A 144,179-nucleotide genomic window follows, 5' to 3' on the forward strand; every position below is an offset into this window, starting at 1 on the left:
AGTATCTTTTCAGAAGAGAGGAAAGGGGGACGAGGGATGGGACGGGGGATTCTTACATGTGCATCACTAACATTGGACAAAAGAATCTTTCAACCAACAAGGGTTTTACAGAGTAACGTTCACGAAAGCACAGGTCAGTGGCGGCGTCTGGGGTGGGGGGGTGGAACTAGGATCGGAGGGAAGAGAGGGGGATGAACGAGAGGATGAGGCCGAGCTCGAAGGAGAGACAGAAAGATAGAGACAGAGAGGGATCAACGTGCGCAAGGTTTCGTGTCACAAAGTGGCAGTCCGGACAGATTTCCTTCTATCCACAATGCACTGACAGCAAAGAATGCGTCCTGGGGTTTTTCACCTCTTTCTGTTTGTTATCGCGCTGAAGTGTAACGGGTTTGTTTCTGAGGCCAGTCTTTGCCATTCAGCGGGGACAAGTTTGCTTTTTTTTGTTGGTTTTTTTTTTGTTTTTCTTCGGCATCAGTCCAGCCAACATTAACAACGCACAGAAGCATCCCAAAGGGGTCGGCGGCCACCGTCGGCTTGTGCGAGAGCTGATTGGTCGCAGCTGTTGTTGCCGTGGCAATATGAGAAGAAGTGACCGAGTCTGTCATGTTTAGTTATCTCTTCTCAAAATCGAAGGGGGCTCGTGTACTGTACCTGGTATGGCTTTTGGGGGGAGGGAGAGAGGTAGGGTAGGGGTCGGGGTGGGACTCACCATTCTCTGCTCATTTTACTTTTGTTAGGCAAACCCTCAGTTACTCATATTTCTAATAATATCTGTATTTTTTTTTTTAGAAGTATAGTTTTTTTTTTAAATTATTTCTATATATTCTTTGAAATTAAATGAAAAGTTTCTGCACTCATTTGACTGGCACATTCCCTTTATTGTCAGTGCGAGTGTCCATTGAGTCTGGAGGCGGAGAAGCTCAGAACATTACAGTCCAGAAAGCTCATGGTTGTTCTTTTTTAAATGGTTGTTGATTATCTGAAAGGGGAGGGGGATGAGCTTGGGTTAAGGTGGAGAAGGTGGGAAGTGTGCGACTCCCACCAGGTAATGGGTCTCTTTAGAGCACAGCGGGCCGGCAGGAGGCCTCTCTCAGCAGAGCCGAGCCTAGCAGCAGCAGCAGCAGCAGCCTGGAGGTGGATGGAGGTGTCAGGTGAGCCTGGCCTGAATCTGGGCCCCCACAGCCTCCCAGCTCTGACTCGCAACGGCGCTTCTCACACAGCAAACCCGTGTAGCCCGGTGGACAGTTGCAGCGGACGTTGCTGATACACGTCCCACCATTTTGGCAGCGCAGGAGTTCGTTGTCACACACCCGGGCTGCGGTGGAAGCAATGTAAAGACAGGAAAGACGTGTGAGAATTTAACACACAAACACGTGTTTGGGTGACACTTTACTTGAAGTGTGTTCTGGTGCATGAAGGAGATTCTCTTCTCATTAGCTCCCATTATCAAACATCACAGCAGAAGCTTTAAAGATGGCCAATTATGGAATTTTTATAAAGTTCCAATCAAAGACTGACAAAAAGTGCTCTTCAAGTAAAGCGTTGCCACATTTTATTCCATTTTTGATGTCTATGAAATCTTAAATTTGAAAATATGCTTATTTATGGTCTTGATAGTTACAGTACAGTAAATATGGAGACAAGGCTTAGCCCAAAGACTGGAAATTGGGTTATACTGTCCTAATTGTGTAGTCTATAATTTCATGGGTGGTTATTTGCCCATAATCTATACACCAACACATGCTGTCATTAAATTACAGTAAAGTAAATGTGGTTAGATTTGGTAGCCTAAAACCATTAATCTTCCATGTAGCTAGCATGATCTACAACAGTGTACCTATATGAACCTGCATTCCTCATGATGTACAGGGGCTTGGTCTTTATAGCCTCACATATCTACCCCACATTTAAGTTCTTGTTTTATGCGGGAACGCTGCCGTATTAAGCATTTTGAGAACCATGCTAGCTGCTGTGCTGGTGGCTACTGCACGGCTAAAACTCATCACTGTTCTTGACAACAAAAACAAGTCTAAAAGCAACCTAACAGAATTTACAATCAGTACACTGCTGAATTAATCACTAACTTATCAACATCCCCTCAAGTCTTTGCATAAGAGAAACTATTGACAATCTGTGCAACCAAATTGTTTTTAAGCTAACTGCGTACTAAATGAAGTAGGGCAACATAACTTCCCTTAATGAATTGTGGGTCGACTCTATGACCACTCAGACACTAAACATCTCTCACAATGGCCTCCATCTACATTTGCATGTACCAAATTCTGACACTACGTGACCCCACACTGGCAAAGCGTGTAGTTTTAGGGAAATGGCTTCTATAACAACTGAAATGCATAATATTTTTTAGTTGTGACATCACCCCTTAATAAGTAAATTTCATGGGTGCTGGTGGGCAATGCTCTTTGTCTTTGAAACCTTTGAGCACATTCAGATTAGCTGGCACTGCCTGGTTTTGATCTATTTAATGTGCAGAGCCTTAGATCTCTTATTAAACTCAAGAAATCAAATAAGCATATTTCCCAACATGTTCAAGTATTGCTTCAACATTTGGCACATTTTGGATTGTAAAATGTATGAAATATAGATTATATATCATATCTAATAATTAAATCTAGTAAAATCATAAAATTAAATTAAAATATTAAATGAAATTGACTATTTTATATAGGAAAATAATTAAATGTGATGTAAAATTTGAACAAAACACGTTTGTAAGACAGTGAAAATGTTGTGTAATGTTGTTGCTTCGAGCTGTGGTAAAGATGTACTGTACACAGAGGCTGAGATTAATCTTAGGCGCTATACAAGTGCTAATAAATTCTAATGAATATATACACATGTAATTAAAAGGTGGTGAACACTGGCTTTATCTTTTAATCACCTCTTAAAGAGTATAATGCCACTCGAAATTAATTTCACAGTCTTTTTTCATCATTATTTCTTGAATGACTTTTCATATATTCCCCATCAGTTTAACTTTACAGCCTCTAATCTTTAAACAACACCAAATTTCAGATTTCAGGACATTTTTTCAGCATCTAAAAAGACGTGTCCATTTGTTTAATACCAAAACCTTATTCAAGCCCCATCAAATCAGCTACGTTACAGCACAGAAATCCACACTTTCCTCAAAGCCTGCGAGGCTTTCCCCAAACACCACTGACTTTAGACAAACTGAACGTCAGGTGAAAATTGGTGTATATTTAGAGCTGGGACACCGAGGCCACTCTATTCCCAGCGGAGGCAAGCTGTCAAGCAAGCTGGAGGCAAACAAAGCTGCGCTGCACAAACTAATAAACCAACAGAGACAAATAAACACTGATAAACACAGGGGCCACTTCTGCCCATTTCAGTCCTTTATAGGAGTGGAAAACAATGCGGTGAGCAATCTATGAACTCTATGGGACATAAATATCACAAACAAATATAAGACCTCTCTCCTAATAATCAGGATTGGATGCATGCTGTCTCACAGGAATAGCCAAATAGAGCTTTGATGGGAGCCTTGTTAAGAAACATTGACTGTGCGAATCCTATTTGTGTTTCGTGGGAGAAAAGAGAGCTGCTGTTTGGCTCAGTAAGTTTCGCTCCAGGCCACAGCTCACCAATTACCATGCACAACTACATCCAAATAAGACATCTGAACTCTATCTTTGTTCCCCCTGTTTTGTTTTTTTCATCTGACATATCAATTGCATGACCACCTCAACCACTCAGGAGAAACTACAGTAATGAGTCAATATGAGACTGCAAAACAGACTCTTTCTATGGAAAGCCTTTGTTCACTTTGATTGCTCCCTGTGATGAGGCAGCGGCTAAACTTGGTAATTAGATTGTCTCCTCGAGATGACAAGGAAGAGCGATCAAATGTATTAATTAAAGAATCATGAGGCCTTGATATGATCAGTACACAGGAGAGACTCCTTTAATTAGACAATAACCTTTCGTCTCGTCTATCTTATCCTTCCTTGCTGTCACAATAGAATGATAACGCGAATTTCTAAGAATATTCAGAGTGGCTTTTATTCAGAATGTGCTCTAAATTGATTAGAAAAATAATTGGAAAAAAGACGTTGGACACGGTTGTGAATGCCCACTTTTTTGGACTAAATATCTCAAACTATCCTAGTCTGATAAGATATGATCACGTCTTTAAAAAGGCACATCTTTAAGGCCAAAGCAGACTTGCTGTTTGATATAAGCAACGTCGGATTTAGTCTATGTTCAGGAAAGTAATCCATACTTACAGACGACCACTTCCTAACTTGTTGATTAAAGCTTGGAACATTTTAAAGGTGAGATTTGGTTAATTTGTCTAAATTTGAGGTAAAAACTACATTTTCAGCAGTTTGATTAGTTGTTGTTAGGTTAGGCTTCAATCACACTGGACTTTAGACTAGTCAGTGACTCCCATTGGAAAAATGTGTATCCCTGCTCCAATCAAAATGTTTGAAAATATACAGCGTTTACTTACTAAGACAAATAGTCTCTGATTTCACTGTTTCAATTCAGTGTAATTCAGTTGTAGCTTCAAATCACAACAGCAGTTACCTCAAGGTGCTTTATATTGTAAGGTAAAGACCCTATCACAATATAGAGAAAACCCCCAAAATCAGATGATCTCCCATGAGCAAGGTGACAGCAGGAAGGAAACATTCCCAGGCTCAAGGATGGGAAGTCATCTGCAGCTGCCAGCTGGGGGTGAATGGAAAGGAGGACAGCAGAAAGACTGCTTAGCAAGAAGCTGGCAAGTGTTTGCAGACTGGAGTGTGTGTTCCCAGTCACCTTTCTCACTCAACATGTGTTAATAGGCCTCTCTGCATTGAATTGTACTTGTTATTAATCTCTGGCTCTCTTCCACAGCATGTCTTTATCCTGTCTTCCTTCTCTCACCCCAACCGGTCGCTGCAGATGGCCCCGCCCCTCCCTGAGCCTGGTTCTGCCGGAGGTTTCTTCCTGTTAAAAGGGAGATTTTCCTTCCCACTGTCGCCAAAGTGCTTGCTCATAGGGGGTCATATGATTGTTGGTTTTTTTCTCTGTATGTATTATTGTAGATTCTACCTTACAATATAAAGCGCCTCGAGGCGACTGTTGTTGTGATTGAAAAGATCATATAGAAGTTTTCAGTGCAGCACTGTATACCTCTTTGTGACTGATTTGCAACCTCCCTCACCAACAGGCTGACAAATACATATTGTTGCCTAGCAACCGGCTGGGTACAGCAACTACTACCAACCTCCAGCAACCACAAATTTCTCCATAGCGACTGGTGGTTGCTAAGTGTTTTTTTTTCTTACTTTCAGAATGATCTCATTAAAATAATTTTAAGAATCTTTCTGTTCAAAGGAAATTTTAGTTCATTCTAAAGGAAATTTTAGGTCATGGCTATTCCCTGGATGCAGAGTGATTCACCGGCTGAAGGGACTAAAAAGACAAATAGTGATGATTTAAAAAAAAATAAAAAAAGGATCAATAAAATCCTCAAGTAAAAAAAAAAAAATAATAATGACAAACAAGAACAATCACGTTCAGTGTTATAAGATTGAAAACACAGCAGAAGTAGGAACTCCTTGTCCCGCACCTTTATCTGATTTCAATTTCTCACATTAACCATTTTGCATTACTGCACGTAAACAGAGCCGGCACAGGCAGTAAAAGACAAGATTTGTTGTGTTTGCTTTTGATATGAGTGATAATATTTAGAGAAGGGGCCGATGAACTAGGTGCGCCTGTCTGGGAAAGTGATGTGTTTGACGAGAGATTTAAGTTTTAATTGCATTTCTTTCCCCGCTCTGCATGCAGACGGCGTCTCGTCAACGCACAGAACTCCTGCAGCAGCAGCGGGGAAGCAGAAGAAGGTCGGGACTAAAAAGTTTTCCCATTTCAGCCATAGAATCACTCAGTGGTTTTGGACTGACATTATTCTGGGGGTTTCTCATTCTCTTTCTTACTTTAGAGGACATTTTGTGAAGTGACAGCACTGCTATGTGTGCTTTTGTGGCTCATTTGTTGTTGGGGCGATGAATCAAACTCCAGTGAAAAACTTCACATTTGCGTTACTGCCAGAGCAGCAGAGCCTGGAATTTTTTCAGTGACCAAAACAAACAAACAAACAAACAAAAAAAAACCCAAAAAAGAAAAATAATAAGAAGAAAAATCAATCTCTAGGGGAGAAAATCCATAGTCAGGAATATAGCAATACTATGCTATTCTTTTTCTCGATATGAGCATACTAATACAGTCTCTATGACATTTACAGCTAAAAGATCCCCCTTCTTTGGATGTTGCATTCTTTGAAATGCCACCAATACTTTGATCAATGTAGAAAAGTCAGTGCACAAGCAGTAAATTACAACCTCAATACGAAGGAACCTCTTTGCCTTTTATTTGTAGGCAAAAGATATTAAAGCAATCGAAGTATGTTTGTGCTGAAAATATTGAGATATTTAACCTTTTCAGATACTGTCTTCAAATTCATGTGATGAAAATGTCTCTGAGCTGTTGTTTGAGTGATGTAGGAGAAATTTTATACCAAGTAGTTAAATCTTAAAGACAAAAAAATATTTACACGTTAAGACATTCTGGATGTTTTTTGTGTTACGATTTTAACCAGGGAGAAGGTGTAGATGTTTCTTTTGTAAATTTTTACAGAGTAATTGAACTTCTTTTCAGACCGACATTACTATGCAAATCCCAATATTATATCTTTCATCGTGTCTGGAGCGGATCTTTAACTTTAGCAGCTTTTTAAGTGAAGTATTACTCAGACATCTTGGATATAGAGTTTGAAGTTTTGAGAGCATACAAACACTTCAAACAGTAATGTTTGTGGATTTTCTGATCATTGCTTCATCTGACAAATAGAAACTGATCTGCTCCGTGCTCACTCCCGCTGTGTGTGGCTTCCCATCTGTTTACCTTGGCGCCGCCTCTCTACGAAAACATACATTCTTTCGCCGTTTTAAACTTTTTCACGTTAAATGCTTTTTCCTGCTTTTGTACCACTCAGCATTCTCGGTACATCATTAGGTTCGGGTTGTGCGCCTCACGTTGCAGGTCATGCTAGGATGCCTCTCTCTCACCTTTTGTTTGAAGCAGATGTGCATGCCGACAGTGTCTTTGCACTATACACACAGAATATATTAGTACAGTCACAAAAAACAGCGCATTTTAATGAATGTCTTTCTGTGTTGAGAACTACTAAAAAAAGCAAGTGACTCATTTTACACTGAATTTAAATCACAATGCAGCAGACTTTAAAGCATTCTTTTTCTTAAGTTGCACGCTAACAAACACAGTATAAGCAGCGGGGGTGTCGCTAATTCGCTATATACTCAATGTTCACCTGGAACGAAAGTTGACGTTGAAAGGGAAACGCTATCTGCTCGTGTTGTATTGATACAGTTCGCATAATGAAATCGTGACACTTAGTGCATCTCAGAAAGTCGTGACAAGTGCTGTAAGTGGCTCTTTCGGTGAAGCCCTTTACTTTAACCAATCATCTCCGTCCACAGCACCACAGATAAAACAGAACATACTGAGCACACTTTGCCTGCCTTGCATGTTGAGTTTGCTGTTGTGAAAAAAGTAATACTTTGCCTTATATGGAATCGATTTTTCTTTGTGCTGTTTTAGTTACTCTAACATTATTGTAGGGTCTTTACCTTACAATATGAAGCGCCTTGAGGTAACTGTTGTTGTGATGTGAATATTAAGCCATGTGTTTTAAACATGTTCACAATAATATGCCTTTTCTTGTTTTTGTAAAACTTCTTTTTGTCTTTTCACAAAGTTTATACTGTTTATTTATTGGGTGTTTCCCAATAAATTCACTAATTGATAACACAAGATTACACTCTGCTTATGCTGATGATCACCTAATATCCACACGAAGAAGCACAGGAATCAGCTTCAGGTCATAAATGTTTTTTTTCCTGCACTTTAATGTTTTAGAATGATATATATTCAGAGATTGACACTTAAACTTTCTAAACTTTCTAAAGTTTCTGACATTTTTCTCTCCAGTCAGTGAAACTCAGACATCAGGCATCAGCCAGTCCTAGTCCAATATTTCGGATACAAAATCATGATGTTGAAACCTGAAGCAAACAGTGGCAATGTAATTCACAGAATATCTAGCGATCAAACTTGTCTAATGAAGAAAGCTAGAATAAATTACACTACCACAAATTATTTCTTTAAATTAAATTTTTCCCTTTTTTTTTGGCTTTTCTGTAAGATGTAATAAAAGTGTGGAGTCGCTCTTTAATCTCAAAATCACGTCCTCGTACTCTATTGAAGTGCCTCGTTTAGGACGCCTTTGTTAGTCGGGACAGAGATTAATGTTGAGCTGCAGGAGGCAGGCAAATAGATGTCACTGTCGTGTTGAAAAGACCTATTAATCTGAGGTAACTTGATACAAAGATGGGTCGCGGTGGGTGAGCGCCAATTAGAAGCAATTATCACCTGTTCTGACAAAAAAAATTGACGCGAGCCTTTTTAAACCAGCGCTCGACTAGTCAGATAGATCCAAAGAGGCCTAGTAATGCGTGCCTGGAGCATAAACAGTGTTTGCAATGATGTTTTCAGTCTTTAAAGTTCTTTGTCAGAGAGTTAAAATCCATCATCCTGAAGTGTTTACTCTATTTTGTCTACCTCTTGCAGGTTTGTCACTGAGGTTTGACTTGAAGGAAACAATGAAAAATTGGTGACATTTGAAAAAAAAAAAAATACATAGGGCATGCACTGCAAAATGAGCAGGGGAAATATAAACTGTAGACAGTAATAAATGGGCTGGAACTCAAAACGACCTGCATTCCCCTTTAAAAGAAAATGTTGATGTTGGATGACATTGTCCTGTTGTGGACTGTGAAGGGGGTGATGGCTACTCAAACAGATCACAGGCAGCCTGTCAAGCAGTCAATATTGACTCAGCTGTTGTGTTGCTGGTGTGCGACACGCCTGAATAACTGAGTTACAGAGCAGCATGCATCCCGTCATTCCACTGCTTTCTCTCTATTTGAGCCATAAAGGGTGCCTGCTGATTCGACGCTGGTAATGCAGCCACAGCGAGTGTGAAATGCAGGTACAGGCTATGAAAGGAATGGCTTCGTATATATCGGGTTAGGTGGTGTTATGTGTTAGCTCTGTGTTTGTCAAGGCAGCTGGGCAGTCTTGCACGTGTGCAGTGCGTTTTTTTTTTTTTGGTTTCTTTTTCTTCCAGCCAAAGCTTCAGGAATCACGCAGAGAGAAAAGACATCAGAGAGAGAATAGAAGAGAAAGACACAGCTGAGGGCGAGAACAGTCAGGAGCTGCACGGGGAGGGTTACGGTTCTACTTACATTTGCAGCCATTGTCCCACAAATAGCCGGGCAGACACTCCTGACACTTAGGCCCTGTAGTGCCCTCCTTACATATACAAAATCCTGTGCCATTACAGCGATCATTGACTGAGCCATAGGGATTACAATTACATTCTGGAAAAACAGAACACACACATACACACACAGGCTGGAGAAAAAAAAGGGTAGTGCTTTGACTTCCCAGCACAAGTCTAGGATTTTCACAGCATGGTCTGCGGTCCTCGAGCTCTAGCTTAAGAAGGTGCTTGATTATTATAACTGGTAAAAGAATGGGAATAGATTTAAAGACTCATACAGGGAAAAATGCTACCATTTCAACTGTAATGGAGACAGAATGAGTGAGAATGAAGCTGGCTCTAGATACATGAACATTTTCTATTCATTACAACATACTTGTAATTAATATAGCATTAATTTGGCTGTTTTAAAGAACACAGCGTGCAATGAGCAGATATGCAAAGCACTATCAGTAGCTTTGATTTTTTCTTTTTTAGATGGACAAAGTGAGCCTATCTGAACATGCTCTTCCAAAATCTGAGTCATTCAAACAGGTAGAGATAGCAAAAGATGGCAAGAGAAGACAGGAAATGTGATGAGAAGGTAGAGATGGATAATGATATGAAACAAAGATAAAGACTGAATGTTCCAGAGGAATGAGAGAGTACATTGAAATGGGCATTGTAGTAATATGTTCTTTAATTCCCTCTAATTTTTAAATGGCTCTGTAGACTTATTGTTATCCTTTGATAAGAATTTGGCTTCATCTTTAATTGCCTATTACAAACAGAAGACAGCGATGCTTTAGCTGCAATTTGAACAAAAAGCGTATAATGAAAGCAACACGCCCAGTCTCTAGTGCCTCACACTCATCTGACCTTCCCACTTTTCAGAGCACCTGGAACACTCTGCAGTCAAAGTGACACTTATTTTGACAGTCCCTGACCATCACATTGCACCTTCTGTGTCTGTGCTGGCTGCACGCGGCTGCGCCCGAGTGACATCCAGGGGTCAGGCAAGAGGAGAGAGGTGACGGCAAGTGACAAAGTGGGGGGTCAGCGAGAGAGAGGCAGGGTGACGGCGAGTTTGGCACGCAGTAACGCCTCGGCGACTTTTAATGCCTTGTGACAGGTTTCAGCTGCTGCTCCTGAGGCCATTTCATGTATATGACATATGCACTTGTGTGGCACCTCTGACTGGCGGTGTGACTTCACTGCAACATTTCTCTCAGAACTCTTGTTGCTTGTCAGACTCCCCCCTCAGGACTCACAAATGCACCTGGCACTGAGCGCTGTGAATTCACACTACATGTGCTAGCTAAAAAATTCAACGGGGAACCGAGATACTGCCCTAGGAACCATATGAAACGCAATTTTTACACATAGACAAAGTAGATAATGCATTTTATGAATGCCTGTGTAAATGTCATGAACAAAATAACAGGAACACCAAGTGGAAATGGCCTTTTACCTCAGACATAACAATAAAGGTGGCATTGGCTTCAACAGCAAGTATTTTGACAATACTGAATACATTTGCTTGTAAGTTCCACCACCAATTTTATGTAGCCTACAGTACTGTGCAAAAGTCATAAGTCACCTCCCATTTTTTTAAATATTTTGCTAGGAAAATGGAGAATAGGTGCAGTGATTATTCAAACATGTAATCATACATGGGAATGAGTATATGGTATAATCATCTTTATTCTTCAACACAGCCTGAACTCTCTTTAGCAATAGTTCTCCAGACTTCCTGAAGGAAATTCAAAGCTCTTCTTTGGAAGTTTGCTAACTTCTATTTCCTTCTCTGTCAAGATGATCCCACGCTGCTTCAATAATGTTGAGGTCCGGGCTCTGGGGAGGCCAATCCATGACTGATAGCCTCCCACTGCGTGCTTTTTCTATCCAGGCATGCTGTCAGTGTGTTTGGGATCATTGTCATGCTGGAAATTCTTTCTTTCCAGATGCTACTGCATGATGGATCAAAATCTGCTGGAACATTTCTGCAATTTTTCCAAGGTCCCAAACACCACTGGCTGAAATGCAGCTCCAAACCATGACAGAGCTTCTACAATGTTTACAGATGGCTGTAGACATTCAATTTTGTACCACACTCCTGGCCTCCTTCATACATATTGATGATGTCCAAAAATTTTTATTTGGATTCAAGACTCCATCCAACCTGTAGCCACTGATTTTCCATCCAGTTCTTGTATAATTTGGCAGAACCTCAGCTCCCCCCTTATTATTTACCTTGCTTGATAATGGCTTGTTGACAGCCACTTTTCCACTAAGACAAGTTGAGGGTTTGGTCATCAGCAGATCAACTAAAGAGCCAAATCTATCTCTCAGGTCCTGTGTCAGGTGTTTGCTGGAATTGTTTCTTATTTCCTAAGGACATGACTTTCAGATACTGTTCATCTGCTGCAAATAGTTATTTTTTTAAGTTCTGCTGCTTCTTATTTTGTCCTCCACTTATCTGCTTTCCCTCAAATTTTATAAGGGCCGCACGTGATGCACAGACATGCCAAGCTTTTGGCTAATAGCTCTTTGAGAATCTACTTGTTGGTGCAGAAATACTATTTGATATCTGTTAAATTATGTTGTCCTTGGCATTTTATTTTATTTTTTTGTAGATTCCACAACTGGCATCTACTAAGAAAGTGCCTAAAAACACAATTTAAATTTGGTTCTTTCCCATTTGTCTGTAATGTTGGAAACAACAGTGATTCATCCCGTAGGTTAGGTGCCTTTTTATGCTTGAATGATTCATATGTGTTAAGAAGTGGCTTAACAAAAAAAATGACTCCTGTGTTTTGCTCACTATTGCTCAAGACCACTTTAAACATTATAAGAAAATCTGGCTCCTGGGAAACAAAATATTAAAAAAATGAGGGGTCACTCAACACTTTTGCAAAGCGGTCTATATGTCATGTCACACAAGGTTTCGAAGGTTACCTTTGGACAAAGCAAGACTAAATGTTATCCTTAATCTATAATGTCCTAAGCTAAGGCAACATGCTGCTGTCTGTACCTTAATAATAAACATAAAGACATAACAGTGCTCTCAGTTTTCTTATCTAACTCAGCTGTATCCTAAACTATTGAACTATTTCTCCTTAATGACAGAATTTGTACAGAAAATTGTGACAAGGCACAAACCTGCTAACGTTTCAGATGTAGCTGTTGTGACCATTTCACACTAACCCATTTCTAATCAGCATTCAGCTATTCAGGAGGACATTTATTCCTCAAATTATAGTTTTCTCACCTCGCCCACATGCTAAACCTTGAAAATAGGATCATTTTGGCTTCAATATACACCTTTCAAATAAAACCTAGCTAGCAGCAAGAAATTACAATAAAACACAATATATGAGAGCTAGTAGGTAAAAATAAAGGTATATTTAATAAATCGTAAACTGCTAATTTTAATATGATGCTAAAGACTCCCTTAAGCATCACCTGCTAACACCCAGGCTAACAAGGAGATTTATGAGAAACAACCTTGTGTGAAAGCAGAAGAAGCAAAAGAGGAAGATGACTGGACATGGAAACAGGAGAGTGTATGAGTGATGACGTGTTGGGGATGAAACTGACAATTTTTCTAATGAGGAGTCAGAGACAGTAGGTGAGGTGAAGAGAGTGTGAAAGCGTGGTGGCGGTGAAGGGGCCCGGATGGGGGACTGACCTATGCACACATTTTCATCGTCCAGTTCTGCTGAGGCATTGCGGTAGTAGCCCAGCTTGCATAGCTGGCAGTGCTGGCCCCTAGTGTTGTGCTTACAGCTCACGCAAATGACGGTGTTTAGCAGCTCGATATAGCTGCATCGGTTGGAGTGGCCGAAGCATTCGCAGTCTTGCAAAGAGAGAGCAAGTGTGAAGTGAGGAGAGGGGAGGAGAAAGAGACGCGGGCAAGAGCGTTGGAATTGTTGCTTTTGCAGCGAGTGCTCGGCGGTGGGGTTAGCAAGTCTGATGGAGGCTCCGTGGCATGCGAGGTTAAAAATGGAGATGGTATGAGGAGAAGATGTTGGGGGGAATGACAGGTAAGGTTGGTCGTGATTAGTCTGGCATGGGCATGGCCAGAGTTAGAAAAAAACAGAAGTTTCACATAAAACACCACGGCGTTAGTAGAGAGGTCACATCACTTCAAGCACACCACAGCACGAGGCGACAAAGGCTCTGAAATGACAGCACAGAGACACGATCACATCAGGAGCACCGCGCAGCATGAGGCAGGTCAAACCATGAATGAAATGAATCTCTCAGCCGCTGAGAATGGCGTTTGAGGGAATTTAGAGGTTTTGTGTAACTGAGCTCTTAATGTCAGCGGTTATCTGGTCTGAAGAGAGGATGAGATGAAACCTTTAATTGTGTTTTCTTTTAAAACCCTTTGCAATGACTGATGTGTTACTTATCCTTAAAACCCTTAATTCATCCAACAAACATTTCTTAAGTAGTTGTTTTTTAGTCCAACCCAACTGAGTTTTCAACAAGCAATCAGCAAGGCAAGTGAGCGTGTGGTGAATTGCAGCTGGGTGGGAAAGTGACATTGCCTACTATGCAGTCATGCTTAATTAGATATAGCTATATTGAGTCGAAGCTGCTACAATCCATGATACTCACTGGCAGTCCTGCCCTAAGGCTTGGAGGATGGGGCGTGTCCGGCCCCAGCTCTGTTCCAGTGAGGATCAGCCCGCCACTCCGAGTGACCACTGACACCATGTGTCACAGCACAGACAGATGTGACCCTTAAGCCACACTGGCAGCTGCTTGGACAGAATGCCCACTCACAGCTCCAGGATAAAGCAGTTAGTGCAGGAGGCTTTCGTCCAAGGGATTGTGTTTATTAAGAATCTGTATTGAGGTCAGTTCTCTCTGTCCAGACACTAATAAACTCTGCAAGGCTCGGAAACGAAGGTACAGCAAGTCCAGTCCACACTACCTTTCACCTAAATCAGCAAGTCTTATCCAAATGTAAGCTAAGGTCCTCTACATTAGATGCCTCACTCTTGCAGGCATACTCTCAGAAGACAAATAATCTCTCCTTTCTAGAAATAGGCTAAGGTTATAAATCATGCACGCACAGGGAATAAAAAGTCTCAGGTACATGTTCCCCCCCAAAATAGTTGTAGCCTCAAACACCCACTTTATTTTCAGTGAAAAAAGAAATGATTCCAAGGGACTTTTATAGTGTTTAGAATACGATTCCATAGACGAATGAGTCGTCCAGTGAAAGCCATCAGTCTAGCACTGAGCTGGAGATATGGATACAGAGTGCTCTAGCACTGGGGTAGTGTCACAAGGGTTGGGGAGGGTTGGCGGGGGGGTTAACAGAAACATCAGTTCATACAGGAAGAAGACTTTGGGTGTCATCTGGGATTGGGTGGGGACAATGTGGGAATTCCAGAGCTCCTACCTCGCTTGCTGTTTGCAACGTGGACAGAAGGGGCAGTGGACAATGCAACTTGAGGAGCTACTAGACAAATTAAAAGAAACAAACAAACAAACAAACAAACAAACAAACAAACAAACAAACAAACAAACAAACAAAAAAACCCCATGATATTGCAATTCAACATAACACATGTAATGCCAGAGAATTAAGGATACCAAGCATCACGCCTAATAAAAATATAACAATAAAAAGAAAAGAAAAGAAAGGAAACATACGCAATAAAGATGAATGATGGCATTGAGAAATAAGGAGTGACATTGCCAAGTGAAGCTGGCTGCGTGTAGCAGCATCTGTTACAAATGCCTTCGATTCAACAATTCAAATATTATGGACCCTCTTTTACGCTTCATTTCATTAACAAGTGCTTAGTATAATTCAAAACTGTCTGTGTATGTTTCCCCAGACAGAAACTATACCCTGACAAACTACTCTCCACCTCGGTGGAGGCCAGCCAAGAATTTTCACACTATAAATTTGTGCACAGCTGCGTGGGTAAGGAAACTGGCTAGCAGTGAACACATCAATCCCTCCATTCTTTTACGGCTATAAAGCAAACAGTGGGGAAAAGGAAATAATGGGCCCGGCCTCTGCCATTGTACCAGGTGACATAAGCCCTTGCCACATACATTGTGAGCGCTTGGCTGCAGTCATGGAAACACAGAGCTGAACGGTCGTGCGCTAGTTGTGAGGTGGCTGAACACGGCATCTACATGATGGATTAAGCTAAGATGAGCCCAACACTTACAAAAAAAGACAGAAGTGAAACCTCTCCTGCTTTTCTATCTAATGACCTAACATGGTGCTGAGAGCTGAGCACCAAACTGAAACAGAGTGTTAATGTATCAGCGTATGTATAAATCAGAGAACTGCAGCAACCTCTTGAGCCTCCATCCTGAGTGCGACAGGCTGACTTATAATGTTTTTGGGCTTTTCAAGAAGCCAGGAAAAAGGGAAGGATAGTTTGGGCTACCAAAGAGTCATTTTTGACAACTGTACAAACACCTGAAGTAAATGAATCTGCAAAACAAACATAATTGTTGCATAATCTTAGATGCCTACCTTCTTTTCGGTTAGCGACACCTAGGGATGACACATTCGGCCGAACTGCGTGCAATTGAGAGAAATCAGGAGTTAATGATGTGTCCTCGTGTGATGCACTTTACAGATCATCTAAAGAGGGGAGACTATGTGGTAGTGGACACAGACAACTGGAGATATGAACATGTCCAGCATGACTCAGATCTGTAAATCAGGAAACAGCACGATGGGGCAGGGCTGACATGGACGGGCAGAGAATGCATCCAAAGACCCATTAAAAGGACGTCGGAGAGACGTTGTATGTAATTTGTGTGACGTCCATGACCTTGCTGTGCAACTGTATGTTTATGGCAATGGCAATGATGAGTGGGAAAAAAAAACTGAAGAAAAAAGATCAAGAAAAAAAACCAAACTCAGTTAAACTTAGTATTTAGGTCATGATTTATGCAAGGGACTCTATGTATAGCAAATGAAGACGTTAGGGGGCATTTTGTTTAATTCATCACATTGACTGAGTAATCAATATCTAATTACAGTGTATTTCTGGTGGAGGAATAACAATGAATAAATAATGGCAGGTGTTGGGACTTGGAATGACGGACTGCTGTGGGTAGCATAACCTCATAATTACATACAAGTCAGTATTTCCGTGTCAGGGAAATACTTTGCGGTTGGAAATGGAGAGGACTCAAGCAAAGGGAGGAATACGGATAAGTTTCCTCATCGTGCCCCTTCATCTCTTCACTTGATCTTTCTGTCCTTTCGCTATTGACTCCATGAATCATGCAATCTTGGGTAATTAACATCCAGCGGTGTCTTGGCAAGAAGCCACTTACTCTAACTATGTGTGAATAGAGAATATGACTGCTGTTCACCAAGTGCAATCTTTTAAATAATGACTTTTTTCCCTTGTGAAATAATGGTTTCGAATCTTTTTTTATTTTTTTTGTAAATGGGCTGGATTTCAATAAAACATTAGTTTTGAGGTTTGTATGTCTTTACAGAGTGACAGTCACTTTAAATACCCTCAGCGCTGATTTCAAAACTGCTCGAACAAAAGAAGAATTTGATTCTTCGTGGGGATTCTGGCATCGGTGACGACTTTGACGTCTCCGCTGGGTCTGAGTCACACGAGTCACCGAATGAAATGCTGTTTGAAAATGAGATATTAACAAATAAAGAGCTTTTAAAAAAAGCTCTTTTTTGAAATCTACTTTGAAATGCTTTGTTCGTGTGATAATCACTTAGCAGTGAAGCCGTTTGGTCAAAACAGCTGCAAAAAAAATGCTCTGCCAGGAACATTTGGAGGGGAAAAAACGTGAGAACGCTGCACTGTCTAGATCTTAAATGTCGAACCACTGATCTAATTGCTAGAGTATGATGATATTTAATCACAACCTGTTTCCAAAAAAAGTTGTGGTGCTGTGTGAAACGTAATTCAACATAAAGCACAATCCTTGTCAAATCATTTACCTGAAAACGGCACAAAGACATTGAAAAAAAAAATCCAGGTTTGATCATTTTAAATTTGCTGCCAGCATCAAGTAAAGAAGGCTGAGTAAACAAAAGCCTGGAACCTGTGTAGCATCAAAAATAAAACAAAGTAAGATAAAAATATTAAACAACTGTTGAAACATCTCCTAACTAATTGGTTATATTAGCATAAGGTCAGTAACACGACCGATTATCAAAAAGAGCATGCAAGAAAGCCTCGGTGTCTCAGAGGTAGCGATGGAGAGGCGTCTGCTCCTCTGTGTATTACTGGGTGTGCAAACAGTTCAACAAGGCTTCTCTGTGCTAAATTTGAAAGGGATTTAATAATACACGGTACATAATATCATCAGTAGATTCAGAGAATATTGAGACATCTCTTTACATAATGAACAAGGCTGCAATTGGCTGCGATCTTCTTGGGCCTTCGAACGGCACAAGAGAGGCACATTTGGTTCTGGAAATCACTGCATGAGCTCAGGAACACTCCTGAAAGCCGCTGTCAGCAAACACAGTTCAAAGCTGCAAATACCAGTCAAAAGAGCCACGCTAAAGGAGAAAACAACAAGAAGTAAAGAAAACTGCCTTTTTCTGAACCTGAGCTCATTTAAGATGAACTGAGGTCAGGCATTTAATTATCTGTCCACAGTCCAAAATCCAGCCTTCATGCTGGTAAATGGCTGCTTTGGTGTACACTGGGTACTTTGTAAATGTATAAAGTAATGCTATGAATGTTAAACAATACATATAGGTTCTTAAGCAACAATGCTGGCATTTTTTTTTTCCTTTAGAGAAGGTTTTGCTCATTTCGTGAAGATAATACAGCTCCAGAAAGTCTCAATTTGTTGTCTTTGTACCACTTTCAGTGAAATATAGTTTCAAATCATAACAATAATTTTATTTTCATTTTACACATTTCCCAAACTTGCATTTATTTTTTTTTCATTTTTTTGGAAACAGGGTTTCTGTGTTGGCAACTGACGGGATGTAATGCACATCTAGGTTCCATTAATTATTTTGTTAGGGGGAATATCCAGGAGTGAAATGAGTGGTGACGGATTTTAATCAATGCCATACTTATAATGAAATGCAATCTTGCAGAGCCAGAATTGTTTTTTAAAATATTAATTTCACTTTAATGGTCTGCATTAGGCAATTCTGCCTGGCTTAATAAACTTGAAATAGAATTGAGGAAAGTCAATAAGGAATTCAATTACCTTCAAAAACAACATAAAAAGTGCAGGGCTTTGTTTTTTCTCCCCCAAACAGTAGCTTTGTTTCCAATCCTTAAAAAAAAAAAAAAAACCTCAAGGACATCATAACCTTTTTCCCCCCCTTAGCCTGTTCTTACTTTATTAATAATGCGACTTAACGTTGGTTTGTGTTTGCGCTGAAAATGGCCTCATCCTCTTCAGTGTGCTTAAAAAAATAAGACAGTCAGCATGTTTCATTTTTTTGTGTTTTGTTGGTTCTGTGGAAGGCTGCTGCAACAAGACAGCCACTCGTGAGAAATCTAAATCCCCGTGGGCCAATCTGGATGAGAAACGAAGACTTTGGTTTGTCAGTGTCCTTTCTACATCGGCCATCCCCCCCACCCCCCCCAAAACACACACACGTACACACACACACGCACTTATCAGCATGCACACCCGCCCTGTAAAGGATTTGAGGACAGCCGTTGGACATGGTCTGGCCTGGCATTTTGGAAGGGATGGAAAGGATGGATGTGCAGCAGTGAATATGTATGTGTACACAGCATGTATGACGAGCATGCCCACACACACTAAGCACTAATAATGCCGTGCATGAAGACAAAGCACAATTCGGAGGCAAGCAGTGGAAGACTGTAGTTGGGTTAGGGTGGGGGGGTGAAATTGGTCGTCTTGGCCACATGTCCATTTCTGACTCATGACGTCATAGCATCAGACTTTATAACAAGTGTTCACTTACTGAGTAAGCTACCACACTAAAGCCTGATTAATAACCACCCGGGAACAATCCCTACATCGCTCGCAACACGTTTTAGGAAACTTGCCCAGAAGTCATCTTAGCCTTTAAATGATAAAAACAAGACAAGCACACATGTGTCCTTTGGGGAACCTTGGGTTGGCTTGAGCACACAATTGGATATTAAATGAAAACAATTTACTACTGAGCTTAAAAAGAGCTCAAAAATAATTGGAAATATTGAAAAATGCTGTTGATCTTAATTTAACAGGTAACTTCATCATGGAGGGGGCAATTTATTAATCAATCCGCTGCCCCGGGAATAGAGGATACTCATGAAGAACAGGGCGATGGGGGAAAAAAAGAGAAAAGATTAAGGCGAACTGAGCCAGACTGTGAATGCACTTTGACTTGTTCAATACAGTCCTATGTTTCCTGCATCACACAGCCTTCCAGGCAGCAGTAACTTGAGACATGGCACCTCTCTTCTTCCTCCTCCTCCTGAGGGGCTACTGTTTGACGAAGATAATACCAGCCGAGGCGCTTGCGGCTTATATTAAAATGACCTCCTGTGACATTACACTGTCAGAGAGGTCTTGGCACTTTAATAAAGTCTAGATGCCATTTATTTATAATGCATGGGAGAGAAGGAGGGGGAAAAAAAAAAACAAATGACATTTGCCATGCAGAGCCAGGCAAGTATTATCTGGTCGAGTTGAATCAGGATAAAGTAAATTAATATGCCCACATTATGACAATATAGCCCCCAGCTATGGCTTATCCCTCCCCCTAACCAAAAAAAAAGAAAAGGTTAGTCGACAATTGCTGAGTGATTTTTCATAAGATTGGAATCAGAAATGAACACCTGGCAATGGGTTTAGGGGTGTACGGTGAAGGGTGGGACAGTAGGCAAAGCAAAGCATCAAGCAGTCATATTGTTTACTTGTAACTGTTTACTTACTAACTGGACCAATGTTACTAGGAATACCTGCAAGAGAGGAAGAGAAAGCAACAATTAATATTAAGGCACATAACACAGACATTAGAAAAAGTTACTTTTGCCATCCGTCCTCACGGGGGACTGACTTCCAGCAGCAACATCCGTGATTCATGCTGCTGAACTCTACCCCTGAAACCACGACATCTAAAGCAATGCCAGCAGTGCGCACCATGACTTTACGGTGTTGCCCGTACCCGTTTATCCTTACGTCTGCTTGGTGTCTTGTGGTTTTCCTCTGTTATTTGTCTTTTGATGTGTCTGCTGTTGGCGGTGTCAGATAAGGTCACTGCTGCCCTCCCCCACAGCTAAAGGTGCACACCCCTAAATGTCACAAAAATCACTGGAAAACCCATGTCAGGCTCATGACAGTCATGGGATACTTTTGTGATTAGTGAACAGTGCCTGTTTTCATGAGAATTAAGTTGTCAGCACATATTCCAACACACGCAAATATCAAATGGCATCAACTCAGTCTCTGACACCAAAGGAGGACATATCTTATCCTGTTGCCTAACCGCCCATCCCTCCGCTGAGCAATCTCTTGAGCCAGGCAGCCGCTGAGCAGATAATACAGTCTGTCTCATGCCCACGGTGACCAGATCTCTCCCACACCAGGACATTGGCTGGCTGTGGATCTGAGCACGCTAAGACGTTCACAGGCTTCTTCCGCCGAACCAACCGCTATCATCTTGGTTTGGGTTTTAATTAGGACCTCAGGACCGAGTGACGCACATTTGTGGCCGCATCAGACAGCACGAAGCAAAGATGATGTCAGACAAAGTGCCGAGGACTTTGCCACGTTTCTCAGTTTGAATCGGTATTCCTCAAAGGCACGTGAATGCACCGGCTGTGTATTTTTGGTCAGCGTTTGTCTTCAGAGAAATTTGCTCTCAACTCTACTTTTTCTAATCATCCCTTTAAAGCGAGGCCCTCCCTCCCATTCGCTCTACCCCCTGCCCTCAATAAGGCAGTCTGCCCACCAAAACAAACAACCTGCTTGCCATGAAAAGAGAAGCATGCTGTGCAAGAGTACCCATACTTCTTCTAAACAGTAGAAACAGAAATGAAATAAGAAGAGATCTCACTCTCCCTCCAGCTCACATCTCTCCTATCATTCGCTCGCTATCACACCTGCTGCTGAAGAAGCTGAGAAGGCACATGTGCAGGATTTTTGGTGGGGTCTTTCATCTAATGGAGCCGTCACGAAATATCTCCAAGTACTCAGGGGAAACGAGGATTTTCTGAGTGTGTGTGTTTGTGTTCGTGCACTTTGATCAAACTGCTGTCATTCAATCACTCTTCCTCTGATCTCTGCCTGCCGGTTGTATTTAGGAGCCAAAGCTATGACCTGCTTGATAACCGTGAAGTACAGAAGTCTATGCTGACACATGGAGACAGAGTGTAATGGGTGTCAGACCTCAAGGGGGTGGACAGATGCTAACCATGAGACAGGAAGGGCGAGGCAGAAACCATCAGGATCCCAGCCATTTTCATTGTCACACTCGGATTTGGGAAGTTGGGCTGGATACAATCATTTGCAAATGAAAGCTGCCACCTCACAAAACACAGTGCAACAGAAAAAAAATAGTTTTTTTTTGGTTTTTGTTTTTCCTAAATAGAGGCCAACAAGTATGAAAAAATTGTTTGGAGATGGGCATGCCAGAGGCAGTGTTTCCTTAGTCTTCTTTTCAAACCGGTCCTGGTTGATCGCTAATCAAAGCCACAGAGAGCAAGAGATATGCTGCACATATGTTCATGTTAAATACCTAATGTGCAGTGCATGAACAGAGAGCATCACAATGAAGTTATCTCATACTTTTTTGTACACAGAGATATCCATTAAAATCCACTGCCCCTGTGAAATAAATGTGCATGTAATGAAACCAAGATACACATGCAGCTGTAGCCAAAGATATTCACGAAGAATTTTAGGTCTGTAACTGAACTGTAAAAAGAAAAAAAGGGGGGTGGGGGGGCTTGCAGTGCTACAGAGGGGCTGGTTAAGTAGCTGACAGAGCAATAATACACAAACGTTATCTGCATCTAGTGTGAAAGATTAGCAGGGGGACCCACTATGTTTAATGGAAAAGGATATAAATAAAGAAGCAGAGCTGGTGTGTGTGTGTGCGTGTGTGTGTGTGTGTGTGTGTGTGTGTGTGTGTGTGTGAGAGTGAGTGAGAGATCACTAGGTCTTGTTATTACTGTACAGACTTTCATTAGTGTGCACCACAGAAAGTTTACAATTTAAGTAGAGATATTCTTCATAACAGAGAAAATATTCACTATGGGCTCCACTGTACCAGCGACACAAATGCCAAATAGATCACAGCCATGGCTCACCCGGCCCGGACACGGAAAGGATTGACAGATTGATAGCTCTTCATGTGTTCATTATGCAGCGCGTTCTGTCCTCCACCCATCCTCAGGTAAAATGTAGCTATAAAACTGTATAAATCATGATTCGTACAAAGACGTGGTTCACAGTGATCACTCATTTGACAAATTACACTTTGCCACTTCACTGAGCTCAAGGCCATAGAACTTTTCCTTTCAGGTCATAATCTCAGACACCAGTGGCCTGTCACTACAATTATTCAGTGCTTTAGGCACAGCCTGTGGGGTCCTAGCAGAACCATGGATCTCATGTCAGGTCACTGAAATGATTTTTAACCGCCATCGTTTCCAATTCCCCTTCACCTGCCCGGCCTCACCATTATGGGGCACTGGCTCCAATCTAATTTTGTCTTATCGCACAGGAAGAGCATTAGGAGCCGCATTTGTTGACTCTGTGCTCCATTGATTTTTATGCGTTGCGCAGAGATCGCGGTTCTGAGCTGCTAGGCTGGTGAACATGATCTCCTCGGGCCGTGTGATTCACCGCACATTCGGGGTCAGCACATATGACACATGTGCAGATAGGTGCATTACAATACAGTGCAGGCCGACTCATGTGGGGCATCAACCGATTTGCAACAAATCTCACTTCACAGTGTGGTTAGAAGTCTCATTGCTTGATGTTTACTCTATATCGGATGGCTTCCAGCTATGCTGTCAAGCATCCAAGATCTCACTAATGGATTATCAGAAACCCATAATAAAATGTTCTCCCATGGATATTCAGCCTTTAAATCTTTGGCATACATTCTGTTTCATCACTGAACTGGCTCGTCTGTCATTTATTCAGTGTGTCTGCACATGTGCAGAAAGGGCACTCATCTTAGGAAAATTTCTGCATGCTTTCTAGATTTTACTGTCAAGAGCGTTCGTTGGCATGGGGCTCAGCTGGTGTGTGCTTGCGCGTGTATGACCGTGCGTGTCGCTGTGTTGTTTCTGTCTGTATCACTTCTGTTCTGACCTTCAATGTGTCTCACCTGTTTGCTTTGGCAATACCTGGACTTCCCTGGAAAGGCGCTTATCAGCTGAATTTCCACCGCAGGCAAAGTTGGTAATTACTTTCCGAGGCTGCCATCGTTTTATAGCAATCCATCATCATCTAGAGCTCTTTGGCTATATAGAGCTCAGTGGTGGTGACAGGCATTGCTAACTGGTTAGCAGCGGAAAGACTGCCAAAACACAAGCATACAGCATGCAAGCTGATTGAATTCCTCAGGAGCAAAATTACGTCTTGCCCGGCTTCCTTGCTACGTCTCAATGTGTAGATGTGAATTGAAGGTGGCAAGCCTTAAAGTCCCCAAGAGCCAAGTTGGACAAAGCACAGTTAAGATTTCAGGGATGGAATGAGGTGTACATCAGTGGCAGCACGAAAAGTGAGAAGGAGGGGGGGAAAAATCTGGAGATGGAAGAAACAAATATTTGAAAGAAAGATTACCGTCACAGCTGCACAGAGCCGAGATGTGGAAAAGACAGAGTAAACAAGCTTGGTCTCTGGGGTGGTTGGGGGTGTTGTGGGGGAGAAAAAGAATGAGAGGGAGAAAGACAGAGTGAGCATGAAACAAAAGAAAGAGAGAGCGAGCACAGGCAGAGGCAAGAAGAAGAAGGAGAGAAAAAGGTAGCGGGGAAGATGGGCAGCAGGAGAAGCAGAATGACAGGATGCAAAACAACAGCCAATAAGTTTTATAGAGAACAAAGAAGGAGAATGGGGGTAAAATGAAAATTCAAATGAGTGGGTGTTATACATGAGAGCACAGCTCCTGAATGAATGTGTGTAGATGCATAAACATATGGCACTAATTGAAATCACAGTAGAGCTCAGAGATGATGAAAAACCCACATTTAAAACATGGTTTATTGGACCTCACTTAAATTCAAAAAGAAATGACAGACCTTCCTTTTTATCGAGCCATGAAGCTAAATAAAAGAAGAAAACACTAAGCGCTAATTTTCTTTAAATGATATCTTTAACAAATGTACTGTGTGGATTGGTTAGTAAAGCAAAGTCTTACTACTGCAGTTGGTAAAACATCACACAGGATTCATTTTAATGCTTTTCGCAAAAGAACCATTTTTTTTAAGACGGGTGTGTTACGTGTTCATATCTGCCCAAATCTGCCCAAGTACAGTAATTGTAAGAAAGAGTGAGCTTTATTCCACGGTGGCACCATCAGTTCCTGAGGGATTTGGTCTTGCCGCTGAAAAACATAAATCTCACAAAAGGAGGAAGATCGATCAGGCAACCTAAATATGTGTGCGTGTGTGTTTGTTCACATTCCTATGATCAGCTCCCTCAAGCTGACACTCCACACAAGGAAAAAAATAACATGCTACGTGTAAGTCAAATGAAATAATACTTGATATTGTCACTGCCGGCTCCAGATATCACAGTGCTTCTCATCATGCTAATGTGGAATGTGGGAGAAGCAAGGTGTTCTGCGTGAGCGGGATACTGAGGGTTGGGGGTGGATCTTCTCTTCCAGCTGGGGGGTGGGGAATGAATCCTGCTGGAGAAATCCACTGCATGTTCGCGCCTTTCACTGCTTTGATCAAAGGAGATCCATAAACTCCGAGGCTGGCTTTAGTTAAATCTGAACAAGTGCCTCTTAATCCTTCTCTGATAAGCCAATCTATTCATTTTATCAAGATGCAGATGGAACAAATCGGGACTTAATTAATCTGAATGTTAGGCGTCGTTGGATGAAAGTGACATTCTCTGAGTGCAAGGAAGTTGCAAAAGTTTAAAAGAAAAGAAGAAAAACTATCTATCATTTCCTCCTTACTACGGCCATTAAAATGTCTAGACACTAGCACCAAAGACTTTCAATTAGCAGTGTCAGTCAAACACATCACACGATGAAAAACCTGCGCGCCGGCCCCTCGATAAACCAAAGCATACATGTGTGGCGTGCAACAGTGTGATCGTCATAAAAAGGTAATGGCTACAGGTGACTGGTAGGATATGTTATTATGGCTGCCATAACAGCTATCATCAAACTCAATGACTGAACTTTTACAAGGCTGTCACAGTGCAGCAGAGCCATGCTCCCCTTATAACTTCACTGCTTACATCCCCGTGCTGACACTGGTAACAACCTTCAAAAGCCTTTCTCTTTCCTGTCCCACCAGCTTGTCTTTCACTGGTGATGTTCATCGTTTCTTTCATCTGCATTCGATGAAGACAGAATACACCTATACATGCATGAGTGCTTATACTGTAAGGAGATATGAAAGCAATTTGAAATGGATTTGAAGGTAGCGTGAGTAGTGACGCACAAGTACAAAGCTGGCCTTATTTTAAATCTTAAGGAAATTCGTATGTGTTTGTGTGACTTCACAGACTACCCGCTTCCTATTGTTCTACTTCCCCATGCTGTCTGCAACAGCTCGTTCACTGCTGAACATGTGACAGCTAAGGATGTATGCTTTTATTTTTAAAAGTGCTTTAGTAATATTCTAAAACAGGTCAGCACTGCAGCCTATCCCAGCTCGTATGTTGTTTCTCTCCAAGTTAAAACTGAGATTAAAACATCTCTTTTTCCAAGCGTGACCTGACCAAGAGAGCAGAAAATATTTTTTACAAATACACACACAAACAATATAAGGAGACAAATACAACACTCACAGCTGCCAGAGCTTGCTTCCTGTTAAAAGGGAGTTTTTCCTTCCCACATTCACCATGTGCTTGCTCATAGAGGGTCGTCTTACTGTTGGGGCTTTCTCTTTATTATTGTGAGGTCTTTAACTTATATAGCACCAAATTTTCTATTCTAAATAAAAATGAATTGAACTGATTTGGAGTATAAATGAGTGTTTAGGTGTTAGTTTAGCTACTGAGAAGAAAATATTGATCACTAAACTTTGAAACATATTAACTCAGTTTCTCTTAACTTTCTTTTCACACATGCACAGCTTTGTTTTAATCTAACTACATATATGGATATGTGAGCTTCATGTTGGTTACTTGTAAAAAGTCAGGTCAGCAAGCAGTCTTACTAGGTTGGACCTACAGCATGCAGAGTGCACCCAGCCCCATTAGGGTAGACAGAAGGTGACTACTGCACATTTCTCTCATGTGTCTTTGTGAGTTGCTTAGCTCACCGAAAGGGACGGATGTTCTGTAGAAATTGCTCAATTATGCATTTTTGCAAATGAGATCGCTCCTTCTCTCCCCCTTTGTGCCTATGTGTGATGGGTGGGGGCAGCTGTCTTTCTCACCGTGCAGCACACTTGCACACAGAGAAGCCGTGCTCTTAGCGACATCGGTAGAGTGAACTAAATGTTCAAAAGTGTGATTACACTTCGCTAAAGCTGACGTGCAAGAAGTGCTTTACACATATGGTAAAAGTCATATGTGCACCATGGAACTCTCCATCACTGCTGTGGGTGCGTCTGAATGAAGTGCTGATGAACATTAACCGAAAAGTGAGTTACATCAGAATAACAGAATGCTGCCACTTTAACAGACTGATGAAGTCAGGAATGCTACCTACAGATGAGGACAACATTATAGTCACTCTGAAAGCTGAAAGTGTTTTTAAAAAGGTATTTTCAACATAGAATTTCTAAACCTGCAAATTTTCTTTAGAGACCATAAATCATATCATAAAATTCGCACACAATAACAGAATAATAAAAAAAAAATTGACCAGGGTCGATGTTATTAGCCTACTGAAAACAGACCTTTTTATAGACCCATAGCACAAACCAGTGCTGTGAAAACATGTGCTTTAACTTTGTAATGCTTGAAGCTGGTAAAACTGAGGGTTATCTTCCCATTTACATACAGTACAAAAACTTAAGCAGGGGTTTGAGCTGACACTGTCACTGAGAAAGCATTATGCCAATAACTAAAGTTGGGAATTGTAGTCTCAAAGAAGACAGTCACTGGAACCCTGCACGGGAATGAACTGCAAGGTTGCAGACCAAGAAAAACTTCACCTCTGCAGAAAAGTTGCCTTCAAGCCAGACTTAAGCAAGCTAATGACAACCTGCAGACAGATTATGCATACTGAGATGAAACCGTTTGGAGAAAGAAGGGAGAGGCATACAACCCAAAGAACAACATACCCACAGTGAAGCATGGTGGTGGGAGTATTATGCTGTGGGGATGCTTCAGTATATCTGGAACTGGGAATCATCAAGGCCGAAGAAATTACAAAGAAGAATATGTGAAGATTTTGAAATGAAACCTCAAGCACTCAACAACAAAATGGGTCTGTCTCATCACTTCCAACACGACAGCGACCCAAAACATAGATCGGTCCTGGCAAAGTACTACCTTCAGAAGACCAAAGCAAACATTATTGACTGGCCTCCCAAAACCCTGACTTGAATCACAATGAAAATCTTTGGGGTGAACTGTAGGCCAAGATCCAAGCCAGAAGACCATCAAATCTGAGGGAGATTAAGAGATTTGCCAGAGAAGAAAGGGCTGAGGTTGCTCAGGAGACGTGTGTGAGACTTACCGAAGTCTGCAACAATGACTGCAGGCTGCTACCCAGCAAACAGGATGCACAGTTTACTATTAACATCAGGGAGGCTAATAATTCTGTATTCTTCATCTGTATTCCATGTGTGAAAAGAAGTTATCAGGTTTATGTGTTTCTTTCAAAAAAAATTTCTAAAAACTTGTATTTTTGACTTCTCAAGTTTATCTTAGATGCATATACTTTCTCACTGTTTCCCAATATTGTACGTACTCTGTATCATACGTTCTCTAAATCAAGAGATCCAGTCTGTAAAGTGACAGCAGAATGTGAAGTGTTTTGAAGAAGATGATGCTTCATGAGCATAGAACCATATCACCCTATTAGAACACTTCGCTCTCGCACTGCAGGCTTACTTGTTGTTCCTAGAGTATTTAAAAGTAGAATGGGAGGGAGAGCCTTCAGTTTTCAGGCCCCTCTTCTGTGGAACCAGCTTCTAGTTTGGATTTGGGAGACAGAAACCATCTCTACTTTTAAGATTAGGCTTAAAACTTTCCTTTTTGCTAAAGCATATAGTTAGGGCTGGATCAGGTGACCCTGAATCCTCCCTTAGTTATGCTGCAATAGGTGTAGGCTGCTGGGCGATTCCCATAATGCATTGAGTTTTTCCCTTTCCAGTCACCTTTCTCACTCACTATGTGTTGATAGACCTCTCTGCACTGAATCACACTTGGTATTAATCTCTGTCTCTCTTCCACAGCATGTCTTTTATCTTTTCTTCTGGGGGGGGGGGGGGGTCTACCTTACAATATAAAGTGCCTTTAGGCAACTGTTGTTGTGATTTGGCGCTGTATAAATAAAATTGAATTGAACTGAATTGAAATTGAATTAATGGACCTTTGCATACTGACATCATACACATGCAGTACTTGAACTAACTAAGATGATTTCTTTAGCACACAAACTGCACAGAGAAACATGGGTTCTCTAAATCAAGTCATCCATTTGAAGTGCATACACGGATTCTGGGTTTAATATAACACAGAGGATATATTTTTACAATCTGAATTTAACTTTTCAGAGGCCACCAGTTTTCTGCCCCCTCCACCGCCAGCTTCTATTTCCCTCAGTGTCCTCAGCCCTACAGTGAAATGAACTGCCATGGTTAATTCTCCAACTGATCTCTCTCCTTCTGTCTCCACAGAGGAAGGAAGCAAGAATGAGTGAGGATGAGAGAAGCATGGGTGGGGTGGCTGGGTGGATGGGTGTGTGTGAGGGGCTGAGGGGGTGAGAGACGCAGATGAAAAGAGCGAGAAAGACAGAGCCACCCCAGAAGGCTGAGTTAGCTGTGACAGAGAGCGATGCCCACTTCCCCTCCTTCTATCCTTGCCATTCCTTGTTTCATCACTTTCTAAATCCCGCTCTTCTTCTGCGCTCTCAACACAGAGCCATTGTAAGACGACATATCAACGACCCCCCAACCCCACCACCCACACACACACACTGCACCCCTCCCCACACCCAGACTCCACACCCTCTCTGAATGATGATTCATCGACCTCCTTATCGCATCAGACTACTTGATGGGCATAGTAAAAAGAAATTAAATCTTAATTAAATTTTCATCTTTGACAAATTTGTCTCTGCAGAGCTGCCATATGCTCGCTGGGTTTGGGGGAAAACATTGAGAGGGAAGGAGACTTTTGGAATTGGTGTTGAATGGGCTTGAAAATTACAAAACAGCACAAGGTGCATTTTTCTGTCAGCCTTGAGCATTTTCTTTTCTATTCAGGAGGGATAACCTTGCATTCCTATAGATTTTTCACACCGTTATTACATTATGGATTTTTCTTCCTCCAAGACAAAGTATAATAACGCACTTTATACTCGGACTGTTTTTCATCACTTGCAGGGCAAAGGGAGCATGTGTGCGTGAGTGTGTCCTTGTGTAGTTATGAATGTGTGTATGTTTGTGTGCATGCAGGTCTGGATGATCACCTGTGTGTGTGTGTGTGTGTGTGTGTCACCTTTTTTAATAATGTGCTGTCAATCTGGGCTCTGGGAATGGGCATTTCACTAACCCTCCCTAAGTCTCATAACGTGGATCCTCTGGGAGGTAGAATAAGTCATCAGTGGCCGGCGGCCGGGGGCCCTCGAGCGCCGCAGAGAAAGGCAGAAATCACAGCGGATGCAATAAGGAGACAGGGTGGAATAAAAGTTGGGCTTTCATATTAATGCCACGGCACTCAAAGTTATAGCCCTGCTGCTCATCACTCTTTCTGGAAATGATGTAAGGGAGGAGTAGTGGCTGCTCTGGAGCCTGTGTTCATGTCATTTTGTAAGGGGCAGTTGATACTCGCTGTTTTTGTGCTAATTGTTATGTTAAACACACTCACAGATCCATCGCCTATTTACTCACTGAAGTCTGTTAACAGCAGAAAGTCTAAAGGTGAGACGCAGGACCTGGATCATCTCCCAGCCCCTCATTTCAATGACACTAAACTGCTGTATGAACAGAGTACTTCCCGTATTGTGTGTGTACCCCAGGAAGAACACACATTCCTGCCTTTCAGTTCAGGAACAAAATAAACAGCAAGCAGTAAAAGTCTGGGGGGAAAGAGGCCATGAAAATTATAATATATTCCATATTTCTCAAGCTCATAGACTGGTGTATTTCTCCTTCTTGGCAAGGGAAGTTTTACTGTAAATTCCAATATTACAAGCAGTTGCCTTCATGCAGTTTTATACTTCTTTCCCTGAGGTTTGCTCAGGGCTGCAAGTGAGATTCAACAAACTTTCTTAAACTCACATTTTTAAAATCAATTAATTATGATTAATGTGATGAAGGTGATGATGATTATTTGGCTGCTGGGGGGCAGTGGGAGCAAGCTGAGAACAAAGCATTTTCATTTCATCACCTTACACAGCAAGGAGAGCTTTCAAATGAAGTCATGACTCTGGCCACCTGGTGAACCCAGGACTAATTTTCACTCCTCGTTGTTATTTTGTTTCCTTGTCTGCACTGTGGTTTGTTACCAACTGCCGAGGTTTGATGTCAGTTCACTAGTTGAACTCTCTCTGCTTGGTTCATCCACAAAACTGCATTTGAAAAGCAAAACAACAGTATTAAAAAGTGTAAAACAAAGAATTCCTTGTTGTCCTTGCATTAAGTCAGATATAAAACATGGGTCCAGACCAGCAAACGTTCTTCAAGCTCTGTGAGAAGAAGATGTGATGTGACGTCATGCCAACGCGTTAGACAAAAGGAGGTTGGCCCACTTACTTCAGCTCGAGCAGGAGTAATTGCCTCTGTTCTACATTAGCATCGCAGCTGCAGCTTAACAACATTATTTATTAACTGTAATCCGTGTTGTTTATTAGTGGGAAGCTCGAGCCCACTTCAAAATATAACAATGTGAGATTATGCAGTCTGGATGCACAATTTCCCCATTGGCGACATTTGTTAGCATTCTACTTTTTAATTGTGACATTCCTTTGTGTTCCTGAAAACACCTCGGGATCAAAAGTAGAGAAGCCTTCTGCTAAATGCGCATTTCAAAATCGCAGAGAGCCGCCCCAACCTTCGTCCTCCTGACCAACGCCTCCAGCGCTTCCGGTGGATAGCGAGGTTTTCCCAACCCATTTGAGAGTAACAGTCTCTCCAGCGTATCCTCAGTCTGCTCAAAACATCTCACCTTTGAGACGCCCAGGAGGCATCCCTAGCGACACGCATTAACAGTAGCCAGTGGCTACCCCATTGGCTACTTTTAATGCAGAGCAGCAGCGGCTTTACTCTGAGCTCCTCATGAATGACTAAGCTCCTCATCCAATCTCCAAAAATTCCTACCTTACAATGGTGAAGAGGTCTGTATGCCTGAGTGATCCCAGGAGCTGTGCTGTCAGGTCCAACTTGGCCCTACAGTCCTGGTTAAAGGGCCAGACTAATGCAGTTCTACTGACCGCTATGAACTCCTTGCATCTTTTGAGCAGGACTGAACAACACGATGCAGCCAAGATGTAATTTTTCAAAAGCATGAAAAAGTAAAGCAGCACACGTGTGTGTTGGTTTGTATTTAGCCTAATGTTACATAACTTTGTAAGCAGCCTGTTCTATTGCAACTTCTCAAAATTCCTGTTTTAGTAGAAATAAAAGTCTATAACTAATAAAGTTGTAATGCAGTTTAGAATTTTAAGCAAAATAATAATGTGGTTGCTGAACCTCCCACAGATTTATATAATCAAGAAAAATCAATTTTGCCTGAAGGATGGAAAGAAGTATGAAAAAGGGCACACACTGTTAACGGGAAATCTACAGGCCAGTAAGTCTGACATCTACAGAGGTGATGCAAAACCTCATCAGTACCTTTATTGTTGACAATGCGCCACGTAGAATTTCATCAGCGAGGAGGTACATTTAGTTTCTTAGGTACACCTGTTTACCTGACAGTAAATCTCTAATTAGCCAATCACATGGTCACGATTGAGTGCAAGCAGACATGGTCAGATATCAAACTGAGCGTTGGGAATAGGGAAGAAAGGTGATTTAAGTGTCTCTGAAAGTGGCAGGTTTTTTACTTACCGCCCTGGGCTGGTTGCTAGTTTAGTTTCGTTCTTAAATTAAAGCAAAAAAGTGATAGAAAATGAGTTTACACAAGAGCTACTAAACTAATCCAAGTCTCAAAGGGCTGTCACCTGTGGACAGGTTAAGAAAGGTTCACAGATACCAGATGATACTACAGTTAAACCTGTAATCCTCTTTTGGAACAATATAGAAGATTTAACAGCAAACTCCTTTAAATAAATTCCACTAACATTGTCCAGTAGTACTTAATAATATGGCCCACGACTAAGAGTGCTGTAATTACATGAAATTTCAATGCATTTTATTGGAAATTACATTGTAATTAATTTACGCATGAATAGTTAAAGGTAGGCACACTAGAATAAGGAGATAATAAGAAATAATTGCACTGTTAATATTTTATTAGTAATTTTAGGTAGTGCATGAGTAGTTTTAAGTACTGGAACTTCAAGTTTTTTGGGGGGGTTATTTTTTTATTTTTTTTTTATTTTATTTTATTTTTTTTACAAAAAAGAAGACACAAATTACTCTATAAGTAATTTTAAGTGCTGCATAATTTGTTTGGAGTGACTTAACTTTGCTTAAACTTCCAGGTATTTTACAGGACAGCAGACAATACTTTCCTCAACACTGCTTTTCAAAGTTATGCTTGGACAGTGACTGTAAAAGACAACAATGTTGACTCCATCATTTAAAGATCACACAGTCCTGCAGAGTCTGTTTGTTGCTGCTTTCTTTTTCTTGTAAGTTAGTAAGGGAAAACGGCCCTTATCACATTTATGTGGTAAAATAAAAGTTCAATAATAGAGCATCATCATGCATAATGAATATTATATAAAGATGTATACATATCCAAAAAGCGTACTTGTTAAGTGTTGAGTGTGCGTGCAATATAAGCTGGAGAAATACTGTTTGTTTCTCTGCAAAATTACCAAGAAATTACACAGTACTTCAGTTTACTTAAGCAGTAGTTAAACAGTATTATTTGTGTCTCCTTTCCTGTAAAATACCTAAAGTTAGACACTACTTATATTTACCTACAGTATAATTATTTCTTTGTTTCCTGTAAAAACCTGACTTATTATTCCCTTGTTCTAATGTACGTAGCTTTAAATATCTGTAGGTAACTAAAATTACATTGTAATTTCAAGTGTTAATTACAGGAGACTTACACTCGTTTTATAAAGCGCTACCCACTTTTCTCTAAAAAAAGGGAGAAAAATGATTCTTTTTTTGCACAGGCTGCATCAGCGTATAACGAGCTTCCAGAGGAGGTAGTGCAGGTTCTTTCACTTCACTCTAATTAGAGCGGTCAAGAAAAGGACATTTTCTAGAATACAGAGCTGTAGAAGAGAGAACAACATCCTATTTACACTGTGGTCTTTTAACTAGACTGCACTCTGGTCTGGAAACATTTGCTTCAACATAACGTCACTAATCATACACACATCTTTTTTGTATGCTGTTAATTGCTTCACTTTGCTTTGAAACGCCACAGCTCAGCATCTCACTCTGAATGTAACGACCGTCTGAACTCTCTAAAAGGACACACAGGATACTGATAATTAGGACTGGACTTTTATCACTTGTCTCTGTAGATGCATTTTTTAAAAAACAAATTCAACAAATTTTCCATTATTTTGTTGAGATCTATAAGACCTCCTGAAAGTCCTACACTGCCATGTCATCCATCTTTTTAATTAGCCAACACGTCAGAGGTGTGCTTGTGTTCGAGTGTGCGTGTACTCACAGATATTTGCGGTGCCCTTGGGTATGGGCAGGTATGAGCCAGCACTCCACGCTCGCCCCTGGTAGTTCCTCTTACAGCGGCCGCAGTCGGGCCCAGTGGTGTTGTGTTCACACTCACAGCTCAACTTCTCTTTGTCATACACGCAGCTGTTGGCGTGAAGATTGCACTTGCACCTGTCAAAGCAGAGGAGGGGCAGGGTTGAAAGAGGACAGGCACGTCAACATGAGTGAATTTTCCGGTGCTGAATAGAGAACAGACGGCTTTTATTTTGTTGGACAATGCTGTTGAAGGGCAGCGTGTCCTTGAATAGCAGTGGCACTGGAACACAGGCAGAGCTGCTAAAACAGTCGCCTTCTCAACTTCAAGAACTGCTAGTTCAAAGAAGGCAGGCGACTGCACGAATGAATCCGGCATCATTATTTCCTCCGCTTTTTTTCTCCCCCTCTCCACTCGGGAAGGTAGCTCGGTTTTAATTGTCCCACTGGAGGATGCGTAATTGTTGTAAGGTCACAGCTGATGGACACGAGAAGATCGGGAGGGAGAGGGGGACAAAGAGGTGCAGGGAGGGCCGAGGAAAACAAGCTAAGTTAAATTGCGAAACAAGCACTTGGAGATTGAAGACGTCGAAAGGCTCGCAGCTCCGAAAGATGACGAATACCTCGGAGTTAGCCAGAGGGCGGCGTGGAGCAACAGCATCACTACCTTCTCCATGACAAATTAATATGAGATGAGATCTCAGAAGCACATTTTCAGTTTGGAAAGAGGGACTCCCTCAAGGTGCACTAAATCCTCACTCACATCCTGCTCACTAGAACATCCATTTAACAATAAACTCAGCAGATTCATTTTCTGCTGTGGCTAGATGAGTATTGGGTGGGGGGTGTATCTGTTAATTTAATTTATGAGCTTCAGTCAAGCACTTTGAATTTTTAGACCTTTGCTGCAGACAACAACATGACTGAATGTTTCCACATTTCTCAGAGATGAGCTGTGAAAATTTGGTGACAATGCATTCTAACATAGTCTGATTTAAACATGAAGTAGGAGTAGGAGAATATTCCCTGCCCACAAGTGGATTAAAGGATTAAAAAAAATCTTTTATACTCAATGGCTGTCTACATTTCTACTTTCAGGTTCCGCCAGTGTTATGTCGGTGGTTTTGTTATTTTGTCCATTTTCTTTATAGAATCACTACTTTTATTTTGACAGCTAATGCTGAAAAAGGTGGCACGACACACTCCCCAAAATCATCACCGTCAAGCATAACCGTGTTGTTTTTAAAGAGTACCTGCCATGATCCCGAGCCACTGCCTGCACTGGCTGTAACAGGCATGACTCACCATAGATTAATGGTGCTGTATTTGTTTAGTTTGAGAGAGGAGGAAAAATGCTGAGAGTCAGGTAAAATGCCACTGTTCAAGCCTGTCTCAATCATTTTAAAGTGCAGTTTCATTCAGCATACTGGGAGTCCGTTACAAATGTCTTTTCTTTCTTCTCAAATCAAAGGAAATGTACAGAAAAAGAAAGAAAATTTGTGTTTGGTCGATTATTCCTTTGTTGTAAGAACGCTTCTTGGTAATCAGTCTTTTACCGTTGGAAAGCCTATTTATTGCTGTGAATGACCACAGCAGACCCGGTGACATCAACATGCTTTGCAGCATTCTTTATTAGCTCACACGGTTGCTGTTCACAATGTACACAGAGCTGCAGCTCTCCCACTGCCCGCTCAACATTACCACAACAACCCCAACCACAGGACCCAGTACAATATTTAAGTCGGCGGGGCGTGATTGCGGATGCCGTGCAGGTGCGTCCGCCTTCCCTGCACGGTACCGCAGGCCCCGCCCCGCCACAGTTGCCCTTTAAATGTTGTCACATTTGTAAGAAAAATGCATTTGTGGGTTGAGCAACAGAGTTGAGTCGATGAGCTGTACCCATGAAAAACTTGCTAAATCTTCTCTGTCAATTCCAAACAACTTATTCTGATGTAGATGCTTGTTTGGTGTCATTTATTGGATGTCTGGATGACTGAAGGCTGATGAAACAGAGTGGCTGTTTAACAGTTTACTCATTTAATAAAGAGGGGCCTCAGTAGCATGTGGAAGAACCACTAAATGCCCACAACAGCCTGGCGCCTCCTCCGCATGCTGGTCACATATTGCTGTGGGGTGGCATTACATTCTTCAACCAGCATTTGTTGCAAGTGATGTGGTTGTGTTGGTCACAGAATAAGCTGTTTGGCATTGGCAGAGAAGATCTAGCATGTTTTTTTAATGGGTACCACTCATCGACTCAACTCTGCTGCTCAACCTACTAAAACATTTTCCTTACAAATGTGGCAAAATTTAAGGGGAAATAAACTGGCCTTTTATCTGTTAGTGAGAAACTTCAGTACCAGCTGGCCTCTCTCACCCTGCCCATCCTGCTTTGCCACATCATGACTCATAAATAAACACAATAACTCCTAAAAGGGCGCAGTTTTAAATCACACACTGTCTCTGACCCTGGAAATACACCAACCTGCTGTTCGCACTCCTAAATGAAATGCTGCAGAGCTAATGAAGGTATTTAAGACAAACTGTCAAGAACCCCGCATTTCACTTATAAATGTCACCAGCTGCAAATTATATCATTTACAGCTAATTACCATGAAACCTGTAAATAATAAGCCAGCATTGTTATTTGGCTGTTTTGTTTTTTTTTGGTGGCTAGCTCGCTTCACTTTTTAACACCATTCCAAGAACACGAGGAGCACACTGTGTGCTTTTGTAATTTAGCAACACTAGCGCAGTCACATTCATTTCAAATATTCCATGCATATCGTATCATTTTAAATCACACAAAAGTTCTGATGTGGGACATCTGTTGTTTTGAGCAAGTGGCACAGAAACTGAAAGGTGTGAAAAAGCTTTCTCGGTAAGTAATGCTACAGCTTTTATTTCTCGTGATGTCAGGTATATTTTTAATAAGCCGCTGCTACCTTATGCTGGTTGTCTCATTTTCAGGTTACACTGTAGCAAAAGGCTGTGCATAATAATTAGGCTGACACCCACAACTTTAGTGTTTCTAAGACAACAAAAGCTAATTTCATGGATCTCTATATATTTTTTTTAAACTACAAATGTGAAAGCTCATCCAAAATGGATATGATTAACTGGAAGCATTCAGATTTGACATGCATTACAACCACCTGAAATGAGTCTATTTATTTCTGCCTGATAAATAGGTGCACAATACTATTAATGCTATTAACCCAGGAGTCACCCATACTGATGTGCCTAATATAAACCTTCTCGACTTTACTTTCAATCCAGAGGAGTGGTGGCTTCATTCTGACCTTTACTGGAAAAACTAAGCTCCTCGTCATGTCTCCAAAATCATGACCATACAATGATGGAGGTGAAAGGACTATTGAGTCAGGAAAAAGTAAATAAGATATCCAGCTAACTCACCACGAGCAGTGATACCAAACTCCTCAATGCATTTAGAGCCCCAGTGGGGCATAAGCTGCATGAGGAACAGTGGGGGTCTATTGCTTTGTGGACTGGGAAACAATTGAAAAGAATGGGCTTGGTGTTGGCACGCTTTTCTTAGTTTTTGTGATATTTTCCTGAATTTTTACTCATGTAATGGCATCTGTCAGAAAGCTTTCTGTTGTCTCGGTTCTGTGTTACAGATTAAAAAAGCGTTAAAAAAGAAATAAGAGCAGAAACTCTGTCATTTCACAGTCACCCATGTGAGGCCCGTCTAAGAGTCCACTTTGAGCTTTGAGCTTGACTGGGAAATTCTTTTGTTACACTGGCTTAAACGTATCACAGCGTTACCCAGTCGACACTGAGACGTAGCAAAATTGATTGAGAAAAAGTGCCTCGAGTTGAGTTGACGTGCACGCGCAGCTAAAAATCAAGACAAGATCAGAATCGGGTCCCACAGAGTGCCGCTCAGCGCAGCTGCTCCCCACTCTGTTATAAAAATCTGATTTTTACTGTGCGTGTATGTGGAGCGGATAGGCAATGTGGTGTGAAATGACTTCACACGGAGCCCTTTGCGGTTTAACCTTCAGCTTCTTTTAACATCTGCAACATTTTAATCAGCGTCCAGAAGTGATAGTGCCGTCGGCATAATGATGGAGGCCGCCAGTGAGGCCCGCAGGGCCTCATACCCGCCAGTGCTGTTGTGCTTCCAATCAACATCGGCTCCTGAATGCGAACACCAGGGGACTCTCCCTCACTGCTGCACCAGCAACAACATCTTCAGAGAAAGAGCCAAGTAAAACTGTATTTAACAGCAATTTAATAGCAAATCTCCTCCAGGGTTTCCCACGAGTACAATGTTGTGTCTTCGTTTCCTGTTGGCGTGTTTTCTCCTACCTTATCATTCTCCTCATTTCTCTCTCCTCGTTCCACCTATTAGGCTGTCATTTTTATTTTTTTTTTTTTACTTAGCTCCAGTCTCCCCCATTAATAAATATTCATGGACCTAAGACATCTTTGTTTTTGTGTGGTGCTCTCAAAGTGATATTGCTCAAGGCATTATTGAGTGTGCCAGCCACCTGTGAGCTAAAGGTCCTGATATGTATTCACGAAATAACCCATGAGGCTGTGAGCTCAAATTGCTAGACTGGCAAAAAAGAAGAAGAAGCAGAAAAAAAAAAAAAAAAAAAAAAAAAAAAAAAAAAACAGGATGGAAAAAAACTTTGAAGTTTTGATTCCATTTTGTCCAAGAGAAAGGAGCGAGCATATTCTTATATCTGAGCAGGGTTTAAAGTTTTCCTTGAAATGTTGGAAATAGAAGATACTGTTGGGCACAAATTTATTTTCCCCCCTTTATTCCGGTGCAGCAGAGCAGCCCGCTGAGACTTAACTTACCTGCAGCAGCTTGTCCATGACCTCTGCAGTAATGGGATTCTGATTGACACTGGGGGTGCCGACGACATATTGGAGCCTTTCCATTGATGACGGCAGCAACAACAAACATAAACAAGGCAACACAAAGCCGTTGTTTTCAGGAAAACCACCCTTATCCCTTCCATTGGTTCAGCCACTATCTGCGTAATTCCTTTCAGCCGAGTTCATTCCCAGCTATCGCTCCATTTTGCTCGTTGCGGCATCAAAGCCAAAAGTATCAGCCACTAATTAATAGTAATTATCCACAATCCAAGCAACAACATCCCCGATGCACAAAGCTGCTGATCCCAACAAATTGAGCAGACTAAACTCAACACGGTCCTTAAGTGGGTTAACTAAGTGAAGCAATTAAATTTCAATCAAACGGCCAGGTGTTTTCATACTCAAGCCAACTGGGTCAAATGCTCGGTTAATAAATGCTTCTTTTAGCGCGTCTGCATTCAGTGTCTGCTGTACATGAGCGACAACACACCAGGGGTCGTAGGGGGGCAGGCGATAGGGTGAGGGGCAGCTGGATCAGAGGACAGTACAGCTTAATGATGTGTAATCAGAATGAAATTGAAAAACAGGAATGGCTGGGAGAAAAGGTCTTGGGGTGTGTGCTTGATAAATGTGTGATTGGTAAATTGTACAATATATTTGTCCCGCATGATCTCATCCCAAACACACACACACACGTGCATCTATCGTAATATCCTGCATTGACATGTAAGCTTGCAGCTGCTGTCCGTAGTAAGTTAAAATGGATCAGCCTGCCTGCTAACGTGTTACCTGCTAATTGCCTCTTCTACCTCTTGCCCCCCTGCTCCCGGCCTGCGGTGCATTGTGGGAAGTGGAAGAAGTGAGATTTCAGCAACAGCCCTCCTGGGATGGACCTCAGCCCCCAACCTCCCCCCTAATTATATCCGCCTTCCCCATCGCTCCCTCTCTTCTCACTAGAAAGCAGACGGTTAGAGAAAAGTGCAGGCTGTGAGAAAAATCACGGCAGATTCACTGAACTCCTCGCCTCTTTCGGGTTTAACTTGCATGAGAGAATACATTTACACAGCTGATGAACGAGCAGACCTTACAGATCTGTTACGTGAATACGTTCGCAGTTTAACCTTACAGGAGCGATGCTGAACATAAAATGCCTTCACACGTCGATTTGAATTCCTCAACACAATACCCAGCTTTAAACAACCCGAGTGCTTGTGACCTCCACCTTTCGATTTGGTGGAAATCTTTTTATTCTTATTTTCTAACATATTAAACATTTATTTCTGTTACCTTCTAGTCTGCTTTTAATTTATTCGCACAGTTGGCAGCAGGAGAGAGCAGGAGACAAAGTATGTTTCAGAAAATGATGTGAGGCCAGAACGGGCAGTGCAAGCTACAGTCATAACAGCGAGTTGCACTGGCTGGCTGCGCGACTTACGATAATAAATACTGGACAAGTGATACGCTTAAGGAGGCAATTAAGTCTTGAAGTGGCACACACAGTGGGGAGCCTGTGAACTTGAAATTTGCAGGAGTTTTAATTATTTCAGTGGTTGTTTTGGTGAGTGGATGAGCAGCTCTTGCTTTCTGTTGCGTAATACTCTCAACATTATTCACTCTAAATATGAAAAAACAATAAGATCTTGCCAGACTAACATAACCTTGACAATAAATACTTCTTTAAACCACTCAATCTATTACAATCCATATGACGCCTAGAAAACTTTACAGTATATTTTACAATTGCTGTGCAAACGTGGTTCTCCTTTTGTCCCATCCACTGAAAATGCAGAAAAGTGTAAATGCGGAGCCTGCCTGCATCAATCAGCCCGAGTCATCCATCTATCGAATCCTCAGCATTACTAATGTATGGGGTTGGACATGCTATCCAAGCAGGAGTCAATCAAGAGGTCTTTACTGCCTGTGACACGCCAGGCCAGTTCAATAGAATCGACATGCTGGGCCTCAGTGATACTGCGCTCAGCTAAAGACTACTGGCTGTGGACCCAGCGACAGCAAACGCACCGCAGAGGCATGAGAAAGCTCCATCATAGGGAAGACACACAGTTTGAGGTGAGGCCAGGTGGAGAAGCGACATTAGCTGATCCTGTCATTTCATAGGAGACATTAGCGCTTGGAGCCCTGGACAGAAGTAACTCCCTAAAGACACTGCAGCATTGATCAGTTTGGGTCCGCAGACTGCGAGGGGTGACTGCTTTTGTGTGTGTGTGTGTGTGTGTGTGTGAAAGAGAGAAAGAGAGAGACAGAGAGGAAGCAAGCATTTGTAACGATGATTTGTAGTGATATAGAGTCAATCTGCAACCATACAACAAAAAGAAAAGCATCAGAAAATAATAAAACACCCCACTTTTCCTTGTTTAGTCTTATCTCACTGCTTCCTACTAACATCACTATCCATTAAACTTTGGCAACACTCTTCTTTGTTATTTAATCCCGGTGTCTGGAGCAGACACTTCACACGGCTACACCCGCTAGGGGCCATAATCTGAAACCAGGGTAAGACCCAAAGAGCAGGTGTAATTACAGAAAATGTTGACAGTTTTCCAGAGGGGTTAAGTCTTAGTACACTTTGCTCCTTATCCGGGGTGAGGGTCATTAGTAGCTCAGGTGGTTACTATGTTCACTTCTTAAAAAAGAAAATCCCCTGAAAGACCTGTAGCGCAATCATCTGCAGTGAGCGAAATGAGGGATTGCACAGCTTCCCGAATGAGCCAGAAGTAAAAGAACAAAGTGGGTGTGAGCAGTAGATAATTTGAGCCATACATCAAAATATAACTATCTGACTGACTCTGCTTTGTGATTGCAAATCTACACACAAGGGCACTGTATTAGAAGGTATTTCTAGATAAAACTAAAAAAGAAATGAAAGTAAAAAGGGACATTTTTACAAACAACAGCTGAACAACACAAGCAAAATGCTATTAGGATCACTTTATGGGAGCTGTCCGTTCAGCACCACAGACACACAACCAATGAGCTGAAATCTGTAATCGCTCTTTGGTCAGTGGAAATCATGCCAAAGTCTGACTCGAAAAAAATACTCAGAATATTCACAAAAATCTTGCACATTATTATTGTTATAACTATTAGTATTTATTTATTTATCTATTTAGGATTTCTTTTTCTGATAATAATTAATTTAGGTGGAAAAAATGTGCAGAAATGTATAAAATTAGATCCAAAAGTAAAAAAACAACAACACTTTTTTTTTTTGCTGCCTCTGTACACTACCACAGTAGATTTTAAATCAAATAGCCAAAATGTGACTGAAGTGAACCCTCCACCATATTTGGCATTACACTTGGAATTGTGAGCTGTTTCTCTCCTTCTCCATACTTTATTCTTTCCATCATTCCCATCAACCAGGTTCATCTAGGTTTCATATGTCCAAAGAATCTTTCTCAGAGCTGTGGAGGCTCTTTTAGGTGTCTAACCTCCCGTTCTTGAGTGTAACCAGTGGTCTCCACCTTGTTGTAAACCATCTGTACAGTATTTACATTCATGAAGAAATCGCTTGATACACCTACCACCTGAAGGGGATTGATTGCATTGGTGCGGTCTGACCTTCTTTTTTATTTGGAAGGCATGGTGTGGATAGTACACCTTCCCACTGTGTGCTATCCACACTTCCATGTGTGTGCGTGCAGAGTTGGAAGTAGGGAAAGCAGCCACAAAACCCCAGCACGGAGCAGATTCGGCACCAGTGACAATAGATAGGGCATCTATTAAGCCAGACATGATTAAAAAAAGCTAGAATGGAAGTGGGTTGCAAAGTGGCTTGTAGATGTGCTGACACTGTGGGCAGTCTAATGTAGCTTAAACAGCTATAGGTCTGCCAATGGTGTACTTGCTGGTGTGGGCTGGCACTGATATAAGAGACCTGCTGGGACTGTGGGTGAACTTGACTTTATAGACTACCTGAACTATCTATTAACTACAGTAGCAATCTTGGTTTTCTTTAATTCTGTTATATTTGAAAGCTATAAATGGTTTTCACATTCAGATATCCAATCAACCAGTTGTTAAACACACACAATACATACAGTATATGTTTATAACTTTAAACAGCATATTGCAAAGTGTTAATTATTATCATTTCCAAATTATCTCAACTGCTCTAAAAGTGAAATCATTTACCAGAGATAAAAGAATATTTATGCTCCCATGGTGGTAATCAGCTGAGAAATAAAATATATAATATGCTTTGCCTCTAACCCCCATCACCTAACATCACAATCACCTTCAATCACAGCTGTTAGCCCAAAACATCACTCAGTCATTACCTTGCAAAAAGTTACAGTACCTTCCTAAAGAACTGAAATCTGGAACCTTCCATATGGCACTTTTTCTTTGTTTGAATGCATTCTCCTCCTCTTTTGTTAGTTGCAGCTCTATTGTGCATTCCCATTCTGCTTGAAGGCTAAAGCACCATCAGATGGCAATACATAATGAGCACCTACATTCACTGGCCTCCGCAAAAGATAACTCGCTCAGAATGGCTTTTCATGTCTCAATGATCCCATTATCAGGCAGTTTTTATTCATCACTCCCTGTCGTCTTCAGATCAGAATCAAATATCTTGCTCGGGGAGGTTTTGGATCTTACCACAGAAATGCACACGCCGCTGTTGCTGTGTGTATTTATTTGCGATCGAGGTGATTTTGACAAACAGAAACAGTATGACGACGCTGTCAACAGTTCTCCCTCTGTTAGAAATGCTGTATCTGCTCCAGCTTGTGAGGGGGAAATACAGCCATATGGTGTTTTCTTCACTGACGAGGCTCTCTTCTCATGTCGCCTATGCCGATATGGCTAGCTCGGTGGGAGGTCTGACTGATAAAATGAAGCAAAACTCTTTTTGCTATTTCAGATTATGTACCACTGTAGAACTAATCATCACATTCTTTCAATGAGGTCATAATGAGCGTCTCAGTCGCCTTAAGTTCTTAGTTTATTAGCATGTTTGTTGCAAAGTCTCACATTTGCTATTTTCAAGTCAGAAAGTCATTATAACAATAACTCTGAGAGACTATTTGGGACTGTCATGTAGCTGTAAGTAGGCGCTGTCTTACAATGATGTGTGGATACTGTTTAAAAGTGCTGCTTTGTGAGCCAACCCTACCAGACAAAACAGTATCTTAGTCCATCCACTTACATCCTGAAAAAATTGTTTTTTGAAATACTTTACTCTATTTTTTAATGTCTTCTGGAAGGATTTTAAAATTCAATACATGCTGCCACTGCATGCATGCGGCATCCCTGCTGCTTGGCCAATCATGCACTAAACATTACTGTTGAGCAGCAACTCAGGTAACGCACCGAGTCGATATGAATGTATTTCCTAGAGATATGGGGAATAACAGAGATGGGGATGGGGACAAATGGAAAAAGGGTGAATTTAATTCAGTGCCAATAAAATTAATTTTTGCAGAGTCACTTGCAGATAGTGGGAGGAATGGCATAAAAAATAACCTCTAACACATTCATGTTAAAGCAACACAGTGAGTGTTACGAAGCACAGACGGTCAAGGGCTGTGGTTTTAAGTTTTAGACTTGATGGCCCAACACAGGCCTTTATGACACATAAAATCTGGTCACAATCAAATCTAAATTAAATTTTTCAACCATCTAACACAACTACATTTTCTGCACATGCCTGCATGATGATTTACAGTTAAAGACAGAAATGTATTTAAACTTGCCCTTTATTTTTTTCCGAATGTTTTTCCTGATGCAAGTGTCAATAACTGCCCTAGCTTCAAACCGGTTACTGAATCATCAGTGTGGTGGAGGTGGCTGCGAGTGAACGAGAGGTCAATGAGCAGATTAGTCATGAAACCCCGACAGGAGGGCCGATTATGAGGACGACTGCAGCCGAAGAAGAAGGGGAGGAGACATGGTGAAAAAGGCCCTCTCCATTAATGAAATGGGTCACCGCATGAATGTTGAATGCGCTCGGTGGACGGTGAGGAAGAGAAAAATGTCTCTGATATGCCTGGTTTCTGCACTAAGATCCCTTTTCTAGGAAAAAAAAAACTGGCGTGAGGATAAGATGGTTTTATGAGAAATCAGATTGAAAAATGTCTGACTGCACACTCAATGACAGTGTTGAGATTTTAATGTAATGCCCGTAAAGCCTTTGAGTTTATCATCTGTATGGGAGTATTTATATTTATTCATCAGGCTGGGAATCAAAAATGGCTGCATTATCTCTCTTGATGTGTGTGCGTGTGTGTATGTGTGTGAATTAGGTAAAATTCCCATTGAACTAGATTTGGATTTACGCAGAACAATAACGGAGAGCTATTGCCTGGCACATTTGCTCTCATAAATGCACACACATATGTATGAAAGACACACCTGGTCTTAATAGTAGAAATCCTGCAAGTGCTGCAATATAAAGAGTACACCATTTGTAAACACATATATTTTTCAGTCAAATCAGTTTTATATATACGAACGGAAATTAACACACGATCCATTTTGTATGACGTGTTAATGTCATCTTTCAAAGTAAAAAATGAATGTTGCTGCATCCCTGAGAACGAGAAAAGGATTTGTTGAGGCGAGGTGCCTCCTGTCCTCTGTTCTGCTGATAAAATCTTTCATGTCACTTGTCGCTTTGCTCCTCATATCTGTGGACTTGGTTGATTTCTCTGGCCTGTGATAAAAAGAACGGATTGGCTCGTGCACCTTCTGTGGGTTCAGTGTCAGTGAAACGGTGGCTTAGCTCTTGATTTTTTTGTGCAAGAAGCTTTGAGTGTACTTCATCCTGTAGTTGGACAGAACTATGCTCTGCTATTAAATCCGTTGTTTCTACAATTTGTTTTGGTATGCATATAGTAAATACGAGCATCAGCTGTTTTTAGCAAGAAGGAGAATATGTTGATATACACTCACGGGACACTTCATTAAGTACACCATGCTAAAAGGGGTTGGACCCCCTTTTGCTTCATGGCATACAGTAGATTGAACAAGGTCCTGGAAACAATGAGAGATTTTGGTCCATACTGACTGAAATGAGCACAGAGGTTGCACTGATCATGTCTACATGACTAAATGAACTGACTTGCTGCCATGTGATTGGCTGGTAAGAAATTCGTATTAATGAGTGGTCAGACACGTGTACCTAATGAAGTGGTCATTGTGCACATGTTCTAATTCTGACCACTGTGGAAGTTAAATAAGCTAAAAGCTGACTTGATTAAAATTAAATATAATTATCATAAGAAACTGTTTTGCAAAAGTAATGCACTCCCCATGACTGTTCAGAGGTTTGAATGATGTCCTTTGTAGTTTGTTTAAAACCTGAATTACATTTTATGCTTGTGTATTTTATGTATGTCACTACCAGCTGACCCGGGAAAGGTTTTTTCATTATAGCAATCCGCTTCAAACATCAGCAATAATTTGAAAGCACTATCTCAAAAGCAAAGATTGCACTTTCACCTGGCTGACTCTCCTCACACAAACTACGCCTACAGAGATTTCTATAGGCTGCCCTCTTTTTAAATTCTGCTTAAGCTGCAACAACTTCAGATGGGGAACAACAGAAGGCAAACACTTTGCTGTTTGTGTTATTAAAAAAATAAAATAAAAAAGGGGTCTTATGAAAGTCCAGTACAATAGGTTTAAGCTGGATTGTCTTTGGAAAGGGGCTATTCAGCAAACAGAGACTAAGCAGTCAAAATCCATCCTTCTTTCATCCAGTTATTTGTATGTGCAAGTGGTAGGCACTGAAGGGAGAAGACAGAGGAGGTTTGAAAGGGAGTGAAAAGAAGCTGTACTTGGTAAAAGACACTTTACACGTGGAAATGTCTGGTCCCACCTGTGCTCCTGATGTCCCAGTGTTTCTGCGGTTTTACCTTTCACTGTGTTTCTTCTCGGTCGCCTGTTTGTCCGCTCTCTCACGGCTCCCCCATCTCTCCTGCTCCCGACTCACCTGCACACCTGTGACTCATCTACCAGTCAGGCTCCTGCAGTACATATATCACAACTCTACACTCTATTTTCCGCCCCATTGTTCAATCGCCCACGTGTTCCTAATGGCCAAACTGCGACTTTTGTTCAGTCTCTCCTCAGATTGTTTAAGCTATGCTGTGCTTACCTGTGCTGTATTCCCAGTCTCCCAGTGTTCCCCGTGTCCTGTCTCAACCTGTGAGCTCTAGGCTTCCCCATACCACCCTCCTTTCATTCAAAAACAAAACTGTATTAAAGTGTTTTCAAATTTCTGCTTTTAACCCCAAAAGTGTACATATACACACAATGGACACAGTTTTTCCTTTTTTCACTTTTCAAGGTCTTTGTAACTGATGTGATTTTTCTGGACTAAGGGATCAGACAAAAAAAAAAAAACTAGAAAGAAAACCAGTAACCGCTTCAGTAAGGTGATATGGTGGTATTCAGGGTGGGGCATCTTACTAGCATGGTTTAAAGGAATGACAGCTGTAAATCATTATAAAAATCACTTTTTTGGAGGATGACAAAGCCCCTGTCCTCAGGGCACTGAATGGTTTGATGAGTATGAAAATTATATGGATATGGCCTTCATAGTCACCATCAGTCCCTGGGTGGACAGCTTAAACACTTGGTGGCTGCATAATGTAAAACCTTACTGCTCGGTGTGTTTATCAGAGTGTGTGGAGCCTGTGCCAGTGTTGATCCTTTTTTAAATCTAGTGTTTCATTGGAGGACTGAGGACTGTATTCGTGATTTGATCTCTTTGTTACTCAAATAGTAAATCTGGTGATCTGTGTTGTTGTTGAGTTTTTCCTCCCTGTGTGCTTTGACATTGGTCTGCAGTCTAATCCTCAGTCTGTCCTCTCCTGAGGGGTGTAGTATGAGCTTTAGTGAGATATACTGAGTCTAAGAGTGTACAGTGTTATAAAGGTGCCCCCTTATTTTTAATTTGTAATTTACGGCCCGCTTCAAGTTCACCATTTAGGAAATCTGTATGAACTAAATCTATATGAACTTATATCTGTGTTTATATAGGTAACTTATTAAGCTGTACCTCAGCTCTAAAATTACAACAACATAAAATGCATGTAGTGCATTGTCACTGGAATTTGCATTCAGCTGATCGTGTAAGAAATGTAAAAATGTCATCTTGCTTATTTCTAATCTGCTTTAAAGACTTTTTTTTCACACTGCTGGTATTGCAGCTACTGGGACACAGATTAGAAAATTGATCAGCTACATTTCTCTGCTATTTATCACTGAGAATACCTCGTCAATCAATAAAATTAATTCCACTTTGATCTGGTGACAACCTAAAGCGATTCCCACGCCTCCTTCATTAGTCTGTGGGACAGTGTCAGAGCTGAACATTGTGTCTAACCTTTAACGTATCAGGACAAGGATACAGGGCTGTGTGCACCTGTCATGTTAGAAATGCACTGAAATAAATCTGTGAATATGAGTTAGGGTATTTATTTTTCTCCTTTTGAAGACAGACTCTCAAGATTCGGTGGTCAGTTGAATCATTTTGTGCTGGAAGAAAAGACTCAAAAGATGTCAAATTCCCCCTTTTGTGTAAGTGTGCAGTGATCCTGCAGCAGAAAGCCCGGGTTCACAGGAAGTTAATAACCACTGTTTTGATACCTGTTATCTCAGAATTGGGGGTTTCAGTGGTTTTAGGTTACATCCTAAACGTCTTAAATAGGTGAATATGAATGAAATGAGCATGTAATGCTAAATGTTTTATTCATGGGAAAAATGACTGCTTTGGTAGAGACAAGGTGTTTCATTAAATGCTGCGTTATAGTTCAGATAACATGACATTACTCTCATTAGAAAAATGTATTTTTGAATAATTACAGTTACCTTGTAACTGTTACATTGTTACACTTGTTACATTGTAACTGACGTCTTTATTATAAAGGCAGCAGCTTCCTTTGTCGCCTCCAGAGTTCTGTGACTTGCAGTAATCATCCATCCTTGCTCTCACTAACAGTAACTACAGGTGTCAACAAATCAACCAGGAATGAATTCCTTAAAAAAAAACCCTGAAAATAAATAAAAAAAAAAGAATAAAAATTAAAAATGTACCAAGTGTCTTTTATAGCAGTTAATTAAGGCAGCCTTGATTGACGGGGTACATTACTGCTCACAACACTTTGGTCTCACCATCCAAGAATAATCTCCATTTTTGTCCACTGTCACAGAGAACACAGATGTGGCGACACTTTGCCAGTAGCTGTATACAGATGACTTCACACAGCTGTGGCCTCTAAATACGATGCACTATGCTCTGCAGTTGCTACAGCGATATGTTTTCTGCCTGTGGCCTGTGCACTGCCGAATCCTTCAAACTTGCTCTTTCTTTTCTCTGTTTTACCTTCACGGTTCATATGTGTAGTGTTTGGGCAAGTTTTTGCATTTGGGAATATCAGATTAATTGGATGGGAGGTAACTTTCTATATTAATAGTGCTCACGGGGGAACACACCCACGACAGCTGGCTTCAGACTGGTACATGTTGGGTACTGGACTGTCAATACTAAATGCTCCACTCAAGTAGTATTGCTTTCATTACTGACGTTAACAAGAGGTTTACAAATGGAGATGTCACAGCATGAGCTGCAAGAGAATAAGACGAGGACTCTGTTGAGTTTTTAAATACTTTACCGGGACAGGTGGCGCTAATAAATCATACCAGGATTTAGTTTGTGCAGGCGTATGTCAGTGTTTGCCTGCTTGCCTCCACCTCTCTGCAGCTGCAGGTTGGTACCAAAGACTCAGATGCTCTTGTCCAAACAACCTTACATCGAGTATGCACAATTTTCAAAGCTCTTACAGCCTTCTGAAGCAGATTCTTCCAGCACAGTAAAGTTTCTGCTCCAACTGATAAAAATTTCTTTTGAGCTCCTCAACCTGGCAATCTCAAGCTGGGAGGGTGTCAGCTAGAGATGAACTAAAGGAGGAGGATCAAAGACATGGAGGTAAAGAAATGGCTAAGACATGAAGTCTGGAGCAACAGGTGATTTGGTGTTGATGGACGGAGGAAGCGAGAGACATAAAGAGGCAACGGCGGCTGTATGGTAGCTAGCTGAGGGAACACAGATGCTAGATAATAATGTGAGCGAAAGAGGCTTTCTGAGATAAATGAAGGCCCAGCAAAAGCATAGCATTTCCTCATGGCTGTCAGCCAAGATGTCAATATCTATTTTCCTTTAAGCTATGAAGTGGAGCTCAGTCCTCAAACCAGAAGTAAACTCATTGTACTGTAGAGTCATTTAAAGCAGGCTAAAGCTGGGCCAAATAAAAAAACAAAAACGTCTCCAGAGTGGTGACTATGAACTATCGAGAAGAGGTATGAGTTCATCTGAAAACTTGGGGTCAGTAGGTCAATATTTTACTAGTTACTTTTCAGATTATTTTGACCCCTTAACTCTGTTAAAATAAACCATCTCATAAGTCATATCTTTTTTGTGCTGTGTCCTCCCTTCACCCTCAGCCAGTTGCATCTGGTTTTGTCAGAGGTTTCTTCCTGGTAAAAGGGAGTTTTTTCCTTCCCACTGTCCCCAAATGCTTGCTCAAAGGTCATTTGATTGTTGGGGTTTTCTCCATATTATTGTACGGTCTCTAACTTACATATAAAGCACATTGAGGTGACTGTTGTTGTGATATGTTGCTTGATAAATCAAACCTTTAACTGAATTCTATTGAACTTTTCCTATAATGTGTTTATTCATCATATAAGGAATTCTCCAGTGTGTGGGATAAAAAAAATTTGTGGCATGCTTGGTTTCCTAGCAACATGTATCTGTTATGCACATTTTTATTATGTAGTGTGCCACAGCTAGGGAGATGCGATTGGTAGATGGATATATAGGAGACTGCAGTTAGATAAAAAAATGAATAATTACTGCAGGGCTGAGTGGGTCATGGATGGATGTTGTGGGTCAGGGTGGGTCAGTGTGTGATGGAAGGTGTGGAGAACCGTCGGGTTGCTGGCTGTGTTGTTGGCACAGGAAGTGTAGCTGAACTGAACAGAGAGTCCAGAGTGTGGTGGAGTTCTAATATGAACAAATAAAGAGTGAAATCCGGAGCAGAGTAGCCAGATTTAACAGTATTTCAGGCCTGAGGAGCAGAGGAGGTGAAGGGCTGGAGGCTGAGGCAGGGCAGTGTGGACGGTGGATGAGAGAGACTGCAGGTCTTCTACAATAATTAAATTATTACAATGTGTTGTGCTCTCTTGTATCGTTCTATCCATTGTTTATTAGTGTATTTTAAAATATACTTTACCCTTACAATGGACAATGAAAATATCTAAGTTATTTGTAAGACTAATAAAACCACTAATGCCTCATCTTTAATGCTTACTTTGTTAAATCTTTCTTTCAAAATGCCCCCCGCCCCAACAGTTCTACTATTAAAGTTTTTTTTTTTCTGATAAAAAAATATTTTTCTCTCATGCCTTGATGAAGGTCAATAGGACACGTTTGTTGTTAACATGGTTGTAATAAATTGATGAACCTGAGATGTGTCAATTTTTTTCTGAATGTGTTTTTTGTGCTACTTATTTACTTTTGTGTATTTAACAATAAAAATGAGACTTCTTCCAAAAACTCTTCTTCTTTGTTCGCTTTATTCTGCTTCTTTTTCTTTTCAAATTAAATTGTGAGTACAACACTGTATATGAAACAGTTAAACTGAGCTGCATCCCAAGCTGCTGCAAGAGTCAAATTCTGCATTAATATGCTGCAGATTAGTTGAAAATAAAAATAATCATCAGCTTGGAATGAATGAGATGGGCCTATATGTGGAAATAATTTAAATTTAGACACCACAGTATCTCATAAATGTAACTGAATTGGGTCTATGATTACACTGTTTTCTCAGCTCTGGCCTTTGTGACAGCCACATCATACTTCCTTTGTCTCTCTTTGATGAGTCTCCCTCCACCGTCATGGACAGAGACATACTCGTACACTAGATATTTTGTCTTACAGCCTCATTACCTCTTGAAATGGCTCACTTAACACATCGTTCTCAACCAACAAAAGGCCGTTGGGTCATTTGATTGGAGCCATCAAACTAACATGTGGTATGGTTTTTTAACAGATGGTGCAAAGTTATCTGGTCCAGTCTCTTGGCCTGTCCTACAAACATGGCATTCTCCCACACAGTGACTAATGTAGAATGCTGGTAAAAAAAAAATGGATGAAATGCAGAGCACAGCTAGATGTAAATAGATGCTCATGGCGGCAGAGAGTGAGGGAAAGAGACAGAGAGAGACTAAAGAGGGTAGACAAGTGAAATGACTTATTCAAGGGGGAAGTGGGCAGTAAGAAACATGAAATTAGCACAAATAGATTATCTGTCGACTACAGGCAGGCCTAAGAGCAAGCCAAGCACTGTAGAGGGAGAACGAGCGAGAGAGAGAGCGAAAAAAAAAGCAGATCGACTTCTTGTTTATTCCTGCCTCGGGGGAGTTTCGATGGAGCCATCACTCACCAAATTGCTGATCTGTAGTTGGAACAGCTGTATCCATAGCACACACGGACTGAACTATACTGCAATTATAATGCAGCAATAGTGCGACCTATGGTCTGTAGGAGAGATGAAGTGTTTAATCCCTTACAGATGGTGTGTTTCTGCATTCCACAGATGAAAAGCTTTCCTTTCATTGCCATTTTTTTGTAGTATTGTGGATTTGAGCCAAAAAGATAATACAGTAATGACACCGCTATAGCAGCGACAATTCACTCTAAGTGATGCACAATTATTGCAAAACGTGCAGCAATGCAGATTTACAGTGCTTTCAAAGCAATTCATCAAACACAAACAATGCCAAAAACACACACATATTCCTTTGGGTGGGTGGGAATGAAGACTAAATTGTGAAGGCATGATGACGTGATTATATTCTGTGGGCAGTGAGAATGGGCACAGTAATATGATTGCTACAGATCAATTTCATACCAGTTTTGTTAAAAAAATCAATTTTCTGATATGATTTAATATAAGATTAGAAAAGATTACAATCCAAATTTTCTTTATTTGGAGTGGAGCATATTTTTTGCTTATTAATGTAAACTTAAGAATGAACAACCTATTTTTTTAACCCAGGTAAATGAAATGAGAAGTGGAAAGGACACAGTATACATTAGCCTAATGACTCATACACAGAGCTGAAATGAGACTGTGCTGTTATTTTACAAAGTTTGGATCTGTAATTAATGTCGGCAGATACCCAAAACAATAATATCAATATTGTGTTGAAGCTAAAAGTTGGATCATTGCATCACAAGAAATAATCTTTATCAAAAATATCTTCAGTAGACTTAGTTTATGCAGTATTTGTTTTGAATAGCACTATGTAAATTAGCATACTCACTTCATTTACTTATTCACTGATTGTTTATTTGTTACCTTTATTACATGGTGACAGTGTAAGACGGCAGGTGAATTTCAAACTGCAGCATGTATTTGATGTGGTCATGTGGTTTGTTCATCAACAGTACCGCACGGCTATCAGTTTGCTCGTTGTGGTGATTTATTCAAATTGAATGACTCACTGCAGTAAAATCTAACTATTTCCCAAATGCTGTTTAATTTTGGAGAGAGAAGGTTCTACTCCGGCTTCCTCCCACAGTCCAAAGACATGCAGTTAGTGGGGATAGGGTAATTGGTTACTCTAAATTGCCCATAGGTGTGAATGTGAGTGTGAATGGTTGTCTGTCTCTATGTATTAGCCCTGCAGCAGACTGGCGACCTGTCCAGGGTGTACTCTGCCTCTCGCCCTAAGACAGCTGGGATAGGCTATAGCCCCCCCGTGACCCTGACAAGGATAAATGGAAGAGAATGGATGGATGGATGGATGTTTAATTTTGGACACCGAAACCAAATGTTGGTTGTCAAAATTATTGGTCCGTCCCCTGAGCAATCCCACCCAATTCTTCCCAGGTGAATCTCTCAAGGTCTTTCAGATTTGATGATCTTCTGGCGTGAAATCCTGGTCCTCAGTTCACTTCACAGAATTTCATTGTGATTTAAGTGAGGGCTCTGTGCAGGTCAGGTAGTTCTTCACCAGGAATGACGTGTGTTTTGGTTCGCTGTAGTGTTGGGAGACTCAGGATGACCTAGATGCAGTTTTGTTGCTGACTGCTTGAGGTTTACTTTTAATATCTTCCCATATCCTTCTTCCTTTGGTAATTCCTTCCATTTTGACGAGATTCCCAGTTCCAGACGCACTGAAGCATAATACTCCCACCACCATGTTTTACTGTCGAGGCGGTGTTCTTTGGGTTGTATGCCTCTCCCTTGTTTCTCCAAACAGCATCTCTGCGGCTAAAGAGTTTTAGTTTTGTCTCATCTGTTCTAAGGATGTACTTCCCGTGTGCATAATCTTTCTCCAGATTGTCCTCACCATACCTCACTGTGGCCTGAAGTCATGTCTTCTGCAGAAGTGGAGTTTTTCTTGTTCCACAGCCCGGCAGTCCATTCCTGTGCAGACTTCTAGGACTGTCATCTTTGAGACTACAGTTCTAGACTTGGATAAGCCATTCATTTGTGTCTTGGCAGTTGTTCAGTGGTCATTAGACACACCTCTCACTAATTTATTTTCAAAGTCTTTTGCTTTCTACCACTGTCAGATTTGTTCTGGACGGTGGGGCTCTCTTTATAATTCTTGATAATACTTCAGTCCTGTTGATGACACTGTGACACTTGAAAAGCTGTAATAAATTTATATATCTATGTCCTGCTTTATGAGCATCAAAACTGATTTCTTTAGTTTTTAGCTTGATCCCTTCTTAAGTGACAACTCAAAGCCTAACCCAATTTTTTATAGTGTGTAAATTAGAAGATAAACCTCACTTTTAGTGTGATTTTACAAGCTTTGAGCAAGTTAAAGCAGGTCATTGCACATGAGTGGTTTGTGCTATGGGTCAATGAAAAATGTCAGATTTTCAGTAAGCTAATAATATTTACCCCGCTTTTTTGTTTTTTCTTAATTAATTCTGTTTTTTTGTGTGCAAATTAAAATAATGAACTATTTTTAAAGAAAACTAAACTAATATGTTTAAAAATTCAAGGTTCCACTGTTTAAAAAAAGCACTTTGGAAAATTTTGTCAAAATCCTTTTAACCTTATTTTAACTAAACATATTCATCAGTAACTGTACAGTGAAAATGATTGTTAGGTAATTCATAGTTTAGGGTCATATTTTAAATTGTTTGAAAAGTAAAAACAAATATATTAAAAATGTAAAAAAATCCAGTGATCCATGATATTTCCATTTCTGCACATATATGCTCTGGAAATTGAATCACAACTTCCAGGCAGAGGGATAAATTGTTAAAACAAACTTTCTCTTCACTTATCAAATCATTAGCTTAACACAAGCAGGGTGGAAACAGGCTGGAAATGTAGTTCATGATGGTTCTTAAATTTATGCACTGACAGTGGGAAAAAGGTTTGTAACAATCTGTTGCCAGATTGGGAGGTTATTTAAATCTCTGGCCTAAAAGGATTGTCCTGGTAGATTTTGGCAATTAAAAACCGTGACGGTGATTAAAAAGAGAAGTGCCAGAAATCCCACCTACAGTTCTTCCTATTAGCTGTATTTTTCTTGGTTTGATAGTGGGAAGTGCTTTTGTGGGTATGTGATTGGCACACACACACAAACACACACAAATATATATAAAACTGTTTGATGTATACAGGCCTGAAACAGAAAAACCGATAGCCAGAAAGAGATCTTTTAGTAGCCTGAATCTTCTCCAGCTTTAATTACACTATATTGATCAGAAGCAGGAGGAAGGAAAAGGAAGGGGAGATCGAGTGAAGAGAGGGAGACAGTTGGTGAAACTGTCTCTCCGGCTACGGCTGTAGTTACTGTAAAGCATGTAAAAAAAGGAGGGGGGCAGGGTGTTTGAGCAATTACTCCAAAGTCATACAGTAGATAATTAGAAAATTCCCCCTAACACACCACAGTGTCTCTCTGCATACATCCATTTAGCTTAGCTGATACAATGAAACAGTGAGGGTGTCAAATTCATTTAAGTCACCAGCCAAAATGCATTGTTCACATCCATCTCGCAGCTTCATGCTTGGTTTGATTTGAAATTCTCAGCATTGATTTTTCGGTCCCCTGTGCCTTTGGTCTGCTTCTTTCTTGTAATCAGCTATAATAGAATGGTCATGCATGACACTCCTGGCTTCCCTGTACCAACATATATGTTATATTTAAACATAGCTATATGTTAAAGATGCAAAGAGGACTACTTCTGCAAAACTGCGCTTCTTCTCTCATTTTTAGGTTGACCTACTTTGGCAAAGAGCTTAGGTTCCTTTCTTTGTTTCTCGCACTGTTGTGGCAAGGGCAGAAAATCTGCAAACTCTCCTACTGTATTTTCCTCCACACCCACTCCTGCTTCTGATCCAGGCGGATGGTAGCTGAGTCCAGCACAGTAAAATATGCCAGATTCAACCTCACTGCCCCAGCGAAAACTTTCCTGGCGCGTCTCACAGAACTGTATTCTGGGGGTTAAGGAGCTTATGTCTAGTATACGACGCATGGAGAAAGGAGCTGAGCAGTGATTCGCCATGGGGGGGTGGGGGGAAGCAGAGTGAAGCCTCTCTGTGTAGAGTGTATCTCATTATGGCTGAACTGTGTGTTACCTTTGGTAAACAGTGGGGAATATTTCTTAGGCGAGCGTCACTCTAAAAGCAGCAGGCTGGTAAACGACCACGGCCCGACGGTGCCGCAATGCCATTGCTCAAATATACAGCCCCACAGCGATATATGAGTTCGGTCATGATTAGACAGATAGAATAAATAATCTGCTCTTATGACAGCCCTCTTCATTTCACCGTGTGTTAAATGGATGCCACGTCCAACTCTTTTGTGTTAGTAAATTCCCTCCAGTTATTTTTGCTGAATGACCTTCTCAATCACGAGAAAAGTCAAAAATTCAATTTCTGAGAAAAGCATTCATTATCATAGCCTTTGTGCTGAAGGGTACCTGCCCATTTACTGTGCATTAGAGCGATCCATAGTATATTTGTAGGCAATTTCAATAGCATATTAAGCAAATCAGCAAATTAGAGAATCATAAGGCATTTGGCAATATAACGTGAATACTATCAGAGCCACACAAACATGCAATGCCATGAGTATGATGAGAATGACGTCATTTCTAAATTCCTATCAAGTGTTAATGCTCATATTCAGAACTTTTGATTTACTTTTCCCCAACAACTACACTGGCTCAAACAATTATTTGATGAGACTGAACAGGACACTGCTGATGTTTATATTTCTAGTCTTCTTTCCAAGTCTGTCTTGAGGCTGAGAAAAGCTGCAACACACGCACTGCTGTGTGCCAGCCCGGCTTCAACACTTCCACATATTTCCTCGAATTGTTGTGACGTTCTGCACACTGTGCTTCTGTACAGCTGAGTCTCTCACATGTGAAGAGCAAAACATGAGTAATTAAATCTTCATTCCTCCACCCACACTACCACATTCACGTCTGTTAAATTGAAAAACTACACGGTGTAAAACAGATCCACTTAAGTCGACGCCTCACTGACTCTTGTAGTATAGCGTCACGAAGCGGGGGAAGCTTTCGTTAACCTTTGCGCTAACACTACAGCGGAGTCTTGTTTTGATGTTATATGACCCTCCAGAGACTTTGTAAATCAAACACTAATTACAGCGTACAGTGACCTGATGGCTGAAATGCTACATCTGATGTGCTCCGTGGGCTAAAAGACAGCTGAGTGAATTCTTGTCTAAAGTAGAGTGCTTCAGCAAACTGTAAGCTGCTTGGTTAATTAAGACATGCTGACAACTGGTGAACTCTGCACAACATTATAGATCCACTGCCTAATTGGAAAGAATGGACAACAGTCAACACATTTTCTTCACTTCTTGGCAGCTGCACTGTAGTTGTAATAATGAATATAGAAAATATAGAAAAAAAATGAAACAGTCAATTCTAAAAGGATCCTTACAAAGAATGAGTCAACTCATTGTTAGATGAACCTATATGGGCACCTTTTTTGTTACGCCCCTGCTGGCCGATAACTAATTCACTGCCAATTTATATGAAAATTTGAACTGACTCACTTATCAAAGTTAAGACAAACACTGGACCTAGCTTTTTTAAAGTCCCTTGCAGTCTGGGGCTCATGGGTTGTAACCCCCTTTTCCTTTTTGGTAATCCAGCCTTGAGTCCATCAAACAGTATTTGTACAGATTATTTTATGTCTTACCTGCCCTGAACTTTGATGTCAGAAATGGCATAGAAGTATCTGGACAGGTTGTTCTCATCCACCATTGTCGCTCCTGTGGCAGGCCGGAGCAGGCGGATTCTCAGATCAGTAATGGTAAAGAAGTCCCTCAGCTTCTTGGTCGTGTCTAGCTGGCCGTAAAGTGAGGCCATGTTGTGGAGCCGGGGTCCAGCAAACAGTGCAAATCGGTCCTTGATCTCAAAGCGTACAGTTTTGTCGTTCTTCCACACGTACCCTCGTGAGTAGTCCTCGGTGCAGATAATGTCCAGCAGGGTATGCTGAGTTAGGTCTTGCACCGTCTTGGGCTCCATGGTGAAGGCGTCCAAGCAGTCAGTGGCGTAGAACTGGTAGGGCTGCCAGGTTCGTCCATAATCTAGTGATTTTTCTAGGACCATCTGTTCGGGTCGGCCTGACTCAAAGGTGAGGACAATGTCTTCAGTCAGCTCAATGGTTTTGTTCCAAGATAGAGTGATGTTGACCAGTAGGGGTTTTGGGTACTTTTTCCAGGAGGTTGACTGCCAGAAGGTTGTGGGGTTGCGGCCTTCAGTGTCGAACATCAGCCCTGGGGGGTGGGCAAGCTCTTCAGTGGTGGCGTCACATTCATTGTTACACATGTAAGGGTTTTCCTACATAGGGGGAACAGAGGAAACAAAGAGCAGAAGAGAAAGCAATAAAAATGTTGCTCACAACAACAACTAACAAGAACAAATCAGGCCATTGTCAGAGTTGATTATTCAGAAAACTTTATATAATAGTTGAATTGTAAATGTCATGCAACACCATGATATTTGGCGATTTTTGAAGACATGAGCTATGCATGAAAGGCAAGCAGGAAAAGAGTGAGGTTGTCTCAGTAGTGGGCATACAATTAGAAGCAGTCAAAGACACACTGATTTGTGTTGCACATTTATCATTTAAGAGTCTGCTAACAACCTATTGCCAGGTGGAGTAAAGAGGTGGCCACTAAAATTTGATCACTTGGGAAACCAAATTGTGAAGCTTGTGTAAATAATTAGGTGCATCAAGTAACTACTATTTTTCTCACTGAACACTTACTATGGCCATTGTTCCCACACAAATATTTAAACATTAAAAAAACACATCCCTTTAATGACATTATGGGCAAAACAAAAACTATAGCAAGGATTCTAGACTATTTTCCTCAAATAAGGATTTAAGTCCCTCAAGCATGCTTATCAGGGGTTAAAGCAACCCGATATCATGCAAAGTGTATAACAGGCGCGCCGGTCCACCGTGTCCATCACGCTTTGCCTCTACAAAACGTGAAATGTCCTGCTTGCAGAAGTTGTAGTAAGGTGCAGTAACAGCAGAGGGAAATATTTTAATTCAAGCCAACATGAAAATAATCACAGGAAAGCATTTAAACAGACATTACAAGTATATACATATGCCTAGCTTAATCGTTTCCAGCAATTAAGGACCCTGCAATCAAGGGCGGATCTAGAGAAATTTTCTTAGGGTGGCATGAGGGTGGCAAAGAAATCAAATGGGGTGGCAGAATCAAAGCCCCCCCCCCCCCCCCCCCCCACCCAAACACATATGCAGGTTGTTACATATGGTTAAAATGATTCAAATGCAGTAAGTATACACGTTTTTCATATAAATATAGTCTATAACTTAATTATTGTCTGTAGCCCACATAATTACACACTTTAGTTACATAAAACATGTGAGTTTTGATGTTATGTACTGTATAGCCTGTATAATAAATAAATATGTAGCCCAATGAGTATAAAATCCAGAAAGCTACACAACATGGGGCGGTTCATTTACAAACACAAGTCTAACTTAATTTTCACACTGGTTTTTGTTAGAAAACAATCACATTGTTACAGCTTAAATTACACAAAATGTCAGAAATCTGCACTGTCGTGAACAAAAATTTAAACCTATTTTTTCATGATTTGTTGGATTAACCCACTGAGGTCTGAAACACAACTGCCCATTTTTGACTCCTGTTGAGTTTACGTTTGTATTTCACCCTCAAATTGTTTCATTTTATTTTTTTCCCTTTGCCTTGTTTGGTATCATTATTTTCAGCTCAACTGAATTTAGCTGTTTTTCACTGACTTACTGCATTAGTATTACTGATCTGAAATCACACAAAGAACTTAAAATCCTAGTAGTATTTTTTACTGTAAAAAAACCCACAGACATATTGAGTACATTTTTATAACTTGAAATGCAAATATAAATTGTACATTTTGTAAACATATACAACTATTTATCTAAAAATGCAGCCAATACACCTGCCATTTTTTTTCATTTTCTACAACCATTTAAAAATATTACTAAAACTAAAATGAAAGAACAATCAGATTTCGCAATAAGATGCCCCACAAATGATGTGTGCCAGTAAAAAAAAATTTGTCCACCAAAACACAGAGGAGAACAGCACAGGGATAAACCTGCAGGCCTGACAACAGGAGGTGTATCACTCCGCTGGTTTTCTACTTAGTGACAGTGTTTACATTGCAAATTTGCCTTAGTGACATTCATTAGTGCCCTCACTGACACCCAAAACAAAACGACTACACAAAAGAACAGCTACACAAGACAACACAATACACTAAGTATACACGTCACAAATCTCCCACATCTAAAAACTCTTGCTCTCTCACTCGCTCGCTCTGTCTCGCTGCCGTTACCGTCACTCCCAAACTCTCCCCTCTTTCTAAACAACCAAATCCCACATGTTGACTTTTTTTTAAATTGGTTGACATGGTACATTTTTCCACCGATAGGAAAGAGGTGACTTTTTTTTTTCTTTCTTTACTGTTTTCGTGCTGTCCTTAGAAAATGCTTAAAACCCACACACACACAAAAACTTAACGACAGTATTTAGAAAAAAGCGTGGCTTATATATATTATCATAACTCTGGATTTACTGGCCTGTAATTAAAATTTAAAAACTTTGAAGTCCGAACTTTCAATGTGGGCTGAAATAGAGACTCAGCGTGGCTGCAGCTTGTTGCTATGCCAGCTTAAAATAGTCATGTGATTTGGAGGTGCAGCGTGTCCTTCCTTCCATTTCCAGAGTGTAACATCCAAACACCTGTGTAAAATCCGAAATTCCCATGGTGTTGTTCAAAATGTGCTCTGGCACAATCATAAGCATCGCTTGCTACTGAAAACAAAAAAAAAAGCCGGTCCTGCTATGGGCTGAACCATTTGTTAATGATGCAGGGGGGGAACACTATCCAATATATTCAGTTTTAGCATTTATATTCACTGTTGACTGTAACTACGCTCAAACTGTTAATGTTATCTTATTTTAATAAACAACACTGTCATATGCAAAACTGGGGTGGCACTTGGGGTGGCAAGGGATCATTTTAGGGTGGCACTTGCCACCCCATGCCACCCTTCTAGATCCGCCCCTGCCTGCAATGTACTTCATACATTTTCTGCACTTCAACTTCTTGGCTTTAAATATATTATCTCCTTCTGTCGGTAATGCAACTTCTGCATGGGTGTACATTTCAAATTTTGGACAGGTAAATGGACAAGTGAAATGAACACGGTGGACTGGCGTGTCTATACACATCTGCACACAGTATGTTGTGATACTGGGTTGGTTAATGTGGACCAGAATTATCCAGAACAGCACCTTTGATTAATTGGTAACAAAATTTCATTAAGCTAGCTAACTTAGCTTAATAGATAGTACTATAAAGAGAGTTCATTTTTTGAGTGCTGCTGTCTGGCATTGTTTCCAGTTGATGTCATGGAGATACTTGCATAGTACTAAGTATGACATCCCATGTATTTTTTTTTTGTCACTGTGATTTCATAATTTCATGGTTTCATGTCAATAAAGTTGTACTTGTGGAACTTTGTCATTTAGCTGAGGGCTTTGGCTAACACTAGATCAGCAAGCATATCTGAGATACATTTAAATTGGCAGGTAACTATAAATTTTTCAAACAACTCAACAAATACTTCTAAACACAAAATGTTTCTGTGCAGTCTGGACCACAGTGTGTCTGCAAACACTGTATTTCCCAGGGAGAAAACAAAACAATAATGTGTGATCAGTTTAGTCTAAGAGATGGAGAAAGATGTCAGTAAGAGAGGACAGGAGAGGAAGAAGAGATTATTTTCAAAGATAAAAACAGGACAGTGACATTTGATAAGTCAGACAGTGTCTATGATGTTTTGCAAAAGTTATATTTTTTCACATTCTGAAAAAACTTGAAAGATAAATTGAAGAATAATAATTTTGTATTACTAAAAGACTGCATCAAAACACAGGGTCCTTTAGTACTCCTTGATGGAGGCTAAATTAATTAGTTTGCAGTATTGTGTAAGGTTTACAATGCTGGGTTGGACTGGTGCAGAGCAGGCTGTGGTGTTCATGGTCAATGTTAGGTTATATTGAAAGCTGCAGACATTTAAGTTTAATCTGATTTGGCTGCTTATATATGTCAGTTAATTCAATTAAATCTACAAGAAGCAGGAGACTTTAGAGCAGCAGCATCCAAGGTCAGCTGATCACATCCTGCATGCAAAGAAAACAAATCTACTTGGAGTTCACTATGCAAATTTGCATTTTTTATTTTCTATGTGATTCTTTTCCCTGTGCTGCACCACCACATGGCTATAGCAGATCTTAGGATTCTCCCTGCCAAATCCCACTTTAACCCCTGCTTATATATGACAGCCATGCCTGGATAAACTAATGATAAGCTGGGCCATGAAAAATTATTCTTCAGTCTGTAGTGATATGTGGGGAAAATGATCTTGTTCTGTTTTTAACATATAAGAGTTTATGTAAAGATAACAAAATTATATGATAAAAGAAATATCTCCTAAAAAAGCGACTTTCTTTTCAGTTTCTTTTGGCCTTCGTATTTGTCTGACTTTATTCTTCATTTTCTTTAAAAGATTCATCAAATTATTGTGGGCAGTTGAATCACTTTTATCAACTTAATTTAAAAAAATATGCACACATAACTTATAATTTTCACATCAGAAATTTCTCTTGAGGTTTCCAGAGTTTCTTCACATGCTTTAAATTCATCAAGCTCCTTGCTCGAAAGAGGTCTCTCCAAAAACATTTGTCCGATTTACCACAAATCATTACCAGGCAATGTTCTCTCTCCTTGCTCCCTGGGGGCTCGATCTAGCTGTCAGGGGGAGGAGGCACTCTTCCAAGAGGACCTTTCAAGTGCTACAAGCTCCAATTTATCAGGACAAGATAATCCACTACTTGATTAGGTGGGAGATGTCACCCTGTGTGTGTGAGTGCGTGTGGAAGTGAGTGTGGCGATGTGGTGAGGAAACAGGGACAGGAGCGGGTCTCTGATGTAAGACAGTCTAATGAAGCGGCGAGGCAGAGATCGAGTAAGTTAGAGTGAGAAACAGCTCTATTCACCTAATAAGCTTTGCAAGTTTTTCCTCGTCCTCCAAGGCAAGGTGACAATGAAACAGGGCTCTGTCAGGCCTTCTGACTTTTGGAGGGACCCATTAATATCCTGTCTGGGCTATCCCCTACAGGCTTCTCCCAGTACTGGACAGTGGTGGCTGGGAGGAGACGGTGACAGAGGAAGGCAGGCTGGCAGTGGAAAATTCCACTTGGGTTTTAGTATACCGTCTTATGGTGGAAGGTTAGGTGTGGCATTAACTGCAGCATCTGGTGCACCGTGCAGCCACAGACAGATGTGTAATAAGTCACATGTGACAGTTATGCATGATTAGGGGGTGGGGGAAGTCTCTAAAAACATACTTGGCATGCAGAATAGTTGTGTTTTTATGGCTTGTTAGGAATGTGTATTCATTGAGAGAGACCTAAAACTGAGCTCATATAAGATTCAAGAAGGAAGAGAAGAAAATTTGGATTTATTGTTGTAGATTTTCCCGTTGTTTCTAACATAGCAACTAAACTATTTATGTTATTTCCTATTAAATTATGTTTTTAGTTATAATGAATGCTGCTGTTGACATCATACTATGTATTCTTACACTGAGTCATTATCTACTTGCCTTCCTGCAGAATTTAGTTTTGTAATTAGCTCATCGTAGTAAATAGACTCCATCAGACGTGAATGTCATTCTGACATATTATCAGCAGAATTTTGTACTGAATCTTAATCTCATCCACGCTACCTCTTTTTTAAACCTTTCACATTAACATTACCTTATAGCCAATCCTTTCTCCTTTTTTCTAAGTGCTCATATAAATAATAATGAATTGATTTGAATTGAATCTATGTAGATATGAGAGTGAAGTGTTGAGCACGGTGGATCTCCAGACACTATGGTGGTCTGGACACTAGAAAAGACCCGAGCATAGACTTCTTGGATGGTTTGTTAGCAAAATTAAGTATGAAGCAAGCCATCATGACTAATCAGCGACTCAAGTCAACTTAGATGAATTGTGTGGATCAATGCGACCACCCAGTAACGATGGTTAACTTTGAGCGTTAGTGGAGATCAAACAGCTATAGAGACCAAAAATGCTGGTTGGCTGTGAATTTGTTCATTTCTGGCATCTGCTCAGTAATGAACTCTGGCTTTGGCACTTTTACATTGGAGTTTGAGGTTTTTTGGGGGGGTGTTTTTCAGCCCCAAAGCTGCCAGTTGATCTTCCCTAGTGTACCAAAATGGCTAGAGCAGGATTTGGCTTTAATACATCTGAAGAAGCAAATTTCTCATGAATGCCCATCAGCTTATAGTATGCCATGCTATACAAAGTTGAAAGGCACTTGTTTTGGGGTCACATCTGTGACCTACTTGCTTAGGCCAGTGGCTGAAGTAAATAGTCTTAGGATGTCTCTGTGGGAGCAACTATATCATCTCTGAGGTCAACCTATTTATTCCTTTAAGTCTAAATAATGCTGATCCAATGATCAGCTATTACTGTAACATCCAAAGACACGCACACACACCCAGGCTACTCACACAAAGTGCCGGTACATCACAGTAATCAGACAAAGATGTATCCCTATCGATCCCTGTGGCCGTGCAGCTGAAAATCTGCTGCATGTAGCACCTTGCAGTCCTGACCAGTGGTCCTGTGATCCCCTGAACACGCAGGTTAAAAACCTTTCATTACTGTCTCCTCCGCTTCTCGCCTAACGACAAAATACTGCCTTTATGAAGATCAATAACCACACTGGTCCGCCAGTGAAGAGCAAGGAGATAAAATGCTGAGTATACGCCTTTATGAAGATCAATACTAGATTTCTGTGTTTTACTGTGGGGTAGTGCTAAGGCCTTTACTAGTGAATTAATGGTTTGGCACGCGTTTAACCATCTGACAGGACCCGGCATGACAACAGCAGCATTTTTGTAATTACAAAAGATGTTTCTATTAATCCCAGTGTGATGATAAGTGGCCAAGATGGGGGGCAGCCAGCGCAGATTACAAAGCCAGCGCTGAGATAGCGAGAGCGGAAAGGTCATGCCAAATTGGCACTAATAGAGATGCAGTCAACCCACCCAAAACACACTGGATTATTAGCACTGTGATGCAGTGATATAGTGTGAGAGAGCAGTCGTGTGCATGTGTGTGAGTGTGTTTGTGTTTGCAGGTGGGCGTTCATATACCACCAAGTATGTGGTTGTGGGTGGATAATATCAGGAAGCTGCTCTAAATTCCTTTGGTGTTGTCCCCATTATAGTCAAACTGTTCAGGCTAATTTAACCAACCGGCTAGAGGAATAAAAATCAGCAGTGCTGCAACACAGTGGGTAATGAATTAGACTCATCTCATTCAGCTGCACTCAACAGACCAGCGTTATTTGTAGTGTTTAGGTCACAGGGAAGTGTTTGCCTATTTGTTTACAAAGGCTTTTAGATATGTTTAAGCAATTTGCCTGTTGTACTCACAGAAGTAACACAAGACACCATTTTGGCTTCAAATTACAAATCCTGGATCTTTTATTGTGACTCTGTAACTGCTACGATTTAGTGAACAATCATCAGGAATTTAAGCAGCTGCAGTTAAAACGTCCTATTAAACTTAACAAAACCAATTATCCTAGAAAAAATAAATATATTCTTACTTTTATGCAAATTCTCCATGTGTATCTATGCTGTACTATAGTGGAAAAAACAGCATGCTGTCATGATCTCCTGTTAGCATTTTCTCATCACCTGTACAACAAAGGGTCGCATTAACCTTATTTAAAAGGGATCTTTGACCCAAACAGTTGGATACGGAGGCTTCAGCGCGGATGCATGATGAGCAGACGGGCGAATTCATACACAAAAGAAGAGAAGAGCAGATAAGTTACTGAGGTTTAAAATAAGATATGACCATGCTGGCTGACAGCCTTGGCCTGGCCACACAGTAACCACTGATGGAGGATGGGACTTGAGGGAATATAAATTTACTAACTGCAGACAAGCCATCTTGATAGATGGGCTCACACCAATCAAACCAATCCGCTTGTGTGACAGATGTCTTGGACGTGGAACCCAGATAGCAAATTGAATTCACACTCCATCGATTCGTCTTTCTAACTCGCCCCCTTTTTCTTTTGCTTCCTGTTCTTTGTTTCATGTTCTAAGAAATTTCATTTCAGAGGGGGATCAGTGTTTAAATATAAGAGAAATAAATCAATTTTAATATGTGGCCTGATCTTTTTTTTCTTACTCTTTTAAGAGGAACTTACTGGAGCAGGACCTGTACTACTTCATTAGAAGTAGTACAAAAAAGAGAAAGCATATTAAATCGATGGTGGGACTTTTCATCAGGTGATCACTGCATATCAGTGTTATTAATCAGTGAATATCTTACAGTTTAGGCGGTACACCTCCAGTGACCTTGCTGATGAAATCACTCCACTCTGAAACCATGCTCTGGTGTGGATACTGTGTCACAGACTTCACGCATCATATCAGGGTAATATCCATGTGTAATTTAATGTTATAGATGATGGCAGATATGGCAGACATCTATCTAACCAAAACACACACGAGCAATCCTTCCTTGCGGGTTCTTGTAACAAACAGGAGAGACAAAGACAGATGATGAGTGGCTGCAGTTTATCACTAAGCACACATCGATACCACATCTCCAGAACGCCTGTTTATTTCACTGACCCGCCCTCCAGCCTCTGCGGATTTGATCAAAGGAACCAAAAATGATTTAAAACATTCCTGGACATTAACCATCCATCTGTGGTTTGTATTAAAAAACAGGATATTATATAGCAATGGGATAGTCGAAAACAGTATTGGTGTGGTTATACCGCCATTTTTCAAGGAATCTAAACATTGTTCTTCTGCATATTCTGCAAAAAATCATGTGGAAATGGACAAGATGCACCATCATTCTGTATGTGGCAATAAATCTACAATAAAACAAGTAGACTGGGGCATCAGTTTTACATAAATCAAGAAGCTCCTGTGATTTCTGTGTTAAATGTCTGTAATAACTTTGTACCGTTTGTGGAAATCTTTTTTTTTTTTTGTCAACAGTGTAGAATTCCTCCCACCTTCACTGCAGAAATCCATAATCCCTTCCTTATATATATATATATAAATCTATTTCTCTTCCATGTTTGTACCTTTCTCTCCTCAGCCAGGTATGTGTATAAGTGTGTACGTGCATGTGTGTAGGATGTGGGGGTTGGGGGTTAAAGCTATCCCTGCTGCATTAATGAGACCTTGTGTTCCACAATAGATTTCTTCACCCCAACCCAGTGGCTTGATTGAAGCATTGCTCTCTCAATTTCAGTCTCTCTCGCTCTCTCTCTCTCGCTCTCTCTAGTCATGCCAACACCTTCAGTGGATCCCTCCTCTCCCTCTCCCCGTCTCCCATGGTGATGGGTGGTGCAGACAGAAAGAGGAGCTTAACCTGGACGTGGAATGAATATTGGATGCCAGTGTGACAGATTACAGTGGTAATAGACACCCTGGTCAAATCCTCACAAGGATTACAATCATATTTTCAAATGGCTCAGGGTCGGCCGGAGGTCGTCCAGCCTGGACTGTGGTCAACAACCCAGAGGGAGCCCTAAAATCCCACACTTACACATGCTGAGACAGGTTCCTCTGCCAATTGTGTGTGTAAAGCACGGTTTTGCATATAATGTTGGCTCTGATTTTAATATAAACACTTTTACAAAACCAGTGCAGCTACTGGTCATTAATCATGCAAAACAAGGAAGATGAAGGCCTTAAACTCTGGAACAATTAAGGAAAATATAATATTACATCATCAAGTTTTAGAATAATATATCAAAGCAATAATAGTCAATACACTTCTTGCTTATTTGCTCTTTTTGCTGAGACACTTTTTGGAGTTGGAGCTAGCCGTCGGTTAGCTAAGTTGACCGTAAAGACTGTCAAAATGTGTCTATATGAACCTCTAACCTGTATGTGACTATCATATACAACCATCATATACCAGCATACTGAGCTTAGACTCAGCATGAAATGTGCTGAAACCACTGACTGTAGACCACCAGCTCAAAGGGTCCGATAGATGAAATGTGCTGTTTTGTAGCACCACTGGGGGAAATCCAATAGTGATCCAAAAGGCAGTGAGCTGCACCATTCAGCCACCTTAAGCACCACAGCATGGGCCGTCCAGTCGACTGTGGAGGGGTTATGAGGTGAGACGATGTGTAAATGTTCTCCTGTTTCATTCATCGTGATCACTGGCAGCGATTTAGAAGATTCATGAGCCTTAAAACAATAGCGGGGAAAGCCTTCAGCATGCGGCCTCTGCACATTCAGAGGATATAAAAACAATTTTATATTCCATTATCTTTTATATGGCAATGCGGGCCCTACAGGGTGCCACTGCGATATGGTTTGGAGGACAGGACAACACCTTCTGCTTAAAAGATGTTATATTTGTGAGAGCGAGGTAAGTACACCCATTGAGAGCAAGAGCCAAGGGGTGTTTGATGGCTGTAGGTGTACCTTTAACAGAGACAGGTTAATGGCCCGCTACAGTATATTGGCATTGTATTCTGGCACATTTAACACCAAATTAAGAAAATTTATTCATGCAGCACATGAATGTATAGTTCACTGCTTCCTTCCTGTACAGTGAACATGCATTTGAGGAAATTAAGAAGTTGTGCAACATGCAAAGGCCAGTTTGCATGTTGCAAAGACAGTTTGTCTCCAGTGCATATGAGGTTACCCCAGGAGTAGCCAACAGTTGCTCCAGCAGGCAACCACTTATGTAGAAGACTTTTAGAATAATTACATATCTGTGAGGTCTTTTCAAAGAGGACCCAGTAGTAACGGCTGTGTGCTGAAATGTAAAAAGAAAAAAAGTATGCATCATTTCAAAGCCTAAGCCTTTTTTCCCAAGTCTATAAAGTGTAATGGAGCATTAATAATGCACAAGTAACTTAACCAAAAACAAGTCAAACTTTTTCTGTTTAACTTCTGTCTGGAGCTGGTTAGATTTTATAGATTATATATTATTCCTGGCATATCAAAGTGTGGCTCATGGACGGAAAACTCTATACAGTGCTGTAGATTTGGTTCTTTTGTAGTAAAAAACTACTAAAAAAATGTTTTGGATGACTGCATTGCTGCCTGCACCAAATCGCAAATGGAGGAAGGTTATTTTTCACTGTCATTCTCGTCTCTTCTTTCATTAAGATGACATTTCTGCAGTGAACTAATACACGAGGGTATAATCGATCCGCTGGCTGCTGCAGTGCTACATCTCTCAATCAAACTGTCTTGTCAGATAAAACGAAGACTTTGGAATTTTTCACGACACATTAGGACCAGAAACCTGTAGACATGATCACCCCTTATCTTCTAGCCGTGAAATCCCTCACGGGTTGACAACATGAAGCTGAGGCTACATCAAAAGCTGTCTACCCCACTCCATCGCCTGTCGCCATTCTTTCTCTCTTGCCATCTCTCAATCTACTGGTATTTTTAGTGTTATAATAGTGCTACATATCCTACATCGAGGCCCTCCAGAGAGACATGGATCACTGTCACCTTGACCAAGCTAAGAGTCTAAAGCCCAGCACAGGGAGCTGCCCCGGCTTCCTCCCCGTGGACACGAACCCTGCTTGGCTGCAACAATAAGCCTACCTTACAAATTAATTCCAGATCATTTGCCAAAGGCGAATGAGTGGAAAACACAAAGGAATATTTGAGCTATATAGAAAGGCACTGACGTCAGTTACTGTTGGTATGGCAAAGGAAAGCATGGGAATCTAGTTTTTGCATCAGCGAATTGTATCACACTGTGTGGCAAGAGCAGTCACTGATTACACACCGCTGCACTGTGTGCTTTAAGTGCATTATTTTAAAGTACACAGAGCTTTTACAGCCATGGAGAAAGTTTAGTAGGATGTGCTACGACGTGATAAGATGAAGTAATTCTTTCATCTTAACGATAAATTGTAGCAGAATTTAGACAACAAACAGAGCACATGTAGGTAAAATCCACGCAGAACCAGGAGGTTAAAGAGACGTAGAGCCACACATCAGGGCCTCGTGTGCACAGTGCGGCCAATTCAATTAACTGACGCGGCGCGACAGGAAATAAAAACCTCACGTAAGCTCTGATCTTCCTCCACCACTGCTGCTGTGGCGCTCCTGCTCAGTCCCCGGTCGAGGTGTGTTGCGTGGGTTGAAGCTTAATGCTGTTGCTTTGTTTGCTCATCCAGATTGCAGACTTTTAAATACATTTCAGACCAATGCTTTCCGCCTGCTCCCCTGCTGCTCTGTTAATATGCCCTCAGAGGAAGCTTAAAGGTACAGAAGCTGGTGGGTGACATTGCTGTTTGAAGCAAGTTTCCTGCTGGAGATAATCACTGTGTAATTTCAGAACAGTCCCTGCCAAGCCACTGATTGTGTGAGTGTTTCGGGCTCTCAAGGTACCCTCTTTACGAGAGTTGACTTAATATTTTTAGGAAAAAATGTGACAACCGTAGCCGGTCCTTTTATGGAAGAGATTTCCTTTGCTGCTTTGTTAGCCTGTCATTCAGTTATTGCTGCTTTTCTCTCAGTTTTACTGTGCTGCATACTGTTTTTGTCGCTACTCCCACTTTACTCTTTGACAGTAAATTGCTTCTGTAATTCTTAATTACTGTGTAATTACTAACCTCGAGGTGCTATTTGCACAATATAATTGTAATCTACTGTAGTTCTTGTTTTCTGTTCACTTTCAGTACAATTCTCGATGTCTTTCATTCATATATTTTACTTCTGTCCTTTAAGTTTTTTTCATGTAGACAATTTATAGTTTCATTTCCCTTTATTAACATCAAATTAAGTGAAGCGTTACGCTTGTTTGGTTTCTCTTGCCTGTGTTGGGGGAACCCTCCTGTTTGGTGGCTGCATCTAATAAGTGTGTTTTTGTGTGGTTGCTTGGTTGATTGTATGACCTGCAAAATGACCTGGTCAAGCCCTTTTTCCAGCAAGGTCGCACAATTATTAGCTATAAAATGGAGCAGAAAAAAGGTTACCAGAGTGATACGATCACAGTTGTGGTCAGAAATTTACATACACTCATCATGGAGATGAATGTCACTGTAATTTGGGGCTTTTAATTAATTCTTTGTTCTTTTGTAAGGTGGGATGATTGCACAGGATACATCTTTAACAGCTACTTCACAAGTTAATCTTTTAATAAGTAGTGCTTAAGGTTCTATAATGTGTTTTAAATTGACAAGACTCAACTTATGAACTTCTCAGTCATGATCATGATCAACTGGTACATATAGAATTTGTCTGATAGCACGCGTTGGATTGATCAGTACTTAAAAAATGGAAAAGTGCAAGATCGCTTTAAGCTTCTGGAATGACCTTCCTGACCTCAACCCTGTTGAGAACTTGTGGACTATGTTTAAAAGGCCGTTTTGTGATAAGATACCAAGAAATTTAAATAAACTCTGTCTGTTTTGTCAAGAAAAGTGGTCAAATATCCACCCAGAATCATGCCAAAATCTTGTTGATGGATATCAAAATGTGTGGTTGAGGTGCAATCTGCTAAAAGACATTTAAGAAAACATTAGATATTGAGCCATTAGAGAAAATTAAAAATAAATTCAGCCTCGTGCACCTAATTCTTGCTTTTTAAAGCCATTAAAGATGTTTGCTGTACAATCATTCTTCAACGAAAAATTCAAAGAAATGATTAAAAGCCCAAAATCACGCTGACATCACGCTGATAACAAGGTATGAAAACTTCTGACCACAGCATGTGCGTGTGCTTTTTTCTCCCATTGAGTATAAATGTTGTAGAACAAATGTTTACTGTTTTATCATGTGATTAAAAATGACCAGGCTATTGTGTTTACATCGCTATATTTATTTTACCTTTATAATTCATTCATGCTATCACTGATTTCTACCGCTTTAGTCCAGCATAAAATATTTCCACAACTTCTAAATGAAAGGCCACGACACTGTGGCCAGTTGTGACCTTCATATGATGATGGATGCCTAATGGCTATAGGCTGATCTCTGACTTTTGCATTCAGCATCACTATTTATTTTCTTTCACTTATCCAATAAAATATGTCCACCTCCACTAGACAGACTGCTACAAACATACATTTACGGTTACTAGATTATGAATTTGGAGCAGCCCATGTTTTCCTCTGGTGACATTTGAGTCAATGACCTTTGGAAAATTTTGTACAGACAGAGATGTGTATGTTAGGATAACCTTTTTGATCTCTGCTTTGAAAATTTGTGTTTACTGTTTCACCGTATTTGTGCAAGGAAATATTTAAGCATAACATATACATACCATAACATATTGGTATATATTTGGTGAGAGTATTTCCTTATATTTTTCTTGTAACGGCGTGTGACTTGCTTCCAGATGTGACAAATGGACAGGTAGAATTTTAACGTGAAGTGTTTACATGATGCTACATACACATGCTTCTTAATGTTTCTGAGCTGACTCAACCAGTAATACAGAGTCGTGTGAACCTTACAATAAGCTAAGCTAATTTATTAAAGAGTTACTGAGAATAAGTCATTTGTTGTAACGACCTGCCCCTTGGCTGTACCTACTAATTTATGAGGCTTTAACAAGGTTGTTGTCAGTATTTCTAACACAACTCTTGATTCATGGCTATCTGATAGATCATGATTGTTTACACAAAAGCTACCAACATATTTAAGTAAATCATTGGGCAGTTCATAATCGTCTCTAATGGAATTAATAGCTCACTGTTTAATGAGTGCAGATAAACTCTGATCGAAACACTGAGTGACACAAATCAGTAACTTCTAATCAATTACTGATTACTTACCCTGTAGTTGCTTTCCCTTTAACTTTAGGATTACGTCACCATTCACTACTGCGTCTGTGTCCAATCAAGTAAAGTAAACCATCAAAACCGGTATTTGCTCACTATTTCCTTTTAACTTAATTGATACTTTGCTATTGCCTACCGTTAATAATGTCCTGGATGAGTAATTATTAGTTTCTGTTTTGTTCGGCTGCTTCTGATTTATTTTACATTCATTTTCTATTAGCCAAGCAAGTCCCTGTGTCTGCAATTGTAAGGTATTGTAAAGTCACATTGGTTATGGATAGAAATAAGTTATGAGAATGTAAATGATATGAGTTATTAACATGTTAGCGTTGTTTTTAGTCTATTAAGAGGTTTGGAGTATTGTGTGGCATACAGAGGTTTTGCACTGACACACCTCGTGACATTGGGTTAAAAGACTGTAAGAAAATCAGGGTTTGGAGTGTTTTCATTTAATTGATATTTGATTCCCCTGTAAATGGCTGCTCTGACCCTCAGACCAAAAACGAGATATTGGCTTTTGGATACATGCCAGAGGTTCCCCCCCCCCAGTTTTGTTTTGGAAGTGTTGAAAAAAAAAAGATTTTCTCCTTATAAAGCTCAAAAACACGAGCAGTGATGAAAACAAACGCTGTCAGGAGAAATAGCTTTGCGTCTGGCTTGCTGCCATTGAAGAATAAGCAGAGCAGCGTATTGTCCGTCACATGATTTTTGCTCTGAAAGCTCTTACAGTCGTATAAGTGCCATCACATTTCACTTCTAGTGGAGGCTTTTCAATCAAGCTTCACCCCTCATTAATGGCTCTACAGACTGCCACGAGAACGTCAAGAATCTATTCCCGTTAATGAGCACTTCTGTGACTCGGTCAGCAGCGGCCAGAGCAGGAGGTAAATTTAGATCCTTATAATTATCTCAAAAGTGGTCTGAGAATGTCGAGATGTCAAAAATATTTCAATCAGTCGTCATCTTACGGATTCACAAGATCTCTTTTTCATTTCTTTCTTTTTTTGCTCAGGCCTTTAGGGTCTCCTATTTTATTTATTTCTTAAAAGTCTGAGCTTTTAAAAGGATGATTAAAATCAATAGCGTGGTAAAGCTCAGCATTCCCAGCGCGGATATTTAACTGTGCAGAGCAGAGCATAGTTGGGATGCAGCTCCAGGCCTGTGTGTCAGATCACTGAAGGTCTATTTAGTCATTCTACGGGGATACTTTCTTCTTTTTCTTTTTCCCCTTTATTCTCCTTTCTCAGTCTCTTACCCTTCCCGCCATTTTTTTCTTACCACAGAATCTCAGAAAATGATTGGCAGATGACTCTTGGGAAAAAGAACTTGGGCCTTTTCCTCTCTCACGGCTCACAGGATCACGACACTCAAACGCACTGACAGGCAAAGTGCGTACACACACACACGCGCGCACACACAAACGCGCTTTTTTGAAGGCAAGTCACACAGAACATTGCAGAAAAAAGTAGTGACACACATAAGCACACAGTGGAATTGACTTGGCACTATTCCTATGATCTTTGACAGCTTAGGATATTTACAAAAATGAAAGAAAGTCTTACACTTGACTAAGAATTAATATTTCTGGACAAATCATTTTCATCCTTAATCACAAATTAGTGTGAGCAGTTGTAACCACTAAAAATGTCCGTGCCCCTTTGTAGTCAGCACTTTCAACTTTTGCCATGGGGCTGTTTTTGTAGATGTGGTCTCAGTAGTATGCTATCATGACAAATTCCTCTTTCAGCGCTATAGAAAACAGCTGTGAACTGTCAACAATAAAAAAGACAGCCATCAAAAATCCCATAAATAACAAATCAAACACCAAAACATGTAGTTGTCCATCATCATACATCATTAAAACAAAATTACAAGAACTCTTCAGTACTACAAGCAGCGATGCATCCATGCAAAAGGATCAAGTCTCTAGAAAACTTGCCATACTTTTCTCCCTCATCACCTGTCATGCTAATAAAAGGCAGCAGCCCATAAAATAAATACATTTAAAAAGCTGAAGGAGAAATGTGACGGCGTGCAGCCAGCAACAATGAAACACGAGTGTATCCACTTAATTCCACGACCGCAACTTCAAGAACCCACCACCATTGTAATCACAACCATCAAAAAGGAGTCAAGGGTGCTCTGCCTGCTGATTGTCTCTGAGCTCCTGATGAGCTGCCATTATAAAAGATGAGAGAGACGCTGCAGTGGGTGGAGGGTAGCAGGGTAAGAAAAAAAATCAGAAAAGGAAATCAAAAACTTAACAGGGCCAGAGGGAAATACTACACTAATCAACTCCACTCTGCTGAAATTATAGATGAATTAAGCTCTCTACTAGTGATTAATTAAACCAAGAGATTCAAACTAATGAGACCATACAGAGATATGGGTGTGCTGCATGCGTGCTTGTGTGTCTGTAACTGGTGGTATGGCTGGGTGGGGGTGGGGGGTGGGGGGGTGGGGTGGCCTGTTAAATTTTTTTGTGTACATTTCTGGTACCAAACACTGCAGAAGCACACAGGTTTCAGGCTGCAACCCACTTTGAAGAGGGATTAGCTGCAGTGGCTGATCTTGTGATCGCTGCACACAGGGTGTGCTCATTAAGTAGCCAAAAAACAGGCTTAGAAATATCTGAGAGAAAGGGATATCTGCAAGTAGTGTTTGGGCTTCAGGGAGGAGAAACTCTTTGTTTACACTCAGAGGACATTAAAATGTAAATCTGCTGTATTTTAACAAAAGATTCCTCATAAACGCACATATTTACTGTTCATGTTGTCCCTAAAAAAGGAAATAGATTCGATTGAAGAGTAAGTCATGTGGTTAGCAGAACGGGCAGATTTTTTTTTTTATGTGACTTGATGGGAAAGCTTTTATATTCATGGCATTTCTTGCATTACATTATAAAAATGTTAAATACTAAACGCACATCTGGGGTGTAATGCAATCCTTCTAGTGGTTAAGTAAATTTAGCAATTATGCATAAACTTATGCGACGGTATCTAACTTCAGCTCATTAGTTTCTCATTTGCTGTCAAGTCCTAGATTAAGGGAGGATAAGTAAACGAAAAAAAACACCTTTGCAAAACAGCTCAGGCTTAAACCCCCGCTGCCCATCAAATCAATGATCCAGAATGACCTCCATAAAAGTCTGAGTGCTAAATTTAATGTTTTTTTTCTGATCTCTTGCCTAAAAAATGTAAAAATCTGAAAAAACTTTACCATCTGTAGGTGTTGATGTCCAAATAAAGTATTCGTATTCATTTAAATATCAAAAAGTTAAAACTGAACATTGACAGGCATTTTGCTTCTGCTTCTTCTGAGGTGCTTTTTTAAACTTAGCACAAGTGGAGTATAAGCAGCTTCTCCGCTAATGAGCTGCTTCTCTGATTGGCAGCCCTACAGGGGAAGAGTCACACTAAGTTAGAGCTGATTGGTAGACTTCAGACAAGTCTACTGTCTGACAGATGCTAGAACAAAGTCAAAGTGCGTGTATTTATTTAGTACGTGTGTGTGCCTGTGTGTGTGTGCATGTGTTTTAATATAATCCCTAACTCTGTGGGAATTGTGTAACAAACACCATTCAGATTTTCACTAACTGTCCTGGGAATCTGTCACCATCAGCTTTTAGTCCATTTCTTTAGCTCTTAATAAATACAGTAACTGCTAAATTCTTACAGTGTACAATCTGATCTGGGACATAGAATAAAGTAATCTCCCCCAGCTCTACTGTTCGTTGTTTGTAAAGGTGTTAGAAGCAGGTTTTTGTAGACTGGGGTTGTAATATGAAAGAACAGTGCTGACTGCAGGCTCCAATGCCCTATTTTGGTCCTTGACTATTTATGAAATTCTACAGAAATGTATGCAATCAAAACTGCATTTGTGCAACCACAGACAGATTTCAACGTATATTTTTAAATTCCGAGGATGTCCATTAAAGAAGAAATATTTGTGCCAGAGGAATATTTCTTTACTTGGGTTAGAAACACATATGTTGATGTTAAGAAGTTGGATTCCTACATGCACAATATGGCATTTTACCCAAAGCACCACACGTGTGCATTTGCAAGTGACTCATAAATTACTAGGTACAGCCACAAAGAGGGTCATTAATTAATGAAATCAAGTGTATGTGAATGACAGCCTCGAACCTCACATATAATTCATGTGCGCAATTACTTCTAGCATGGGATTTGATTTATACATTTCTCCTGTGCGTCACAGTGTGTGTACACCAACAAACCCTGGTGGTGCACAGGTGTAATCACAGGTAGCACAGAACGCCCCAAATCCTTTCTCTCCAAACAAAATAAGCCCTCGATTAACTGCATAACTGAACACCTGTAGCTACAAGTAAAAGATCAAGAGGATCTGTAAATGACTTTCAAATTCTAATAAAGGTTCATTGTATTGTTCTATCGAGTTAAGTCACACATGAATATTTTGCTATGCTTAATTAAAAAGCTGATTTGTATTTTATGAGCTACACTTGAGAGATTGTGTGCCCGGTGTCTATGACTTGACTGTCACTAGAATGAAATCCCAATACAGTGATGATCTTCAGGTCTCAGTTACTGACCATATATTACCATCTGTGGTGTTCTATGTGTAAATGAGGCTGTCTGTGTAGAATAAGATGGATGGTGAGATGAACAGGTGAGGTTTATTTTGATAAATACTACAAAACTATTAAATATAGGCGTGCTTCAATGCTGAAATCCTCTTGCTCATCATGGGGAGAAGTAGATTTACAGAATCAATGTTCTACTTCAGACCACAGACTCTATACTTCCTTATTTTTCTTTGGTCTCCAAAGAAGCCAGGATGAAGACAAATATCTGTGGTCTTTGTGGGAACAGACTGCAAGGCATTCTAGTTGGGGGATTTTCCTAGTTTTGAGCAATATGGGCTAACAAAGTCCTTTTCCTCTGTTTTTGCCGGTTACCTGTTTTAAAAATAACTGTGCATTTCCAGCACACAGACAGCAAACTTTTGTAACACACCTCAGTGGTCTGCTATTTTCATTCAGGACAGTATCTATAAACACCGTGGTTGTTTAATTCCCAGGCACTTAACGCACAACCACTGTTTCCCTTCTCAGTGTGCTTTTCCTGTTTATTCTCACCCTTGGATTCCTGTTCAGGTATTCTGCACTTCCCTCCACGTCCACACACACACAGGGCACAAGTAAGATTTTTTTTTTTTTTTTTGCTTGTGACTGACAACAATAATAATACATAGTGAAACTGGGGTGCAGTGTTTTCATCGCCAGCATCTCCTCGCTAAGCAGAAAAATATCCTGCTCTGACTCCTCTATGTGCCTCCTCCCTTTCCCTCCTCCACCACCTCTTCTTTTACCTCTCTCCTCTCTGAAAGTTGATTTCATCTGACGTGACAGAGTTGTGGAAGCCATGGGCGGAGGTGTTACAAATGCTCTGTCACAACGCTAAACATGGCAGGAAGCGAACGCCTCGACAGCTCTCGGATGCAACTTGGGAAACAAGCGACGATGCTCTGCCTTGCCACCGCCTGTTTGACTTCAGCCTTTATCTCTCATTTCAACTACACCGGCAAACTGCTCTGTGCCTACTCTCTTCGGCTGGCCTAGTTTTGTTACTGGCGAGGGAGAACATGCTGGCAGGGAAGAGGTGGCAATGAAAAAGGCAATGGATGCCGAAGGGAAAAATTCCTAGTTCAAATGATGCATACAAGAAGTAAACATAGTTTACTATTAGGCTGAACAGACTATTTGCATGTTTGAAACAATGTTTGTACTAAAACACCATCGACAAATAAGACACATTATCAGATGCAGTGTGCAGAGCAAAGCAAATAACAGCAGATTTTTTATGAGAGAGGGGGGATTGACAATGTCAACACCACTCAACCTGGCATTTCATTCAACATAAACAAGGTGTCAGTGGAGCAGTGCAAAACAGAAGATAATGTATATCACGAAGGAAGATCAAACTTCAAGCTTTCCTCTGACTCAACAGTATTGATGGGAATGAGCGCTGGCTGTAATTCAGCCTTCCCTATGGATTTAATCTCTCGGGCGCTGTCATCCCACTGCCTGGATGTGTGGGTTTGTAGATTTGGTGTACTGTGTGTACTCACATCAATAATGAGTCAGATTTGGTGATACTGATGATGATATGTAAGTTCCTATTATATCACATTATCATCAACCTTTACACACATTTGTATAGACGTCATACATGATGTTAAGTCCATATGGTCATATATATATGGAGAAATCTTTTGGCTGGATTTACTAAACAGGGCAAATTAGCATGTGGGTACAATCTTGCTGATGGATGGGTGTGGTTAGTTTTACAGGTGACTTACAAATGTTTTGCTGTTTTTTAAACAAAGGTGCAGTCAGTTCATTTCAATATGACATGTCCAATCTGCCAACAGCTATACAATTTTGAGCAAGGTCACAGAGTAAGCAGTGGTGCCTCCAGAATTTTTTCACATGGGTGGCCATATGGGAACTACTGAAAATATTGGGGTACCAACAGAACCAAAACAGAATTTCTTCTTTTATTGTGCTGTTGTCAAATATAGATTACTTGAAAAAATATGTCAAAAAGAAAGAGAGAAAAGAATTACATGTCTAAATAATTCCCTGCTAGTTAATATCACTGAAAATACGTATATATGAAAACCAAATAAATTTTGAAATCCATAACAATCTGTTTTAAGCAGGAATAAATATCAAGTTTGTGTTTCAACTCGATGCCTTCCACTCTCTTGTGCTCACATCTATTTGAATTATTTCCAACATTTCCAACATTGGGGAGAAATGTTGGAAATAATTGGGGGGAGGGCAAAAGGGCCAGTGCCCCCTCTGGCCCTCCCCTTGGTGGCACCCCTGAGACTAAAAGACGATATTCAGCTGTTGTTTTTTTAAGGCGTACTAACAGGATAGGCACAGTGTGAATTATAATTAGAAAAGCATAAAAATGTAGGCCATAGATGTATACGTTAAATGTAGTCCTGTGGTAGTGACAGACAGACAGAGTAGTTATAATGAAAACAGGCTTCAGTAATTAACAGCCTCTGATCTACGTCTGACTGTAAACCATGCAGAGTCTGCAGCAGTCTTGTATTAAGACAACTATAATCCCTTTAAGGGGAAAAACAGAAACAAAACATACATGCCTGATTGACAAAAGTTTATTTCTACACTCTGTGACTGGTGGTGTTAACAGTGTGTGTGTGTGTGTGTGTGTGTGTGTGTGTGTGTGTGTGTGTGTGTGTGTGTGTGTGTGTGTGTGTGTGTGCGTGTGTGTGTGTGTGATCTAACATACTGCATGCAGCTGGATATGTGTAGGTCCACCAGTTGAAACCTGTTATGTGCCACAGCACAACTCATGGCATCACAATGAAACCCACATGCTCTGTCCATGGTCCTGAAACTATAACAGTCTTATTAGTTCAATATTTCACAGTTAATTTGAGTGTAATAGAATGTTATGAAGGAAAAATGTGGACTCAACTCTAAGAAAGACTTTTTTTCTTCTTTCAACCAGACAGTGACACTCTGCTCAAAGTAAGGGCCACAAAGGCATTTCTCTCCAGTGTAGAATCATCAGGCAGTGTTAGGCCTGAAGTTCTGATCACATATCAGACCTTTAGGTCTATCACATGTGATGCTCTGTTCTGATCCGCACAACCCTGCATGCAAGCTGACAGGTTGCTGCTTTGCAGTAGGATAATGTGACGTATTTTTGAACAGTGTGTTTCAGTGTTCCTACAGGAACACTAATAAAATCTCCTCAGTCAAACATGAACAAAGGCAAACTGTGACCTTCAAACCTACAGGGGCAAACTGAACACTCAGTGAAATAATAATAATAATACTAATAAAAATAAAAAAAAATGTTTCATTTCAATTTTCTTAGGGAAGTTTACACACATCAAAATACTTTGAGCATTTGGTGTAGATTGACATTTACATAGAAGCTTCCAAAGACAACACCCAGACCTTCTCATTTTAGGCATGTCATCATTGCCAACAGGTTTTCAGTATTATGTAAACTCAGTGACTGTGGAGCACAAAATCAAATTTGTCTTGTAGCATTTAGATGAAGATACAAAATAACTAAAAACAAATCACTGACAGCTAGCAGAAATCTTGGTGTTTTCATATATTACTTAATCCACAAAAAGAAGCCACAGCACACGAGGCTACTTGCACTAACACGCACACTGAAAGCTGTTTCGTTTCACTGGCTCTGCACTGTGTTTCAGTGTGTGTGTCTGCCTGCAGTTCCAGACTGAAACCCTTGGAGAGAGTCTGTTGGCAGCCAGAATGAACGGCCAAGCCAAACCTCCTCCCAAATTTAACTTCTTAATAGGAACGTGGCAGCCAATCTATGTGAATTAATAAATCTCCCAAATATCAAGAAAGTCTTGAAAATTAGCCGTGGCACGTGTAAAGAAATGAACATATCTGTAAACTGAACTGTTCATGTTCTGGCAGGAGAGTTCAACGCATACTGTAGGATCTCCAAGTGGGCAACACAGTTTTCCATAGATCCAACTTTCTCCCAACAATGAAACCCTTTATTTACACTGAATGACCAAAGAATTATCAAATAAAAACATACAGATTTCAAGCCTGACATTTTTGGATTGTAAACTTTCAAAAACTCAAACACTTGGTGACGTTTTTATACTTTACAGGTTTACGAATTGGATGTTTTAAGTGTAAGAGTTTATTCTGATGCTTAACAGACTAGAAGATGGAAAACTATGCTGAGCTGTGCAGAAGCATAGAAAGCAGGCATGCAAAGGCTGCTCTATAGAAGTGGTGTGCAGTCCATATATAATACACAGTCAGTGCCATTTACAAAAAGCTTAATGTGCAGTCTCCACACAGATCTATATGTATGCTAAGTGCTCCTTTTTTGGTGGATTTTTGTGTATTTTCAGATAAAAAACATGCTTTTTTAATTAAACAAAATCAAAGACAAATGGGAGACACACATTTTTCATTTGCAGGACATGTAATACACATTTATTTCCACAAAAATAAATCTAAAATCTAATCCTAAAATATGATCAGCTTAATGATGTTTAAAGACATACAGTTCACATAGCAATGCAGACAATGCATATGACAATACAAAATGTTGATAATTTTGTTCTTTCTTTTTGTTTTCCTCACTTTGGTTTGTGATGCTGAAACAGGCTGTAGAGACCGGATAGATGACCTGATTCTTAACCCTCGCTCACCTGCGAGGGATGCTGGGTTATTCATCCAGATACTCAGATGTGGAGTAAAAAAGAAAGACTTGTGTGATTTATTTTGTGAATTCTGTTACTAAAGGTTTGCAGTTTGTACATCACAGCCTTGATTCAGACATATGTGAGGCTGCATTAAATGAGCTGGAAGCACAGACTCCATTGTAAATCAGGTAAGGAAGAGAAAAAAAATGTTTTGTAAAGCAGATGTTTGCAAAAAAAAGAAAAAGATTAAAATTGTATATAACATCAAAAGAGTCTAACAGCTTTATTAAGGAAAGACGAACCAGTGAACAAAAATGACACAGTGAAAGAGAGCGAGGAAGAGGAACGCTACAGAGAAATCCTGGTGTTTTTACCCAAACCTGTAGCTCCTCACAGCAGGATCTCTCTACCAGGGGAGTAGGAAGGGTGTGATCAGCAGCCAGGCTGGCTGTCAATAATTCAGGGTAGTCTGCTCCTCACCTCAGCGTGCTTCACACGAGCCAACTCACATCCAAATCTCAGCTTTAGATCTCTACCTTCAAGAGACTCTGTGAAATTGAGTACATCTATTTAGCCTTCAGTACAGGACCTCTGCACACGTCCAAAACACAAGGCACAGGTCACGAACACTGGTTCATCTCCTGCAGGTATGGTCTATGGCTAACGGGAGAGTCCAGTGTTTACAGGTTGGTCTGCCTCAGCCCTACACGTCTGTCAGCAGAATAAAATATTACTGTTTGTCTGTTTCAGAACATTAGCTGATTACTCCACAGGCTCCACTTACGCTGCGTTTTATGACCAACAATGAGCCTAAATCACTGCCGTAATGCTGGTGTGATTTAACATAATGATTCTTTTGCTATTTCGCATGCAGCTGAGGTCTACAAGCGTTTTGATGCTTAACAGAAATTGATATGACACCCAGCAGCTATGCTGACAGCTCAACTAAGTCCAAATTACTGCATAGTTGTCTTCGCCTTTTTTTAAACTCTGAATGCAAAACCACACCTGTTAGTCATTTAAATGACTGCAAAGCTACAAATCAAACTTTCCTTTGTTAGATATTTCACTGAGCTGTCAAGCAGTTCAAAAATATAACTTTATCTGGAGTGTTTTTTAAAAGTTTTTGTCCCCTGTACTCATCTAGCTTGTCCTGACTACTAAGTGGGCAGTGCTTCTGAGGGAGATCAAGGCTTCATCATCTCTATAATGAAGAAGATTAAAGCACATATGGTAGAAGACAGTTTGCACCATATACAGTGCAAAAGAAAGAGATTAAGCACTGTTCATACGCAGCAAATCCAAACCGAAACACTCAGAACTTCGTTAATGGTGGCAGTAAACTGCTGCAAATGTCAAGTCAAACTGCCTGTCAATTTTCAGCAACGCGAACACAACTCGCGCCATGCCTGGCTGCATTCCCTCAGGGTGTACTTTTTTTCTTTTTCAGCAGAGGAAAAACAAAGACCATTGTGAGAATATCCACTCGCTAATTTAAAAACCGAACTAAACAGTGAACATGGCTGACTTGATGACAGCTGTCAGCATGACAAGAGGTATTATCAGGTGGGATTTAAATTGTTATGCTGGAGGCAGCCAGGCGGTGTCCAGAAGGGATTTGTTTGGGGTGTTTAGTGGCTGTCACTCAAACCTATATCATACTTCTACTAGCCCTTCAAGTAAAAGTTTCTCTTTTGAATATTCATAAAAAATTTTTTTTATCATCCATCAAAACTGCTAAAGAAAACACAAAAACCGTGCTACAACAAAGTCAACACTGGATTGGTGAAAACTAGCCAAAAATAGAGTAAAGTTTAGTTTTCATGTGTACTGTAATTCTTTCAGGTAGCATTTATGGTGGTCACAGAGGGTTAACTAGATTTGTTATGTTAGTTTAACATGTTAAAGTATAAAGGCGACAACTGGGATCCTCTACCTGTAGCACCAAAAATTGTTGTTTTTAAGTGGAACTAGCAGTTAGAAAGGTGTGCTGTAGCAACGTTTGGACAAAGTGATGAAAAATAAAAACCACTAAGGAGTATGTGAGTAGCTGCGGGGCTGCTGCACACTGCTGGAGTAGCTTCAGTGTGCTGGCAGTGAGTCTAAGGCTCTCCTGGTTGAGACATCATGCCGCCAAAACAACATTCCCTTATTTGGTGTTTTGATGATGGTTGTGAAGAGCTCTGGAAACCCCAGCATATGGGTTACATCATTTTCACGCTTCATAATTCAGCGACTCCTCAAGTCTTAAATATACAACATAAGACAGTCCCACTGTAGGGGTCAAGGACTCAGATTTTTCCTTTAATAGAAAAAAATAAAAACATTTATTAATTTTTTCCTTTACGTTGTCACTGTTCCATTTTTAACCAGCATGTTCTGTGTTGACTTTCTTCACAAAGTTGCAGTAGTACATTCTCAACCATTGGCTGCTACTTAAGCTTCCCAAATATAAAAGACACATAAAAGTTAGCAACTCGGATGCAAGCATGGAACAAAACAATTTTTTCTGGAATCTTTCATATCATATTTAAAACAAAGCGCTCTGTGTTTAAATGTGTTTTTAATGTTTTCTCTTTACCCTCTTTCACCCTGAGTAGTGTCTGCAGGTCTTATCAGCAAATTATTGCTCATTCACACTACAGTAAGAAAACAAGAGCATCCTGCATGTGCCTGGGTTGCCTGGTGATTGCAGGGATTTTTTTTTTTTTGCATTTAGGAAAGGATCGCAGTGTTGCAGTGACCACTTTGACTACAAGGTGATTGCACAGCTCCCCTGGTGGGAGGCAACCTGTCTGCAAACAACTGCAGCTGGACTTAGAGTGACTGCAATCACTCTCACACAGATGGGTGAAGTTTGTAAATAACTCCTGTCTAATTTATAAATGCAGACAGACTGCCAACATGGAGTCAGATGGAGTTGGTCTGTGCAGAAGAGCGAAATTCATTTACGATACGCTTCTTTGTAACAGGAGACTTGACTCAAATGGTTTTCAATTGATTATATCCTGCCTATATTCCCACATAAAGGCAAGGTCATTTTGCACTTCAATTGCCGTCATGTAGCAACACACTTCAAAGCGTGTCAAAATGAAGATAGCAGCTGATTGCAGGTGGTCACAGCTCAGGTCCCCTTCTTCTATAAAAGTGAAACCAACAAAATAATGATTTTGAAAGCTAAGGCAGACACAACTTCCCTCTCCATAGCCAGTGAAATGTACACCTTCAAATGCACAAATGAAGAGTAAATAGGTCCACAAAAAGGTCAAGATTTAGCCTTGATTAACAGTCTGATCGTGTAGCAGTGCAAAGGCCAAGACACCAAAACTCAGACAAGACTGCAGTAAATCACATAAAGGCAACATTTCCTGTTAACCAATCACCCCTTTTCTTCAATTAGACAGCTCCTCCTTTTCTCCAGCTATATCCAGATACACCCATTAATCCAGCTGGTAACCCTTAATATAGAAGAAGTCTATATTTAGCAAATGAAAGATTAGTCTAAAAATATTGGAATTAATTGCTGGATAATTTGGTAAATGACTGGCATGACACTGCGTGCTCACTGACCCTGCTGCCTAACAATATAAGAACCTGAAATATCACTATGGGATTAAATTATCTCAGTTCTGCACACACGAAACAAGCTAAAAAGGCGGCCTAACAAGGGTAAGCACTGGTGAGCACCATCAACCATATGCCAGCTTCCACCTCCACTTCCCAGCAGGCACTCCCCTCTTGTTGCCGACCCGTTTGCTGACTGCTGCCAACATTTCACTGGCAGAAATCTTCTGCAAGGCATGCATCCAGTCAGCACAACAGTCTAACACCTTTACTTCAGGAGCCAGTCTCCCCCTTTTTTTTCCCTCTCTGCACTGATCTAAAATAACAGATTAAACAGTATCTATCACACGGCCGAGCTGGAATGAAATAAGGTGCTTAGGTTTAAAGTACTTTCATAATTAAAACAATTAGACCTACCTATTACACGCTAATATCCCTAACCGCCACGTGAAGCTGTCCTCGATGCACAATGATTTAACAACCCTACCATTTCTTGCCCTTGCAGGATTTAACTGCTTTTTTAACTGCTCTCAAGTGCTTTGTCATTGATAATGTATTTCAAATAGCTTCTCGCGCTGAACATATACAGTACATAAAGTCAATATGGCACTCTGCAAGAACTGTCACATTAGAAATAGAGCAGCCCTACAACTTCCAACAAAGAAGATTCAGAGGTGAAATCCAGTAGGCTGGCGCAGCGAGCGGCTTACCCTGTGTTCTTATCTCTTGGCAGAGCAAAGCCGAGTCGCTCAGTGCCACATGGCACCCGGATACACAGTGAGACGCAGCCACACACAGCAACAAACACACAAACACACGTTGGCTTTTATGATCTATTCCCCCAAAGCACTTCCGCAGGTTCAAAAGCATCGCTAGCAATAAATCAGGAGCTTGAGCCAGGTTTTGCTTAGTTATATCATTAACATGAGGAGAAAAGCTGTAAATATGGATGTCTTGGTTTTTTGTTTCACCATCAGTTGTGCTTCTTCTTTGTCAGGATCATTTTGATACTTCCTCAAGTTAATCATTATTTTATTTCTAGCTCAGACTTAAGACAATGAAGTACTATGATGGATTTAATTTTTCACGACAGCTGCTAAAATTTGGCAACAATAATGTTGCAGAAGAATTCTTGGGCAAAGCTCAAAATACAGGAACCCATACTCACGGCCAATGTTCCATACACTGCCTGATACCAGTCCTGATTATAAATCAAATGTTTGCTGTTTAGGAAATTTGGCATCTGAAATCTAAAATGTAAGCAATATTCTCCTAAGGGTTAACGGCTATTGATACCTTGTCCCCAATAATCAAGCAAAAACTGCTTGGTCTTAAACTGGGTTGGGTTAGACTACTTAAGGATGATAAAATACCAACAACAGAATGTAAAATCCTGTATGGTTATCATGTAATATTTCCTAGTTATTGATAAGCACAAAGTCTGGTGGAATTACATGTATTCGCATGTATTTTTCCAGAAACCAAAAATACTCGGCCAACTCATGTGTTAACCTGATAATGTTTTTTTTAAACTAACAGATCAATACACTCTTTCAGTTTTTCATTATGGGCCTGAATAGATGCACCACATTATCCACAAATTAATATAGTAGTTATAGTATTAGTAGTATATAGAAGAGAATTAAGTCACAACCACAAACCTCCAAATCGCCTGGTGGCACCAGATCACAGATACGGCCTGCAGAACATGCATGTCAGAGGGGCGAGTTAGGCTGCCCACCGTTTGGCAATGCAAAATGTGAAAAAGTAATTATTATTACTAAATATAAAATATCTGGATACATTTTTATAATCATACAATGTAAGTTGTTTACTTCTCATGCTGTTCATCATCTGGTTTGTAAAGAGGTTAAATTAAACGCTACTTTTCACACAGTTTATTACACCATAGATTTACTGGTCCAGCCTGTCTGAGATCAATTTGAGCTGTACGTCTCCCATGAGCTATGAGTTTCACAACTCTGCACAACACAAGAAGTCAAAGGTTTACCAATATCACTTTCATCTGCTGCAAACTATTGTGGTGCAGCTCTAACTCAAGGCAATCCATCAAGGCAAACTAAAGTCACACAGCATTTCTGCAAGTGCATATTTACTGTTCACAAACATAATATAATAATAAACGGTAAAACTATATCTCATTTTGTGAGGTAAAATAAGGTTATAAAGTTCTTATTGTGCAACAGCAACACTTTTACCTCTTGTAGTGGCTAAAACTCTTCATCAGGCAGACAGATTAGAGGTAGTGGCTGAATAGGTTCCAACCTCAATTGCACACCAGAGGGAGTATTTAGAGGAGTGTGTGAGGTGGGCGGGGGTACATTAGGGGAGCTAATTAGGATTATTAGCACGGACGTATTTTATTCAGCTGGGACTAAAACAAATTGCTCAGTCGTTGCAGAGCAAAATTGAAAATTACTTCAGAATTACTGACAGCCAAAGTGCATACTCAATTTTTAGAAAAAGAGGGGGGGAAAAGCCACAGTGTGAGACACAGTGTTGCTACACGCCTGACATGGTGGGAATCAGTGACACAAGTGATGCCATGTGTTAGTCAAAGTGACTGTTATGAAGTCTAGTCAGCAGCTCTAACATGAAACACAATGATCTTCCAATGAATAAAACATTTTGTGGGACTCCACTAGTGTCGCCCTTGTTTAACTTAAACCGACCCCACAATTCATCCACTGTCTGAAATGAGCTGTTGTAACTCCTCTCCCTCTCCAAGTCCAGTTTTTACTGACCGGTTTCCAGTTTTTAAGCTAAGCTAAGCTAACCTATGTAGAACTGTGGGCGTTAACACAGATATGGGAGGTTTCATTCTTATCTATCATGAAATGTAGAGTTTAATCAAAGTTGTCATTTGGCTCAAGCAGTTTATGAAGACATTGTGCAATTAAAATTCTGTAGCATCAGAAAAGGCACATATGCATGTATGCTAACTCAGTGACGCTAGAGTTAGCATACAGTCAGCAATGCAGTAACGTGAGAAGGAAAACAGATCTTGTAACTACATAGAAAAAAACAATATTAATGTACTGAAAACTAATCTGTAATTGTCTACTTCTCAGTATTTTTATACTCTCTAAAGTGACAATGGTGATGGCAAGCCAGAAAGCCAGCTAATAATACAGGTAGAAGAAAACCCTTGATGAAATCCAAGGGAATTCAGGCAAGGAGGGGTACCGCAGTCATATCAAACACCAATGCGCCCCGCCACTGTGTTTGCAGCTTGGCGTATCGCCCTCGTGTTTACGGTGGGGGAATAATCTGAAGCGGCGCTGACTGTTGTTGAAAGAGAGCCTTCAATGTGACAACAATGTGTGTCCCAGAGTAACAGCTAATGGCTGGCACCTCTAACTGAATCATTTCATTTAGAGCCTCTGATGTGCAGACAGAGGGGATGTAAAATGCATTTCCATGCCAAGCCACTCGATCGCTCACTATCCTTGTGAACATAATGAACAGATTACCGTTTGCACCCTTGTCACATCATGCCTCTGTGACAAGTGTCTGACACCTTGAGGGAGATGCTTTGAATGCATGTTCTCGCAATGCAGGCCTGAAAAAAAAAAAGTCAGGAAACTAGTTTGGTAGCCACAGGAAATAAAACAACTTGCTAATTAGAGGAGCAATGGACTGAGGCAGACGGTATTGCCTGAGTTTGAGATGGCTTGGGAGATGGATAGGGTGAAATACCAAGTGTCTATATCCCAGCACCCTTAGGCCAAAGTCCTAGAGACAGCGCAAGTCTACACCCAATTTACCACTTGCTCTCTCTGTCCTGACTCGGGTTAATAAAATGCTAACCATCTCAATATCCGTGACGACATTTTGCTAACTACGTCCCCTCTAGTTAAATTCAGCCTCTCTTGTCCTTTTCTCTCCCACAGAAATATACTCCTGCCTGGGCTTAATCAGGAGGATTGCTTATTAAGGAAAAGCTCTCGGGTACTTCCTAAATTGGGGAGAGAACAGTCTCGCCAGTGCGATAACTGCAGATTTATGTCAGAATTAGGTGTAAATAGCTGCACTGGTTATTCCCCTTCTTTAATTAAGCAAGCACATTTTCCAGGTCTTTGTCTTGTGCGCTGACCACTCCAGTTCCCTCTGCGGGGCAGATGCTAGCTTACAAAGCAACTCGGTCATGTGTAGGAGAGTGCACAGACAAGCCATTATAATGTGCTCCCAAAAGTTCAAATGGCTAAAAACTCCATGACAGCTCATATAGTTTCTTTTTTGGTACTTTTTGTAATTCTTATATATGTGCTTTTATGGGTCTGATAAGAGAGTTCATAGCCCAGTCGTCACTTAATGTTTCTTACTTTGTTCTCTGTCGCGGTTTCGAACTAGTACTCCAGCCTGATTGAAACTACCAACGGGTAGTTATCCAAAATGATACATGGCGGTAACTGTCAAATTACTTTTCGGAGTCAGATCAAGCTGAGTGCACAAGAAAATAAAGTGAGTGGAATAACACTTTAAAAGACTGCCGACTCTGTACTTTGAAAACAATTCCATCCATTGCTGCTCATCTCTCTGAGTTCTATCTTTATGCTCCACTCTTAATATATGTTCCAACAACCTTTACACTTTCTCTTAGCTGCGACTGTACTCACATCTGCCAGGGAGAAATATAACTGAGACGAGCACTGGAAAAATGCTCTTATGCAGTTCATGAGGGGGTACTCATCGTTCAGATTCCGCATTCAATTTCCATCACTGATAGTGTTGCTATTGATCTTGAGTTTGCCCTGTGCTCAGTGCGGGCCAGACATAACAGATTTTATGGTTTGGGATCTGTCACTCAATGTAATCCAGGGGTCTTTTTCAAAGCCTGTCCAGGGTGAAGTGCACCGACTCACATTTCCCTCGAAAAAGGAGAATGACACTGTTGGCCTAAAAGCTGTCTGAGAAGAGAGAAATGTTTCATAGGGCGAGTCTAAACAAGCAAGTAGAACTTTGAAAGTGCATAAAATATATCCCCTTCTTTTTTCTGAGTTAAACAATAATGAATTCTCTTTAATGCATTTTGACTAGATGATATTATATCAGCCCCTTGTGTTAGCAGATGACTCGGCTTCAGTATGCTTTACAACTCCTTATTGCATGTGTTTATACTACAGCTACACTTTGCATGGTTTCTATCCCCATCCATCCATCCATCCATCCATCCATCCATCCATCCATCCATTTCCTTCTTGTATCATAAAGAAATTATTGAGAGTGAAGTTTTCAGAATGAATGAGTGACCTGTATTATATTACATTTCCATTAAAATAAACCGTGACACCAAATACAGGACATTGCACCTCAATTTCATTTTTGTGTTAACACAGCGAGAAAACGTTAATTCCCATCTTTTCTATTTGTATGTTTCACCAGTCATTAGTCCAATTAGGAATGAAACAGTGTGGTTTACTAAGGTGTGGTGACAGTATGCCCTCCATCAACTCCATCCACCTCCAAATGACTCTGAGACATGTTCTAATACACAGTAGTGCATTATAGAAAAGATATTACAAGCCAATAAAGGTTAAATAAACACCTACATAACTGAGGATATAACTTTTAGATTGTGCAACTAAACTACAATCAGTGTTGCTATGACAATGCTAATTTGGAACATATACTAATTTGAAACTACTGTTATGGTGTTAGTGCAATGGTAGCATTGGAATTTGGCTGAGGGACCCAATTATGTTGCATATAGGTGGAAATAAATCATTTCTGACATGTTGCAGACATGTTGTGCTGCTTTTTAAAACACATATCACTTTGCATTAGTATAGTATACAGCAGCGTACATCCCAAAATAGATAGAAAAGCCTTCTGAAATAGTACGATGTGAACTGCAGTTCAAAATTTAGCAAAGTGTGTCTGTACGTACAGACACAAATAGAAGCAAAATGGCACACACACGTACACTAGTCACACAACACAAGGTATTCATTGTGCTGATAAGGGATGGGAGGCCCTGCTGCTTTGAAATGCTGAGTAGAGGAGGGAGAGCGTCTGCCACAACTGTAGGAACATCTGACCCCCTACGATGGATAAAAATGAGGGATGGGATCACTGGGACTGCTCTATTCAGAACACACCCCCTTATCTGCTGCAATTAACATTAAAACCCCCCCGAACACAGATAAATGAAAACATGAGAGCCTCAAAATATGAATGCTACCATATGCCATGCTCGGGGCTCTGTAAACTTCTCTCTATCGGCCCGTGCTCGTGAATGCCATTTGTTATTCAGTTCCTAAAGAGGGAAGGGGGATATTTAGAAAATCAGTGTTCAACCAAGTGAGCTCCGAGGGGAAAGCCACACCAGAGGGTCAAAGAGTCATTAAAAGTCAACGGATCTCTGCAGAAGCCAACCACTGTATCTCCATATATATTCTCCGACCCCTTGTGCACAAAGGAGGAGGAAGAACAGGGACGGCTATAGGACAGGAGGGGGGGTGTAGGGTGGGTGGGTGTTCCAGACCATAATTTTCCTCAACTGATGAACTGTGAAATGCAACAAAAGCCCCCATTACCACAAGAGGGATTTTGAGTCCATGGAGCTATAGGAGAGAAAAGAGGGTTAAAAAAATGCCTTTGTTAAATAAAATACACGGAGAAAGAAAAGAAAAACGTTCCCGTGTAGCAGAAATCAGACTGTGAGGGCCAACATGGTTGGTATATATTATTTGTGAGGTCTCCGGTCCCTAGAGTATGGTGACCACTTAACTGTGAGACAACGTGATATTTCTGGGTGACTTGTAGTCAATAGCAAGAACTTTTAAAGATATTCAGAGGCTAAATCTGAGCTATGAGAGATCATCCCTTCCTTGACTTATATTCAATAGCAATTTTCTCGGAATATATCATTTCAGTATCTGGAAACCAAAGCTGAACGAGAGGGAAATATAATGTTTTTGCTTCCCGGGATGAAACGTTAGCCCTTTTCCTATTGACTTTGTTTTATACATGTAAGAGAATATGTTCTGATTTGCTCTTTCACAGTCCAACATGTGAGTTCACATTTAAACACTATAACGATCCTTCAGCTTCTCCGAGGTTCCTCGCCATAGTTTATGGTGAAGGAGGAAATGTTCTGCTTCAAATTTAAAACAAAAAAATCTACAGAAAACCCTGTGGGAGGCTGGAGTCGAGGGGGCCCCCCTGTCATCCTGTGATGGCAGTGTAAATGGTGAGGCAACACCGAACGGCTTGATGGAGCCAAGATATACAAGTCATACACTCACACAGCACAACATCACAGAGCAACACCTGATGTTTTCTGCATATCAACTTTTCGCTAACTTCACTTTGCCAAACTTTTTTTTTTCCCTCTCTGGGAGTAAACATTTCCTCCTCTTCACACTTTCAAAAAGTCCTCCCATTTCCTTCATATACAACCAAAAGAAACAAAAACAAAAATAAACAATGACACATTGTAATGATAGGAGGTGGTAATAGTGTGGTGAGGTGATGATACTGGAAACAAGACAGGTAGAAAGCAGTAATCAGCCACAAAAGCACTGCACACAAAATGAAACTGACTGTTCACTAAACCACACCCCCTCAAGTGTTGCTACATCTGCAAAGTTTTCCATTTTCCCATGACACATGCTCAGTTTGTAATAATATTTGCAGCTCTGCTACTTAAAATTCTTGGTAAACAAAACAAAGTCTTTCATTTATTGCGGGTGGCCGTTGTTATGCCTGCTGAAAGTAAAAATATTTTCCGCATACCATGAGGTGGTTTACAGCGCAGTATCCAGCGGACTCATTAAAAGGAAAAAAATTCAATATTTTCTGTCACATGAATTATTCTGCAGTAGTAGACACTTATAGTAAACATCGCAAAAGTTTTTGAGTAATGAGTGTGTGTACGTGCAATCCGAACGCTCGGGCTTCTGTTTGCTCTAAACACGCTTTTTTTTTAATATTCTTGGCTTTGATGATGTCAACAAGAGCAGATCTCCCTATTATGGTCGTGTCATGCTCACAGCTCTGGCTGTGAGCTCAGGAGCCTTGCCCACCTGCTGTTCCCACCTTCTGTTCGTTAGAGGCAGCCAATCAGAAAAATGTGGGCTTAGAGGGAGGAGGAAGAAGCTTATTTTAGATGGAGGATGAACTGAGCAGCTGCACTGAGGGCCAGGATTATTTTCAAGTGTGAATCATGCAAAGCTCCTCTAGCAGAGCTCAAGATCAAAAATATGTTAGTAGAAATGAGGATAATAGGTCCCATTTAATATTTCCAAGTGAATGACTGTGAAACAATCTGAGAGTCTGATCAAAGACTGTATCCATAATCAAACCTGGTGCACTCGCTTCCATTGTGTCTAGTGTCTGCTAGAAAGTACATGAAAATATTCACAATGAAAGAATAAAATGATGTTAGTGTTATGGCTGCTACCGATCCTCCAACTTAATCCTCCACACAGAAAAACTGCAGTTTTGTGACTTTACAACTGTAAACAGTGACACAAAATGATGACTATATAATAACTTAAAACTAACTTTGAAAACTCCAAAGATGTTTTTCCATAGCAACTCTGAATTTCTGCTATCAACAGTATCTCCCATTTCAAACATGTCAACTCAGTTTGCAGAACGGCTGGAAATGCACCTCTTCAGGGAATTACAGCATAATAAAATCAACACTAATCCAATTGATTTGGAAATATTACAGAAGGTACTGTTTTGTGTTGTATGTGCGGTTTCACTTGGCAACAAACTCAAACAAATGGATAGCACAACAAAGTAAGTGAATTTAGGCTCTGTATCCAGTGTGAATACAAGGTTCGCACTGCGGTTAACTGGTTACATCAGAAAATTAGCTGTTCTTATTCTTTTGCTAGCATGCTGTTTCCTGACTCTCTAGTAATTGCTACTTACATTAGAGGAAACACACTTTGCTGTTGTGTCTTTGTGTCTGGATCCTTGATCATAGCACAAAGCTGATGTGGCAACCATACACTCAAAACTCCACGAATTCATATCAGAAACTGAAATTTAAAACAAAAGTACTGCTATACAAGGCTGAGCCGCAACATGCCCATAACAGGAAGTGGGATTTTCTGCCAACACCTGTTTAATGGACTTCTCTTGAGCCTGGTCTGGGCTGGCTGACAAGCCCATGTTCGTATTGGTGCTCGAAGGCTCGGGAGAAGGAGCGCTTGGAAATAAGAAAATGATAAAAATTCAGCCGGTGCCCGACGCTCATGCAAAGTTTATAGCACAGGATGTGTCGGAGAGAATATGATGAGATCCTCCCCTCACTGCGGTATCTGTAATCTTCACACTGGTCAGCTACAGTGTGGGTGTCTAACAGTTATCTGCTGTCTTAGACAATATTAGATCTATTCTCACCGTGCCGGCAGTTGAATTCATCAAGCTGCAAAATTAAAGATTGAAAGGTTCATATTTGGAGAACACGGGGGAAAAGTGTGCAGGCTGTAGGTTTCAACTCATTAAATATGAGCATTAACACTACATGACTGACATTATAGAAACCCATCTGTTAGTCTGTATAATAACTAAACAGTTATGTTTATTTAATATCACCCTTTGTACATAAGGAAGCAGCCAAAAGTAGCTTCTTCATTAGTATGTCCAATTTGTATTTTTCATTATTTATTTATTTATTTTTTAATTATTGTTGCCAGAGAGTCTGGACCGCCAGCGATTTTGCACTCTGGTCACAGTGGCGGCTCAAATCCTTAAAAAAGGAAAACAAAATAATTTTCTCACAAAAATAAAATACAGTAAAATTTAAAAAGTCCTGATTACTCTGCATAATTGTCTTTTTCTATGCTCAGATGATGTGAAATCACACAAAGCAGTCCAAAAGCCTTGAGAAGGGAACAAAAAGTAGGGAGCTAAATAAATAAATGTATTTAACACAGTAGTAGCTTGGTGGTTTGTTTGAGTTATTCTGGGTTTGACAGTTTCAATATACAATTTATGAAATTATATACTTAAATAAATATGTGTTTTGTTAAAAACATGTATGCCAAAGAGTAATCAAGCTGTGTCATTAAAGTTACAGTGTTAAACAGTAGCCTGGTGTTGTTAAAATCAGTGTGCATGACATTATGTTGCTGATAGAATAATTCAGTTTTTTTAATGACGAATGACCTCATGTTATGAGTGTAAAATATTTTTATAGTAACTTTTGGAATTGCAGATCCCACAACTCCTAGTCTAACAACTGTTCTGTATTTTGCAGTGACTCAAACAGACGTCCATCATGGATAAGAATTTTGGTGACCGTTACGAACAAGTGACATACATTGAACGTGACATGTGAGACAAAGCAATAGGGAGAACGTAAAATCGCATTCACAGGGAGATGATAAATATGAATAATAAAAAAGCAATAATGTTTTTTTTTAATTAAACAGATGCCAATAATCGCTGTGATAATGTTTGTACAAACCTTTAATCAGCCTGGCCCACTTGTTATGGAGACTATATCGAGTACATACTTACATACATACTTATTACTTTACCTGTTGATTATATAGAGAATGTCATCTATTTTTTTAGTTGCAGATAAAACAAAAAACGAAATTGAAAAAAATATCGAATCTGCTGATTTTCAGTTCACAATGCATCAGTTCATCTTATTTCATTAAAGCAATAAATCCAAGCATCAAAATTGATGCAAATGGACTAATTACAGCACAGTGTATTTAGCAGGCATGTCTGTGGGAATGTGGCTTCAGCTGTAGCTTGTTGAAACAATAAAGTGAATTTTATGGCTCTTATGTGAGGAAAACCGCTCTGCCCATAAAGGAGAGTGTTTGAAGTGTGTCAAGTTAAATACAAAAATGGATACGCACTATACTGAGTACAACCTTCGCCTCAACTTGTTTGCTGAGGGTTGATTAGGCTAATTAAATCACAGAAAAGAGACAGAATTCCCTTGAGCGCAGATTAAAATCATCTGTGAAAAATTCTGCTTAAACATCGCCTGCTGGGTAATTATACAAAAATAATAACTCAGGCTTTGTTTGCCACTCCAGATAGCTATCAGTAATCAAACAATGAAACAATAAGCTATGCTGAAAGAATCTGTGGATTATCCACATTTTTTTTTACTCCTTTTAGCTTGTTTTGGCCCATGTCTTGTGCTTTTGTCAAAAATTGCAATAAATGTTTGCCCTTGTTTGGCAAAGATGAAAGACAATACATAAAGTGGATCACACTGATTTAGTCCTCCAATGTTAAACAGTTCTACTGAATGGAAAATGTTTTTTTTATTGGTGTTTAATTGTTACAATGTTCCTGATATCTGACCTTTTTTATACCAATCAGCACATCTGAAATTCCATCTTTGTGCTTGTTTTTGCAATCTCACCTCACAAAAAAATCCAATATAAACTGTTTATGAGACAGTCTGCCACAGTTGCCCTGTGAAAAAGCAGCTGTCTCTTTTCTCTCGATATCATCCTCCTCTAACCCTTGCATTGAGCGTTGCAGTATGAAATGAGACATATTGCTGCTGACAGCGCACTCGTTTTCTCAAGGAAATGTCAACGTGGAGCCCGTTGGCGGAGTGGGATGGTTGAGGCATGGGAGAGTTAAAACGCTTTGGCTGTCTCAAACCTTTAATCGGGATCAGCTTAGGAAGAGGTGAGATTTGTATACCTCTGAGTAAATCTATGGGGGCTCACAACAACCTTGCCTCCCATTCACTGGTTAACACATCTAGAAAAGCTCATCTAAAAGGATGACCAAGATGCAACATCGAATAGCAGGTTACAATGGGAAAAAAAGAGTCGTTGTTACAGAAAAATAGATTAAAAAAACATTAATCCTGGCAAGGTTCAAGAAAAACATCTTAAATCTGTAGAAAAATCAAGCAAGAGATGCACGGTTCATCTCAGCCAGAGGTTAACTGGAATGTACCATCTTGTCTGGTAAGCACAGGGGTACAGGTGCTCACACTCTGCACGCTGAAAAGTAAAAAGGTACAATATGTCTGTGTTAGGGAGTAACATACCTTAATTACCAAATAATGGAACAATTACCAGTGAAAAAACACATAGTAAATTAAAGTTGCAAATGAAAATGTTGACGATTACAATCTGGATATTATTTTCTGTATAAAGACGTTATGTAGTATATAACTCATATTATATTTCTCATGTTGTTGCTTCCTTCTCTACTTGTGCATTTCAAAGCCTTCCTAGTACTGGCCATAAGCACAAACAAATACTCCTAAGCAGGTTGTGTTCAAGATAACAAATCAATAAGTATAAAAGCACCAACTACTGACCAATCAATTCTCTTGGAAATTGGCAGCGCCATTTGTAGAAGATCTTGCAGCACTTGGTGTTCGGATCATGAGGGTCTCTTAGCAGGGCAAGAGTGTTCAGAGAAGGTCTAAACCCTTTGGCTTTCCCTGATGAGCATCAATAAGAGAGCTATAGATTCTCAGCGGAGGGAATTGCCTTTTCATTGTTCTGTAGGCCTTTGTATAGCAATATAATCCTACAACAGAGACTGATTAAAGTACTAAAGTCTTGTATTTTATGTCCTTGCGAGTAAGCCTACTAACTGGGTTGAATTATGTGTTTATATATGCTCTTTTTTTACTGGGATTTAAACATGTACACAATAAGTCAAACTTTGATTAAAAAAAATAAATATATATCTTGCATATTTGCAGCTTAAGGGGGAAAAAATAAAATATGACATGCTATAAAATGCTTGAGATGGGTATGTTTGCAGGCTTAGAAATGGCAATGGTTAACAAAGTTCACATTTTAAAGCCTAAATCAGTTTCTAATGAATTATCCAAATTAGTTACAACGCCATGTGTGGTATACTGTCCTCTGACACAGCTTTACAGCCCTTTGATTGAGGCTGAAATGGGGTAAAAAGGCACACACTGCACCACCTCCTAACAATCCCCATAGCTTCCTCATTTAGATGTGATTGGCTATGAAATGTACTGGCCTGCAGGACTCAGGTTTCAGCATTCATCAGCACTTCCTGGTTGTAAATTGATGGCACCGAGAGAAGCATCCAGTACTTGCACGGGAATGCAGAAGGACATCAATGCATGCAAGAGCATGGTTTCCAAACACAGTTTAATTTATATATCCACACCTACTGAGTAGCCTCATTTATGTTTAATGCCACGTGCATCAAAGAAGAACCAAACTGTGCGTTACGCTGAACGATCATTTTATAGCTCAAAAAGCTCTGCGGCGAGGTAAATGAAACGCTGATAATTCCCTTGAGTGCTCTTGACTGTGATGCGGCGGCTAGACATAGAGGAAACGCAGCTACTTCTCGGTTTAATCAACCTGTACTGGGAAACAAAGACGTGTCTAAATGCAACATAATTACTTCCATTGGTTTTATAAATATACAGCTGTTTTATGTTTTTAAGGTTTTCCAAATACACAATCATCAAAGTTAATTCTTTTGCGCAAGAACTGGCTTTTTTGGAGATTGCACATTAATTTTGTATGAGCTCAAAGATGCCCTCGTGAACGCTGCACAAACCCGACCATCAGGCTGAGGCTGTGAGAGCCATCCAGGCTTTTAAAGGCCAGTCTGAGTCTAACTGGAGGGGACCGTGAAAACTCATATGATGGCAGATTCATGTGCCGGAGTTCAGTGAATGCCAGCTTATTGCTAAGGAAAAGGTCACTGGGCTAGAAGGAGAATTAAAAAGTCTTTACTGGGGAGGGTGGTGTGTGTGATGTTGTCTTCCCTTATCTGTGACCCTGGGATGAAGGCGAGATAACCACGCTCATATAAGCCAACACGCCCTCGAGCTACTGCATCTCTTTCTGTCTCGGTCTCCTCTCGTCAGGCTTCGGTGTCTGTTACCTTCAGCACTCCAGGAAGCAGACACAACGCTTTAAAATACACCCGCCTCTACGAGCGCAAAATCAATTACCAGAGAGATGGAATTCTCCGATAATGCAGCATAATGATAATTGCCCCGGATCTGCCGTGATTTGACTTATGATACAAACCACTATTGGCATTGTAGCAGCGTATTGGCAGCCAGAGTAGCTGAAATATCAATGATAATTGTTCCAATGTTGATTCGGAGCCACGTTACTGCCTGGGGTAAACATAAACCAATTGCACAGAATTGGACTCCATGGTAAGCAGCAGGGGTCATATTTCATTGATGTTTGTGTGATTTGCGATCAGCACAGTGCAGCAAGAGAGAGGAAATGGTTATGTGGGAGCTAACCGCTGCCTGTTTAATTGAAGCACTCCTATCACATCGACTGCCGGAGACACGAGGGCGACAGCGCGGCACAAACTCGCGCTAATTCAATAAGCGATAATCAGACTGTTGTTAAGAGGCTGACATTAATAATCACAAACTCCCTCTCAGTGAGTCTAGAAATAGAACATAGATCAAAAACGGATGGCTGCTGCTGCTCGTCCAGGATTCAGCCAGTTTATCCACAACATAGCCGTGGCAGGCCGCACAGATACTACGACACGCTTCAGACTCAGATGTGGATCGCCCAGAGGTCAGGGAGTCACCCGGAGGGGAAAGAAAAGCAGAGGGTGGCTGCATTTTGACAATGACCTCGCAGATATGGAATCCCATGCCCTCTAACTCACTTTGCCTTCAACCAACCTTGGAGTCAGCCAATCACAGGAGTCAGCATTTTTCAAAAGTGCCTCAGAGATGTCGGGCTGAATAATGTGTCCTATGAATAAAACACATTAGCTACAAAACATGCTGAATTATTCACATTTCAGAGCCTCCTTGCCTCCCTACACTCGAGATATTAGTTCTTCAGTCATCATATGCTTCGCACACGGTCCTCGGAGTCTCTGTCTCCCTCACGTTCACTCCTTCTCACTTCTCCGTTGATCATTCTCACTGCCTTTGTCATCTGTGTTTTGTTAATCCCTCTCTGTTTCTCTGTCTCTCCCCTCAGCTGACTTTCTGCTGATGGCGAGTGTCTATTTATACTCCTCAAGTTACTACTTTTCCTGGAACATCTCACTATTTATCTAAAGAGCTCTTGAAGCCGTTGAGGAGTACATTTGTTCTGAGAGAATCTTTGATGATTTGGTAACACACGGTGGCCCAAAATGGATTCATCATTCAGCGCTAATCTGAGGCGACCAGCTGTGAGCTTCAGAGCTAAAAGGACCTGAAATAAGGAGGAGGGTGTTTTGCTAATTAAATACTTGACCTAATATGCATCTTTTGCTCATTTCACTTTCAGCTCCATCAGGAATTTGTAATTTTCATGATTGCGATATAATTTGCAGAATCAACACCATCGCTGACACTTGAAAGGGTAAACCAATCAACCAGTCGTTGCTTTGAATTTTGCTTTTTTAAATCAGTCTGATCCCGCAAAACATCCCCATCATTTGCTGGGCAGTTCCTTGTTGAATTTGTTGTGATATTAAATACTCGTTGGATAATTTTCTAAAATGTGTTTAATTATTTTATTTATTCCGACTCCACTTTAAAGTGTTTTTCGATCATAAAACAGAAAATAAATACAGTAAGAAATCCTGCTGATGCCTACAATTTTGCCCCGCAGGTCACAGCATTAAAATGTTTATATATGAGAAAACATTTTCCTCAAAGAAGAACATCTAACATCTTTTTTCAGAGCTTCCCAAAAAAATAACAAAATAATAATGAGGAATGCTGTGTGACTGATTAATATGTCTGAACACTTACTGCATGGGTAAAAACATTGTGCATATACCATCATGCACCGCACTGTTATATTTTTAGTCCACCTGTGCACTATTTCACCCATCCAGAAACTGTTTGAATTTTTAAGCCACTCACTCATCCACAAACATGGGTGCAACAGCAAAGCTGTGCTGGGACGTCTCTTTACTCTGAAAGCAGAACGACTGAGGAAGCTGTATTTCTATATGAGGCTTTTGTGTGTGCAGAGAAAGAGGTGAGCGCTTGTGTTTTCATTGAAAAGTCACATTATACTGTGTTTTCTGCCGTGTCAACAGCACATCAGACAGTGTTTGCAGTGCACACCAAGAAGCAGCTCTCTAAACAGCAGAACATGACGTCAATGGGCACAAGCCTCTATTTCTTCAGCCACAGTAAGGTATCTGAGTCACACAGGCTTTTGAAAGTGTCTGTCATGGCTGTGGGGTTGAACAAGCCGAGAAGCAACTTGATACACAGGAACAGATAAGAAAGATGCCTTAGGTTGTCTTTTTTCCCCCTACTAGGTGTACAACTTAAAAAAAAAAAGTTTCACTTTTCAGCGTACTCACCAGGGCACAGTACGTCTCTGGAGGGTCTCCACAAGTGATGTTGGGAGGATCTAGAGTCACCTTTAGGTACTGGGTCATATCTGCTGCCTCGGGTTGGCAGGCCATGTAGTCCCAGGTTAAGCCTTCATCTGAATAAACCTGGGACTTGCACACATCGTAATGTCCCCATGCTGCAGCAGGGTAGTGCTGCATGGCTGCCTGGCAAACACCAGTCCACAGTGCCTGCAGCGTCAGCGCAAAGTGGAAACGCATGACTGGCCCTTTCTCAGCTCCTTGTTAAGGAGCCGTATCTCCTTCTGAAGGGTGTATAAACAAGGAATCGCTCTTCGACTTCCACTTACTACACTTCACTCAAGAAGAGTGAGGAGGCATGCCAAACTCCCTTTAGGTGGAGCAAGGGTTGCTTTACAAGTGTTTTTCAGTACAATTTCTGTCTCTTTCAGGTTTTCGAGGGGCGGTGGATGATTTGAGGGATGCTGAGGCTACCAGCCCATTGAGAAGATAAGACAGGACCGAGGGAGGGAGGAGGATGGTGGAGGAGAGAAGGAAGAGGAAGAGGGGGGAGGCAAGACGGAGATAGCCCTCTGACACGCTGATAGGAAGATGAGTGACGGGTCTCCTCAGCTTGCCTGGCTGTCAATCATGGTACTCGTCCTGCGTGACGATCTGGCACTGCAGAGAAACAGGAGAAGGAGAAGAAGAGGCGGGGTGAATATACCTCACTTATGGGAATAGAATTTGACAGTGAGAGAACATTAGCTGGGGCCACGTCATGAGTAAAAGGTGTACGTGTGAAAAGAAAGTTGGATGGGTGCGAGAAAAGGGTGCCGTGCTGGTGTTGGTTGTCGATCAAAACACAGAAAATCAGTAAGCGAGGCCATCGGGGTAAACTGGATCCTGCTGCTTTCACGCCAAACCCTCATCACACTCAGCGGTATTAAGCCTACAGTGTTACAGCTTTCCCACAACCATTACACTCTCCTTTCACCTCAGTCAACTCAAACACCATACAATGCATAGGAAAAAAGGACAAATAGCATGCAGAACATAAAGAAATTTCATGTATTGTTCATTCATGGAAACCATTCACCTCAGTGCTGCTTTAATCATAAATACTGGACAGTACTCTAAATGGCTGCTTAATGGTTTAAGCTAAATGCAAATTTCAGTTTCTCTTTTTGGTTAGCACCACTTTATATCAGTGCTTTATGGGATAATACAGCAAGAAATCAAGTTACAGCAGGGAAAATGTGCAAAAAACCTCACATCTATAAAACACAGACATGCTTGTGCACTTTTGTATTGGTGCATATACATGTGCAAACACACCAATGTTCATATGAAAACAAAAATACCAATAAGTACCAATCGGTTCAGTGTATTGATGCTAAATTTGATCTTACAGATAAAACATTTTGTGCAAGGTAGCAAGGACTTGTACTGTGTCAGCTGCACAGGGGAATGGAAAAAGTGATATTGTACAGTTGAAATCAATTGTGTAGTGAAAAACCCTGAAGTAGTTCAAAAATAAAAGTTGGCAACATCGGGAGTATTATGATACTTTAACAGCTATCATGCGCACTGGAGTCGATGATCCAACAGGGAGTCATGGGAGGCTTTTATGTCCGTGTTGTCATTAATAATATATAAATATTGTTTTTTTCCAGTTCAAGGGTTTAAGTTCTTGATTAAATGTACTCAAACAGAGATTGATTGATTTTTTTTTTTCACTTGGAGGCAATGGTAAGACACATTTTGACTCCCCGATAAAGCTGATGTAACATTTGTAGAAACTGTGAAGGGTGTGAAGGACACAGAGAATAAAGAGGTAATATTATTTATTATCTACCTGATTAATGAAAATCCATTAAAGAAAAAACAAAAAGCCCCATCAAATGCTCCATTAAACGCTCCACTATCTTTACCTGGGAGAGCTCTCCTTGTTGTTACAATCGAGCATAGCATCCAAGGGGTCCATAAAAAGCTAGCTCGTCCGGCCCACCATCCATCACTATTCAAAGGTTACTGTAATGTGTGAAGTACACAAAGAAAGTGGAAACGTTTTCTTGACAATAGCTGGCTGTACTGCACAAACGAATGAGAATTAAAAATCCACTGAAAAAGGTAAAAGTGACCTTGACCTTGAGCACAATTTGGATGAAGACCCATTGTGTGTAACTTTGATTAAATTCTGATTGGAGCAGCAATTCTTTCAAATTATGGAGAGATGGGCAGACGACAGACATCTCACCACCCTGTAAGCTCATCTGACTGATGGAGCTGAGTTAGAGGTAAAATGGTAAGCTTTCTAGCTAGTGCTATGTCTAAGTATACTACTGTATATGTAAGAATTCTGGGTAATTTGTACGCAGAACATTGCACTCTCTGTTACTACGTTTTTTGTTTATGAAAGTTCGTTAGCAGATATTATACCAACTTGTGACCGATCATTAGAAGCCACCACAATACAAAAACACTATAGGAAGTTAAAATGTTCTCAGTAAAGGTACAGCACCTGTGTGTGTGTGATCAGCAAAGACCTTCAGTGTCTTCCAATAATACCAAACGTCCTATGGCAAGAAGAAAGAGACAAAACTGTTTTCAAGAGTGTCTGAGACTACCAGACCACAACATTACAGGTTAGTAATTAATGATGACTGGATAATGAGTCATGGAGCTCCAAAATACTGTATTCATGGCATATCACACTTAATCAAGACAATATCCTCAGCCAGGTAGTAGAGGCTTTGACCCAGAAACAGGGTTGCTAAATCTTTATGTAATAAGTGCATAGTTGAAAAGATGAGATGAAGAGATACTCATGAGATTTGTGAGAATGAATCAAAACAGTGAAATCAAGACAATGAGCGTAAAGACAGTGAAATACTCATGAATACTCCAAATTCCTTTCCATGGGTTTGTCTATGCAACCAGAATATTACAAATAAATGTAACAGTTATCTGATCCATACTGATATAAACCAAGTGATTAAAGCTGCCTTTTTGAAGGACAGAGTGAACCGTACTCCACAAAAATGAAGTGGCCACTTTTGATATTGTCCCACATTTCAGCACTACTAGTTCATGACTGTTCACAAGTTTTAAAGGAGTCTCACAGATGGTGGATTGTCCATTGCAGGAGCCACAGTCCTATATCACATACAGTGATTTACTTCATAGCGTCTATAGGATCCATTTATAACTGCCAACCATTGTGGGCTATGGCCTCGTTTTTTCTTCTGTCTTCAGCCTTCTCTTATTTATTTTTTCCACATATGCTTTTTATTCCCCTTTTTGTGAATTTAGGTTTCTTTTTTACTTATTTAAAACATCTTTGAAGTAAAGCTGTCTCCGACCCACATTTATCTTTATATTTCAAAAAGCAAGCCAGATGACCAAGGTCGTAGGTTATGTGAACATTTCCTGCTTCCTGCCTTCAAACAGCAGCCCAACTGAGAGTGATTGATGGAGAGCAGACTTGGAGACTGAAGGCTCCTTCTCTGGTCTCTGTTGTGCTGCTTTTTCAGAGTACGTGTGCAGCAACAAAACACAGTTTGTAGTCATGCCTGATCACTTTCACCTAACGGACACTAAATTAGGTCTAAGCGATCTCTGATGTTCACTGATGGTGCAGTACTGTTTTAATTGCTAACTTTAATTGCAATTGATTAGATTAGATTAGATTAGATTAGATTAGATTAGATTAGATTAACACAGCCATGTTTAATAAACCCTAAGGGCAATACTATGGGTAAAATTGGATCATATTATCATACTACAGACACACACACACATATAGATACACATATATATATTTATTTATTAATTTAGGGAGAAGTTGAATAAAAACTAAAGCTCAGAATTATCAAAATGTGCTAAGAAGCAGCTGAGCACAAGCTGTGACAGGATTATAAAAGGAAGTGTAGTGTGAGAGTGTGAGAAAGTCAGTATGTGGAAAAAAATAATACACTTCTATAGAAGCTGAAGTCACATTTAATGGTCTACCTGAAGCCTAAAGATGTGTTCAAATGAGTAGATGAGTATAAGCATAATAGAGACAGAGATGAATGCCCAGATGAAGGGAGTCCACTAAGGACAGTGTAAAGACATATTTAGTTCTATTTCACATGCAAATGTAGCAATAAGGCTATTTTTATTTGCCTCTTAAAATGTAAATTGGACGCATTGTACCAAAGTAGGGTAGATATGCGATGCTTCTGTGTTTCACACTGTGGCATTTGGAGTCATTTCAATCCGACTGAATGTAAATCATAATTTTTAGAAACAGTCAAGGTCAGGGGCAAAGACTCAGTAGCATACAAATACACTGTGCAAAGCAGCAGAGGCACAAAGTGGGAAAACATCCATTAATAATGTTGGAAGCCAGATGATATAAGCAGAAAAATCTAGCATATGCAAGGTACCTAAAAACAGGGCAAGATAAGATGAAAAAAATAACTGCAATTGATCACTAAAGCACATATCCTGAGCTTTAGCACTCATTCTAAAAAAAAAATCCATTACAAGAATTAGTGGAAAGAATTAAATTTTGCAGGTAAAATAAGTGAGAAATACAATGTGAAATATAAAGTAAAGTATTGCAGGTCAGTGGACAGAGGAGGGAGGAAGAGGTTGGGGGGGGGGGGGAACTGAAGCACCTTAAATGTAAAATGTAAGAATGTCAATGGGGGAGATGTCAGCAGGTGAGGAAGCAGCCAATTATCCAGACGAACTCTTGGCACAGAGCTCCCTGTTCCCATTAAGAGACATAATATTACCGTGTTAAGAAGGAGACTAAAGAGATGGCTGGAAAGTGTCCGTGTGTGTAATAGTGTGTGCGCATGCCTCACGTGCAACCTCTGGATAAAAAGTGGTTCGAGTCATGGGTAATGAGACAACAAGCACGGGCGAGGGCTTCGATAACAAGCAATAGAGATCACAAAAGCAGGGTCATTATTACTCCACTAGCCTGGACACAGCAGCCCCTTCCTCTCATTACTCCCTGCTTATAACCCTCTGTCGCCCCAAGCAGACGAGGTGAGAGAGAGAAAAGGAGAGCAGATGGAAGAAGTGTGGATGTGCATCTTAAGTGAGAAAAGGGTTTATTTTAGGGCAGGCTGCTTCCTCCAACCATCGATCAAGGTCTAAGGACATCAGAGGAGGCGCGCTCGGAGGAAGCCTGAAAATTCTTCCACGTATAGGAATATATACTGCATCGTATGCACATGGCAAGTAACAGTGGGAGGTCGCTGAATATGAGAGAGGAACGGATGTAGAAAAAAAAGTATTATTTTAAAACTCTTTAAAAAATAGCTTTTCTCTTTCAACAGAACTGCATATTGCTCAATCGCTACAAAACTACTTTTTAAAAATGTTATTACACTGATGTATTAAGTTGTAATGTACGTTTAAAAAACAATCAAGTCATTAGCAAAAGTTTAAATACGTCACAAGACCTGTCCCAGTTGATGAAAAAATATATTCAGTATGATAAAGAAAACCCCCACAGCATTTCTTCTGTTAGAGGTGGAAACACAAACAGATATGTTAGAAATGAGGCTATACCTAATAAAAGTTTGGATCTCACATCTTTATCCTGTTAACAAATGTCTGAAACAATGATAATGTTTAAGGTTTTCACTCATTAATTGTTACTTTTTATTTTTAGCCACAAAAAAATCCAGTCATGGAAATATAAATTCCTATGATCTCATATTGGGAAGAAAGAGTTGCTTTAATTTTTTTATTGATTTAATTATGATATTTCTAATTATTAGAGTATTATAAAACTTTTAAATGCAGCTTCTTGGAAAAATGGTAAGAACTACAGCTCCATGTCTGTGGGTGCCCCTCAGGTTGCTATGGTATTTATGGGTATGCCTATTTTTATATTATTATCTTTGACTTGTATTTTATGTCTATTCTGTTTCATAAAAACAAATATCATATTTTCTATTCAAAAATGTCAAGGGGATGCTGATGTTTACCAAAATAAAATAAAATAAATCTCCACAGTCTGCGATGGGAGTTTACAAACAAAAAATCAACTGAAAAGATAAAAAGGGAAAGATTACGACCAAAAAAATGGAATAACACATCCAGGTCCAGGCACTTCAGGTAAGTTTGGACAAGTACTGAAAATAAACCAGTGCACACTGGCTGTAGGGATACAAAGCTACCAACAGAGCATCTTCACACACTATAGATGTGCGACACCAAATATGTGCATCATGTTCTTTTCTAGGCTTGAGAGGCAATGCTGAATTCACAGAGTGAATTGGTTTTGGAGTTTTAAACGTTTAAACAATCGCACTAATTAGCTTTACCTCCAGATCCTTACTAGGTTGACTTTGGCATTGTTCTGACTGAAGGCAAATCGGATTTGTTTCTCAGATCAGATCTTAAGGGCAGACTGCTGACTTTCGTATTTGCCAGTGATCGGATCAGATTTGCGTATCCAGACAGTACCAGAACCAATCTGCATGAGTTGCTGTGGTAACAACACAAGTGTCAGTAACTGCATTGCTCCACTTGTGACGCAGCTTTCTAAGAAGCCTTCCCTAACAAAGTAGCAGCATATAATTTGCTTTGGCATCTGTTATTCTCCATGTTGCTCTCTATAGCGCTCTGCAAGTGGCAGCATGAATTACACTCAAACTTACATTTCTCATAATTTTTTTTTTCTTTTTTTCCACAATTCCTAAAATCAATCCAAATAAAATAAAATCTCGATATGGCGAGAAACAGATTTGGGCTGACAACTCGAACAGTTATTTAGTTGCACGTACTTGTATCACAGATTTCTTTTTTTCGTCTAGATTTGTGTCACATTATCATTTTAAACACATTATTAGCTGATCAGAATACAATTCTACCCAAACCCAAACCCCATCTACATCTCTCATTATTTCTTTCTGCTCTGGAAAACCTTTTTTTTTCTTTTTTCTTTTTAGAATTTATTGTTCCTTTCATCGTTCTGGTCATTAAGAGCATACATTTTTAAAACTTTAATCATAGGAAACCATATTTCCACCAGTGCTTTTTTTTTTTTTAAAGTTAAGAAACCCTGCCACTGTAGCCTCGCACTTTTCATCAGTGTGAAAGAATTGATCAAATTCCAGCATCAACATAAATGGGTTAAACAGAGTTGAAATGAGCATAGAGAAACTTTCAAAAGGTAAAAATGAAAACAACACACACACACACACGCACACCCACTGTGAAATATACTGAAGGCCAAACATCCTAGTAAAGCAACGACAAATGGAGCACGTAAACTGTTCAGACTACTTCCATCAGGAAGGAGGTTCTGCAGCATCCGGTCCCGTACCAGCAGACTGAGAGACAGCTTTTTCCATCAGGCCATCAGACTGCTGAACACTTCATAGACACCTCACCCTCACTACTGGAACTTCAACATTATGCACTCCATACTGTATATAAATACCACTGTTTTGCACATACCAACCTCTGTATATTTTATATATCTTATTTTATTGTTTACTTTATTTCATTTGTAAAACATGTATATACATACTATATACACACTCAAACACACACACGTAGAAAAACATATTTAGTATACACATTCAGTAATGTACAGGGTGGGCCATTTATATGGATACACCGTAATAACATGGGAATGGTTGGTGATATTAAAGTCCTGTTTGTGGCACATTAGTATATGTGAGGGGGCAAACTCCTCAAGATGGGTGGTGACCATGGTGGCCATTTAGAAGTCGGCCATCTTGGATACAACTTTTGTTTTTTCAATAGGAAGAGGGCCATGTGACACATCAGACTTATTGGTAATGTCACAAGAAAAACAATGGTGTGCTTGGTTTTAACGTAACTTTATTCTTCCATGAGTTATTTACAGGTTTCTGACCACTTATAAAATGTGTTCAATGTGCTGCCCATTGTGTTGGATTTTCAATGCAACCCTCTTCTCCCACTCTTCACACACTGATAGCAACACCGCAGGAGAAATGCCAGCACAGGCATCCAGTATCCGTAGTTTCAGGTGCTGCACATCTCGTATCTTCACACCATAGACAATTGCCTTCAGATGACCCCAAAGATAAAAGTCTAAGGGGGTCAGATCGGGAGACCTTGGGGGCCATTCAACTGGCCCACGACGACCAATCCACTTTCCAGGAAACTGTTCATCTAGGAATGCTCGGACCTGGCACCCATAATGTGGTGGTGCACCATCTTGCTGGAAAAACTCAGGGAACGTGCCAGCTTCAGTGCATAAAGAGGGAAACACATCATCATGTAGCAATTTCAAATATCCAGTGGCCTTGAGGTTTCCATTGATGAAGAATGGACCCACTATCGTTGTACCCCATATACCACACCAAACCATCACTTTTGTTGGTCCAACAGTCTTGGAGGGATCCATCCAATGTGGGTTAGTGTCAGACCAATAGCTGTAGTTTTGTTTGTTAACTTCACCATTCACATAAAAGTTTGCCTCATCACTGAACAAAATCTTCTGCGTGAACTGAGGGTCCTGTTCCAATTTTTGTTTTGCCCATTCTGCAAATTCTGTGCGCCGATCTGGGTCATCCTCGTTGAGATGCTGCAGTAGCTGGAGTTTGTAAGGGTGCCATTTGTGAGTAGCTAATATCCGCCGAAGGGATGTTCGACTAATGCCACTCTCCAGTGACATGCGGCGAGTGCTACGCTGTGGGCTCTTGTTGAATGAAGCTAGGACAGCCACTGGTGTTTCTTCATTAGTGACAGTTTTCTTGTGTCCACATTTTGGCAAATCCTACACTGAACCAGTTTCACGAAACTTAGCAAGCAGTTTGCTAACTGTAGCATGGGAGATGGTCTCGTAGGGTGTCTTGCATTGAAATCTGCTGCAATGACCCGGTTACTGCGTTCACCAGATATCAACACAATTTCGATCCGCTCCTCACGTGTTAACCTCTTCGACATGTCAATGGGTGTGAACAAAGAGAAACTTGTAAATAACTCATGAAAGAATAAAGTTACTTTGAAACCAAGCACACCATTGTTTTTCTTGTGACATTACCAATAAGTCTGATGTGTCACATGGCCCTCTTCCTATTGAAAAAACAAAAGTTGTATCCAAGATGGCCGACTTCTAAATGGCCACTATGGTCACCACCCATCTTGAGGAGTTTGCCCCCTCACATATACTAATGTGCCACAAACAGGACTTTAATATCACCAGCCATTCCCATTTCATTACGGTGTATCCATATAAATGGCCCACCCTGTATATACCTTTACATATTGTACATATATTTATTACTTTTTAGATTAGCCATTTTTATATTTTGCTTGTTTTACGTTATTGTATTTTGCACAACTCTGTTGCTTGTGAAGCTCGCACACAAGAATTTCACTCACATGTACTGTACCAGTGTACCTGCGCATGTGATGTGACAATAAAAGTGATTTGATTTGATTTGATTTGACGTTTTGAATAGAAATAAGCTTAAAAACATGAACATGTTAGATTGAGAAATGGAATTATCAAGATTTTTACACATACAGCCATACATTATTTTGCTTCTGCTCTGTTTTGTTAAGTTAAAATAACTGTTTCTTTGTTTCTTCAGCAGGGACGTTGTTTCGATATGACTGTATGTGCAAAAGACCTACTGTGTGGGTCGGAGTGGAGTTGCCATTTAGACTGAAGGTAGACTTTTTAGTGAACATGAGGGGTTTAGGGCAGACCGTGCAAAATAATAAGTCTCAAAAATCTTACATAAGGATTTAAAGAAGTTTGTCAACAGTGGGTGCATTTTCTGAAAAGCAGATTTGTACGGGAGAATGACGCAAAAACCCCAGTAGACTGGAGAGCACAAGTCTGGGAGCTGAACAGATCTTAATTTGCATGCTGAAGAAAAACCCTTTATGACTGCGCAGTTAGTCAAGAAGGTACTCCAGGATGTGTGTGCACAGGTTTCAGTGTCAACAATCAAGAGAAGACTTCTTGCAGATGCTCAGAGGACCTGCTGCAAGATGCAAAACCCCGGTAAGCCTCAAAAACAGAAAGGCCACCTGCAGCTCACATAAACATCCAAAAAGAAAGTTTTGGAGCACAAGTGTATGAAATGAGGGAGCAAGTTTTGTCTAAACGTAGAAAGAAGAAAGACAGGAAAACTAAAAAATAAGCAGCTCCACCCAGAGCATCAAACATGGAAGTTGCAGCTATTTTGTTTTGAACTGCTTCCGGTGGAACTGATTGTTTCACACATGACACAATGCAGAGGTGCACAAACTCAACTGATGGGTTAAACCTAACTGGAAAATTTGTCATCATCCAGCAAGACTGTTTTCCTAAACAACCAAAGAACATTTTAGAGTAAAGACGAGGTATTTCCTCCACTGGCTGAGAGCAGACACCCCACAGAACCCACGAGCTCAAGGAGATTACAGTGAAGCCCAGAGAGAGCATCAAGCATCTGCTGATATCTGCGAGACAAAGACTTCAGGCCGTCATTTACTGCAAACGTTTTCACCAAAATATTATATGTGAGGATTTGCTTTGTCCAAATGAATCCCTGTGCTGTGTCTCCACTCAGCTGTTTCCATAATGACACAAACCCGATGAAATTAAACATATTTAAGGTGTTGGTGCTTTAATGCACAGACAGTTACTATATGTCAACCTGAATGGGCTGAACACAGAGCCTGGAGAACAACAGATGCTTACTACTGGATTGTAAAGAAAAATTACTTCAAGGCGTTAAAGCAGTGACTTTAAGGTGGGGCGTAGGAAATAAAAAGCAGCTTTAACTTCTATTAAAGGTCTTTACAGAAGTGTGAGTGTGATAAAAAAAAAAAATCTTAGAAACAAAAAGTGTTAGTCACTCCGGGAAAAATAGCAATGTATTCAAGAGCCTTGTTCAGGTAGTGTCATAAACCACATACAGTACAGCAGTTCCTCACAGCCTGTCTGAAACATCAGGGGACTGTAGACATCAACCCGCCAGTGCTGCAACCTGCAAGCTTTTATATTTAAACACATGAATCTTTCACGAGGCCCCGTAGAACTGGGATGGGGTTGTTCGGTTGGTGAGGTCACCACCCATCAAAAGCAGCCTTTTCACCCAACTGAACGCCTCTCTCTGGGGCTGAGAAACGGCCCTCTGCGTCCTCTTCCATTTCATCCCAGAGGAGCACACGAGCACTGACTGTTTATCCTCATCACAAGGAAAAAGTTACGCGCATGTCCCCAGAGCTGCACTTTACTACTAGTGGGAGTCACTTGTAAACCATGCACATCATCAAATAAACTAATGAAAGGACGACTCTTTATCAGTTTGTAGTTCTTCCTTCTTTCTCACTCTAGCCCTAAATGTGTACGTCCAAATCTAAATCCAGTGCTTTTGCCCCACTTTAATTCTCCATTCTTCCGCTTTCTAATTTCTGTTTATATTGAAAATTCATTTCTGTTGACCAGTGGTTTGTGTGGGTTCAGCATTTTCTCCTGCGATTGACTGCCAACATTCTCCACTGCTTCGGGCAGCATTTCTTTTATTTTTTTTAGTCCGTCTGTGAACAAAAGAGGCCATTTTGTCACCCAACCAAAAAGAACTATCAGGTCATAATCACTTCCAAACCATCTACAGTGGCCCACAGGGGGCAGTACTTACACACCTGCCACATTATAAAGCAATTTGATGAGTAATAATATCCCAAAATGTAAAAAGTGTCCACTTTAGCTCTAAAGGGTGCACTCAGGACAGGGTGCGGTGGAAAAATTATGAGCTTACAGCTGATATTTGAGCTATTTTCCTGCCTTTCATTTTTAATTTCACACATTTTATGCACTTTCAAGGGCAATTTCTGACCCTGCTTCTGTCCTGTCGCTACCTGCTTTCATCTTTTCTGACTCCACCTGTTTCATATTCCCTACCAGTGCCTTACTATAAGAGAAACAAGAACGCAGGAGTGAGAAGGGGAGAAAGACAGGATGGCAGATAGTCGGAAACAGATGAAAGATAGATAAAGATAGAAGCTGGCTAGGCTTCAGGAAAGAAAAAACCCTCCTGCCTGCTCTCTGCACGCCGCTCACCAGATTTCTCTGCCTGCTTTTTTTCAGAATCCCTAATCTTGCCTGTTAACAACCTGCCAATAGGGCCGCTGTCCTCATGAATAAACATACGGAGAGTGGAGCATGGCCCTGAAAACATGACAACCAGCGTTCATGTGAGCACGCCTATAATGCATCCCCGGAGCTTGCCTCCGACTCAGTCCATCACTTAGCACTTTTTTTCCACTTCTGAAAATGTCGCCGCCTTCAATTGGCAGGCTTATGATCTTTTAATAATGATGACAGGTAGCAAATGGGTGGAGTGCTGAAAGCTATGAAGAGGCTGTGTGGTGGAGATGAGTGGGCTGACTCACAAGAGCTCAGAGTTAAAGCTCCGCTGCGGGGTTAGACAAATAATTTGCCTGTTTTTGTTAACTGGGCTTGCACTGGCCCTTGTTTTCCTCTCCTGGTGTGATAAATGTCTGACTGAACCAGATGCAATAAAAGAACAGAGCCACGAGTTCTGTCAACCTGATGTTCATTCATTAAGAATTTCAGTTGCTCTTCTCTGAGAAGCTTTCCCACCCTCAGGAAAAAAAAAAAGTGAAAAATGGACAAGATAATAGGCAGTGAAAACTGGATAGTGCTGGCTATCAAAAAGCCATGCTGGAACTCTAAGGTAATCATTCCTTAAACAGGATGTGGCTGCAGTCTGTCTTTGAATCAAGCATCTACTGGAGCCAGACAGGTCAGGCCTCTGAAGGCGCACAAGTCCCTGACGGCCAAAGAAGACGTGCTTCACTTGCCTCCACCAGCTGTATCCGCCACCGTCCTCCATCACTCCCTCTTTCCATCCACCCCCACCCCTTCCTCTGAGCTGCTCAAGCTGCCTTGTGTGCTCTGTGTGTGCGGGAGCAGCACTTTTGACAGGGTGACTGTGGCGATGCTGACCCAAGTCGAGCTGAACGCCCTCGGGCGTCAGTTACTCCAGCTGCACATATACAGCAGCGCGTGGGGCACCCGATGAGACAGTGAGACAAGATCACTCCTACTTGCTCCCTCCCTCCCTCCTCCTTCTCTCTGCTTCCCCTCGCCACCGAGCATGCTTCTCTTTGCGACACAGGAACACCTTATGCATTATTAAAGACACTTTTCCTAAAAAGGCTGCTAGCACATTATTCTGCAACCACAGTGACATGTCTGGATGCTCAAAATGTCCACTTTAGCTCTGAAGAATGTGCTCATCCAGGTAGCTCTCTCAAGCTGACAGTATTGTGAAAAGGTTGGAATAGTCACACAGTTTAAAGCGACAGACGCTTGGACCACACAAATGATGGCTCAGTGTTACCTACGAGTTTTTGATAGCATTAGATATAAATGACAAAGCACATAAAGCACAAAGTGACTTCAAATCTGATATCAGTCACTCATTTATGCCAAAAGCAAGTGTAGCTGATGCTGTGTATGAAGTGTAAACTAAATCCAGAAACCCTCTAATGCACACTGTGATCCTCCAGTCAGAATTTGGATGGAGCCTGAACCAAAGAGCGCTCATGTTTAATGATAATGGTTAAAGGCATCTGCTTAAAACAGCAAGTTTTTTTAGACTAATTCAAGGTGAAGCCATTCTAGTCTTGAAGATTATAACTATTATTTAAAAAAATAGCATAACTGTACTGCCACATACTGCTGTGTGACAGACCTGGTGTCACTCACTGGGGCTAGGAAGCATCTTTAAATCACATCAGGAGCTACCAAATGTGCAAAAGTGACCAACACCTAAACCAAATATACCAAAAAGGCTTCTAAATGCAAGAGACAACACAAGGATGCATTAAAGGTGGAGTAACTGCTTGCAGCGTGACACTAATATAATTATACATGGCAGTGAAGCAAGGACGTTGTAATACGTTCCACAAGGGGGCGCCTCTAAAAAATGACCTGAGGAAATTGTGTCATGTTTTGGATGAATTCAAGGGCACCTTATTTCTACATGTTAACAAGTCTTCTTTGCTTTAAACTTTGTCAAGCTGTCCAGAAACCAAAGCCCAACAGCTCCCTACCCCATCCTTAGCTGTTTATTGCTGGAGATAAATGCATATAAGCCAGACTCACCAACTTCCAGCAATGTTGGAATTTATTAACCGGAGTGTAAAAATTATTACTCAACGCACAAAAGAAAAAGTAAACTTCACAAGCAAATGGAAAACTCACATTTCTTTGAGTGCCTCTCTGGGAGTCCCGCTGCTCTTTAACGCCGCTCAACAAGTTCAGAGCAGCAGAATGAACATGAACGAAGAATGAAGCTCTTTAAGACGCGCTCCTTAACGGGAACGTGATGAGTACGCACGTCAGTCTCCGAGGAATCGCTGTGCGCACCATCTCTCGCTCTTGTTTCAATCAAGAGGAGGATTTTCCTGCCACTTCAAAACAAATGACTGATCACCGTCCTGAGGGCTCGGTCAGCACCGCGCCTGCTGGAAACGCGGGGGATCTCTGAGCAAGACTCCGGTGCCAAAGTGTCCATCATCCTCTTTTCTGGTGTCATTCCATCACGGCGTCAAACCTGAAGCACGATGATGTCCACGGAAAAGGGAACCCCCCACCCCATCCCATACACACAGACGCACGCACACACACACACACAGTACCGCGAAAGAAACTTTGACCTGCTGGCGCGCTTTCCTCCTCTCTGCGATCTGCTTCCTATATTTCCAAAGACTGCTGAGAGCGGATCTCTGCGCGGATCCCGTCCCCACTCTCCCCTTTCTCTCCTTCTCCCTGGCTATGAATAGGTTTCAGCCACTCAACAGGGACATGAATCACAGACAATTAGTCTCGGCTGCTGAGAATATCCGCTCGCATCAACGCATCTTCTCCTGGCCGTTTCCCCAGCAAGGCGCAGCACCAACCGCACAGACGGAGATGACGGGGAAGATAATGCGCTCCGAGGCTCTATTAGATGAGACGCACACTCAGCGTGTTTCCCCCCCACACACACGCATACCTATGGTTTTTCTCCACACCCCTCCAGCCCTTCTCCACTTCGACTTACCCCTCCACCCCCCACCCACACCCCTTCTTCACAGACATCAACACGCACAATCCTCTTTCGGGACCCGTTAGAAACTCAGAAGGGAGGGGGATTGCCTGTAGTTGAACCTCGTTTGGTTGAGTTCACACGAGTCGCCTGATCGAGTTAAATTATCCAACAAATGTGGGCGTGAATATAGTCTCAAAGGAATGATTGCATCCGGGCAAAATAGAGGGGGGGATCATACTCTTGGTGTTACTACTTAACAGCCATCCGAGCATGTGAGAGGAAAAAAAATAGAAGAAAAAGCCAATATTTGTGCTTTTGATTTCACATGCAAAGCCATTGTGAAGTGTGAACGTGTTGAAATGCCAGGATCTTATTTATAATTAGATTTATTAGCTATAGTTCTAGTAAAGCGAATTTAATGTGTGTTGTAACTGTTCAAAATGGTGCGTAATTGCTCCAAAATCCCTCTGATGCAAATAAAAACAGTGGTACCCTACGTTCACTGTTCCCGCCTCGTTAAATGGGCTGTTTTAATTCCAAATACGTGTAAATTGGGACAGATTAGCATAATATAACCAAGACTGAAAAAAAAATGGAAATAAAAAAATAAGGGCGAAGGCACCACTGAAAGTGTCTATTTTAAAATTTATAAACTCAGTTACTGTGGGTGAATACGTCCGTGGGATTACTTAGATATAAATAATATAAAAATCTGTTTATCAGAGTTTAACATTCGAAGTTTAACATCTGTGGGTGAAGAAGCGACGTTGTGTACATTAATTTAAGGCTGTCATAACCTACTTTAAAAAAAAATTATAATAATAATAATTATTGTTTAGCTAGCGCCCAGTGTGTTCTGTATTATCACCTCTTAACACAAGGAGCAAGAGAAGACGGGATGTTAAGGAGTCGGGTCATGACACTTGGCGCACAGGTTAACCTCACAGTAGCTTGACAGCCTTACTGTTGAACCAGTGTCTACAGTCTATCTAGTCTCTAAAGGCCAAGACAGGCCCCTAGTCACCCCCTACCCGAAACCAACCTGTGTTAAGGCTGGTAATGTTCAAGGATGTGGTTAAAAGGAAAGAATAGACACACAGACTTCATAGAAAACGTTCGTTAGGCTTTTTTTTTCTTTTTTTAAATATCGATCAACGAACCTGAGAGAAAAAAAATTTATTTGATGACAAGTGTGGAGCCTTATTGTAATTTTTAGTTTGACTTTAAAGTGGGAATATCGGCACGCAGCAGTACTGATTCGTTTCGAGTTAGACGTGGAAATGCTTCCTGCTTTGGTTCTGTGCGCCTACAGCGCATCCACGTGTCCTTTAAACAACGTATACAAGTGATTTGGAGCGGGATTTTAAGATAAATCTTTCTGTTCGAAGAAAGTGTGAAACAGCACTTTCTTAGTAGGACAGCGGCATTCAGGCTACACCTGATCTCATATTGGGTGTACCACAGAAAAGGTACCGCTTTTTATTAGAGCATCTCTCCGCACGGGAGAGTGTGGTGCCGAATGAAAGCACAGCAAAGAGAACCTGAAAGGTAAAAAAAAAAATAGCATGTGATCTCAAAATAGTCGCCTTACTTTCTCTTATCACGACGCACCTTTTGGTCGCCCACTTGGCGCGCGTCGTAGCGAAGCTTTAAAAGTTTATGCGCCCCTCCATCCAGCTGGACATCAATTAAAGAAATAAATCGGCTGCCTGAGCCTCTCACCTTGGGCTTCAGTGGTTCATTCCGTCGGTAGCAGCCGGTAATGTAGCCTGTTGCAGACAAATAAATCCGCTTTAAAACGGGACATCTTAGCACTGAGCGAGAACGGCACACTCCGCGACCCGCTTGTCTCTGCCGCTCCCGGGGAATGGAGAGGAGCTCCCTGCACCGACGCAACGTCACTTAGACCTGGACACACAGGTGGAGATTTTTCCAGGAGAAAATCCCACAAAGTCGAATGTAATTGTATCTTTAAGCGTCTGGTTATTAAAAAAAAGAAAAAGAAAGAAAGAAAGATTAAAAAAAAGGAGAGACACAGAGACACCTCGAGTGGCCCCTTAAAAAAAGAAAGAAAAAAAAGAAGATCCTCGGAGACGGCAGAGTGGCCAGACCCACTGCTCTCAGACACAATGAGGTGGTGAGGCTTTGACAACTGGCTTTCACCTGAAGTTTAATTCTACGAAGTGGCGAACAATAGCTGAGTGTAACCATGAACAGAAATATACATATTCTTTAATTTTTTTTAAATTTTATCTTATTTTTTTACAATTATATGGCTTTAAGTAGGAAATGCACTGTCTAAATATGTGACAGCATTAAAACTCTGGAAACAGGAGCGGCAGCATCGCTACTGAGTGGGAAAACTCCTCTACTGTTTGTGGCAGAAAGAAAAAAGCTCTATGGAAAAACGGCTGGCAGTAATTCTGTTAGTCTTCATTTCGAGCAGCTGCTTCCAGAGAGGTGTTTTGTTTGCTTAAAGTCACGTTGTTAAAAGTCAAAGGTGTACCGTCTGAGTAGACAAACATGTAAAACTTATACTGCTAAGCAAAAAGCTGGAACAATGGATTATATAAGCTGTGAATGACAACATATTGCAACACTAGAGGGGTTAAGCAAGTCAATCAACTGATAAATCAAACAGAAGCATGCCGTGAAGCTACTCTTGCCTGTTTTGTTTTTTGTTTTTTTGCTTTTCAAATTGGAGAATATTGCATTATTTGCTCACTTGTCTTGCATCTTTAGCAGTTACAGCTGAGGGAGTGGGCTTCCAAAGAAGCATATGAGTCAGAAACAGAGTTTCCAAGGCTAGAAATCTCAACAATAAGCCAGTTGAGTCACTAATCAATAAACCCTATCAAATCCAGTATGCCCAAAGTACTTTAACATGGCCCACGAAACATTTTGTTTCATGGGACCGTTCCAGTGTCAATTAATTAATCTCTCGCTTTACTCATGTCACTGTGGAAAGGTTAAGGATACAGCGTTGACCATCTGAGCTGAGAAGACAGCTCTTCATGCAGCTGCCTCTCTCTTTTTCCCTCTCTTCTGTGAGCCCAAGGGCAACTTGCCTGACATGAACCTCTTTTTCTAATTCACTCAGCGACAAGAAAGAGGAGAGCGCAGAGGAAAGCTACCAAGAGCACATTTAATTCCCACTTATTGACTCAATACAAAGACACCATATAAAATGTGGACTCACAATACATTTCTGAAGCTCATCTACAGACTGTTAAGCCCTATTCTGTCTTTTATTCAAGGCCTAAAAACACTAAGCTCATGCAGACTGGGTTTGAACAGGGATTCTGTAAATGAAGCCATTCACCAATAAAAGGCTAAAGTACCTGAATACTAAGAGATAACCCCGTGTATGTTAACATGTTAAGGTAAGGCTGTGCCGAACAAGACGCACTAAAGGTCAGCAAGGGAAATGAAAGGGGGATGTGTTTGAATGTGGAGGAGTATTATTGTTCAAGGACAAAATGACCATGTGCCATCAAATCCATCAGTGGGTTCAATAGATGGCTCTTTACTTAAGAGACCAATAATCACGAGGCCCACTCTTCCAGTATCTCACCACTTCACTTATGTGCTGTTAATTTTTGTTTTCCTTTTCCTCTTCTTCTTCGTCATGGTGGTTATTAGTAAATTGATGAGTAATGCTGTTTTTGCACATCCCTGTCTGGCGGACGCCAGGGATGGATGTATTGAATTTTTTGCACCTGTTGAATGGACGATTATGCTGTATCCAGAAGAGTCTGTCTGTTAGTCAATGGGGTGGAAGGAGGAGAGGAAGGCAGGTTATTAATACAGGTATAGTGCAAGTAATAGTAAAAGTTATAGAGAGGGCATGCTAGGGCAGAAAGTGTGAGGATATGTGGAGTGCAAACCCAAATGTAGGAAGCAGAGACATAATGACTTAACTTTAAGCAAGCCCGTAATATTGGGTGTGAGCAGCAGGCCAAAATAACTAAACCAAAGGGTTAAATAATCAGTAACCCAGAAGCACAAGGAGATCACAGCGGGTATGCACAGGGAGGCCAAACAGAAACATAACAACACAGCTGACAAACAGTCTGACAAGGACAAAGAGGAAGAAGGGACTATTTATACACACTGGGCAGGCTGGGAGCATAAAGTGTGATTGTTTTTAATGTACTCTTAATTTGATCTGTTATTGTATATTTTACACATGTTGGTATGGGATATTGTATTTGTTTTAAATGTTATATACGTATGTGGTATGTGTATTTTGACTTTTGTTGCCATGATGCCAGGTCTCTCTTGAAAATGAGAATTTTAATCTCAATGAGATTTTTCACCTGGATAAATAAAGGACTAATAAATAAAGGACTAATAAAAAAGAGGGGGGAATGAGACACAGGTGCAATGAAATTACACACAGGTGAAAACAATCAGGATAATCACAGAGCAGCAAGTAAAACTAACACAAGATGTGAAAGAAATCATACCTTCAAAGTAAAACAGGAAACAAACCAAATGCAAATGGTTAACACAGAAGCAAAAAGACTTGCCCTACATATGACAGAGACAGTGCAACAACGCTAGCAGACAAGACAGAACAGACACATAAAACTGCAACTAATAAAAACAAGACTAAAATATAATTAAGAATACAAAATCCTCAAAATGACACAAACCAGTCAGACTGTGGCAGAAAGATATGAATTCAGTAGTGGCAGAAGTATTCTGAACATGAACAAGAATGAAAACATCTTACACACTTTTCTGCAATTCATATTTACAGACACTGAAAGCACTGTCGTAGATTGTGCCACTGACAAATACATGAGGCGCTACAATGTTTTCAAATGCAATAATGGCAGTGGGTAAAGTACCAAAGCTGATCAATGTTTAACTCAACACAACACTGTTGCATTGCTTTAAATATCACAAATCTCCATATTCCTTCAGAGTTGTGTGCAGACTGGGTGAGTTCATATTGTTCGGTTATAAAACATTCAAAAAGTTGAGGAAGGAAATTTGGGAATCTCATTTTAATCACTATTATTCAAGTTTTAATCACCTTTTGGTATGACAGGGAGTCATAGCTTGCTATGTAAAGCATCCATACGTCTCTTTGGAGGTGAGACAGTGAGTGAGTGTTGGGACCAAGACAGGGCTCACGTCACCGGGTGGGATGCGTTTGGAAAAGACTGAATCAGGTCAGCCTCACCACTAATATGCACCTGCTCCATTCTGACTTTGTGTCAAACGTTTATCGTGCTCCTTTCAGTCGGGCTCTAACCCTCCGCTCCAATCTGCTGCCTGCAGACCTCTGCTGCTTATCCAATCCTGCACGGTGTCCTAAACCCATAACCCAACTCACCCAAATTGAAATATCATATTAAGTTATAAAACAATACCTGAGAAGAATTACAGAAAAGCATAATCCAAAAAGTGCATGATTGAAAACGGATTAGTGGGGAACAAGGGGGGGATGTGGCCACACAGTTTGGTGGATTTGTACTTTGCTCACAGGCAAAGAGCCGCCTGCCTCGGGCTGATTGTGAATCAGGGCCATCCCGTTCAGATTTACGTGCCCCTGCGAGTGATTTGGGATTTACTTTCTTAACAGGCGCCATCCAGATCTGTCCTTGTTGTGCGGTGTGTGTCCGTCCATGAAGTCATGCCTCAGTGCCTACAGCTGGATGCTTTTCTGATAGGCAGTCGCGTTCTCTGCTGAGATTTGCAGCTCAGGGGCAGAATAAATACTGTTTCTCATTTAAATAAGTGTACGATTTTATTACTGTTGAGGAAAAAATATGTGGACGTGGAACAGCACAGTTATTTTGGGGTTTAGCAGTAGGCACATGGGTCAGTTCCTGTTGCTAATGATAATGATGACAAATGGTCTGGCCTGCTGGGCCCCAGAGAAATGAAGTCCACCACTCTGAGGGCTCTTGCACCAAATTAGCTTTTGTCAATACCATGCTCCCAATTTGTCCTCACAGGATATGCTGACAGAAATATTGGTTACAGTAACCGACTGTGGGAATTGAATCCTATTGGCTTATTCACGGTGTCATTAGCATATCAGGATGAATGAGCAGCTACAATAAGATACCGTGTGCCACCAGAATCCAGCTCTGAAATACACAGTCAGTGATTTTCCACTTTTTATAGGATTAAATGTAGGATCCACGCTGAACTATAAAGAGTGTTTTGATATGCATGTTAATCTGATCATTAAAAACATCAACAGGGAAAAAAATTACTTTCTTCCAACACTGACAATTATCTCGAATCAAACCAGATTACTTTACGCAGATTTACATTTTTCTATTTAAGTTTCAAAATGCATAATTCATACTTGTTGATCTCTCAGAGGTGCAGTGAAATGCTGAATATGGAGGTGAGCTATTGCCTAGCTTAAGATCCATCACATTTCGAATAGTATTTTACATTTTACAAAGTGTGAACTGGTTTTACAGATTTCCATTTCGGGTTCTGGTGAAAAGCCTTTTTCATCAAAGTTATTCTGTACGGTTAGGTTAGGTTTCTTTCTTCAGCTGGATTGCTGTTAATACAGATGTCAAACAAAATATATTAATTTTCAGGGTAATGAGAGCATTGTAAACTGAGCTGAGTGGCTCAGATGTGAGGAGCTGTACACTGTGTTCTTTCTACAGGCTGACAACTCAAGGACAAAGCCATATCACCATAATAACATGTAACATGAAAACCCCTTATATATAATGGGTTCATATATATATATATATATACATATATATATATATGTGGATAGATATATATATACATAGAGAGAGAGAGAGAGAGATAGAGAGAGACTTTTTTCTTCTTCTTTTTTTCCTTTTTGGTTTGTTTTTTTGGCAAATTGTTTACATTGACATTATTAATAACTAATTTGTTTGAATAGAGCCTACTATGCTCTCTTCTACCTCTATATATTTTAAACTTACAATCTAGCAGGGTAGTTTTGCATGATTCACTGTTCAAAAATGTAATAATGCATCATGTGTTGGACCTTAGTGAAACCTCAGTTTATTGCCTCTCCCTTTAAGGTTACAGCTCCAAATAGATCTATTTTTGTGCGATTGGCTGCCCCTCACAAACAGCTGGTCCGAGGGCCTGCTGAGCTCACAACCACAACTCTGTACCTGAGGACCATCGTAAAAGATATCCTCTCTGTATGACATCAGAAAGAGGCAAAGATAGAAAAAAACAACAACTTTAGAACTTGAATTTTTAAAGCAGTCTGAAGCCTGAGATTTTGGCACTGTTAGATAGTAGAAAAGCATAATAGTTCCACTTATACAAGCTGATATACTGGATGAGTGCTCTGCATCATGAATTAATTCATGACATGTCCTCAACGGTAGTGGCTACTGGAGTCTATTAAAAAGTATTACTAGTTTGAAGTTGTTTAAATCATCAAATATTTCAAGAATTCCCTTTTTTGATGATGCACTATATATGTTTTTAACTAATATCATACATTTGTTGCACTAATTACAGAGTATAAGTCTAATTCTACGTCCTTTCCCCGTCTCTTTCTACCCCCACCCCCAAACTATAGAGACATTTGAAAACTGTATATTCATTGTCTGTAGGAACACAGTTGGCTTTGAAATTAGTACACTGAGGGTTTCTCTGCAAACTGTAGACACAGTCAGGAAAGATTCAATAAAGGACCATTTGCTGACAACAGTCAGAGTTTGTTAAAAGGCAGATAGAGGAAACACAATTTTCATCTAATTTTATGGAGAGATGAAATCAAAAATAGACTTGCAAGTTTCAGTGTCGGTGGCATCATACCACGACACAGGACAGCTCTTTGGCATGAACTGGGAGAGTTTTGGCAACAGAGGAAAGAAGGAACTGAAGCTGCTGGAGAATGCCAAAAAGCTCAGACTGGGTGTTAGAACACGACCTGGGGCATAGAGGCCGGCCAAATCAGCTTTGGAAAAGCTACAAAACAAGAATGAGGATATCTTGCTTGAATCATACAGAAAGATTAGCCGTGATGAATTGTAGTTGATCACAGATGTTTTCTGTCCAACTTAAAGAGGCTCGAGCCAATCCAATTGCAGGGTTGGGAGAAAATCCCAAAATTTCTAATCTGTGTGCCAAACTATTAAATTTGGCTTCTAATAGAGCCAGTGGAGTTCATAAAATATATTTCTGGTCTTTTTTGAATCCATATGTAAAAGGTTGTGATCGTTCTTACAATTTAGTATTGGGACATTTTGTTTAAAGCAGTACATTTTAATATTATGACCTCACTGTTTGAACTCTGCACAGTGATTCAACATGGTTTAAGTCTTTTAGATTAAAAGAAAGACAGAATTTTTATACTGTGAAATTTTATTATTACAAGAAATAAATCTGCACTAGATTACTGCATTTTCATTTGCTCATCGTTACAGTGAATAACTATATTTACTGTATGTATCCTGAATTTTAGTAGTACTGATGATTTTGCTACAAAAGTAAACATTTTCATTTCAACACAAATAATTTTTAATACACAGTAATATAATGCTATACGCTAATAACATCACATTTATAGTTAGATAAAATTAATAAATCTAAAGATGGCTTCATGTTGTGATTCCAGTTCAGCAATTACTACTCTGTCCTGTCTCCCTGTCTCACTCGCCAGACCTCCAGTGAACAATGAGTCTTGAAATCTGTTAGATTAAGCACATTGTCTATTGATTGGCTCCTAAATTGCTGTGCGATGCAACCCAAATAATCCCATTTCGAGTTTCAACACTTGTTTCTAATGGTTTCCAAATCATTTCAGGCAGGAATGGATCACAATTAGTTTAGCATTTAGCAGCCGAGAGTGGCCGTGCATGCAAGAGTGCGATTCTGGGCTTAACGGCGACTGCCTGCGCTGCATTTGACATTTCTATTCTCTGGACACCCTCCTTTGTTCTGCCTCAGGGCTTTTTTTCCAGCCACCTGTGGAAGTCAAGAAGAGATTGAGCCTCTGTGGGTGTGCATTAGGACAGCTGCAAAAGAAGAATTAAATTTGTGTGGAAAGTATATGGACACAAATGTAGTTTTTGTGCCGCAAAACGACTCACAAAGACCCACCCAGCTCGCTACCTGTGGTAGAACGGAGCCCGTCACAGTGGAAACCCCGTCTGACATTTGACTACAATGACCTGATGTGGTCATAACTAAGCCCGCATTTTCTGAAACCAATTTAAGTATAAAATATTAAATTTTATACTTAAAATTCTATAGATTAATAGAATCAGATTAGGCTGAATTTTAATTTAAAGAGACCATACAAGACAACAAAGTGTACAAGCTCGAGATAGCATCCATCCATCTTCTTGAACAATTCTTTTAAAAATTCCACCACTGCCCATCGCATTTCACCGTGTTTTGTTTCTGATACCAAACAACCCTTTTGTGACCCTTTTAAAGCGGTAATACAGGAGCCAGTAAAGCAAATGACTGATAAAAGAGCTTAACCAGATTTGGCCCTGCTCCTATCCACAGTCATCTGGAATTATTTACAACTACAGTATAAAAATTATTTCTTTTCCTGGTTCTGCTTGTAAAGTACATTTGGCAGTAAACACAAATATTAATTCTAGTTCTGGATATCTATTTATTAAAGTGCCATTGTACACTTCATCTTTAGACTTTAACTGGCACAGCTTGTTTTTATAAAGTTCGTACATCTAACTGATCATAAGCTCAGTATGTTACCTTAGTTACATTTCAAGCTGCTCATATCAGTAACTGGAATATTTTAAATGATGTTTCTGCATCTGCTTCTCCTTTTGTAATACATACCAAGCAGTGGATAGGAGAAATGATTGAATGTCAGTAAGTTGTCAGCCAGTAGGTTGACATTTTTCCATTGTAATAAAACTGCATATAAATTTGGCCCAAAAATGGGTTGCAAAGAAGAACTGCATATAACAATATATACAAGATATTAAAATATAAATACAAAAGGACAGCAGGTATTTAGCTACAGTGATTCGGCCTTTTCACTTCTTTTTGAATTGATATACAATGGCCTTGATTTGCAGACACTGCAGATCATGATTAATTTTACATATGCTCATTAGACAATGGGTAATATTTGTACTGATGATGCAGAAACACATGAACGCCATATTTCAGGTGATAATGGGGCCTGAAAGAACAATCATCAGTGAACACTGTCAGGAATCTGTATTTAACTGTTGCATCAGAGAGGCTGCATGCTCTAAGACTTACTCCGCAAGCTCTGGCTTTAAGTCTTTACAAAAGGTTTAATCAACACATTGTCTCTGATTCAAAGCACCTACAGAAACAGCAGCTCGCCTTTCTAATAACGAGTAGGTGTCATTCCTGCTCCTCGGGCACAGAACCTCTGGCTGTGTCGACTGGTGTCTGGCATGGAGCAGTCTGCATTCATTTGGGAACTTTGGGATATGGACGCAACATGTCCCAGCATCTCCTGTAGAGTTCTGATCGGATGGGGATACGGGAGGTTTAAAAGTCAAGCCAATGCTTTGGGGTCTTTGTCGTGTCTCGCGAGCTGCTTCTGAGCAGGGTTTTTTTTCTCTTTAGCACAGCAGCGGGGCACTTTGTGCTGCTGAAGGGAGCTACCCCATTTTGGAGTGTCGTTGCTAAGAACTGCCGTTGTTCAGCAGTGTTAAGGTGAGTGGTATGTGTCGTGATTGAATGCAATAAAGTTCTTGAAAAAGGACTGAGACCCACAAATTAAGAACAAATGAATCTTTTCTCTAAATCTGATTCTGGCCCACTAATCAAAGTTTCTGCATTATACCTGAAAACAAGCACTGCAAACTCTGACATAAACAGATGACTTTTTTTTTTCTTCAGTCAATAAATGATGAGTTACTTTTTGAAACTCCTGCCTGGTAAAGCTTATAAAACTATCATTTCAAACTGTTCAAAAACAGGTATACCGACAAGATATCTTATGCTTTTTTTATGTAGAATGCTGAAGTAGAATTATAAGTTTTTATTAGGCTGGTGTTTTCTATCAACAGATGACAGTGCAGCCTAGTTTTAAACCAAAATAATGAGCCAATTTGGTACTTCATTAAAAAGTAACTGAACAGCAGCCAAAGTCATGTAGGATGCAGCCTCCTGCCTGACTGCAGCTAGTCCAAGTCAATATATTGGTCTGATGCTCATTTGAATGCAGAATTTTGATGAGATTCCACACAATATAAATGGCCGAGTTTATCAGAATATCAGATGCCTGCAGCATGGTGTTGAATTTATTTAACATTTTATAAACCTGCCTTAGAGCGACTGATTACAAGCAGCTACAAATCCACCTCAAACTCTTCTTTTAGCCAGACTTTCTGAAGATTTCTTCCTAGTACATACTGATGTATCAAAACTTTTAATATATCATATATATCATATATTGATAAACAACTAATTTTGAAGGTGTTTTCTACTAAGACAAGAAAAACAAGACATTTGAAGATGTGGGCATAAACAGGCTGTTTTCCTTTTGTAGTTCAGGGGCTATTTAATGAATGATTCAATCAATTGATGAACTGTAAAAGAACTAAACACACACACAAAATTAAAACCAAACACTAAATAAAGAAAATGTGTTTTTACCATTTAGACATGCACATGCACAAAAAGGTTAAATTCTTTGGCCAATCTTTATTCTGTGTCTTAATCTGCAGCTGTCCATTCATTTGCTGGGGAGGCTTACTGTGATCTTATATTTTTTCCAATATATTATAAAGTGAAACCACTGCCTCATTTTCCCAGGAATTTTAAGATCCATGGATAACCATGACATAATAAGAGGACTCGGGCATTCGGGTGTGACACATGGTGAATGAAGTGCATTTTGGTGTTGATGGCACGCTATGGCTGAGCCTCGGAGCTCCAATCAGGGATGGAAAAAGTCTTGGACTGTCGCTTCTGCTCTCCTATAGAGTAGTCCACGTGGATACATATATGCCTGGCGTTTTCCTCTGAGGGATACATTCTAACCTCTCCAGTAATCGGTGTGTCCTGCACTACTTCCACCGGAGCGTCCAGGTACAGCACCGCTTGCTTCCAGTGTGTCTCTGGTTTGCACGGAGACGTGGAGAGAACGAGGGGAGCCGTGCTATCCGGGCAAGGGAAAGTCACCGTGAAATAAACGCAGAATGCGTTCACTGCCGACGAGCCGAACGACTCGCACCTGAACTGGCCCTTCACGGACCGCAGCTCCTCCGGGGTGACCGAGTGCAGGTCGAGCTCGGCGAAGCGGGCCGGGTGGGAGAGAACATCCTCGCAGGTCACAGAGCTAACAGTGATGTCTGAGTTCATGATACATTTCCGGGCGAAGCCGGACATGCAGGACATGTCCACTCCGTACTGGTCCTTGACTGTGTACCAGAAGTGCAGGCGGTCCTCCACCACCGGGTCAATAACAGGTGTGATGTAGAGTTCGGCTTTGCTCGGCAGAATGATGCCGCCCGGCTTCAGCCACTTGTCGCGTGCATAGAGGACCGAGTTGAGCATGGACTCGTGCAGGAGGGCATAACCCATCCACTCGCTCACTATCACGTCCACGGTCTCCGGCAGGTCCACAGTCTCCACTGTTCCTCGAATGACTTCAATTCTGTCCTCCATGTTGTTGTGTTTGACTGTTATCTGGGCTTGCTCCGCTATTGAGCAGGCCTCCACGGCGTACACCTTTTTAGCTCCAGCCTGAGCACAGAAGATGCTCAAAACGCCGGTTCCTGCCCCGACGTCCAGAACAACTTTCCCCCGAACTGACTCACTGTTCTTCAGTATCGCCGTCCGGTACGTGTTGGTTCGGACGTGGTCTGCTATCATTTCCTCGTGGATAGTCACATCGGAATAGCTGTCAAAATAAAGCCTGTCCTGTCGGATTTCGTCCAGTTTTCTCTTTTTGACAACACGCGACATCTTCTCTGCCGTGTTTTGCTGTAGCCTAGCCGTGTTTTGTCTCGCTACTTCCGCCTTAAACAATCTGGGACTTGTAGTTTCGTCTGGCACGTCACAATGAAGGGCTCAAGCAAATCAGACTACAATTCCCACAAGCAAACCTCGGCCATGCCGTGTTGCCTTCGCTGTCAGGTGAAAGGTGGTACACGTGAGCTTCTAAAAACTAAAGTGTCGGAGAGAGAAACAGCGCCTTCTGCACTGTCATATCTGCACGCGTTAGTGATATTTCTATGGCACTGACTAGTATAATAGTTATGAGGGTTATCAACATTTTACCCATGTGCAACATACAATTAACTGCTTCATTTTGACTTTATGATTATTTCTGGAGAAAATGTTAGGTTTGTTTTTCCTTTCTTATAAAGGACAAGATAAAGACATAAGGAATAACTCCAGTCCAGATGATACTCACCTGACAGTGGATACTTATATGCAGTTTTTTGATAAAAGTATTTACTGTGTCAGTTAAAATGTTACTGTTTGGATTATGAAAATGCTTCGATACAGTAAAAGTAACAGTAGTATGACTGTAATACTACATTTCAAATGAAAAAAATGCTGCTGATTTCAGTACAACTAATAGTTTAGTTAGATGTATTTGCAGGAGGAGGACGGAGCACTAGTGGATGATTTTGTAGAGCGGTCTGTAAGAACTCCTCTGCTTCTTAAAACCAGAGAGATGTTGATCGAGTTGAGAAGGAAGAGGACGGCTACATGCTGAGCTAGGATGTTGATGTGATGGTGGAGTACAAATACCTGGTTGCCTGCACAGCAGGCTGAACTGGGAGATCAACATACAAGAAGAGGATGGGCAGATTCTCTTTTTTACTAAGGAAGATGAAATACTTCAGTGTGTTTGCAGTTAAATACTGAACATTTTCTAGTGGTCATTTGTGAGTGCAGTGTGCTTTGCTGGGTCTGCTGGGGGAGCAGCAGTGTGTTGTGACACCAACAGACTGAATAAAATGAAGGCTGGCTCTGTGATTGGCTGCAGACGGGACACATGTGAAGTTTTGGTGAAGAGAAAGTCACTGAACAAACTGTTATGTATCATGAATAATCCTGACTACCCTCTATACCACTTACCGGACAGGTAGTGGAGCACCTTCTCAAAAAGAGAGATTCAGCTCAGCTGTACAAGAACAGAAAGAGGAAATCTTTCATACCAAATACTATCGTTTGCTAAACTACTATGTATCTGGTAGAAAGGCCTCTGCCACATATTATTATTATTTCATCATCATTGCAACAGCTGTAACAAAAGATCCTCCTAAATATGGGATGATAAAGTATTTATCATCTCATCACCATCATCATCACATAAATCATGTGACAAATGACTAGCATTATTTAACACATCATTTGACTGTGCTGTATCAATCTGGACTCTCATGTTCCTGAAACAAAAGTGTAAAATTCTTATAATTTATTTTACACTTTGTCAAATTAAGGGTAGCTTTATTTTGATACCATCATCATCATCATGGTGCCTCGGTCAGGATTACAGCAGATAAGTCCTCCTTAGTCTGTTCAGAAATCCTACAAAGGGGTTTGCTTGATGGCAAGCCCCCTTAAGATACAGTGGTTTCAGCTAGTATAAGCCACCACATGTTTTCAGTCATATCATAACATAGATGGTTGTTTGTAATTATTAATTACAAGCATTTCTGTTCAGGAAGCTGAAGCCTAGCAATAACCTAATAATTTGGGCTTACCAATACACAAATTATTTTTATGTATATCAGGCTGTGTAGTTTTAAGGTTAGAGAGACCATATAAACACAGTATGCCGCAAGACATCTAAGAAGCATGATAACATTCTTTAGGTAGCTTCTTCTCGTCATATTGCCTTTGCAGGGTTTTACAATAAAAGCAATAAATTGCTGGCAGCATTTCACTGTTTATAATTAGTACAGAGCCTAATCTTCTATAGCACATCTACAGTGTCTGCAGAATACAGCATGGCCATTACCACTTCAGAGCTTTCCCCAAAGTTATGGCAGGCAGAGTATACCTGCTTTTGGCTGAGCTCTTCTCTCTTCTAGACAGTCCTGTGGGACCCTCTCCACTCTGTTTCAGAGATCTTTGGCAAAAAGATGCTGGACAAATGAGCAGGAGCTGTATCCCATTTCACAAAGATGAAAAGCAAGAGAAGGAAGCTGTGGTTTGTGCACAGCAAGATGTCGGGTAGTTTGTTGTTTTCAAGACAGCACATTGTAATGCAGGAATGGGGAAATAATAGCATCGCAACATAAGAAAAAAATACATTATATGGGAATTTGTGTGTGCATGCGTGTGGGTAGATCGGTGGGTGTTTGTGCGTGCAGGCACATTTAAAAGCTTCTTCTAAATTTATATCCAGTGCTGCTTTTAAAGCACAGATCCTCATGGGGAAATGTGCACATTTAATTATTCAATCTTTTCAAAAGTATATGAAGAATAAATCAAGGAAATGATTCTACATTAAATTATATGTTTGCAGCTAATATCAAGGGGAAGTAAGACCCATCTTTGGAGTAAACACTGATTTTATATTCAAAGCTGCAGTTTGTCTTCGTGGGTGCCTTTATGATAAATCACAAACAAAATTAACACTAAATATTTACTTGTAGTGTAAGCCTTAACTAATCCAACTATAGAGGCTGGCCTCCCACATCTGACTGGTCAGATTCAAAGTTGAACGAGGCGCAAAGGAGGAATGGCAGTAAACAATAGGATAGATTACTGGACTGTGAAATACAGACTGAAGCATTCAGACTGTGATTCTACATACTTGGCAGGCAGGTTTGCATGCGTTGTTGCCGGTAGACAGAACAGACAGACAAGCAGCTGTTGGATGTGTTCTGCTCTCAAGCTTTAGGTAGAAGCACTGCCAGGTCCAGACACAGCCAACACCTAGTGCCCAAGGAAACGGCTACCGTGGTTTACCTTTATCCGTAAAGTAAGTGTCTATATTGTGCAGGATGTATTCAGGCCCACAGAAGTTTGTTGCCGTCTCAGTATTTGGGTCATAAATGGTAAGGTCGTACTGTGACTGTGTTAGAGCCACCTTGTAAGATCATACACTGTGAGAAACCACATTAATATGTCTTTTTTGCATAGTGGAAGATTTAGTCATTAAAAATTAACTTATTGTATGTATATATATATATATATATATATATATATATATGTATGTTTTTTTTTTACCCATCTCGCCCCTGCGGGCGGTTTATCCTTCAAGCTCGGGTCCTCTACCAGAGGCCTGGGAGCTTGAGGGTCCTGCGCAGTATCTTAGCTGTTCCCAGGACTGCGCTCTTCTGGACAGAGATCTCCGATGTTGTTCCCGGGATCTGCTGGAGCCACTCGCCTAGCTTGAGAGTCACCGCACCTAGTGCTCCGATTACCACCTTCACCCTCCACATCCTCTCGAGCTCTTCTCTGAGCCCTTGGTATTTCTCCAGCTTCTCGTGTTCCTTCTTTCTGATGTTGCTGTCATTCGGAACCGCTACATCGATCACTACGGCCGTCTTCTTCTGTTTGTCTACCACCACTATGTCCGGTTGGTTAGCCACCACCATTTTGTCCGTCTGTATCTGGAAGTCCCACAGGATCTTAGCTCGGTCATTCTCCACCACCCTTGGGGGCGTCTCCCATTTTGACCTCGGAACTTCCAGGTTATACTCAGCACAGATGTTTCTGTATGCTATGCCGGCCACTTGGTTATGGCGCTCCATGTATGCCCTGCCTGCTAGCATCTTGCACCCTGCTGTTATGTGCTGGGTTGTCTCAGGGGCATCTTTACACAGCCTGCACCTGGGGTCTTGCCTGGTGTGATAGACCCCAGCCTCTATGGATCTTGTGCTCAGTGCTTGTTCCTGTGCTGCCATGATTAGTGCCTCCGTGCTGTCTTTCAGTCCAGCTTTGTCCAGCCACTGGTAGGATTTCTGGATATCAGCCACCTCCTCTATCTGCCGGTGGTACATACCGTGCAGGGGCCTGTACTTATATATATAGTTATTATTTTTATTTATTTTTTCCATCCAGTTTCTGTCTCCACCTACCGCTCTGCTTACTAGTATTTCTGTATTTGTGCCTGCAAAAGCATTTAGTTTTAATGTGAAAAAAAAAATCAAATTTTGATTTACATTTTTTAAACAACCAAATGACACCATATTAAGTAAAGGTAAATCTGGTTAGGAGTCATTTGTATCAGCCAACAAATTGTTTTAATTACAAGCAGGCTTGTTATGTCTTTCATCTATGGTGTTATCATATCCACGGATGAAAAATCAAAAACTTCAACTGATTTAACTTCTTCCTCACCCTTTAAAGTTATCTCTGGACCTCTCCACTGAGATGATTTTTAGATTCTTCCATGCAAGTCCCACTCCATCCCCTTGTGTTGGTGCCTTCTTGATACATGCTAGATCACCTCCATTGTGTCAAAACAGGGAAAATTGAACGTGAATGTTGGGGAAGCAGACCAAGTTGGAAAAGACAAATCTGGGAAGTAGGGTGGGTGGTGAGCGACAGTTATGTTGGTATGCCTGCTGCCTTTTGAATGTGCTGTGTGCAAGCATGCATTTGCACTCTGGCATGAGCAGCAGTTTGGCTATTTCTGTTGAATGTTCTCCCTCAGATGCCACAGAGCATTACACTGTAAAACTGACAGTCTGAACTTTAAATTCCCAGTGCAAAGGCCTTGTGAATGTACAAAGAAATGGCCAGCATGCTCCTGGTTGCTTGGTGACAATTTGTAATATAATGCCACCTCCATTATTATTAATACTAGCAAACACCAGGACTGTGGCGCTTTTCAGCTTCTTTATCCTGTATTTAGTGGTGATATGATAAAAATTCCTTCACTGATACGAATTTTGGTGACTGTGAAGTTATATACGCACAATGTGGGATGAGCATGACAAGTGAAATAAATACTAATGGAAAATGTAACATCGCATTCACAGGAAGATGAGAAATATGAAAATCAGAAGAATTCAGATTTATAATAAATCTTCTTTCAAAACAGATAAATGTTAATAATCATATAGGCAACATACAGACATACTTACACTACAATCATTATAGTGAGATTTCATGTCATCTGTTTCCTTCAGCTCCACATACAACTATGTATGGGGAGCAATAAAAGGAGATCCACTAAGACTGAGAGGAGGAGAGAAACTGGTATTACTGTAAAAAAACATCAATATTCAACAACCTATGACTTTCATGCTGAACTGACAGGAATGAAGAGTTTAGACAATGTATAGGCTATATTAAGAAATACAAATTTGCAAACACATAGACATACACAGGCCAGTCCTACCAGTGGCTGGATGAAGCTGGAGTGGAGGGTGAAGGCAACAGTGTTCCCAGTGCTAATCAGAGCACTGGAGGCAGTGACCCCCACACTGGGGGAGTGGCTGCAGCCTAGGAACATCATCCGAGATCTCTGTCCAGAAGAGCGCAGTCCTAGGAACAGCAAAGATATTGTGCAGGACCCTCCCAGGCCTCTCTTGAAGGATAAAGATATTAGAGATTAGCCCAAGAACAGTGTGTCAAGAGCTTCATGGAATGGATTTCCAAGGCCAAGCAGCTGCATCTGAGCCTTACATCACCAAGCACAATGCAAAGCATCAGAGGCAGTGGTTTAAAGTACTCTAGCTGAAGCTGTTAAAGCTGCAAAGGCTGGGCCGACATTATATTGAACCGAGTGGATTAAGTATGAGATGTCACTCAAGTTCATATGCGTGTGAAGGCAGACGAGCAAATACTTATGGCAACATAGTGTATAAAGATCAAACTGACTGTTTCTGAGTAATGTTTGATGTGATACAGTTTCTGATAAAGTTATGAAGCACAATTAACGTATGCTGAGTTAAGCATTTTCAGTAGATCTTTATTTCAGAATTTTTCGAAATTTGAATTTTTCAAAGGCTAAAATATCTGAGGTAGCAGCTCAGGAAGTAAAACAGGTAATCTGTTAATTGGAAGGCTGGTGGTTTGATCCCTGGCTGATCCAGTCTGCATCACAAAGTATCCGTGGGCAAATGGGTGAATGAGACGTGTATAAAGCGCTTTTAATGGTTAAGTAGAATAGATGCGCTATATAAGATTCAGTTTATGTAGTATTTTTATTTTTTTCATATTATAATGAAAAAGTCCAGCAAAATGCATTATTACATGAGAACAGCAAAATAAATCCTTTGTAATGTCACTGATTTACATTTTGACAGTAGAATGAAATTCATGATTTTACAAACCTTGGATTATGTCCACTGTAGACACTTTTAAAAAATATTGCTTTCCAATAAAGCAATTACAAATTAAATAGCCAAGATGCAACAGTCTGGGTTGATAAATGAAAACCAAATAATTACAACAGCAGACTGTTCAGAAAGTCTGTGCATTTTACTCATATGTTAGCTAGCAAGCTGGATCACTGTATTTCAACTCTTACCTTAATTCAAACCCAAGTCAAATCTTCTAAATCAAATCTTAGTCCAAGGCTATTTGTGTCTAACACTGGCAGTCAGTCAAGGTGTCAGTCACTCTGTGCAATACAGGCAAACGGTCCATGAATGCAGCTTGATAATGAAGCTTGCTAGCATTAGCTGATGAATTAGCAATTTAGCTTTTCATGCAGCAATCTTAATGTCTGGCTCCAAAAACCTGATGCTTCAAAACAAAACCTCACCAATGTTGTATCGCTTCACTGGCTGTAACACACTGTTCATTTGCATTTGACCATTTATGAGTTATACACTTGAAAAACAACTCAAATATGGACACACACTTTCACAGATGCATGTAAACCTTATACTACTGATCAGTTTTAAACTCTAACTATAAAACCATTCTGCCTAGCATTCACTTCTTTTCTCAAATGAGTGCAGGATCCTAAAAACAAACATATTTGCAGAGACATGTAACATTATCCTCTTAATTAAACTTGGCCAAGTCCTGTTTGCACACCTAGTCCCACATACAACTGACTGAGTACCAGGTGTAAGAAAAGGCAGGGCATTTATATTGTGTGCACTCTTTGTGACTTAAACATTTTCAGATAATCCAGGGAGGAGATGCTGGGAAAGACCAAGTTGGTCAAGCATGGTGGTGCCAATGGCAGATCACTTTGGACAATGAGGGGTGTCGTGGAAAAATCAATAACTGGCTTTCTGTCTCCCCTGTTCTTCTCCTCCCTCAGGCTTCAGTTGTGTGTTGTTGTGTGTGGAGAATCACAGAATTCATTGTATGTGTATGAGTGTGTGTCACTTCAGTTTAAAGACAGAATGTTTTTACATCAAGAAAAAGCAAACTGCTATTTTGCTTTTTAATGAAATTCAAATAAACAATTAGTAAAAGAGTAAGTGAACATATAAATAAAGAAGGATGGAGAGATAAAAGGCGAGGCTCAGTGTGGGCTCTTTGTACTGGAAGCTCATCAGCAGCTGTTCTTTTTCTCGACCAGCTGCTGTCAGCATGCACGGCCTCGTGGGAGTTGCCTGCATCCTGTCACTATTACAGGACCTGTCAGCTTCTGCAGTAAACACACACATGCAATGAAACAACATGCCATATCCAGGTATGTACACACTCATACACAGAAAGCATACCAAAGCTGCTTTAAAACTATCCCACATCCCACAGTAAACTTGTACACATGAACACTGAATATATACAAGCATCCACACACAGCCATCAGTTGTGGTGTCATGATCACAGATTTTAGAGGAAGGCAGACTGCTGAGCAACAAATACTAAGGTGCAATGGCTTCATATTGATTGTTCCCAGGAATCAATACCAAGCTACTTTGATATCTCACTCTTAGAGAAAGAGCCCCACCATCTGTAAATGCTGGTGTGTCATAACACACTTTCCATCTCTTATTCAACTCTTTATTCACCCGTTTCTTACAGCAAACATAATTCATCTCACCCAAAAGACTGTTTCACGCATTAATCCTTCTGGATGCCTTTTCCAAGTGTATGTTATCTAGTTTCATGCTTTGACATCTCCCTATACGGACACAGTGCGCCAGTACTTATCAGTGGAAAAGTTATAACAGTGGCTAGAGCAAAATTTCCACCCCCAGGCATTTTCATTCCTCGTGTTTGTACAGTCCACAAATCATCACACGTACACACACGATTCCCCAGCTTGCCTCCTTTCTATACCTCCAACCAATCACTTTGCAGGACCTCGGCCTGTCAACACAGAACACCGGTAATCAACTCATTAATTACGTCCGTTTTTTGTGGAGACTCACTTCCTTTGTGCCACACTGGTATCAGTTACATTACACTGCAATTATATTGAATTACTAAGCACAATCTGCATGCGACAGCTGTTATGGCGGTGGTAAGGCTAAATTATGCTGACTCCATGACAAACCCTCTGTGCGATTTGAAAAATGGAAATATTGTCTGTTTGTTAATGGGGGTTATTTGATAAGTAAATGAGGAAGCACTGCATTAGTCCTGTTAGTACTCTTCAAAACATTCAGAGATTATACCACTTAAAAATATGATTTTTTTTTCAATAGTCTACATTAAAAAAACTGTGCTGATAGCCATTAGTTCAAGAGTTTGACATTTAAGAAAATGCACTGAAACGCTTTCTAGCCAAGTGTTAGATGTATTATTACTATTAATATATGAAATATAACACAGATCACATGTATGTGTGTTGAATCTACACACATGGGAGGAAAAAGACAAAACTTAGACTAAATTTTACATTTTTATATACCAATAAGACTTACTGACATATCAGTGTCTGGCAAGATAACAGAAAGAACTAAACATGAACTAATTAAATGTTATGTTTGACAATAAATCAAGAAAATGAATACTTTCATGGATAAATTACAGTAAGAGAGTTAAAAGTCTTAATTTCCTTACATGGATACACAGAGTTCTGTAGGTGGCTGATAATAATGCAAAAACAATGGAAACAGCCAAGTTAGATACATCACCTGCTTCCAGTTTTCATAATAATCTATTATTTGATAACCAGCTTCACTTTTTCTTTTCAGATTTTTAATCGTGTCTTTTTCTATCTTTTTTTTTTATTTTATGTATTTTTTCATTTAAATTTGTTTTTTCATATTCATTCTTCTGTACAGCTCATTGGTCCATTGTGGTTGTTTTTAAAGTGTTTTACACATTAAGCTTGTATGGTATGGTAACAGTATTACTTCCCAATCTGTTTGTAGATTGGGAGGTAATCTATAGTTTTATAGTCTAGTACTATAAATAGTACTTGAAAAGCAATATCTTAGAAGCAGTTGTGGAATTTTTTATGATTTATTTGCTTTTTCCAGGTTTTAAGACAACTACAGCAACTACCGTAATGCTGCAGTCACTTGTTGTAATTGTAAAGATTCTCGATAACTCGTGCATTTAAACAAAGTACAAACAAAAATTTTCACCTGATGGTGACACGAGAATTATCAGGGAAAATCTGTATGGTGCAGTCATGAAAGCCTGTCATGGCAATTATGTTTTACTGTGGACCAAAGCTGCTGAATATGTGGCTGAGCAATGCTAACGCCCCTAAAGCTACACTGTTAGAATGGCTAACAAAGTCCAAAAGCCCAAGCCTCCTTTAAGGACAATAATCAACTGAAGTAAGTTTATAAATTCAGTAGTAACAACAAAAATCTCTGCTCATGCAAATCTCCTGAGACATCACTTTTACAACTTTTTCATTTGAAGTGAATTATAATCCGATATGAGGCCAAAAATAGACAAATGAGACTCTGGTGGGACTAATGCATTCACACAGGTTTGTGGTTAAATGTGGGGCCATTGCTAAACTGCAACTAGTGTTCTGTGAACAGCAGGGTTACCCGATAACCTTGCCTTACACATGAGACGTGGAGTTTGATGTTACTGCCACAGTAACATCAGGACCAGCACTATAAATCACCACTGATCCCAAACCATATACAAACCACGAAAAATCAATTCAGCCTTCACTCCTTTGGCAAGAAGCCTATAATTCACTTGTGATGCAAAACAAGCACGCGAGGCAAAGGGTAGAGGAAGAGTTGAGAATACTGTTAACTACATGCAAATGCATGCTGCGTTTGCCATGATAGGATCAACCCACTTGGGAAAAGCGGATGACATACTGCATAATGCTAGCTGCTTTCACATGATTACACATGATATGAAAAATTTCAAGTTGTAAAGGCCCTTTGTTGTAACTGTGGTGAGAGCAGCCGAAAACACCCAATAGTGTCAAACTCCCAGGGGGATTAACAGTTATGGTTATTAAGAGATTTTTACCAGTAACCCCATTAGAGAAATAGTTTGACAAATTATAAACGCCTTCTTTTAGCTGCCTCACTGATTTTGATGAGACAATGTGAGTACAGAAAACACAAAGCTTCTGTTAACAATTTGAAAGAGTGAGGTATATCAGCAAAGCCGAGCTCTGTGCAGTAACATCTTGGATTGTCGTTGCAGTGATAAAAGAACATTACATTACTTTTAAGTATATCCAGACCAGCTTTTCCCCCTTGATTGTGTTTATATGCTAAACTAAGCTGGCTGCTGCCTGCAGTACACACATCATACTGGTATCACGCATCTGCAAAAAAGCAACTAGGCATATTTTGCAAAACACCAACTATTACTTTTATGACCTACTCTAGATGTACTTTGCATCAAAGTACTGTAGAGTGTATCTCCAGTTTAGATTTATTTAATTCCTCCATCATTTACATTGTGTGTGGAAAAAAAACCATAACATGGATTTTGGGGATTCTCCTCACGCACCATGAGCACATTAATAATTTGACTTACTGAAATGAAAGAATAACGCTGATTGATAGTAATAAAGAGGCATTTGGATGTGTCATGGGGGATTTCCAAAAAAAAGAAAAACCCAAGCCAGCCCGGTAATGAGAGTGTTTGTGTTTGGAAAATGTGCCTTCTTCATTTTGTCTTTGATGGAGCCATACCTGCTGTGTTGTGCTGTCAGGTCTAGTTCTTCTTCATGCATTTTGAGCCAGGTTTAAGTCATTCACTGGGAAGGAATTAATTTGAAAGCGCCATCATCTGCCACGATTAGACCCATTACTTGTTTTCTGCCTCCGAGGCTACGCATGTCTTGTCTTTTGCAGTTAAAGTATGATATCCCAAACGACCAAGAAAATGCTAAAGATACAGAGCAAGATCTGAAATGTCCCAACACTTCGAACTTTAAACACCTTAAAGTTGAAACATTGCTGTATTTGTACATGCAAGGTCACAGTAAGTCAGACAGCTGTGTTCTCAACTTCATTTGTGTGCATTTTCCCTTCAACAAATAGACCGAGAGGAAGGCCTGTACTTCTAAGGTGATAAGATCCTCCCAGCTTGTTCTTCACGCTGACCTTGGGTGCCGCAAAGTAAAAATCAATGCTTTTTTTTCAGAAGGACAGAAGGCAGTATTCACTTTCTGGTAAGGTACTGTGCATCTTCCATGCAAGACCAAACAGAGGACGAGAGAACCTGTTAGTCAGTGCGAGAGTGTGGAGTGTTTATTTAAACAGACAGATGCACACACACATGCATGCACACACACATACGGTGGTATAGGTATTAAGCGACAGGGTAAGACTATAAGTCACCAATAGCGGCGTATTAGGTTTACATTATATCAAATCAGCCTCCAGAAGCCACTCGCACATATGAAATCCCTTTCATAGCACACTTTTAAAGCTGCTAAAATTGATATTCTTATAATACTACTGATCATATGATCAAATATGCATGGTATTAAATTGTCTAATGATTTTAATTAAATGATAAACATTTTTCTGCAAGCAGAAGTAAAAAAATGTGCTTTCATCTTTCTTTTTTATGCAGTATCATGACAGAAGGAGCTGTAACAACCGCACTGGAGAGCTACACAGATACTTCTAAATGGAAACTTTTGGTTTGTTGTTATTGTTGTTGTGATTAATAACACAGTAATTGATAAATGCTGAATGTTCTGTGTTTGTCATGATCCTCTCAAAAGTTCTAGAAAAATGCATCACTTGACCTACTATAGCCGTCCCAAATCAGGACGTGACACACCGTCTGTACGCTCACCCTAAATGACTCTGGTACCTCAAATATAATTCCGTTGACCATCTGTATGCCTTCAGGAAGCAAAGCGTTAAACTATACTCCCATCCCAGCAGTGTATTTGTCTCTATTGTGCCTTTTGTATTATGCGGTAATCACAAAGTGGCACTGTTAGTGGACACAAGTGTGTTATATGCAGCTTGATGACTGACGCATGAACGATACAAAAAAGACTCGGGAACACTATTTGAGGAATTCGGCCTTCACTGCAAAAATAGTTTTTCCATTAAAATGCTGTGAAAAATGTAAAATCCACCTTTGCGTTTAGAGATCATTTCTGAAAAGAGGTATGAAGTCGAGGTGCTTCACTCTTCTCTGACTGTATACTGTCAGGGGCATGCTGACTGGGGACAGATAGCCAAAGATTTAGCTGTACCGTATTGCTTTCCTCCAACCAAATCGGAAAATCCATTCAAGCACATTAGCACTACTGCTAATTGCTGGGCTGTGTGTGTCTAATTGCACACATTGATCTGTTCGCAACCTCCCGCAGTTGAAATGGAATTGTGAAATTAAAGACCTTAAGTGGACAGAAAGCACCGTGCGCCACATTCAGACATATGATTCAGATATTTTGGATAAAAGTGTTTGTTATGAGTATGTTTCGTGCATGCACAATGGTGGATTGGAGCAGCTGCCTTCAGGCTTCTTTAGCTGAGAATGACACGTCTAAGACTTTATTATGCCCGCACAAAACACTGCACAGCAAACATAATAAGTAATGCAATATGCAAGTGGTATTTTGAACATCCTGTTCTGTAACCTTGCTGAAATAAAGTAGAAGCCACTGTCCACAAGCCCAAAATAACCTGGAACAAATCAGTTAATTCAGCATGACTGATCTCATTTTTCATTTGCTTTTCAAATTCAGCACAAACTGTTTGGAAATGTATGGTAAATGTTGCTATATCACTGCACTGCCTAAACAACTCCAGTCAGCTCGGTGAATGTGCCATCAGTGAGTGTGTCCAGTGACATGATGCTATTTACTGATGAAAGTTGAGTTGCTTGCTGTTTCCCAAAACTGCAAATTTAATCAGCTTGTGAGAAGTCAGTCATCATATTTGATTTTAGCAGATAGTTTGACTACAGGACACATTTCAACCTCAAGCATG

The 144,179-nt window shown here is 40.5% G+C and overlaps 2 protein-coding genes across 7 annotated transcripts; both read right to left on the reverse strand.

Moving 5' to 3' along the window:
* Positions 1 to 355: 355 nt before the first annotated feature.
* On the reverse strand, positions 356 to 120,083 carry ntng1a (netrin g1a). 6 transcript variants are annotated; one of them, XM_063484041.1, is made up of 8 exons: positions 119,722 to 120,083; positions 102,938 to 103,609; positions 58,602 to 59,245; positions 34,466 to 34,638; positions 20,275 to 20,301; positions 15,897 to 15,941; positions 14,799 to 14,858; positions 356 to 1,315 (listed from the first exon to the last, which is right to left on the reverse strand). In XM_063484041.1, exons 2-8 carry the CDS (start codon positions 103,187 to 103,189, stop codon positions 1,059 to 1,061), a joined length of 1,458 nt encoding a protein of 485 aa, XP_063340111.1. In that variant the 5' UTR covers positions 103,190 to 103,609; positions 119,722 to 120,083; the 3' UTR covers positions 356 to 1,058. The 6 variants fall into 6 exon arrangements, with proteins under 6 accessions (XP_063340111.1, XP_063340113.1, XP_063340110.1 ...); XM_063484043.1 differs by lacking the exon at positions 119,722 to 120,083 and adding an exon at positions 117,171 to 117,941 and having other exon boundaries at positions 14,799 to 14,855; XM_063484040.1 differs by lacking the exon at positions 119,722 to 120,083 and adding an exon at positions 117,171 to 117,941.
* An 8,948-nt stretch (positions 120,084 to 129,031) lies between these two features.
* On the reverse strand, positions 129,032 to 131,019 carry prmt6 (protein arginine methyltransferase 6). Its single transcript, XM_063483631.1, has one exon. It carries the CDS (start codon positions 130,912 to 130,914, stop codon positions 129,859 to 129,861), a length of 1,056 nt encoding a protein of 351 aa, XP_063339701.1. The 5' UTR covers positions 130,915 to 131,019; the 3' UTR covers positions 129,032 to 129,858.
* Positions 131,020 to 144,179: the final 13,160 nt, after the last annotated feature.

This window comes from Pelmatolapia mariae, linkage group LG9 (assembly GCF_036321145.2).
Source record: "Pelmatolapia mariae isolate MD_Pm_ZW linkage group LG9, Pm_UMD_F_2, whole genome shotgun sequence".
In the NCBI taxonomy this organism is placed as follows: domain Eukaryota; kingdom Metazoa; phylum Chordata; class Actinopteri; order Cichliformes; family Cichlidae; genus Pelmatolapia; species Pelmatolapia mariae.

Bases quoted from the DNA above. Each gene is read 5' to 3' on its own strand.
- ntng1a (XM_063484041.1), bottom strand. From the start codon at position 103,189: ATGCGTTTCCACTTTGCGCTGACGCTGCAGGCACTGTGGACTGGTGTT. The intron at 20,302-34,465 runs GTGAGTACACGC...CCTCTCTTGCAG, and splicing joins CAAGGGCACCGCAAATATCT to GTATTCCTAGTAACATTGGT. The intron at 14,859-15,896 runs GTAGGCATCTAA...TAATTTGTCTAG, and splicing joins TGTCGCTAACCGAAAAGAAG to TAGCTCCTCAAGTTGCATTG.
- prmt6 (XM_063483631.1), bottom strand. From the start codon at position 130,914: ATGTCGCGTGTTGTCAAAAAGAGAAAACTGGACGAAATCCGACAGGAC.